This window comes from Peromyscus maniculatus, chromosome 15, assembly GCF_049852395.1.
Source record: "Peromyscus maniculatus bairdii isolate BWxNUB_F1_BW_parent chromosome 15, HU_Pman_BW_mat_3.1, whole genome shotgun sequence".
Lineage (NCBI taxonomy): Eukaryota > Metazoa > Chordata > Mammalia > Rodentia > Cricetidae > Peromyscus > Peromyscus maniculatus.
In genome coordinates this window covers 47,176,643-47,298,538 of record NC_134866.1, presented here as the reverse complement: position 1 = coordinate 47,298,538, position 121,896 = coordinate 47,176,643, and the positions used below count along the sequence as shown (strand labels likewise).

At 43.1% G+C, this 121,896-nt stretch overlaps 1 protein-coding gene across 3 annotated transcripts; it reads left to right on the top strand.

Annotated features, from left to right (window-relative positions):
• Positions 1–580: 580 nt before the first annotated feature.
• Positions 581–64,827, top strand: Depdc1b (DEP domain containing 1B). Of its 3 annotated transcripts, XM_006994963.4 has the most exons (11): positions 581–728; positions 8,316–8,581; positions 35,890–36,025; positions 40,451–40,578; positions 41,785–41,915; positions 45,157–45,204; positions 49,621–49,761; positions 58,532–58,698; positions 60,857–61,033; positions 61,564–61,749; positions 63,861–64,827. In XM_006994963.4, exons 1-11 carry the CDS (start codon positions 681–683, stop codon positions 64,020–64,022), a joined length of 1,590 nt encoding a protein of 529 aa, XP_006995025.1. In that variant the 5' UTR covers positions 581–680; the 3' UTR covers positions 64,023–64,827. The 3 variants fall into 3 exon arrangements, with proteins under 3 accessions (XP_006995025.1, XP_076408423.1, XP_076408422.1); XM_076552308.1 differs by lacking the exons at positions 581–728; positions 8,316–8,581 and adding an exon at positions 8,959–9,099; XM_076552307.1 differs by lacking the exons at positions 581–728; positions 8,316–8,581 and adding an exon at positions 21,392–21,513.
• The last annotated feature ends 57,069 nt before the right edge of the window (positions 64,828–121,896 follow it).

Sequence of the window (121,896 nt, the reverse complement as noted above, 5' to 3'; positions counted from 1 at the left end):
ATCCCATAAACAAAGGACTGACCAGATCAGTCAGATGCTAACTAGAAAACATCACGTTCAAGGAGGGGAAAAGATGATTGCAGTTTATCAAGAGCACAGAACAGAAGCCAACCAGGGCCCTCCTTATCGCTCTGATAGTCTCTCTACGACTCCTTATGGCGGATTGCCTTTATCTGGTTTTTCAAAGTTCCTCCACTTGGACAGCTGTCAACCTGCTTCCTTTCATCACCCACTTCTTCCTCTCTTAGCTAACTCCCAGATTCTCTGCCCTGGGTGCTGCTGACGGGGATCATCTACCAGGTTCCAGGTAGGCTTGACTCACTGGGCTGAGCAGCAGAGCTGGTGTGCCGAGTGGGCCTCGCGTCGGGGAAAGTCGGGGTAGGGTTTGGCCAGCGCCTTCCACGGCGGGCCGGCGATACCCAGCGCGATCAGTCACGCCCGCGAGTGTCCGAGCGCCCACTGGCGAGGAGGATGCATCTTCCCTGTCCGGCTGCGGGAGGGCGAAACCCAGAGTTGAGCAACCCAGGCCACGCACGGCCCCGCCCACTCACGCAGTTCCTGTCACGTGCCCCGGCACTGTCCAATCGGCGCCCGGAACCTGCAGGCAGGCAATTCAAACTGCGGCGCGGCGAGCTCCGGAGTCCGCGCCGGCGTTGCCCGGCGACAGCTGCGGGTTAGGAATGGAGCACCGGATCGTGGGCCCCGGGCCGTACCGGGCCACCAAGCTGGTGAGTGAGAGAGTGCGGGCCGGGCGGACCCCGCGCCACCGTCACCGCCGTGACCCGGACGGTGCGCATCCGCTGGGGTCTGCCGGGGCTGGTGGGCGAGCGTCTGCTGGGGTTGCGGCTCCTCACCCTGCCCCGCAGCCGGCAGACCAGGCCGGGAGGCAGCTCCTCCACGGTGGGATGGACTTGCACGGCGCTTTCAGCCTTAACGGGAAGCGAACACCAGGCGATGGCGTTCCCCTTTGTCCTCCCCTACCTGCTCTAGCGTCTGGGATTTGACCTTAGGTGGAGCCCTAGGACCACCCTACCCGTGTAGCACTTGTGGGTTGCGGTGTTCCAGGCAAGGGCGTGTCTCCTTCCTGAGTGGCACTGTTGACACTTGACTAATGATCTTTGTAACGGTGCACAGCACGGAGGTGGATTGCTCCTGCCCCTGGCGTTCCAGTATTTGTCAGCACCCATCTCACTTAGGGATCGGCTCTCATAGGTGGTCTTCAAGCTCTGCAGATGCGCCAGGGTGAGGTGAGGCGAGGCGAGGCCTTTTTCTCATGGAAACTTAGCCGATCAGTGTTATTTCTTGGAGGAAGTAATTTTACTGACCTCTGCCTCCAAGGATTAGCACGACGGGGTAGGCACACGGGAGGACTTTGCGTTTAGTCTGTGTGAACCACTCTTAAGTGTATGTACCTTGCAATCAAGTCTCGCCCCTCTCTGTACTCTAAGAAATATCCCGGGAAAGGTGAGGACGGGGATCCAAACTCTTAGACTCATATATTCTAGAGACGTAGTTTCCTTTCTTTCTAGAGCCAGGGTCTCTGTCTTCTGTGGAGTCAAGCCACCTTCCGGATGAGAAGTCAAATTTTGAGCTGCTTGTTCTTTATTCTTTTATTAGACTTATGAGGGCACTTGGAGAATCATAAAAAAAAGATTATGAATCTTTTTTCATCACAGAAAAGAGCACTTGTCACATGTGAAGTTTCTCCTAAGATTTTAGGGACTGTGGTATTGTTTCATTTGGCTAAAAAAGTCAAGTTGCTAAGGTGCCTGTGAAGAGGAGGATTGGAGGAATCATTGTACAATCTACTGGACACCCAGAGTGATCTACTTATTTTAATAAGCCTAAATTAATAAATTTAGGTTTTCTTTAGAGCCAGTTTCTAAGAGGTATGAATGGCAATGACAAGGGAAAGTAGTCTTAGAATTGGTATTTTTGTTATGTCCAGATCGTGGGGACCCACAAAAGACCACGGAGCCTCAATCCTATATGTAAAAGCAAAGAGCCTTAATTTTAAAGCTCCAAGCTTAGTCTTTCTGTCTGTCTAAAGCAGTGGTGAGAGCAGAGAGCCCTGAGCTCAGGCTGGATAGAGTTTTTATCATAGCAGAGGTTGGGGTGAGGGGATTTCCAGGGTTCAGGACCCTGATTGGCTGACATTTGTCTAGGAGTATCTGTAAAACAGAAATAGGTGTGTGCTAGACTCAGGGACACCTGGCCACCTTATCTAACAGTTGGAATGTGTGGGATGCCAGGTACTTCCCCTTAGATGCCAGCCCTCCCTGGGTAGGATCAGCTTATGGCTTTTTTTTCCTGGGTCACAGAAGCTGTGTCTGGGCCTATAAGACTGTCATGGCAGCTGTGTGGTCAAGTGGTTTTGGGCCCCTAACAGTTTTCATAACTGCTTTGACAGAAGTGGTCCCAGTATTTCAACTGCCTGAGGTCAGGACTATTGTTAGTTCTGACCTGAGGGAAGATAGAAATTGACTTCCACAAACATGGCAGCCCTTTCTTACCTGTGAAGGGTATGTGTCAAGAATCCCACTTGGTGGTTTGAGTAAGAATGGCCCTTAGCCGGGTAGTGGTGGCACACGCCTTTAATCCCAGCACTCTGGAGGCAGAGGCAGATGGATCTCTGTGAGTTCAAGGCCAGCCTGGGCTACCAAGTGAGCTCCAGGAAAGGCGCAAAGCTACGCAGAGAAACCCTGAGAAACCCTGTCTCGAAAAACCAAAAAAAAAAAAAAAAAAAAGAATGGCCCTCATAGGCTCACATATTTGGATGCTTAACCACCAGGAATGGAACTGTTTGAAGAGAATATAAGGATTAGGAGGTGTGTGTGTGTGTGTGTGGCCTTGTTGGAGGAAGTGTGTCACGGCGTGGTGAGGGGGTGGGGGTGGGGTGGGCTTTGAGGTTTGAAAAGCCCATGCTAAGCCCAGAGTCTTTCTCTCGGTCTGTGGATCAGGATTTTACTCTTAGCTATTTCTCTAGCACCTGCCTGCTTGCTATCATGCTCCCTATCATGATGATAATATACTAAGCCCCTGAAACTATAAACAAGCTCCCAATTAAATGTTTTTATATAAGAGTTGCCTTGGTCCTGGTATCTCTTCATAGCAATAGAACACTGACTAAGACACCCAGCCAATGCCTAAAACCATGATAGTGCTAGACCCTATATATAGTATACATACTATGTGTTTTTCCTATATGTCTATGATAGTTTAATTTATAAATTAACGCAATGAGGGATTAACAACAACACTAACAAAATGGAGCAATTAACATACTCAAATAAAGTTCACTCTAATACTTTAAAGCCATTGGTCATTAAAATAAAGATTACCTCACCAATTGATCTGATAACCTACACAGGACTAAATGATTTATGTGGGAGTGGCATATGCAGTGTGGATACACTGGACATTGAGATCATTCACATCCCTGACAGGATGAGGCAATTTCACTCTGCTACTCAGAGCTGCATGCAATTGAAAACTTAGGAATTATAAAGTTTATTAACTGTGGGTAACCGGAACTTTGGATAAGGGTTGACTGTTACATTTTCCTTTAGGGTAGAAAAAAAACCATATTTCCTCCTCTACATAATTTATTCACAATACTTGTTCAAGGGTAACAAACTGGATCTGGGTATGACAAGTCCTTATTGTTAAGATCCTGTACATGTGAAGATTGGGATCTTGCATCTTACGTCATCAGGGGGCGCTGGCGACTACATGGTCATGTAATCTGCGCCTTAAAAAGCCGGATGCAGACCCCCACCCTCTCTCTCTGCTCTCTCTCTGTTCCCTCTCTGCTCCCTGCTCCATGCTCTGCTTCCGACATCTCTCCCTCTCCCCAGGCCTGGCTCTCCTCTCTTTCTCACCTGCCTTCCCTCCTAATAAAGCTCCAAAACTAGCACGGGGTTCTGTCGTTTACCTATCACTTATCCTGTCTTATGGTAAAACAAATAAATATAACAATTGGAATTGCTTTAAATGTCGTTGTGGTGGTTTGAAAAAGAGTGGCCCCATAGGCTCATATATTTGAATGCTTAGTCATCAGGGGATGGCACTTCTTGAGAAGGATTAGGAGGTGTGGCTTTGTTGGAGTAAGTGTGGCCTTTTTGGAGGAAGTGTGTCATTGGCTGTGGGCGTTGAGGTTTCAAAAGCCCAGCCCAGCCCAGTCTCTTTCTTTTCCTGCTGCCTGCCCATCCAGGCGTAGCATTCTCAGCTCCTTCTCCAGCACCATGTCTGCTTGCATGCCACCATGCTCCCTGCCATGATGACAATGGACTGAACCTCTGAAGCTGTACAGAAGCCCCAATTTAATGCTTCCTTTTGTAAAAGTTGCCTTGATCACGGTGACTCTTCACAGCAGTGTAACACTGTCTAATGGTTGTGTGTATGGGGTGCCTCTCCTCATGGTTGTAGAGGTTCAATATATATAGATGCTTCTGGATTCTCTGTTGCATTAATGCATTACTGAAGGGGTCTGTTTTTTCCCCTATATGTGAGGGTTATTGTTACCAGAAATTACTGTTGTTATTAAAAGTAAAACCTGGGGATATTTTCCAAATACAATATAGCTGCGCCTTAAAGTTTTTATTGCATAAAAAATGTTTTGTAACTCATTCTTTCTTGTCCTTCAAGGCTGGCCTTTCCTTTCCGTATCCTTGGCTCGGCTCTTTCTCTCAACATCAACTTCCTGTCTCTTCAGGAAGAACCTGGAGAATTGTTTAACATGCAAATGAGAAAGGGTCTATATCCTCCTTCCTGGTTGGCTGTACTTTCTTATAATGTGTAACAGCTTCATTTTCTAAAGCATTGATGTCTAGCTTGAAAATAAAACTTTACAGATTAGCTAAAATTTTATGGTAAAAATTAAATGACAGGCCCGATTCATGACAAGACATGAGCTAGCCAGCCATTTATTCATCCTCACTGAAACAGCTATATATTTTTTTAAAACTCATGCAAAAAGAGTTTACAGAAGACTTCCGCTGTGTAGTTTGGAACAAATCTCTAACGTTTTGGAAAAGTAGTTACTGTTGGAACACGGTCCATGAATGAAACTGTGTGAGGAGAATTTTTGAGAACCTGTAAGATAACTCCAAGGAAACAAAGCAAAAGTCTTGTCATCTGTTTTTTCCATAACATGGGTTGTTCTTGGAATGTGCTTCTGTGTGCCTACCCAACCCCCCAGGTGTAATAGGAATAGATGTACTTTAGATCACTCATCTGACCCATGATTATCTAGAATGATGTTTGCAAGCACGAGTCGTCCTCAATAACTGTATACAGCCTGAACTCACGTGACCTTCTCTTGTGACTGCATGCCGCTTGAACTCAGGTGAACTTTGCTCCTTAAGACTTTGTCTAACCCTTAGAACACCCTCAGAATGTGAAGTGTCTGATGCTCTGAATAAAGCTGGCTATTGCATGAGACTTTAGCCCGCCTCCTCTTTAGGCTCCTCTCTCCCAGGTTCATGCCGCCAATAGAGCAGTAACAGTTACTCTGAGGATTGCTTTATGCAAAGGCACCGTAGCAGAGGAAGATGGGCATGTTCCTGCTGTATGAGGAACAAAAATGATAGCCATTTATTCACACATTCACACTGTAGAAGCAAAGGGTAGGCAAGGGCCTCATGAGGGGTGGGGTTCATTCTAAGGAATGCCAGGAACATTGCTGTGGTGTTCTTGGTGTCTCTGGCAGAGGCTGTGGAAAGCTGTGACAGTTTTTTATATGGTGACCACCTTCTGATGCTTGCAGTATCCACTCACGGCTGCCACTGTCAGCTGACTGTTGGGATGCTGACTAGGTCATTGCCACGTTCATGAAGCTTCCAGCAGGAGCTGGATAAATGGCTTCCTTATTCTAGACCTATTCACTTCCCGAGTTCCTGTCGCCCATGCAATTTCACTCATAAATAAGGAGGAAGAGGCCAATTGTCTTGAAGTTATTTAAAAAAAAAAAAAAAAAAAAACGACATCTAGAGAGATCTGGTTTTTGTCTTAAAGGGACATAGTGGCTCATGTGAGTCCATCAGTGACATTTGGGAGCAGAAGGGAACTGGATATTTTTATGGTACTTAATATGTACCAAACCTTCTATAAACCGTGAATGGAAGATCTGGGATTCAAACCCCAGTCTCATCCAGTACCTCATGTTTTCCCCATTCCTCAGAGACTGATTCTGTCCTGTTGAAGCAGCCCAACATCTCTTAAATCAAGGCCAGGATCACCAGCATCACCAGCAGTGTGTTGAGTGTGAGTCAATATGCACTAATCTGACACGTTTGTTTTTTTTTTTTTTTTTTTTTTTTGGTTTTTCGAGACAGGGTTTCTCTGTGTAGCTTTGCGCCTGTCCTGGAACTCACTTGGTAGCCCAGGCTGGCCTCGAACTCACAGAGATCCGCCTGGCTCTGCCTCCCGAGTGCTGGGATTAAAGGCGTGCGCCACCACTGCCCGGCGACACGTTTGTTTTTTAAAGGTTCCTAAACCAAGTGTAATCAGGGGGGCCGCGTGTCTCTTTGATTTGGCTGGAGTGGATTGAACCAGCTCATGACGCCCTGTTTCTTAGCAATCTGATCATGGGCAACGCCTACCTCCATGGCCTTCATTTTTGATTTTTTTTTTTTTTTGGTAAGGGTGGATAGGAGGGGAGTCTTGTTTTGTAGCTTATGCTGGCCTTGAACTCACATTCATCTTGCCTTAAGGCAAATCAGAAGACTATGGGTACATGCCAACACTCCAGCTAGTTTCCATGATTTTCATGTCTCAGAATCTAAACTTCTTTGAGTTTTAGCTTGCTGTCATTTAGTTTGCTATAATTTCTATATTCTATAGAAATGTGTTAACTGTGCCCTAGTATTTTCTGCTTCTTGGCAGAGACTGGACTGAATCCTGGAGACTCAAAGGGAGCTTTTCTATATACTTGTTCCAGCCTCAATGGCTATACCCTGATAATAAAATAGAATACATGGGTAGATTTATTAAGTATCTACTTTAGGGCAGGCGCTGTGATAGACTTTTTATTTTTAGTTTTTTGTCTCTGGTCTTTGTTACTATGTAGCTGGAGATATACAGGCTTGGTGAGCAGTGAATGTGAGGCTGGCCTGCTGGTCATTAGCAGAGCAGGCTGTGAAATTAGAGGGGGCTTCAGAGCCTGAACTCTGTCCATTCAGTTTTTCTGTGACCATGCGGCATCTGAAGGCACCATGCCTGACTAAACTGTGTTCTTTCAGAAGAGCCTCAAAACCAACCACCCTCTCAGGCCAGCACAGGGCGGGAGAGAACTTGACTGCAACCCAAGTGTAGAAGGGGCTTCACAGTTTGTGTGTATGATCTGACATATCTGACGAGCGATTCCTTTCCAACATCTTTCTTTGGCAAATAAGCAAAAGCTTGATACTACTGTGAAGGATTTTCTCTACTGTCTTGTGCAATGTATCATCACTATTCATGCCTTTATTCTTTCCCCATGAGATATCTCTCACACTATGAACAGTCTGTAAGTGTTGGCTGAATGAAGTCATATTAAGCATGGGACTTCTAGAAATGAATTATGCATAATGGGCTAGATTTTGGAGAGTGAGTTTTGGCGTGTTTCACTGTATAGTCTAAGCTGGCCTGGGACTTTGTATGGATTCCAGGCTGGCCTTGAACTCAAAATCCTCCTGCCTCAGATTTCCTAAGTGTGCAGCACCAAGCCTAGCTATGAGCTTAGTTTTAACCAGTACTTACTCCCATGGTTTTCATTCATAGAAATTCACAGATTTTCACTACCAGCACAGCTTGCCGACAGTGTCTTCAGTAACTATTCCTTGAATGAGTAAAGGATGAAGTGTCCTTTAGAAGCTGCATTTTGCTTATTTCTGTTTTGCAAGTAGTTTTATTTTTGCTTCAATTATAACAAAATAACCATAACTTAAGACTATTTTAACTGTTTCTAAGTGTATAGTTCTGTGGCATTAATTACATTCACATCATTTTGAAACCATTACCTCCCACCATTCATTCGTTAGGACTTTAAGAGTTTGAAGGCTGCAAATAAAATACTAAATCTCCATCTGTTATCCTAGCGTTTTTTAATTTAAAAAAGTTAACTTTATCTGTCTACTTGTTTATTCACCTACCTACCTACCAACCTACCAATTTGTTTATCCTTTAACTTAGGATCCTGTGTATGCTAAGCAGTCCCCAGTCTCCAAGCAATTGATTAAATGGAAAAATGGCATTCCTTGATTTAAATATTTAGGATGTATTAGCCTTTAAAGACCACCAGTCGATAACTGAATTCTTCTGTGTCCTTTGCCTAGTGGAATGAAACGGTGGAGCTTTTTCGTGCCCGGATGCCTTTACGGAGACACCGCTGTCGTTTCAAGAGTCACGAGAACTGCTTCACAGCAGCGGAAGCGGTGGATTGGCTGCACGAGCTCCTGAGGAACAGTCAGAACTTTGGGCCCGAGGTCACTCGCAAGCAAACAGTCCAGCTGCTAAAAAAATTCCTGAAGAATCACGTTATTGAAGACGTCAAGGGAAAATGGGGTCAGGAGGATTTTGAAGACAACCGGCACCTCTACAGGTAACGGCAGCGTGTGAACGCTGCAGGACTATAGGGAGATTGAGTGCGTCTGCTCAGCATCTGGAAACTTCCTGAAGTGGAAGAATTTACTGTGTCCACTGAAGCGATGATTCTGTTTGTAATGTGCTAAGTGCCTAACTGAATGGGCTGTTAAAATAAAACCAATTGCAATTTGTCCTGCTCCACCAGAGCACCTCAGAACAGGGTCTTGATGTGATGCTTTTCCGGTAGGGGAGAATTTCCATGCCTTCTGCTTGCCTGGGAGGGTGAGTGTAGGTAGTGACTTAGTACTTCTAGAGTGCCCGAGGAGGTGAAACGGTACCTCTGGGCTTAGCTTTGCTGAGCACTAAGGTTTGGAATACTCAGCGGCAGACTGTCTGGTCTGGAAACAGCGCAGGGTACATGTGTGGACTGTGTTAGAATTCCTTGCCATCTCTGACTGAGCCTGGTGTTGCCAAGCCCGCCTTCATCCATGTGATTTGCTGACAACATTTTATGATGTGGATATTTACCACCAGGTAATCTGAGGGAAATGGAGATCTCCTATAGTACTTTCTCACGGACCCGTAGGGTATTTTGCTGATGGAGGCCAAGGAGACTTCCCTGAAATTCAGGTGATGGAAGGTGACTAGAGAGGAATGGCATCATGCAGGCTCAGAGAGGAACTGCTTTATCGACCGCAGAAGCCTGTCAGTGCCGAGAACGAGAGGGGGCCTAACACAGGAGTGGAGAACGCAGACTCTTAGCTCTTGTTCTCCTTTATTCTAACCGGAAAACAAGACCCTGATTCCAACACGTCTAATGAGTATGTTGCCCCAGGACACATGGCTTCGAGCAAAGTGAAGCTGCTGTCTTGTACCTGATCCATTTCTTTGTTTCCCTCTTAGACTAGCATCTGTGCAAAGCAGGGCAGGGTGAGGGTGCTCGTGTGCATGTAGGGCTAACGACAGGCGCTGTTGTGCATTTCCGGCCAGACCTCTGTATGGAATGCCCTCCAAAGTCTCCAGTGCCCACACGTCAAGGTTGTCATGTGAGCAGTTAGTGGTGTCTCCATTTGGCAGTTATTTGCTGATCTAAGTTTAATTAGAGCCTTGAATGGTCTCAGCTCATTCTGAGGCCTGACTGCTTATTGGCCTCAGACAAGGCGAAGTCGAGTTCTGGTTCCACATGCCAAACTGCACTGGGGATTCTTTTTGTTGTTGTTGTTTTTTGAGACAAGGTCTATCTGTAGTTTTGGTGCCTGTCCTGGAACTTTCTCTGTAGACCAGGCTGGCCTTGAAACTCACAGAGATTTACCTGCCTCTGCCTCCTGAGTGCTGGGGTCAAAGGCTTGCGCCACCACCGCCCAGCTTCCATTGTGATCTTAAATAGGGCATTTCTCATTGAGTTCCTCGGAGGCTCTAGAATCCTCAGGAGAATAACATAGGAGCACTGATTACTAGAATTTTTCATTTTGGTATTAAGACTTAATTACACATCCCCTTTGATAAAAAAATTTCACAAATAGATTGTAGCTAGAGTTTTCCTGCCTGGCCCACAGTCAGGACAAATCTTTGTCACCCGCCAGTCCCACAGCCGCTCAGACCCATCCAAGTAAACACAGAGGAGACTTATATTGCTTACAAACTGTATGGCCATGGCAGGCTTCTTGCTAACTGTTCTTATATCTTAAATTAATCCATTTCCATAAATCTATACCTTGCCACGTGGCTTGTGGCTTACCAGCATCTTCACATGCTGCTTGTCCTGGCAGCGGCTGGCTGTGTCTTCTTCCACCTTCCTGTTTTCTCTGTTCTCCTCTGTTAGTCCCGCCTATACTTCCTGCCTGGCCACTGGCCAATCAGTGTTTTATTTATTGACATACAGACCATCCCACAGCAATAGATGATGTTTCTTCATTAAGTGTAGTGGTCCTTCGGGGTCCACCAAGTATTGGTTTCAGGAACTCCCCATGCATCCAAAGTATTGGTTTCAGGAACTCCCCATGTATCCAAAAATCTGCATATACTAAAGTTCCTTATGTAAAATTTAGTATTTGCATATAACCTATACACATCCCCTGTACATTAAATGCTCTCTAGATTACCTGTAATGCTTAATATGATATAAGTGCTACATAGTTATACTGCAATGTTATAAAATAATGACCAGCAGTACATATATTCCATCCAGATACAACCACTGTATTCCTAACGACACAGATCACAAACAGGAAGTGAGGTAAATAAGATGGGAGGCGAAGGATACTCTGCTGTAAGTGCTGACGAGAGTCTGAAAAAGTGTGAGGTGATAGGCTACAGCAATAACTTTTTGCTCGTATGGGCTGAGCATAGTATTTGATACACGGCAAATTCAAGTTTTGCTTTTTGAACTTTCTGGAAACCTTTTTTTTTTTTAAACTCTTTGAGATGATGGTCTTGCTATGTTGTTTGAGCTGGCCTTGAACTCCTGGGCTCAAAAGTGGTCCTTCTGTGTTAGTGTTCCGAAGGTCTGGGAGTACATATAGGAGCCACTGCACTTGCCTGGAAGTCTTTCTTCACATACTTTTGTGCCATGCTTGGGTGAATCTGAAGACATGGAACTTATGGATATGGAGGGCTGATTTTAATGATTTTTCTCCCTTGTCTCTTAACTCTGGTAACTGAATGCTTGTGAGTCATCAACAGGACAGCGTTTTGTCATTTAGTATCTGAAAACTCACTATCTCTTTGTTGTTTCCCGCATGAGAATTCTGTAAATGAACCACTAGGTTAATCTTGGTTGGAGTCTTTTTAAACACGTAAATCACTGGTGAAAGCGCCTGTGACTTGTATTGAGAGTGAGCTAATGAGTGTACATCCAGCTGTTGCTCACCCGCAGGCTTCTGGAATGGTGCTCGAGGTAGTTAGCGTCTCATGCTAGAGTTCTGGGGAGGGTTGCCTTTGCTGTTCTGACTGGCGTAGCTCCAGCTGCTTTCTTCAGGTGAAGAACACTAAAGCCAAGTTATCCTGAAAGCTGAAGAAGAGAGAATAAGTCTAGGCAGGCTAGATTTGAAGTGGACGGAGTCAGTGGTGGCGGGATTTAGGACGTACTCAAAGGATCCAGATTTATGGAAAGGAGTTCTTTCTAAGTCTAGAAAGTTCTGAAAAGGACAAGGAGGGGAGTTCTTGTTGGGAAGAAAGAAGCTAACATTCCAGAGCATCTCTGATGTTGCAGACTCAATATGTGATTTGCCATTTAACTCAGCTCCTGCAGATACAGAGCTGGTGTCCTCATTATATGATTATTTTCTCCTTTTTGGAGACAGAGTTTTACTCTGTGGTCCAGGATGGCTTGAACTTGTGGTAGCCCTGTCCCAGCCTTCTAAACACTGAGATTGTAGTCGTGAAGCACCACTCTGAGCTTTCCTAAATATTCATTTCCTAAATAGGAAATGAATAAAGCCAGGTTTACAAACACGTTCAGAGTCTTAGAGTTAGTAGTGGAGAATTCAACATTTTGAGGACTGTCTAAAGTCTGTGTACTTGTGCTATGCCAGGCTGCTCAGTTTCCACAAGCTGAGGTTGCCATGGCTTAACAGATAGTTAGTGATGAATAAACGCAGAGACTCTGAGGAAGGTCTGTGGCCTGTACATTTGCAGCCACGTAGTTCTTGTGATGCACGGTGATAGGCTGCCTTCTTTAAGAAAAGTTTCTCAAATGAGGGAGGTATGGGCAACAGTCCATCTAAACGCTCACCTAAGTGCAGCAGGGTGGTACCCTGAGAGTGTGCACTTAGAGAAAGCTAAGGAATGCCAACACTTCGTTCTCTTTTGTTTTGCTTTTTGTGTCTGGAGTGATTGATGGAGATCAAACCTAGGGTTTTCTACCTTTGGACTGTATCTCCAACACCTGACTGTGTTTTAAAGAGAAAAATTATATATACATGTCGAATAATTTTATAACACGGGTGAGGAATAAAGCCCTCATTCTGTAATGAGTCCAATTTCTATAGATTTTAAAGATGCTTGTATTTGTTTGGTGAATGCACTTAAATTAGCCATGGTTTTTCAGGAATCAAAGAGGAAATGAATGGGAAGAGTGAGCTTAGTGTATAAGAAGGCAAGTGATATTCTGCTGTCTGAATGTCCGTGAAATTAGAGAAGGTGCAATAGATAAGTTCCCAGCGTGGTCTAGGGTCCCTTCTCCCCTTTACCAATACCAGTGACTGCAGAGTCCTGGGTTTCAGTGATGGGTGCTTATAGATGAACCAGATGTTGGTCCTTTTAGCAGTTTTACATCCCCAGACTTCTGCTTGAGGGACACAGCTAGTTATACTACCCTGTATTTTAGCGTCAAATGTACTACCATTGTGCCATGGGATCACACGTTGCTGTGTTTTTATGAGCAGTTTTAAGCCGAACATGGTGATTGCACACTTGTAATCTCAGCACTCGAGAGGCTGTTTGTAGGAGGAGCTCAGTTTGACGCCACTCTGGACCATTGGGAGAACCTCTCCCCAAACTCAGAGTACAAGCGAAGTAAGATAATGCTGGAATGTATATCTGATGTTTGATCCCAAGCACAGAAAAAAAGGATTTTTTTTTTTTCCAGTTTATGAGGCAGTTCTATTTCAGGCATCTCATTTGATCTTCATGAGAAACTCATGGAGGGGGCTGGAGAGATGGCTCCCTGGGGAAGAGGGTGTGCTATGCAAGTATGAAGACCCGAGTTCAAAGCCCCAGTCCCTATGTGAAAATCAGGAATGGCCGTGAATCCCTTTTACCCTTGCGATGGGGACTGGGGACAAATGGATCCCAAGAGCTTGCTGGCCAGTCTGCCTAGATGAAGAGAGTGAGCTCTGGTTCAACAAGAGACCCTGTCTCAAAGCAGGAAGGCCGAAGTGACAGAAGAACACACTCTTTGTCTTGCTCTGACCTGTGCATGGTTGCATGCATCTGCAGTTATACATTCTTGCATTACACACACACACACACACACACACACACACACACACACACACACACACACTCACACAGGGTTGGGCCTAGTGGACATTTCATTTATTTAAAATGTTTAAACAAAATGCCGAGAATGTTCAGGTTTAAGACATTTAATGTTTATTATTGTGTCTGGCCCTCTGCACGTGTGGACAGGTATGGTATTGTTTACATTTAATTACGGGTTGGTGAGATGGCTGAGTAGGAAGAGCGGCTTGCTGCACTAGCTTGACAACCAAAGTTGGGTCCCTAGAATCCAGGTAAAGGAGAGCTGATCCCTGAAAGTTGTGAGTGTGTCCATGTACACACATCCTACACATATATGCCCAATTGGGATAAAACTTAAAGCTTATTTTACACACACACACACACACACACACACACACACACACACACACTCACTCACTCTCTCTCTCTGGTGGTCACCTGTTTATTTTTTAAATAGGAGAAGTACTTGGCTGGTTGTATTTAGCAGGATTGTTCTGGAGTCTGGCGGACCTGTGACTTGTTCCTATTACTGGTGGGTAGCAATAAGAAGATTCCAAGCTTTAATTTTTTTTTTATTATTTGTTTTTTTTTTCAAACCAATTTTTCAAGATTTTGAAATATTTTTTATATAAAATGTTTTGATTATGTTTTTCTCCTCCCCCAATTCATCCCAGATCCTTTCTCCTACCTCTTGCCCACCCAACTTTATGTTCTTTCTCTCTTAAAAAAAAAAAACCAAACTAATTCAAAACAAACAGAAAATAGATAACCCCCAAACAGAAATCAAAATGAATAAGCAAAAGATCAATAAGACCAAAAAAAAAAAAAAATGCCCCAACAAAGCAAAATGAGACAAGAAGTCAACAAAAATGCCATTGAGTTTGTGCAGCTGAAAGTTTTCCTGTGACAACTCCTGTGAGTTTTCCGGGTCCCGAGTCCTCCCAGTCCCACAGCAGCTCAGATCCAAATGAACACACAGAGGCTTATATTAATTACAAACTGTATGGCCTGTTGCCTCAGGCTTCCTGCTAGCTAGATCTTACATCTTAAATTAACCCATTTCTGTAAATCTATACTTTGCCATGTGGCTCATGGTACCCCTTTACATCTTGCTTCTCATGTCAACAGCTGGTAGCATCTCCTCTGTTCTGCCTTTCTCCTTCCTCCTCTCTAGTTAGAGTGTCCCACCCAACCCTATTCTGCCTCACCATTGGCCAAACAGCTTTATTTATCAACCAATCAGAGCAACATATTTTCACAACATACAAAAACACATTCCCCCATCAAGTTTGTTTTGTGCTGGCCAGCAAATCCTGTGTATGGCACCTGCCCTGAAGTGTAGTTAATATGCCCAGGGAGACTCCATTAGAGAAAACTAATTTTTCCTTTGCTAATGAGTATCAGTTGTAGATAGCTTCTTGTTGATTAGAGGGGGGAACATACGTCCACTTCCCCTCTCTGTGTTGGGATGCTGAGGCTTGAGCCTGTGCAGGCCATGTGCATTCTGCCACAGGCTCTGAGAGTTCATATGTGCATCAGTAGCATGTCAAGACCCAGGCTCAAAATGGAAATGAGATTTGTATTTCAGATTTTTTCTTTCACATATGTGATGCTTTACCAGCGAAAGTCTATATAAATATTCTGTGATTTAGAAAACTCTGAACTCTAAACACTTCTGGTCTGAAGCATTTTGGATGAGGGTGATGTTGAATTGGAGAAGACAGAGACACATAAAACAGTGGAGTGCAAGAGAAGTTCAGAGCCAGATGTATACAAATACGGTCAGTTGATAGAAAATGGTCAGTCTTGTCAGCAAATGATGTTGGCAGTGCTGGGCATCAGCCCTAGAGCTTTGTGCACGTCAGGAAGGAACTCTACAGCTGAGCCACATTTCCATCCGTGTCACAGGATTTTCCAACGTTTGGAGATCCAGCCATGTATCTGCAAAAATAATTCAAAGTCTATCATAGATTTAAGTGTAAGACCATAGACAAAAATCCAGGAGAGAAATCTTTACATCTTGAAGTTAGGCAAAGAGTTATTAAGATGGGACACCAAAAGCACCTGTCACAAAAGGGAAGACTTGACAAATTGGACTGTCAACATGAAATAAAGGTTGCTGTGGACGGCAGTAAGAGCATGAGGAGGGGGCTGGAGAGTTGACTCAGCAGTGAAGAGCACTTGTTACTACTGCAGAGGACCCCGGTTCCGTTCCTAGTATGCGCATGGCAGCTTCTAACTGTAACTCCAGTTCCAGGGAGCTGAAGCCCTCTTCTGATCTCTAGGCTCACACACGGTGCATATACAGACATGCAGACAAAACACTTGCACACATTAAAAACAAAACAAAGCAAAAAAAAGTAACCAAAAAAAAAATAATAAAAAAAAAAGGCCGAGAAGACAAGCGACAGGAGGTGGAAATACCTGGGAATCGCGTGTGTGACAGTGGACTGGTACCAGGAGCGTAGCAGTAACAGAGCAATAATTCAAAGAATGAGGGAGAGGTTTGAGCAGATGCCTCAGAATATGCAGACAGCAGATAAGCCCTCAAAGATGTCTAACATAGTAAACCTTACGGAGGTGCAAAGTAAAGCAACAGCAGGATGCTACTAAGCGTTGCAGTGGCTAAAATAAAAATTCCCATGCTGTCAAGTGCTACTGGGATGCAGAGGCTGAAACCTCCTCTATCGGTGGCAGGAATGCTCGGTTGGCAGTCACTTTGGAAAACCTGTTGACCATTTCCTATAGAGTTAATAACTACAGATGATCTCACTCCGCCTTCCCACTGGATATTTCCCTTCAGCAATGAAAATGCAGTGTGCGAATGGAAAACTTGTGTTTGTAGCGGCTCTGTTAATAATTGCCAGTAACTGGAAACAACCGAAATGCCCCATGGTTCATCTCTACCATGGAATGCTGTCAGGTTGGGGAAGGGTGTTATGCCTTACAGTGAAGCGAAGAGAGTGTTTGGGGAAGTAATGGAACGGTTGTTTCTTGATAGAGTGGAGGTTACACAAATGTGATTGTGTGTTAAAATTGATAGGACCCCCAAACTCAACTTTTCTGTAGGCCAATAAGCCGTAGATTTGAAATATCTTATTTGTATCCCTGGTGACAGAAACTTGAGCGGGTGTTTTAAAATTTATGACGCCTTGGCCTTATTTTTTTTTTTTTTTTTTTGTGACCTTGTGAAACATTCTCTCACCATTATCTTGTAAATCTTTTGAAGATGTGAAATTTGTTTTAGGTCTCACACCTTCAAATGGATAGACCATTTACTCCCTCTAGTGGACATTTTTTAGTAGGAAAACACAAAACGTAGATATGTGATTTTCTTCTTCTTTCGCTTCTTATTTCACAAAGTTCATAAAGGTCAATTTTCAGGCACTGGGTTTAAGTGCCATGGTACTAAGAGCATGAAAGTATGGGGATCTGGAGGCCCAGGGCTGTTTTCATTTCTTAAGTGAGTAGAAGGAAAATATCCAATATCTAGTTGGTCAGTTGATTTTGGGGTCATAAAGGGGAGTTTAAGGAATGCTTTTTCTTTTCTCTCTTTTTTTAAAGAAACCATTGCTGGAGGTTTCTTTATTGCTACGTATGGCCCACTTTATGTTTTGACAGCACTAATTTAAAAAGAAAATGAGTGAATTAGCAAAGACTATTTTGTGTCTGTTGATGTTTTTAGTTTTAGATATATTTTTGCCTTAAGTTGACCCACTAATTACATAATTGCTGGGCGTGGCATGGCATTTCCATACAGGAGTAAGTGCTTTCTGACCAGAGTCCATCCACAGGCACTTGTATCACTGCAGACATGCCTCATTTATTTTTCTTGTTGGAGACATTAAAAATCCCCTCTTCTAACTATGTAGAAATACTCAGTTGATGTTATGGCCCACAGTTACTCTATTGTGCTATAGAACGTTCCAAGTGATTCCTCCTATCCAACTGTGCCACTGAGGGTCTATACTGACCCCCTGGGAGGCAGACAAATGGGCAGGGTCCATGGCTAGGTAACAAGGTGGCAAATTTCCAGGATGACCGGTTTCTTCCTCACCCTCCCCACCTGAGACAGAGCTTTAAACAAAGGTCTTGCAGGCTTTTCTCTCTCACCGGAAGGCCTGCTGCTGATGGACTGGCTCAGCGAGTTCAAAGCTGGCTCAGTGCATGTTGCATAACAGTTGTGGGCCAATCAACCATCCCATCCTTCCTCAAAAGGAAGGGGACAACCCATAATCAGGGGAAGAAAACTCTTCAAAGATTTAAAACAACCCACCCCCTGAAAACAGACTGGATTTTTCAGGCTTTCCGAGACACCCCCTCTCACCCTCATGCTTTGCAGAAGGTCTTTTTCTCTGTGTTTCTGGTGTGTGTGTGTGTGTGTGTGTGTGTGTGTGTGTGTGTGTGTGTGTCTGTCTGTCTGTCTGTCTGTGTTTCCTCACTCCAATAAACATCTTTCTTCACCTGCTGATTTTGTCTGCTCCTGTTGGCAGTGTTTGGGATTTCTCCACTGCTTCTTAATCCTCTCACTGGCAGACCGATCAAGACCCCCTGGACTGTATCACTACCGTCCGTCTTCTCTCCACCCCAGTGATAAGCCAACATGGTCTTGCTTTCCTAGGTATTAGTTTTCCCAAATAGCAAATCATGCGTTGATGAGAGCCGCCATTCTTTCCCCCACCTCCTTCTCTTGCTTTGTTGGCTTTTTTTTTGCTGGTGCTGGGGATTGGGACCAAGTCTTCACACTGCTCTGAGCTGTTCCCTCCGCTCCTGCTTATATTACCAGGCCTTAAAAAAATTACTTACTTTTATTAAATTTGTTCTTTGACAGACAATTTCATCCATTTTTATTGTTTATTATTTCTCTAATGCTCTTCTCTTTCTCTTCCTGATTTCTCAATCTCCATTGAGGCTTAGAATATTATATATATATATATATATATATATGATAAGTAGAAGAATTGAAGCGTATTTAATTAATTACCTACAGGAACTGTCCTAGTTAGGGTTTCTATTGCTATGAAGAGACACCATGACCATGGCAACTCTTATAAAGGGAAATGTATGTTTAATTGGGGTGGCTTACAGTTTCAGAGGTTTAGTCCCTAACTATCATGGTGGGACATGTCAGCATGCAGGCAGAGATGATGCTGGAGAAGGAGCTTGAGAGTTCTACATCTTGATCTGCAGGCAACAGGAAGTGAACTGTGTCTCTGGGTGTAACCTGAGTATAGGAGACCTCAAAGCCCACCCCCACAGTGACACACTTCCTCCAACAAGGCAATACCTACTCCAACAAAGCCACACCTCTTAATAGTGTCACTCCCTATGGGCTTATGGGGCCAATTACATTCTAACTACCACAGGAACCCATAGCAAATTAATAAATGAGAATTGCTATCCTGGCAGTCTATGGGGTGACTCATCTATTTTGCTTGGTTGGCATAGTAACTTTAGTTATTGTTTTATGGCTCATTATTTTTGTATTTTCTATTTTTTTGTAGGATAATGCTTTCATGTTCAGATTTTACAATATGCAAAAGATACACACACTGAAGAGTCTTCTTCACATCTCTTTCCTTCAGTCAACCGGTTCTATTCCCCAGTGACAGCTAATGTTACGAGTTGTAACCATGTTTTAGAAAATGATGCTACTGCCAGCCAGGTGTGGTGGTGTGCTTGTAGTGCCAGCTGCTGGAAGGGCAGGAGGCCCACTTGGCCCCGGGTGTTCAAGACCAGCTTGGGCAACATAGTGTGAGACCTATGTTAAGACAGAACAATTAGGAACTTAAAAGGCTCTTGATGGCACACACTCCAGTGATCCCGCTCCCTACCATTTCCCAGTGATAAGAGATCAGCCTACAGATGGTTACACTGTCTGCCTGGCCTAGGTAGACACTGTGTCTGTGACTCAGTCACTGCAGAGTGAGTGCTTGGTGACCTCATGGTCGAGAGAGAGAGGAGGAGGTGGCTTATTTCAGTAGGGGCCCTATGGGTGGGGTAGGATCTGGAAAGTAAGGGGTGGGAGGGATTTGAGGTGACCGTGAGGTAAGAACGAAGCTGCCAGTTAGAAACACACTAGTCTGTAAGCTTTACAGACAACCGGGAGGAGACAAATATGGCTAGTCTTAGGAAGTCAAAGGGGTGAATTTGGTGGAATTTATTAAATTTATAGCTATGGAATAGACCTTTTTTTAGATTTATTTATTTTATTTTGTATGTATGAGTGTTTTGCCTTCACGTATGTATGTGCACCGGGGTGTCAGATCCCCCGGAACTGGAGTTATAGATGGTTATGAGCCAACATGTAGGTGCCGAGAATGGAACCCGGGTCCTCTGCAGGAGCAACAAGTGCTCTGAGCCACTGAGCCGTCTCTCCAGCCCCTAGAGTAGACTTTTACATCCTAAGAAAGCAGCCAGGGCAAGAGCTTTGAGCTGGGATGAAGCCTGTGTTCTGCAATCGTTAATTTAATAACAGGGATGGAATAGACCGCAAAGCAGAGGAACCGCCGGAGTCCTGTCTGGATGAGAATGCTGCTTCTTCTCAGTTCTTCACAAGCTGGACTAAGCTTTGTCTGAGATATGACAGGATCTTTTTTATTGTGGAGGACATTGCTATTTTCACTTAGAACCTTTAAAAGAGATTGTGTGCGTGTGCGTGCACACACATGTACATGCCTGTGTGTGTGCATACGTGTCACTGTGTGTATGTGTGTCAGAGAACAGCTGCAGGAGTTGCTTCTCTCTTTCCACCATGCGGGTCCCCGATACTGAATTCAGGTCGTCAGACTTGGAGGCCTTTACCTGATTAGCCATCTTATTTAGAATTTTTATTAGTGTTTAACATTTCCTTATTGAGGCTTAGACTATGATCTTAGTTTTTTAAAAGCCAGTTAACAGTCCATAATAGTTTTCAGTTCTTTATAAACATCTTCAGTATTTACTAGGTGTTTGGACTTTTGTACCTAGTTAGTATCTCAAGAAGTATGGAGCTGGGTCCAGGGTCTCTCTCTCTCTCTCTAGCTATGTATCTCACAGAGGTCAGTAATGAACAGCCAGGTTGGAGTTCTGAGATATTGGTGAAAAATTTAACATACATATGCTTATATTTATATGGAACTTTAAGATTTGTTGTTGTTGTTGTTGCCGCCAGTCATTCTAAACTTTTCTATTTGTGGGGGCTCCTGTTTGTGCGGATCTTGGTGGGAAGGAGGCCATCGGAGTGAAAGCTTGGGTGATTGAACTCACCCTTTTCCTCCTTGTAGCAAGGAGGATGCAGGTACATGGCCTGTTCCTGACTGTTTAGGTGTTCCCACCCAGGACTAAATCTTCATGCGAAGGGAAAGGACAGCTTGGATCTTCTTGTGACAGAGTGATAGCCTGTAGGGACAGTGATGGAGACATATAGAGACATGGTGCCAGTGCTGGTTTTGGGACTAGCCTGCTCCTAGGGCGTGGTCTCACATGTGGTTCTGGCTGTGCATGCATGCCACCTGGCCTTCTGCTTTTCTCTCTGCTTCGTCCTTTTCATCCTGTTCTCTAGCGCTCTACTGGTTTGCGACCTATTTGATATTTTCCGATTCTTTTCTAACTAGCTTTGCCAGGATTGGTTTCTGGGGTTTACCGCTGCAAGAGCATACATTGATGGAACAAGCAACGGCTGCAGAGAATGTACAGCTGGGACAGCTCTTTACACTAGAGAGCTGTGTGTAGACCGAAAGCAGAGCAATGACTCACGGCTGTGCAACGTTCAGAGGCAGGAGGAGTCCTTGGAGCTCCCTGAGAGCCCCGAGGCACAGGGGAAGATCTGTCAGGGACAGGAGCTTCACCAGTTGAACCCTGGGCTGAGAATTATACACAGAACTGTTAAGTCAGCCCGATTCTGAGGTTACAGCCCGTCACTGCCGTCTTCTGATGTGGAAGCTGCCCGGGTGTTGGTAGGCATGCCAATGGGATGTTGAAATATGCTGTTCTGAGTCAAACCAGGTGAGTCCTGATTGCCTAGAGTTTTGTAATGTTCCTCCTAAGGTGTGCTGCTGATTAATTCTTGCTAATTTCAAACCTGTGAGTTGTTCCTCTGCCCTGACCCTGAAATGTTTCTGTATTCCACGCTCTGTCAGGTTTCTTTATCCATTCCCTCTGTACTTATTTGTTTTATCCATTTGACTGCCACCTGCTCGCCCTTGAAATTGCTGTTTCCTTTGATCCTTCGCTATGTTTCTCTATGAATTCTCACTGCTTGTTTTTACCTGCCAGCTTCAGTAGAGAATGGAGCCGGAATTCAGAAGTCTCCTGGGAGCAGTGTGGTTCTCAGGTGCTCCGCCCCTTTTAGACAGCAGAGAAAGCTCCCTTGATCTGGAGGAAGATTGCATGGGAGTACACCCAGATGTCATTGACATAGAAACAAAGGGATAAAGACACGGGGGTTAGTTAGCCTTTCTCAGGAAGCCGTGGGTTCGAATGCACAGAGAGCAGTGGGAATTTGCTGTGAGATACAGGTTGTAAGATGAGGCTTACTGAGGTTGTTGAAAGGTGGAACAGACACACCATTCTGTGTGTGGCGTTGGCAAGCTGGTAAACTGGGAATGGGAGATGCCAGGCACGTGTGTCGTGTGAACCTCGGGAAACACAGTTGACATAAGCATATTTATATCACTCACATTAGCCTTTTATCAATTGCTTAACTGAAACTTATGCTCTGATATGAGTGAGGGACAGTATTGTATTTTAAAGTTAGGTTCTGCGCTGTTTTTTAAGTTTTAGTTTCGGTTGTCTATGTGGTGGCAGGAGTGTATCCCAGTGCATGTGTGGAGGTCCAAGGACAACTTAGGAGAGTTGGTTCTGTCCTTCCACCGAGTGGGGCCTTGGGATCCACCTCAGGTCTCTGCCTTGGTGGCAAGTGCTTTTACTTGCTGACCTGAGCCATCTTGCTGTCCCAGTTCTGAACTATCTTGTTAGAGTTTTGTGTTTGGGGGTGGAGTCTCTGTTAATTATGTCCCTACATATACTGCTTTGCCCTCTGTCCCCCGTTTCTTCTTATCCAATCGCAAGCATGTGCCACGCCCACTGTATCCATGGTGATGCTGAGCACAGAAAGTGGATATCCCCTTTTGCAAATAAACAATCACATGTAACCCTGGTCTCTTCTGAAGCCTCTGAGGACACGGCCTGAAGGGCTGTAGAAAGGTTATCTCTGTGAGGTGCCTCAGAGAAGTTTGCCTTCACAGTGACACTCAGCTGAATCTTTTCAGCAGCAGGTGTCTGCCTGTTGAGGAAGCTGATAAAAAAGTTGGGTGCCATTATACAGGGAGTGGTGAGAGATGAGGATGTGGGAGAATTTTCTTTTTATCCCCATCATCCAACAGAAGGCCTAGTGTCCATGGAGAAAAAAGTCCGAAGGTTAGTCAATGAAGAGTGAGTTCCTGTCCTTATTGTAAGCAAGCAGCTCTCATCTCCTGTAGCATGAATTCTAATTGGTCTTAATAATAAAAACCCGGATATGGATCCAGATATGGAGTAAATGCTGAAAGATCAGACAGAGCAGCCAGACACCAGAGAGTTCTTACCTCAACAACCCCTTAGGCCTGAAAGAGTGAGCTCCTTTCTCCTCCCGCCTTACATTCCTTTTCTCTGCCCAGCCATATCACTTCCTGTTTCAACCTCCCTAGTGCTAGGATTAAAGGCATGTGCCTCCCAAGTACTGGGAGCAAAGGCATGAGATTCCCAAGTGCTGGGATTAAAGGTGTGTGCCACCACTGCGTGGCCTCTGTGACTGACTAGTGGCTGGCTTTGCCCTCTGATCTTCAGAGAATTGGGTAGAGGTAAGAAGTCTTTCTAGTGGCTGGCTGCTCTGCTTCTCTGATCTTCAGGCAAGCTTTATTTGTTAGATCATACACAAAATAGCACCACAACCTCCTTTCCTGGTAATGGTGGCTGTAGGTTTTCCACATCATGTGAGTCATGGTGGGGTATAACGTGAGCTCAGTGATGGGAGGATTGTAACAGGGGTTGGGAGTATGGCAGGACTGGGCTCCAATCCTAGCTATTTACATTTCCACCCATGCAATTGTAAGCAAATTGCTTATACTCCGTGGCCCTCTGTGGCCTCTTCTATAAGTTAGGAATGCCAACATTTGGTCTTGGCCCACATTTAGAAGTAGGTATTTAGTGATTCTCCGGCAACTTATAACATTCAGACTGAATGTGCTTGTTGTTGGCAACACAGTGGGAGCAAGGTAGGTCTCTCTGGTCCTTGTCCTCATGCTGTCTGTAACTTCCAAGTAAACACTGTTGCATCTGTCTTTCCACTAGAGAGGAGTCTGAAACCTTGTTTTATACACGGCTAGATAATAGATAGTTGGTCATGCAGCCTCTGGCCCAGCCCGACTTCCTGCTATCTGTCAAAAGCAGCTAGCTATAAATAGTATATACAGAGTGCACCAGTAAGATTTTATTTATAAAGCAAATGATGAGATTTGACCTGCAGGCCGTAGCTGTGACTCTAAGGTTTATCCAATGTGTCTCTTATGTACCAGGTTCTATTTCTTGTATCCATGTGAAGTCATTATATTTGAATGAGTGCAAATGCAGGATTCTTTAGGACTTTGGAGTAGAGAAGGAGGTAGCAAGGTAGTACCAGATATGTGCGACTGTGGTTGTTTGAATGTAATTGACCTGCATAATCTCACAGGGAGTGGCACTATTAGGAGGTGTGGCTTTGTTGGAGTGGGTATGGCCTTGTTGGAGGAAGTGTATCACTATAGAGGCAGGCTTTGAGGAGTCCGATGCTCAGGATACCGTCCAGTGTCTCAGTTGACTTCCTGTTGCCCACAAGATGTAGGACTCTCATCTATGACTCCAGCACTGTGTCTGCCTGCCTGCCATGCTCCCCATCATGATGTTAACGGACTGAACCTCTGAACTGTAAGCCACCCCAATTAAATGTTTTCCTTTATAAGAGTTGCCATGGTCATGGTGTCTCTTAATAGCAGTTAGAAACCCCAACTAAGACAGTGATCTTTAGTGCTATAGATAGGGAGAACCTAGAAGGATCTGTGGAAAGGGAGCGGAGTGCGGTGGGGTGGGTGGGGTGTTGGTTAATGAACTGAGCCTGCACACTATGATGCAAGCCTCACCTGGGAAGGAAAGAACCACGGGAACCCAGCACCAGAGTGCCTTTCCTAGGCTCATGGAGAGTTCCCAAGCAAAGACTGCTGCTGAAGCCCTGCATCTTCTGGAAGGAATGAACTGGTCCTGTTATCCTGTGTGCCCCATGATGGCCTAGAAGCATCTTGGAGAAAGCGGGGATGATAGAGCAGCTGGGGGCTGCTGGCCTGAAGAGAGAGATGACCTGATACCTCTGTGGTCAGCATAGACTGTTGCGTGTGCTCCATAGAACCCCTTCTCCTTCCCTGTGTGTCCCCATGGTTGGTCAGCTGCTGCTTGTCCTCTGCCTTCTTTTCCACTGTGACTTCTCTCATCCTCTGTCATCCCTTGCAGGCTTAGGGTGCTGTACCTGGCAGAGTGACCCAGAATTTCACGCCTGAGGCTCTGGACCCTCGCTCAGCTTGTACTTCTAAGACTAGGATTTTTGTACTGGCCCATTTACAATGCAGTGGGGCAGGAAAGTACCACAGAGTGCCACGACGACGACGACGACATCGTGGGTGCTATAGATAGATATTCCTGTTGCCTCCACTGTGCGAGCACAGTCATCCTTCCTTCCGATCAAAATCTCATTCCCTTGCCATGGTAGCCATTCTTCTTGCTCTCTGCTCCTTGTCCACAAGAGCAATCCAGAGTTCCCCCACTAGATCCCCTAGCAAGAGTTTATCCCTTTGAACGCTCCCTTGGGAGTTACTAGGAGGGATGATGAACAGGGTCACCTTTGCTTCCATCCTTTGGTTTGGGGTATGCTTGTGTTCTTCTTAGGGAAGCCAGTCTCGTGGTGATCCCTTAATTCCCAGATGGTTCCATGGCTTGTAGGCCCTGCCTGTGTGTTCCCCTTGTGGTACTGTCCTCGTCACTGTGGCTGTGTGACAGTCCTGGAGATCAGCTTCCTGCCAGTTCTCCATCTTTGTTTTTTATTCCAAATTGTTTCTTATTCCAGGTCCTTTGCCTGTCCACATTTGTTCTAGATTCAATGCGTTTATCCCTCTAACAATTCCTCCTGGGGTTTTTGAATGGAATTTTGTGGGAGCCTGTTTTCAGGTTCCTTGTGGCTTTACTCAGCAGATCTGCATAGAGAGGATGATTAGGACCACTGGCCTGAGTGCAGGTGTCTGAGATGGTCTGCACTTGGCTGTGCTGGGGGGAGGTCTTTTGCTCCACCCCTTGCCATCTCTACAAATACCCTGGGGCAGAGACAGTCAGGGCACATTGGAAAAGGTTCCAGGCCCTCTCAATGATATCCTTTATTTTCTATCTGTTTATCTCCGCAATCAAAATCCTTCTATCTAATATTTCCTGCTGCTTGCACTCAAGAAAACTCTGGGGAACTGTGGGGTTGGTGGGTAAACGCCCCACAGAATTTCTGTTGGAATTCAGTAGATCAGCTTGGGATTTAACTTCTCAACAAAATTGAATCTTCCAGGTCATAAACAGTACAGATCTTTCTGTTTGATGCCTATTGTTCTGCAGTTTTAAGTTATTTCAATCATGAATATGTGTCATTAGATTTTTAAGTTGTTCATGGTTTTTGATGATATTGTACACAGTTGTACGTTCCTGACACATCTTCAAGCAGTTTTGTGAAATATAATTATTAGCAAATTTTCAGTGTCTAGGTGGTATGATACTGTATGTTATACGTTATATACCATACCACTGCATATACTGAGGGGCTTTAGAGAACACAGTTAAACCCTTAGAGTTGCTGAAGATTTGTCTAACTCACGGATTTCTGGGGAACAGCAGCCTTGGAGAGACCAGAGCTCATGATAACTACTATCTGGCAGGGTTTTGTTGATGTCAGAGTTTTGTTTTGTTAGTATAAAGCCTTAGGTTCCTGAGGCAAACAGACAGGTTGGCTGGTGCAGTTGATGCTGCAAATTTCTGTTGATAACAAAGGAAGAATTTTAGCATATTCTGTGGAAGAGATTTTGAGATTGTGAGAAATCTGTTACTTTACCAGTCAACTTCACAAAGATTTATTACAGATTTTTATTTTTCGTTTGTGATGTGATGTGATGTGATGTGATGTGATGTGTGTTTGTCTGTCTGTGGGTGCAGAGGCCAGAAGAGGGGGTTGGATCTCTTGAAACTGGTGGCTGTGAGCTGCTTAACCTAGCTGCTGGGAGCTGAACTCTGGTATTCTAGAAGAGCAGCAGCTTCCCCATCCACTGAGCCATCTTGCTAACTCTCAAAGATTTAGAAAGTGTGTTTTCCTTATGAGTTAGATGGCCTATAGTACTTTTGATTACCTACTAAATGTAATTTTTTCAGATAAGTCCACTGAGGATAGTAGTTTGCATTGTGTTAAAGAGCATTTTCAGCCATTATTTGGTGATGGAGGGGGCACTAAGAGACCGGGGTTGCTTTTTGACTAGTCAGGGAGGCTGATCACTTTCCTTCTCTTAATGCCTTTAGTGTACACATGTGGCATTCAATATGACTTTCCAATTCTGAGATTGATGATATGCCATTTTTAAAACAAACACTTGTAGAGGTTACCCAGCAGAGGGAGCCATGCTCTCTTGAATGTTCTCTTAGTGTGCCGGACATCTCACGCAGGAGCTGATAGACTGGACAATGTGTGTACTGACAGTAAAGCAGAGAGACCTCTTTGTCCACAGTGCTCATCACCCCTGAGAACTCACCAGGGTTTGGACGTAGGTACTGACATTCCACTGCTTCTGGTTTATTATTTTTTTTTCTTGAATTGCTTATCCATATTATCTTTAAACAGTTCATTACTATTTTTTAAACACATTTATGTCTGTGTATCACATGTGTGTCTGGTGCCTGCACAGACAGAAGGTGGCATTGGATCCCCCAGAACTGGAGTTATAGATGGTTATGAGCCACCATATGAATGCTGGGAATTGAATCTGGATCCTCTACAAGAGCAACAAGTGCCCCTAACCACTGAGCCTTTTCCCTGGTCCCTAATCAACTGATTTCTTTGTTTCTGAAGTATTTTTTTCTGCCCTTGACTTTTATGTAAAACTTACCAGAGTATGTGTTTTCTTACATAGTCTTTCGTTTCTTGTAGTTTTTTAGATTTATTCATATTGATATGTAAATTTATAGTTTGAATTCTCATGGCTGTTTGTATTCTGACATATCAACATTCCGCACTCTGTTCTCATCAGTAGAGACTCAGGTTCCTTCTGCAGTTATGCCCTTACAACCATGCTGTCTTGATCTGCGATGCACAGTTTGTTCTGCACAGCCTGTGTTATTTTAGGGTACCCAGCATTATCTAGGAGTTCATTGCATTTAGAGGATTTGGGCACATTCAATTTGCTGGTAATAACAAATCCTTTTCCAGCATACATAATGCTAATTTTTTCCCACTGGTAGAAGATGTCTGATAAGACTTGATTTACACATTTGCCCACCTGGTGTGCATGAAGAGCTGTCTCACTGTGATGTTATTTGGAATCATGCTGGTGGCCGATGAGACCAAGTGTCATTTTATGTGTATAGCTCATTATCCCTGATCCCACACCTAGGAATGTTTGCTTCATATTTTTACTTTTCTGCAGAACTTTTCCTTCTAATAGATTCTTGGTAGTTAAATAAGATATTTTGTAAATTAATCTTTTATCAGTTATATAGATTGTAGAGATCTTTCATTCTCCCTTTTGCAGCGCTGGGAAATGGCCTGTGTGTGCTAGGGAAGCAGCCTGCCACCAAGCTATGCATTCAGCCTTCAGTTTTGTCTGTAATGCCCTGCCCTCTCCTCCCCTTCCCTGCCCTCTCCTCCCCTCCCCTGCCCCACTCTGCCCTCCCCTCCCCTGCCCCACTCTGCCCTCCCCTCCCCTGCCCCACTCTGCCCCCCCCCCTCCCCTCTCCTGTCTTCTCCTCTTTCTTTTTTTGGTTACTTTTTAATAGTCAAACCCAGGACTTGTGCACATGTTAGTAAGTACATGCTCTACCACGAAAACCCTAGGCTTTGTTTTATGGCATCCTGGTGAATAGAAAACTTAGTAATTTTACTATATTTCTTTTTTGCTTCTTTTGAAACAGGGTCTCACTCTGTAGCTCTGGCTGGCCTGGAACTCACCGTGTAAAGGTACCTGCTGTCAAGCGTGGCTACCCGAGTTCAGTCCCCAGAGCCCAGAAGAAGGAAACACCTCCCATAGTTGTTCTCTGGCCTGTACGTGCTCTGTACCACACCTCCGAGAAAGAAATGTTTTAGAAAGTCTTCATCACCTGGAGTCGGAGAGTTATTTTCTTATATTTTATCTTAAATTTCATATTTTTGCTGTGATATTTGTGTGTGTGTGTGTGTGTGTGTGTGCGCGCGCGCGCGCGCGTATGTATGTATGTATGTGTGTGTGTATGTATGTATGTATGTGTGTGTGTATGTATGTATGTATGTGTGTGTATATATGTATGTGTGTGTATGTATGTATGTATGTATGTGTGTATGTATGTATGTAGTGTGTGTATGTATGTATGTATGTATGCGTGCGCACATGCGAACCACATGTCAGATGTCTTCCCTTTGAACTGAATCACGTCTTTAGCTAGGCTGGCCAGTAAGCCCTGGGAGCTGCCTTTCTGTGCCTTCCAGTTCGAGGGTTACAGGCACTCACAGTCATGGCCGACTGTTCACCTAGGTGCTGAGGATTTGAAGTCTCTTGCTTGCATAGCTAGTGGTTTTACCCAATGAGCCATTTCCTCAGCCTCTATGATAGTTTTTTTTTTTTGGTTTTTCGAGACAGGGTTTCTCTGTGTAGCTTTGCACCTTTCCTGGGACTCACTTGGTAGCCCAGGCTGGCCTCGAACTCACAGACATCCACTTGCCTCTGCCTCCCGAGTGCTGGGATTAAAGGCATGTACCACTGCCACCCAGTAAGCTATGTTATTTTTGAGAAAGGCTTATAAGCCCAAAATATCCTAGAATTCATTATTGTAGCTTAGGCTGGCCTTGAACTCTGCGTTCTCCTGCTTTAGACTCTCCAGAGCTGGGATTATAATGTCCCACTGTGACCAATTGCTCTCCCTCACTTTGTCTCTCTTTCTTTCTTTGATTTTTGGTCAAGAACTTAGAAGGAAATCAATTAGCGGGTTGCTACCCACCAACAATGACTCTCACAACTCTGGTGCCCTTGTTGCATGTTGCCCAGTTCCTGTCTCTCTCCATGAGGTCTCATTCTCTCGGGCATCTCACTGTGATCTGTGCCTTATGCAGTATCCTGGGTCAGGGCAGTCTCCATACTTACATGGTAGGTGATTTAGAAGAGATTGTCTTCCAAGCATGAGCACCCCAGGTACAAGTATTTCCAGTAGTCAAGAAGAGAAAGCTGACAGGAAGCCCTGGTCTGTGCCTGGAACTGGTGGAACTTCGCCTCCCTATTCTGCTTGTCAGAGCCATTGCAGAGCCCACTCATTGGGGTCAAGTAGAGAAACCTCCTGTTGAGGGGAAACTCAGTTACATATTGGGTAGGAAGAGCATATGGGATGGAATGGGAAGAGCATATGGGATGAAAAGAGCATATGGAATGGGATGGGAAGAGCATATGGGATGGGAAATATGTTGTGGCCACCCTTGGAAAATATAATCTGTCATAGTTTGCCTCTGGCTACAACAGCTTCCTCTCATTTGCAACTACACGTACCCTCTCCAATAAGACAACTGAGTTTCATCCCATTATGTCACCACATTTACTCATGGCTGGCTGGTCTTTTGAAATGCAGTTTGACATATGTCTGCCATTTCTGCTGCTTCCCAGAGTTCTGTGTGGCTCATGGTTCTCATCTCAACTTTTTGCTCAGCCTTCCGTCTAAGTCATTCTTTTCATAAGAAGTAGCCCATGTCTGCAGTTAGATAACTTTCTTAGATTCTTTGAGTACCCTGAAGGTTGAGAGTCTCCACAGCTCATTTCCTTTTGAAAAGTTGAAGTAGATTTGATTTTCGGTTCTCCTTTGAACTGTACACACAGATGGTAGTTCTTCTGCTGTTACTGTCTTAAGAATCTTGATCTTTCTTATGAATCCTGTTGTGCCTTGCTCCATGAGACGGAGTCACACTCTCCTAGCTCTTTGAGTCAGTCAGCTTCTGCTCTGTCTTGGGCTGCGCCATAGTACCGTTGTGATTCTTGAAGCTTATGATGGAGTATTACATACATCCTCAGTCCCTGTCATAGAACTTCCCAAAGCCCTGGGATTTCCCAAGTGACAGGAGTGTCTTGTTTCTTGTGACAGTCTGCTTTGATAAATGCTGAGTTTTTTGTTACTTAGTTTGGGGCCCTGGGCAGCTTCAGGGTGGGCTCAAGTCTTTGGAAAGACCAAGTATTTCTCCAAGACATCGACAGATATCCCCTATGAAGGTTCCAAACTGGGAGACATGGGGCTAAACAAAGTGGATCCAAACCACACCCTCAAGTTTGAAAACATAGGTAATACCAGAGTAGGCAGTAGGAACAGTGGGAAAGCATGCTTTATTCAGTAAATAAATGGTCCATTCAGGAAAAGTAACATTGCATCCCCAGACTGCCAACTTCCAAAGATATTTATTGACAGACCCAAGGTGTTCACCCCTAAACTCTTCTGCAATGTGATCTTGCCATCATATATTATTGTATTGAATTCACTGAGTTATTCATCAGCTTACTTTTTAAAAATGTCTTTCAGTAACATTTTATAAAGAACTTGCAATTTTTTCTTTTCAAAAATGGCTGTTATTTACTTACTTTATTTTTTAGTTGAGTTTTATTTATCCAGTCTTTCAGAATTTTTTAGTGCATACAAAGTTTTTTGATCATATCCACTCCCCACTCCACCTGCCCTCCCAAACGTCATATCCTCTTCCTATAAGAAACAAACACACAAGACAAAACAACTCACTGAGTCCCGTTGGTGCTTCAGGTATGTGTAGGCTCACAGGGCCAGCCTGGAGAGCACGGGCAGCCTATGAGACAGGCTTGCACCCCTGAAGGAAATGGATTCTCTTTCTACCAGCCGACCTCAGCAGCCAATAGCTTTCCTCTAGGGGTGGGTCCTTGTGAGCCCCTCCTCCACGCATGCTGGCTTGCTCTTGTGCAGAGTGCACACAGGCAGCCCCAACTGCTGTAAACTTGTGAGTGTAATGGCCCTGTCTTGTCCGGGAGACACTACTTCTTAACAGTCCTTCCTGACTTTTGGCTTTTACAGTCTTCATTCCCCTCATTACCATGTTCCTTGAGCCTCGGGGCGGGGAGGTCAGCACTCCCCAGTCATTTATTCTCTGTACAAGTTGTATGTCTTGGTGTGAGCCTCTGTCCACCTACAGTCTCTGTTTTTGAGACAGGCGTTGTGCGGTGTCCCCCAGGCTGGCCTCAGGTTCCTGAGGGCTGTGATCGTAGGCGTACCTACTGAAGAGCTGATACATCTTAAAGCTATTTTTTTGTTCTGAGCCAGTTAGTTGTGGAGCTTTTAAAAAGTTGCTTTCCTGTTTGGGAAATATTTCTATTTCATCCAAGTGAAGTTCCTAGCAGATCAGCGAACAGGATGTCTAGCCTCGAACGAAGGGAGTCAAATGCTAGGATTAAACTGGTCACTTCTTGTTTCCTAAAGTCACCTTCAGCAGTCACCACCAGAGGGAGCCCTTGTACTTTTTTCCTCCGGCAAGGTTACCAGCCTGCTTTGGAAATAGGATGCCTAGCTGGGGCAGGTGTCAACTGCTGGCAAAGATCTAGTCGTCCGGTATGGTGAGAAGAGGCCACTTAGCATATCCTTAGTCACCAGTCTGCACATAGGAAACTCTGCTTTGCCTTTTGGAAGATAATTCTGAGTGAAGATACAGGGACTAAAGCAGACGGGGAGTGATTAGGTCACTGTCACATCAATAAATTACTGTTTAGAGAGGCTCTCCCTTCCAAAGGAAGGACAGGTAGGGCATGAGAGAGCCACGTCTGAACTCAGGTCCCCAGTTTTCACACCATATTTGAGAGTGGAGTTGGGATGAGTTCTGGTTGGAGGTTATTTAATTTTTACTGAGCTGTGACGTGGCCGGTTGTCTGTGAACTGGGATTACATGTGCGTTTGGGAGTGCGCATGCCTGAATCTAACTGTGGGTTGGAAAGAGGTTTTGTTGTGGTTGCTGGGTTTAAGGAATCAGTGGACCTAGGTGTGGTGAGTCTGTCGGGTCTGTCATTTTGGCACAGGGAAGGCTGAAGCAGAGAGGATCTTGAGTTCAAGGCCAGCCCGGGCCATGGCAGGGGCCTGCCAGAAAAAAGAAGAGAGGGAAAAGAAGAGGAGAAGAGGAGAGGAAGAAAGGGGAGAGGAGGCGAGAAGAAGAGTTAGATTGACTGCTAGGAAACAGACACCTCCCCCCTTTTCTTTTTCTTTTGGTTTTTTGGGTTTCATGACAGGGTTTCTCTGTGTAGCTCTGGCTGTCCTGGAACTCGCTCTGTAGACAAGGCTGGCCTCGAACTCATTGAGATCCACCTGCCTTTGCCTCCTGAGTGCTGGGATGAAAGGCGTGCGCCACCACCGCCCCACTGAGACAGCTTTAACTTACAGACTCAAGTATCTTTGACTGGCTTAAAATTTTCATTTATTTTATATTTGGGATTCTGTCACCTACTTTAATAATCTGGTCGCCACATAAATAAACTGGTGGTTTCAGTTAATTTACCTTAATTTGATGATTTTCAGACCTCATGGTTTTTCTTCTGATTCAAGCTGACTTTTAAAATACAGTGTGGTTATTGGATGTTCTTTTCCGAGAATATGGAGTTCAGCTTTTCTGTACCACTCGGCTCTTTTCAAGTCTCCTGTGACTGTCTTGAAGTGGTTCCTGGAGTGCTCTTGTTACTGCTGTGTTTCCCAATTCACCTTGATATAAACTTTCTTGGAAGACTATCGGCACTCTTTAAAACTCTTTGAATCTGTATTTGCCTTAGAATGAGACATCACAGCTCAGAGACTCAAAACTAGTCCAAGTGCAGAGAACAAGTGTCCATGGACTGTTTGGCCACACATGGGACATCTATATCACACCCCTGTCCCTAAAGCTCCGGGAACATTGCAAAAGACAAGGATAGAAAGATGATATGAGCCAGAGGTTGCAGGGGGGGGGGGGGGCGGGGGGAACGACGGGACCGGCGCCAAACAGTGTCTTCCGGATGTGACTGGACTCTTCCACTTCTGAAGTCACGGCAGCTGTGGTTGCCTGCACAAGATCAAGCCAGTCATGTTCAGTGTGTGTGTTGGGGGGCGGGGCACTGATGAGCTCTTATCCCTAGCTGTGGAGCTGTTGACAGGCAATGTCTTCTAGGGGAGGAAGAATCACTTTTCTTTAAGGGTATGGTCGCTTGGTAGTGACCATGCTCCAGAAGATGGCTTCATATGCATGAGTATGTGGAAAGTGCAAATTGGACTTCATGGGATATTTAGAAAAATAAGCTGGGAAGAGGTGGGTGGTAGATAATCTGGGTGAAGTGGAGGGTAGATAAAAGACATTTGTGTACATGTATGAAACTCTCAATTAAGAGACATTTAAAAAAATAAAATATTTAATAATCTGCTTTACTTTTCTCATAGATATCACAGCGAAGAATTAAAAACAATTATGTGTGTAAATGTGTGTCTGTGTGGGTATGTGTATGTGAGTACAGTGCTCATGGAGGCCAGAAGAGGGCGTCAGATACCCTGGAACTGGAGTGGCAGGCACTTGTGAGCTGCCTGACATGGATGCAGGGGACCAAACTTGGGTTTTCTAAAAGAGACATGCTTTTAACCACCGTGCCATCTCTCTGGTTCCTGTGGGGACGATTGTAAGCCTTTATTTGAGCCTAAACTTTTAAGCAAAAATCAACAACTTCCTGATTTCTTGCGTTGTTTTTGCACCCCCCCCCTTTTATTGCAGTGCTGGGATTGAACTTTCCAGACGCCAAAGCTTCCCACATGCTAGGCAAGAACTCTACCCCGAGCCACACTTCCATCCTGTTGATGCATTTCACTCTATTCTGTTCTAAAAAATTTATAGAGAAACATTTTGAGAAAAAAAGACGTATTTAGCATTAGTTCTTTATTGGTGCAGCGCAATCCATTTTCAGGAGAGAGTTTTTATGTTCAAGGCGGAACGGCTCTGATCAGCAGGGGGTCCAGGAAGAGGAGCAGTATGGAGAAAGCAGAAAAGGATTCCAGACAGGTTTCTGGCTCCCTGAAGATGGATTTCTTGGTTGGTATTTCAATCTCTGTGTGACGTGTTGGATATTCCAGGGAAGGAGAATTAGTCCTTCGGAGAAGTACTTATAAAAGTTCACACTGTGGGCCGGAGCATAGCTCGGTGGTGGGGTGTCTGCGGCATAGCTCGGTGGTGGGGTGCCTGCGGCATAGCTCGGTGGTGGGGTGCCTGCGGCATAGCTCGGTGGTGGGGTGCCTGCGGCATAGCTCGGTGGTGGGGTGCCTGCGGCATAGCTCGGTGGTGGGGTGCCTGCCTGGTGTGTGAGGCCCAGCACTACAAAAGAAATCAATGTCAGGTCAGTGTACTGCTCCTCAGCAAGGTCCAGTGAGGAGTTCTCCGTCAGTGATTTCTGTCTGGAACAGAGCATCTGTAAAACTAGCAGTAGAGCCACAAGGCCGTAAAAGTTTCAGGCTGGGTGAAACAGAGGCCTCCCTCTCATTCCATCAAGAACACCTTTAGAAGTAGGTGAGGGGACGCACACTTGTTATTGCAGTTCAGGAAGCAGAAGCAGAAGGGTTGCTTGGGCCAGGACTTCATGCCTGGGTACCGTAGTGAGACCTCATCTTATAGACAAAGGAAAGGAAAAAAAAAAAAAAGAAACTAGCCATAGTTGTATACACTGTAATCTGTGTATTAGAGAGGTAGAGGCCAGGGGATTGTAAACGCAGGGCCTGGCTGGACCACCTAGCAAGTTTCAGTCCAGCCCAGGGAACCCACTGAGACCCGATCTCAGTGAACTTTATGGGCGCCAAGGATATAGCTTAGTTGCAGAACACTTGTGTATCATGCACAAAGCCCCAGGTTCAAACATCATCAAAAATGTTTCATATATTTTATACCTTTTCTCTATCAATATTATTTGGTGGGCATAATGAATGAATATCTTAAAAGTCATTGTTTTTGAATAATGCTGTTAATGTTCAATACTTTAATGAAGTATGGGCGCATCACTTACCTGAGTGCTGAAAAACCCCTGTCTCCTACTGTCTGCAATAATAGAATATTCTTCTTGGATTTAGATTTCCTCCTTCCTCACCCCTGAAGCCATATCCAAAGAAGCCCCTGTATCAAAGAGATGTTATTAAATTTCCGGAATGGAATGATCCCCCACCAGGCACTTCACAAGAGAACATTCCAGTGAGACCAATTGTGATGGTAAGTGCGTGAATAAAAGACCGTAGGCTCATAGTAGGCTCCATCCTGGCCATCGCTAGCTTCTTGGGAAGAGGAAGTCAGTGTGTCTATGGTGTTGCCATTGGTGAGTTACTCTTCCCCCACACCCGTGCCCACACAGTGAGTCACACAGCAAAAACAAAAGACAAAAAGAGATGAAAGTGAGGTGGGGACTGGGTGGGGGAAGGAGCGTGACCACAGTGTATTGCATACATGTGTGAACTGTCAATGAAAAAATTAATTAAAACAGTAGTCATGACCTTTTTTCAAAAAGATGATGGGCTCAGTCCAGGAGGAATCAGCCAGTGAGCTGCGGGCTTGTCCAGTGCTTTCTAAGGTGTCCCTTTTGAACTGCTTGGGACACACTGCGAAATGACACCCCACCCGTCCACGGTTGGGAGGCCTTTAACAGGAGCTCTTGCTTTGTGTCCCCTCTTCCGGGCTGGCGAGGGAGGGAGCGTGTGGTAGCCGCTGTCACATGTTCAGTCAGAGCAGATGTCTGTTAAACTCCCTCGGGATGTCCTTCCCTGTCCTGGAGCTGCCCGGTCTCCTGAACTTTGTCTTAATTACTGTATCAGGTGAGAGTAAGATAGTAGGCTGTCCCCATGGAGCGACCCCCCCCCCCACCCACCCAGCACAGCGCATGAACAAACGTGGCTTCCTCTGGTCTCTGAAGACAGTGCATCGTGAAACACACAGCCTCTTTTTTTCCCCCTCCATACTTTTTTCTAAAAATAGCCCTAGCACAAGACTGCCAAGATGGAGATGATGCGGAAAAAATACAGAGAGAATCTTTGGTAAGGCAGTTATGGAAGAAATTTACTAACATTATTGATTTAGGTTAATCAGGTCTTGTGAGACTAGACATCAATACAGTTTTGTTTGCAAAGCTGTGATGAAGCCATTTTTAGCCAATGCAATCAAAAGAAAAGACAGCTCCCCCGCCCCCGAAAGAAATTCTGTGATGTTGAAGCTTGGAGAGGGTAATTAAGGAGCTTACGCTTATCAAAGATGATCAAGGCAAGAGAGGACACCAGTGACAGAAGTGGGGACCACAGGGGCTTGCAGATCTGTCAAGGATGACGATGACTTCGGTGTGAATCTGACAATGATGGTTTATGTGGAAAGGGAGTACCTAGCAGGTGGAAGGAGACAGTGGCCCTAGAACTTAGGGGAGAGACTGTATTTGGAAATCCCTCATTTACTTGTTTTAAAAAAAAAAAAATTGATTCAGAGCGTCCCTGTGTGACAAATATGCTGGGCTTAGGAGAGTCTTCACTCTCACGGTCTAGTGAGAGAAAAATAGGAAAATAGAAAATGAAGTGTCAGAGAACACAATGGAAATGCAGGGGCGCTGGCTACTGGAGGGCAGCTCAGAGTTAGGGAAGACTTAGGAAGTGTTAGTTCCTACTCTTGAAAACATTACCGTGTCAACTCTAAGAAACTCGGTCCCTTTTCCTCAGTGTGTTTATTTAAACACCCAGTAGAAGCCTCCAGCTAGGGCTGTTGTTCAGAAGACCATTTTATTTATAGTGAAATAAATGGGCATTGACACCATCGCTAGGACTCCCCGTTCTCTCCTGTGCAGTTATGCTGTTGGTGCCCTGGGGGAAGTCCACAAGTTTATTAGCAAATGTCAGCACCTCTGACAGTACCTTCTGTGCTCAGTTGAAGTGCTTCTGAGAGCTCTGAAGTGTGCCCGCACCCCAGAGCCGTCCAGCTCTCTGAACTCTGGGGCCATTCTTTCCTTCTCCAGGCTTCTGCATGCATCCATACTTTTTGATACATCTGGTTTGTCTTTCCTGGCATTTCCCTCTGACAGGATATGCAAGGCTATAAGCTCCTTGCTTGTTATGGAATCTACCACAGCTTGTCCCCTGCTTCCTGGGGACTGCCCAAACCAGGAGTGGTGGAGTAGGATCCTTTTGTTCAGGAGCCTGTGACACAATTTTTAAAATGAGGTTAATAAGTAAATGATTCATCTTTCTTAAAGAGCTTGAGAGGTAGGTGTGCATGCCTGGAGGCTTAGGCAGGATCTTGAGCTAAAGTCAACTTAGGCTACCTACTGAAGTTCCAGGCCAGCCTGGGCTTACAGAGTGAGACGCTATCTCAAAAGAACAAAGCAAACCAGAAGGCAAAAACTTCTGTCTTATCTTTTCTTTTCTGGAGTGATGGTGATTGCTGTGGGAAGGGAAGGCATACGGGGAATTCAGCCCAGGGACTTGTTCATGCTAGGCAGGTGTTCTATCACTGAACATCCTCGCCCTGCTTTGTCTTGTCCTGTACTTGTTTAACCAATGAAATAAAATATGATAACAAAGCAGAGCAAACAATTACTTGCTGTCCTTTCTGAGGGGCAAAATTATAAGAGTGGGTTCTGGAGCCAGACTGTTGTGTTTGGGTCATTGCTTTGTGATGATCAGCCATTTGAACTTGGTTTCCTCTGTTAGCGCTTGTGCTTTTGTGGAAGAGTTCTGACCAGTGAACTAGGATGCTGTCCTGTGAGGCCGGATACTGGGAGAGTCAGCTGGTACCCTGTGAGGCAGGACACTGGGAGAGTCAGCTGGTACACTGTGAGGCAGGACACTGGGAGAGTCAGCTGGTACCCTGTGAGGCAGGACACTGGGAGAGTCAGCTGGTTCCCTGTGAGGCAGGACACTGGGAGAGTCAGCTGGTACCCTGTGAGGCAGGACACTGGGAGAGTCAGCTGGTACCCTGTGAGGCAGGATACTGTGAGGTCTGCTGAGTTTATGCCTGTAACATGCTGAGGGCAGGGTTCCACATGAAGATTCTCAGTAGCAGTCAAGTGTAGTTTCTATGACTGATTTATTTCAGAGAAAGTAATTGTGGTATCTACAGAGAATTACTCCGCTAACATTTTTATTGTGTACCCATTTGTTGCATATTGTGTTTTAACACAATGAGGTCACACTGGGCTGTTTTTGTACCTCATGTTCTTCATGTAGAATAGTATGTTATGCCCATTTTTCACATTATTAAACATCTGACATCATTTTAGTATCTGCATTATGCCTAATATAAATTGATATATTTTATTTGCTCAGTCCTTTATTGCTAGGTCTGTTTTTCCAGCTCTTCAACATGTAATGTTCTAAACAATACCTTTACAGATGTTATACAGATAAGCGTAAGTGTATTCAGGAGTACTTTTTAGGATATCTTTGGAAATGGGTTTGCAGGGCAAATGTAATAAATAGTCCATCTACCTTCAAGCCCAAACACTTGATTTGGATACTTCAAAAAATTCACACATCCATCTGGCCTTTGAATTTCATTTGTAATTTGGTAATTCTTTCAAGCCAAGGCAGGGGCTGGAGAGATGGCTCAGCAGTTCAGTTAAGGGCACTTCCTGCTCTTGTAGAGGAACCAAGTTTGGTTCCCAGTACCCATGTTTACTGGCTATCAACCATTGTAAATTCAATGCTGTTGGCTTCTGTGGGCACCTGAAACGTGCTCCCCCAATCTCTCTCTCTCTCTCTCTCTCTCTCTCTCTCTCTCTCTCTCTCTCTCTCTCTCTCTCTCACACACACACACACACACATACACACACCTCTTTAAAAAAGCAAAAACAAAAAATAAAACTTGTCTGATTTTTTTCTTCAAATTAATAAGATTTTTTTCTGTAACATTATATTTGCAAAAATATATTCTAGAAACCCATTGTGAATGTTTTCTAATATACTTTGCCTTTTACAGGTCAAAACTCTTCTCTGTGATGAAAAAAAAAAAGAATTTGACTTTTGTCTAATAGCCCAACTGTGGGACATGAACTACTAGGAACACGGATGTAGAGAGCTGTGGGACTTGGACAGCCTGGGCCTCCTGAGCCGGAGCCTCTCTCTAGAAGGGCTTCACTCCTCATGTCTTAGCCATCCTGAGCTATCCTTGCAGGACGCTTGCATTTCTGCCCTTAGCTGTCACCTAGGATTGGGTTGCTTTCCAATATTATACATACTTGATATTTGCCTACAAAAGAAAACTCTAGAAGGTATATATATATATTAAATGGTTACTCAGTTGGGAGAGTGTGAATCAAGACAAGCATTTCTGCACTTAACTTTAACTTCATAAACATTTATTTTACTGGTTATTTGGATCTCCCACAGGAAGTAGCAGTGGTTTAGTGTCATATTGACTGCCTTAGGTCTTCTGCCATTCATCGTAATGTGGCCTGATCTTGAGAGTCATTCGTTACTTCTCAGAGGTCCACCCAGAGAAACTTAGTTTATGATTCTAACCATTATTTTCAGTCAAATTACAAAAAGGGAAGTCAAAGACACTTCTCACAAACAGTGGCATTTTATACTGAAATGTGCATTCTCTTTCTCTCTCTGTTCTGCCCCCTTTCATCCCTTCTTCCTCCCCGTCCCCCTCCTGCCAAATTAGAATTCTGAGATGTGGTTCAAGCGCCATAGCATTGCTATTGGAGAGGTGCCAGCTTGCCGTCTAGTCCACCGCAGACAGCTGACCGAGGCCAACGTGGAAGAGATCTGGAAGTCCATGACATTATCACAGTATGCACGTTTGACATTGGAGAGATTCGAGGGATCGTCGTTCTATTTTATCTCTTTCCTACTCGATGCATACTTATGTTTAAAACAATCTCAAATTTGCATAATCTGTACTTACACTGTTTCACATATATAATTGAACTGGATTTTGAGAATTTCCTGTTGTTAGATATGTAAGAGCTAAAATAGGAGTTTAAATGCTTTTAAAATTTTTTTTTAACCCCTTGAGGCATGCTTTTGCTTTGTAATCCAAGTTGGCCTTGAATTCTCTTATCTTTCTGCTCAACCTTTGGAGTGCTGGGATTGTGTGCACTACCATTCCCAATTTATAGTTTTTAAACTTTTAGTGTCACTGACACCTTAAGTTTAATAAGCACATGATGGGAAATTTGGCCTTTAGTAATTTTTTTTTGTTGTTTGCTTTTTTTGAGGCAGGGTTTCTCCGTGTAGTTTTGGTGCCTGTTTTGGATCTTGCTCTGTAGACCAGACTGGCCTTGAACTCACAGAGATCCGCCTGCCTCTGCCTCCCGAGTGCTGGGATTAAAGGCGTGTGTCACCACCACCTGACTGGCCTTTAGTAATTTTAGTTAAAAAATAGTTTCTTGGAACTCAGGTTATTCTGTGATTAAGTAATTAAAGAAGTATGCTATTGGGAAAGGATATTTTAAACGTATTCCATTTCTAACCCATTGTCTAGAAAGACAATGTACCCTAAAGATCGGTCTTTTGAGGAGAGGAGGGAATACTCAGTGGGTAAGAGTACTTGCTGTAAAAGCAAAGAGAACCTCAGTTCAAATCTCCAGTGCCCATGTAAAGACTGACATGCTAGCCCATGCCTGTAACCTTAGCATTGTGAGGTAGAGACAGGTAGATTGCAGGAGCTTGCTGGCCAGCTAGCTGAAACAGTGAGCTCCGAGTTTAGTGAGACCCTGTCTCATAAAAACAGGGTGGAGGGCTACAGAGAAGACATGTAACATCCTTTTGTGACCTGGACATGAGCATGCATGGGTGTGCATACTGCCTCACATGTATAAATACCTCTTACACACACACACACACACACACACACACACACACACACATACACGGAAAGAGAGAGAATCTTTTGTATTGCTCACTAGTAGTAGTATTTAGCACAACTGAAATAAATGATTATAGTACTTTGAAACTTTGAAATTTATTTTCAGAATACATTATTTATCATTTTAGTTTACAGAAAATCCTTGGCCTGGATTCCTTGGAAGAAGTTTTAAACATCAAACTTGTCAACTCCAAGTTCATCATCCATAACGTGTATAGTGTCAGCAAGCAGGGAGTTGTCATCTTGGATGATAAGTCAAGTAAGTGCATGCCAGCCATTTGCTCTGGTTTGACTACACATTGGCTAACAGATCTCTTAGTTCCCATTTGAGCCTTTCCTAAACCCTAGCTAAGTTTATCCCCTCGCTACATATATCCTGTCTTCTATGAGTGCCTTTTGTCCAGTGTTTGGTTTATTAGTGTCGTAGAAAGATGCATGTTCAGGCATGAAGACTCTGCACAGTGCACTCAGAGTCTAGTTCACTGTTAGCTGCCAGAATGGTAAATGCTTCCATATTGTCGCTAGGAACACTTCCAGACACACGAGAATGTTTAAGTCCCGAGGAAGTGCCCCAGTCAGTTTTAGGTCTGATTGCATTTAAGTTTCTTCTTTTTTGTTTTGGAGTTAGGGTGTTATGCAGCCCAAGCTCAACAGTAGAGGATCACCTCCTGCCTCCACCTTCTGAATGCTGCAGTCAAGGCATGCATTACCATGTAACAGTTGGCGTGGTGCTGGGCACTGAACCCAGGGCCTTGTGTATGCTAGGCAGGTACTCTACTAACTGAGCTACAGTTTCAACCCCATATTTAGGTTTCTGACTTACCATTTCACAGTGGTATCAATGAGTTAGGTTGACTTGGATACTCTGTATTATCATTAATATTATTTTTATTAAGAATTTTTTTATTCATTTTACATACCACCACAGATCCCCCTCTCTTCCCTCCTCCTGCCTTCCCCCCTCCAGCCTCCTCCCCACAACTTACCCCTCATTCCCTCCTCTGAAAAGGTAAGGCCTCCCATGGGGAGTCAGCAAAGCCTGGTACATTCAATTGAGGCAGGTCCAAGCCCCTCCCCCTGCATCAAGGCTGTGCAAGGTAGGTAATGGGCTCTTAAAAGCCAGCTCTTGCACCAGGGATGGATCCTGATCCCACTGCCAGGGGCCCCTTTAAGCAGACCAAACTACACAACTGCCTCGCTTATACAGAGTACCTAGTCCAGTCCCATGGAGGCTCCACAGCTGTTGGTCTAAAGTTCATGAGTTCCCCTAGCTTGGTTCGGTTATCTCTGTAGGTTTCCCCATCATGATCTTGATGCTCTTGCTCATAGAATCTCTTTTCCCTCTCCTTGACTGGACTCCTGGAGCACAGCCTGGTGCTTGGCTGTGGATCTCTGCATCTGCTTCCATCAGTTACTGGATGAAGGTTCTATGATAACAGTTAGGGTATTCACCAATCTGATTACTCGGGTAAGCCAGTTCAGGCACCCTCTCCTCTATTGCTAGTAGTCTAAGCTGGGGTCATCCTTGTGGATTCCTGGGAACTTCCCTAGCACCCGGTTTCTCCCTACCCCCATGATGTCTCCCTCTATCTCTTTCATTGCTCTCCCATTTCGTCCCTGTTCCAGCTCGACCATCCCATTCCTTTATGTTCTCATTCCCCATCCTGTACCCTCTATTCCCCCCCTACACACATTCCCACACTCTTGGAGATCTCATCTGTTTCCCCTTCCCAGGGTGATCCATTCATCCCTCTTAGGGTCCTCCTTATTAGCTAGCTTCTCTGGAGCTGTGGGTTGTAGTCTTGTTATCCTTTGCTTTACATCTAGTATCTACATATGAGTGAGTACATACCATGTTTGTCTTTCTGAGTCTGGGTTACCTCACACAGGATATTTTCTAGTTCCATCCATCTTCCTGCAAATTTCATGATATCATTGTTTTTTATTATGTCATTCTTCAGTTGAGGGGCATCTAGGTTGTTTCCAGGTTCTGGCTATTACCAACAATGCTGCTATAAACATAGTTGAGCAAGTGTCGTTGTGGTATGATTGAGCATTCCTTGGGTATATGCCCAAGAGTGGTATAGCTGAGTCTTCAGGAAGATTGATTCCTAGTTTTCTGAGGAACTGCCATACTGATTTCCAAAGTGGCTGTACAAGTTTGCACTCCCACCAGCAGTGGAGGAGTGTTTCCCTTGTTCCACATCCTCTCCAACATTAGCTGTCTTCAGTGTTTTTGATCTTAGCCATTCTGACAGGTATAAGATGGTATCTCAGAGTCGTTTTGATTTGCAGTTCCCTAATGACTAAGGATATTGAGCAATTCCTTAAATGTCTTTCAGCCATTTGAGATTCTTTTGTTGAGAATTCTCTGTTTAGCTCTGTAGCCCATTTTTTAATTGGATTGTTTGGTATTTTGATGTCTAGTTTCTTGAGTTCTTTATATATTTTGGAGATCAGTCTTCTGTCAGATGTGGGGTTGGTGAAGATCTTTTCCCATTCTGTAGGCTGTCTTTTTGTCTTATAGACTGTGTCCTTTGCCTTATAGAAGCTTCTCAGTTTCAGGAGGTCCCATTTATTAACTGTTGCTCTCAGTATCTGTGCTACCGGTGTTATATTTAGGAAATGGTCTTCTGTGCCAATGTGTTCAAGGCTATTTCCTGCTTTCTCTTCTATCAGGTTTAGTGCAAGTGGATTTATGTTGAGGTCTTTGATCCACTTGGACTTGAGTTTTGTGCATGGTGATAGATATGAATCTATTTGCCATCTTCTGTATATTGACATCCAGTTATGTCAGCACCATTTGTTGAAGATACTTTCTTTTTTCCATTGTACAGTGTAGTCATAAGTTTGCTCAGTTTCTCCAGTTCTGCCTGCCCCACAGACACCAATCCACTTATAAAATAATCAGTCAGAGGCTCAATATTATTTATAAACTGTATGGCCTATGGGAGGCCTCTTGCTAGCTAGCTCTTATATCTTAAAATAACCCATTTCTATTAATCTATGTTTTGCCACATGTTCCGTGGCTTTACCATCTGCTGGCATGTTGCTCCTTGGGCAGCAGGCTGGCCTTTCTCCAGACTCTGCCTTGCTCTTTCCTGTCTTTCTCTATGGATTTTCTGCCTGCCTCTAAGCTGTCTTGCCATAGGCCAAAGCAGCATATTTATTAACCAATGGCAACAACATATATTCACAGCATACAGAGAGATATCCCCCAGCAGTATAGTTTTGGCTTCTTTGTCAAAAACCAGGTAGGTATTCATAGGTGTGTGGATTAATGTCAGGGTCTTCAATTCGATTTCATTGGTCTATGTTTAAATGTTCTGATACACAAATTGGTGAAATGTCTCATATTACCCAGGCAAATGATACATTTTTATAATACTGTGTGTGTGTGTGTGTGTGTGTGTGTGTGTGTGTGTGTGTGTATGTGTGTATTTGATTGAGTTATAAAGAGATGAATAAAATATCTTTTGTATTTTCCTTTTTTTCTACAGAAGAACTTCCTCACTGGGTCCTCTCAGCTATGAAGTGTTTGGCAAATTGTAAGTACTAATTATGTGCCAGTTTTATAAAATTAACAGAAATTAGTGCCTTGAATTAGAAAACATTCTTGCTCAATGGGCTGGACATTGATTTGACACCTGTGAGGCTGGCAGGGAATTGTTTGGCAACCACTGTGCTTTACTGGTAGATTCATGACTTAGTGACAGTGTTGTTATAATCCAGTTTTAAAGACTTAGTTTTTCTTTGGTCTCATGGATATAATCATGCATCAAGTCCATGCCAGTCCTAGGAGCATCATAGGGGTGAAAGAAATGAGTGACAGTGTATATAATGTAGTAGCAGCTACCTGCTAATGGTCTATAGGCTTTATTTTATTCCTAAAAGGTGGTGGTTAAGTGTCCATCATATTCACATCTCATTTGCTAAGCAGCCTCCATCCTCTCCTGGGTTTCAGAGCGCAGTGTTTTAAGAGGGACAGAGTGTTTTAGAGAGCCAACCTGACTGATATGCAGGATGGCTTAGAAGGAGAGGAGCTGCATGCAGAGAAACAAGAAAGACTATCTTAGAAACCTGCATGTAAGATCTGGAGGCCTGGACCAGGGTGGGCCCGAGGGATTTTCATAGGCATGTAAGATCTCTTCAGCAGACACGTGGCATGTGTTTCATTGACTATCATCAGCACTGTGAAGGAATGGTATAATAATAGCTCATGAACACTGCCATTTTCTTGGGATTTTCAGGAAACTTAACCCAAAGAATGGTTTCTAATATTTAAAGGAAAAAACACTCATTATTATTGTATGTGTGATACGTATGTGCGCATATAGATGTGCATACAGATGTGTGCATGCTGTGGTGAGTATCTGGAGGTTAGAAGATGATCTGGGGGAATCACCTCTTTTTTTTTTTTTTTTTTTTTTTTTGGTTTTTCGAGACAGGGTTTCTCTGCATAGCTTTGCGCCTTTCCTGGAGCTCACTTGGTAGCCCAGGCTGGCCTCGAACTCACAGAGATTCGCCTGGCTCTGCCTCCCGAGTGCTGGGATTAAAGGCGTGCGCCACCACCGCCCGGCAGGAATCACCTCTTTCTACTGTCAATGCTGGGGATCTTCACTCAGATCATTAGGCTCCAATGGCCAACACTTTCACCCGAGGAACTGTCTGATCTGGCCCAAACATGTGATTTCAATGAGAATCTTTGTTATTTTAGCTGATTAGTAATGACAATATTTGGTCTTAGAGAAGCTCTTGAGTCTCACAGCTGTTTCAGGAAATAGCTACTTTCTTATTTTTGTGTAGGATCAGCATATGCATCGATAGATGTATAAGTTACTGAATTAGTAAACTGAATTATTGATTAAACTGGAGTCACTTTTGTTTGAATTATAGAATTATAGAAACTAACTAACCATTGAGCCTTGTATGGTTGTCTTAATGGCCCTGTGTGGAGATGGCTTTTCCCTCTCCTTCTGAACATGCATAGCAATACCAGTTTGCATACAACTCAGAGTTTTCCAGGTTTAATGCTTGGAAGTTTCATTGATTTTTGTTGATATTTTGAACACTCTGAGATGTAGAGTAATGTGGCTTTAACTTGGGGAAGTACTTTACTTAAAATTTTAAAATTACGTGGTGTGTGTGTGGGTGGTCATTGCCATGCCATAGTAAGCGTGTGGAGGCCAGAGGATACTTGTAGGAGTAAGTCTCTTCTTCCATCTTACGGTTTCTGGGGACTGAGCCTAGGTTGTCAGACGGGGCCTTGAGTGTCTTTATCCACTGTGCCATCTCTCTGGCCCTGAAGTACCTTTTATTCTTTCTGCTCAACTACTTAAACTGTAGTAAATTAACTAGAAGTTACATCTTTGGCCAGAGGAGGCATTGAGGAAACAAATGTACAGTTACGAAGCTCCAACACTCCTTCTGAGCTCCTGGAGAACCAAAGATGTGGAAGTTACCAGTTGGGAATGAAGCCATAAAGTGTGCTAAAATGCTGTAAGATGTGTTTATGTGTTTGACTTTTGTGAAGACTGGAATGCACGGAAGCGTATAATCAGTTCCCCATTTGACACCTAAAGCCACAAACACCTGAAGCAAGGTTGGCATGACTGGCCATTGAGTAGAGGAAAGACTTTATAATTGAGTATGTGTGACTTTATAATTGCTATAGGTGTGAGACTCAGAGTGTTGGGAGAAGGAGCATGCTCACATGTGTTGAGAGCAACCTTTACAAATGGTTAGCATATTATGGAGGTTTGTTTATGTATCAAATATAAAAGGTGGGCAGAGGACAAGGCCAGCCTATTGGATATTTTTTTAAAATTTCCAGCTTTCCCAAATTCTCCTGTCCATCAAAATTTGCTTTGAGTCTGTCAAAGGTATGACCTACTCTTTGTCCTTATCGCGAATAAGTACGGATTCCTATTGAGTCCTCTAAGAGGGGATAGGCCGCCTGTCTGATGTGGTAAGGGCTACTTGCCCTCTTTTCCACAAGCCTGCTGCTCTTCCTTCTCTCTTGAGTGCTCCTTCAGTCCTCACTGTAGACTGTGCATACACGGGTCTGCATGTTCATTTGTCAGCCAGACCCTTTCCAGGATGCTCACAGAAAGAAGACTGAGGCTAAGTAATGCAAAACTAGATTAACTGATTTCTTTTGCTTCTTTGTGTGTATGCATCAGAAGACCCAGTCAAAAATGGAAATAAGTAGCCAAAGCATTTCATTTCAGAATCTGTCAGGAACAACATTTATTAAAAACTAGTCTAAGGAAAAAAATGTTCTTAAAACTCAAGGTGATTAAGAAAGAAAAGGTTTATGTTTTCTTTTAGGGATTTCCCCCCATATTTTTAACAAAGATGATGACATATTCTCAAGGCATATAATTGTTTAGAATTAATCACTCACCTTGCTAAGCACTAATTCTGGCAATGGGTCTTGCTTGTTGAGATACATCAGACCATCATTTGACTAAGCTTGCTATATGAGGAGGAAGTAAACAAACATGGTTTTATACATTTACTCCTAGGTTTATGCACTACAACATTATTTTAGCCAATTTTTTTTTTTTTTAAAGAAGAGAACAGACTGTGAAGGGTAAGAGAAGTTTTGTTTTCATCTAAAGATTTTATTTTTTAACTATATATATGTGCATGTGTCTGTGTAGGTGTGTGTGCATGTGAGCAGAGGTACCCAGAGAAGTCAGAAGAGGGCGTTGGATCCCATGGAGCTTCTGTTATAAATGGTTGTGAGCCATCTGATGTGGGCACTGGGAGCTGATCTCTTAACCTCTGAGCCATCTTCCCAGCTCCCAGTAAAGGAGTTTTTAGGGGCATCATAAAGAGCCATTTTATGATGTCCTTGGGGATTGAATGTCATGATCCAGAATGGTTTCCTGTGTTACAGCTAGAATCTCTTAGCTCCTGCAGTTCTGTGGGGAGAATTTCCTTGAATTCATTTTTGTTGCTTTGTTCATTCTCTTGGGCACATCAGTCCATCTGGGTGTAATGGCTTAGCCTTTGCTGGCCTGGAGCTGGTCACCATAATTGCACTCCATTTCTTCTATGGTCTTCTTGGGACAAGCTGTTTTCCTCAAGGCTCCGGCACCTCCACTTTACCCGGAACATGGTGGTGTAAACCTGTGCTCATCATCTTTGATTCCTCATGGGACCCGGATTCTAGTGGAGCTCTCCTCCTCCCTCTGTTGGCATAGGACACGGTCAGGTCCAGGCTCTGTGATCAGTTTTCTTTGAATAGTTGGGCAGTGATTGTTAGAGTTTAGAGTGAATTGACAAGACAGAATATAAAATCTTTCTCATTATCTTTTAAAAAAGCATTTAAAATTTCATTTGTCTGAAATAGTTTGTTAGGAGAAACTGATTACTTCACTCAACTGAATGCTTGGAGGATATTATAGTATAGCTAATGAACTCAAGAAGCTGTAAAAATTTCTTGATAACTCATCTATCACATATTAACATATTGGTTTTTTTTTTGGTTTTTTTTTTGAGACAGGATTTCTCTCTGTGGTTTTGGTGCCTGTCCTGGATCTCACTCTGTAGACCAGGCTGGCCTAAAACTCACAGATATCCACCTGGCTCTGCCTCTCAAGTGCTGGGATTAAAGGCGTGCGCCACCGCTGTGCGGCAACAAATTGTTATTTTATTAACTTTATTAAGACTAGGAAAATGTTGACTGTTTTTAAAAAAATTATTTACATGAATAAAGTTTGCCTTGACATAAAAAGAGAAAAGCATGTTTTTCTTTTAAAATGGAGATACATTAATGCTCTTCGTTTTTATAATATATTCAATTAAACATTAATCATATTTGAGCAAAAGGTATATGTCATTTCCACATGAAACTTGTCAGTATATCTTGAATATCTGTGCATACACCACATGTGGTCAGACTGTGGTACTGAGAAGCAGCTGCCTCATTAATCATTCTCTGTCTTCTTTTAAAGGGCCCAACTGTTCAGACTGGAAGCAGCCGATGTACTTGGGATTTGAGAAAGATGTCTTTAAAACTATAGCGGATTACTACGGTCACCTGAAGGAGCCCCTGCTCACGTTCCATCTCTTTGACGCTTTCGTCAGTGTCCTAGGTGAATAGATAACCAGTGTATCTGCATGTTGATAGTGAATCTTCTGTCGCCACTGTCTTGAGAGTTCCAGTAGCAAAAGCTCAGAACGTCGTCTTTTCTTTAAAAAAAAAAAAAAGTTCCCATTTGAAATTTAGTTTTGATATCTTTTTCTCTGTGTTTTTAATATTTATGTGATAAATTATTTATTCGTAACTTTTTGAGAATTTCATCCTTGAGTATTTTATTTTTATTAGCATATATTAATTATATGTAATAATGGGTCTCTGGAAGACATTTTCATACCCGTATACAATGCGTTGTCCTTCCTTCTGTCTTCCCATTCCTGTGCTTCTCGTACACGTCCGCTTTCATGTCTCTCTTTTTTTGTGTGCAGGACCCAAAGAGTTTCACTAGGTTCCCTTATCGAAGCGTTGGTAAGAGCTACTTATAGGACCTTCACACCTTGTGGTTACACCCACTGAAGAAAATGCTTCCCTATCCCCAGCCGCCATGAACTGCTGACAGTTTCTCAGGGTGGAACGGGGACTCCTGACCTCCCCGCCGCCATCTTTAACTGCCTGTATAAATTTTTACCCATGATGCCATGTTGCTGTGCCCAATCTTATGTGGGTGATCATAGCTGCTGGGGGCTCACGGGTGAAACAGCCATGTCGTACCTGGAAGACAGCACCACCCCCTTCCTCTGCCTCATCTTCCTCCTTCCCCTTTCTGCGATGCTCCCTGAGCCATGGGGGGCGGGGGTGATAGGATGTCCCATCTCTGGCAGATCATTCAGTAGTCGCTTACTCTGAGCACTTTGAGCAGTTGTAAGTCTTGGCAGTTACCATCATCCACTGAGAGAGGAGCTTCTCCGACCAAAGCTGATAGCAGTGCTATCCTATGGCCCTAAGCATGCATCGTCAGAAGGCAGATGACGGGTCTAACATTTACCAAAACAATAGTGGGAGCTTCTCCACTGGTGTCGGGCTTTTTTTTTTTTAAGTCAGGTTTGAAATACCGGGTATTAATTCCTTCCCATGGAGCAGGACTTGAAATCCAATCAGTGAGTGGTTGGTTACCTCCATTAGCAATCACGCCAATGTGGCTCCAGTGCATGGTCCACAGCTGGGTAACACGGTTGGCGATGGTTTGCCCACAGCGGCCTGTATAGTACCTTCCTGCACAGTAAAAGCTAGCCATATAGGCATCTTCAAAATAAAAAATGACCGATCGCTTAGTCCTTACTCAGAAACGAGTAGAAGAACTTAGTTAACCTGATTGTAAAACCTAAATCAAAACCCAGCAGGTTTTATTTCTAAAAGAGGACCGGAATGTTGTATAAGACCATAACAGTGTTTGTAGAGAAAAATGTAAATTTGACATTTACTCTTCATGACTAAATCAATTATTCTAGGTGACCTCAGGAGCAGTCAGTTATAGGAGGTATATTGTCATTTAGAAGGTAATTTATTACTCGTTTTTATAGGACTATTTGATACTTGAAATATGCAGCATAAAAACAGTAACATTATTCAGGTAAAACTTGTTTTTATTCTTCATATAGATTTATACCTTAGAATTTGCACTGTGAAGGAAACATGGTAGGAAGGGGAAAGTCCATTATTGCTATGTTCCTTTCTCTCTAGAAATGAGATTGCCCTGTGCTCTGTAAGGATTTTTTTTTTGTCAAAATGCATGCTGCGTGAATATCATTCAATATCATCAGTTACATAGATGTGAGAGGAATTAGCATACTCTTGTTCCTCAGCGTCACAGGCGTCAGCAATCTTTCCCCTTCCAGTTTGACTTGGTTTAGTTTTCTTTGCATCCCTTCCTTAGCATCTGAACGAAATGTCAGCCGTATGTGAAGGAGTTTCCCAAACTCAGCAGTGTACTCTAGATTCATGCCTCTCTAGGTTCTCTGACAGCAACAAATACAGTCCCTATAAACCATGAGTGTAATAGTAACTACATGTGTGTGTATGTATGTGGTGTGTGTGTGTGTGTGTGTGTGTGTGTGTGTATGTGTGTTGAGATCAACTTTGTGCCGTTGGTTTTCCCTTTCCAGATTTGTACAGGTTCCACAGCAAGTGCTTTACCCACTGAGCCACTTTGTCTTAGGAGTGATTATTTTTATACATATCACCACTGGGGATAAATGGAGGACTTATTTAGTTTATTATAGGATTTTAAGAGTGATAAATCTTTTGAGTATTTTATTTAAGTCAGTTTTTTTTTTTTTTTTTTTTTTGAGACAGGGTTTCTCTGTGTAGTTTTGGTGCCTTTCCTGGATCTCACTCTGTAGACCAGGCTGGCCTCAAACTCACAGAGATCCGCCTGCCTCTGCCTCCCGAGTGCTGGGATTAAAGGCGTGCGCCACCACTGCCCGGCGCCAGTTGATCTTTATGGATGTTTTGGTTTTGATTTGATTTTTCGATAGTCACATGCAGACCTAGCTGGCTTCAAACTCACTATGTAGCTGAGACTGGCCTTGAACTCCTAACCCTCCTCCTCCCCTATGTGAGTACCAGTAATGTGCCACCAAGCCAGCTCTGTTATGGAGTCTTGAGACTGCTGAGTCGTTTTGGTATTTTGTTTTCAGCTGTGTTTGATTGGGTCTTATGAACGTATGGCATCTTGTGACTAATGATGAACTCTTGCTGCTGTTGAGGATACTTGTGGACTAAATGAGTAGGCTCTCATTATCCTTACCTACTGCCACTAGCATTTTTAGACTAGAGTTCTAAAGACGGGATTGAAAAATCATTTCCTAAAGTTTCTTCTCATTTTCCATTTTTATAGTATTATGTGGTAAAATTATTTGTTTTGGAAGCAGAGTGACTTGCAGGATTTCTTTAAAACACAAATTCCAATTTGAATCTGTTTTTTTTTTTTTTTTTTTTTTTTATGTCATTTGTCCTTCACAGTTATTCATTTTGGGCTGAGCTAGGAGTTAAAACTGGCTCCATTCCGAGTTGATATCAGAATTAGTTACCCCATAAAATATAAAGGGTTTGAGGTAGATAATGATGGGCACTAGGGCATTTTTTGCTTTTAGCTATTAGCCAGAAGAGACTATTGTCATAGCTGGGGTTTCTATTGCCGTGAAGAGACACCGTGACTGCAGCAACTCTTATAAAGGAAACAGTTAGCTGAGGTGGTGATTTACAGTTTCAGAGATTCAGTCCATTATCATCATGGCAGAGAGCATGGTGGCAGGCAGACATGTTGCTGGACAATTCTGCATCTTTGATTCACAGGTGAAGGAAGTGAACTGAGATACTGGGCAGTATCTTGAGCATGTATGAGATCTCAAAGCCCGTTTCCACAGTGACACACCTCCTCCAACAAGGCCACACCTACTCTAGCAAGGCTATACCTCCTAATAGTGCCACTTCCTTTTGGGGCATTTTCTTTTACACCATCACAACTATTGGATGTGTCTGGTAAAATGTATTAACCTTCTCTATTATCCATCCTTCCAAAGTGAACATGCATGAGACATCTGCACTGGAAATCACTTTTTTTTTTTTTTTTTTTTTTTTTCCAAATTAAGCATCTTCCTGTAATGGAAAAGAAAACCTAGATTGTGGAAGATTATAATTTGTTTACATGATTACAAAGAGTATCTAATGTAGTCTGTGGATAAAAGGAAATATCTACATATGTAGGTTGAATTTCATAGCGTTGATTCATCTCTTAAACTTCTTGACTTTGATTGAAATAGGATGTTGCTTTGATTGAAATCACATGTTGCCTCGTTTGAAGCAGGATGTTGTCTTTTAAAGTAAGTAATCAGTCTACTTTGTGTAGAAGCTGAACATTGTACAGCATTTTTCAATGGATGTGATTGTCACTTTAGCTTATAATCTTTTTTCTTGAGGTTCATGCCGTTGCTTGATTGAACATGGTAGACCTTTTGACCAGAGCTGTGACCCTGAGAGCTGTTAGTTATTACTGATGCATAAAATTGGGCATCTGAAGTCCATTTTAATAGTTTTCAAAGAAAGGACACAGGTGTGATGACTCATGCCTATAATCCTAGCACTTAGTTGAGACAGGAAGAGCACACATTTGAGGCCAGCCTGGGCTACATAGCAAGACCCTGACTCAAGAATCAGACAACATTAAAAAGTATGGGGAAGGGGATCAGAAAGAAAGAAAAAAAACCTTATTTGACATGTTTGGAGATGTGAGACTTATTCTTTACCAATAATTACAAAATATTCAGTTTGGTTCAGCAGTCTAACCAAGCCAACTGTCCACAGTTGTTCTTTAGTTTCTAAGATGAGTGTCAACCTTTACTCACACTCCACATTCCACCCCACAGTCCATTGACATGTGTAGCTTTTGCTAATTTACATATTAGGGGTGGATGAAGGTGGGAGTCAGGTGGGGTGTTTAGAAACCGAGTGAGCCTACCGTTGGGTTGTGCTAACCTTGCTTATAAAAATATCCTATAAGTACGTCTAGTTTAAACTCTGTGTGTGTGTGTGTGTGTGTGTGTGTGTGTGTGTGTGTGTGTGTGATTTTTTTTAAAAGAAACTTGATTAATTTGCTTATTTTAAGAAACAGGAGATTCATACACAAATTTATACTTATGGCTTTATAAAAAGAAAAATGGAAGGCTCTGGTAGTCTGGGGCTTGAGGTTTGGGTGGTACAGGTCGATGCTATACGAGTGCTTCCAGTAGAAGGAGAAAATGTTTGGGAACATGGACCCCAGCTTGCTGCTCCATCGCTTCTCAGGCTTCGAGCGAGTGCACTCAGCTCCATCCAGTTTCTTAATTACTCCATTTCAGCTCTGGCGCCTGGTTTCCTTGCTAGTGAACTGGAAGGCTGAGAGGATAACTCCTTGTTACTCATCATTTCCTCCTGACTTGAATCTTGAAAACGGCCTTGTCGTTCACTAGAGTCATTATGCACTGGATCATCTGACTGAGTAGTCTGAGATGAGTATGTATGTGTGTGTGTGTGCGCTCACGTGTGCACAAGCACATGCCAGAGAGTTGTGTAGGCTTATAGTGTAGAATATCCAAATGACTGGGTGTTATTGACCATTTGTTTGTTTCTGGTCAGGTGACTTGTAAAACACCATGCCATCTTTACCTGCCTTTATGTTTTTCAGGCTACCTCAGGGTCCCCGTCCCTTCTTGGCTCTTTTCTCAGAGAGTAACTAGTTAGTGTGCTGGCCCAGACAGAGGACTCTTGTTTCTGGGTACTTCATGTTCTTGGTGGTGATGTCATCTGTTTTCTGGCTCAAATCTTGTGACTGGAGCTTTTGAAGATGCAGATGGGCCCTGATAGAGCTGTCTGTTCACCCTCGGATATCTTCAGTGATTGTTAAAATAAAATGGAGTTTAAGTACTGCCTAAAGGTAGCAATTTAGGGAAGTGTCTAGAATTTCTTTGGATGCAACCAAATGTGTAAGTTATTTATATCAGTGATCACTAAGACGATTGACAAAACTTTGGGGAAGAAAGTCCAAGATTCTTCCCATACCATTTCATCAAATAAAGATAAAAATAGTTTAAAATGCAATATGAAATATGGTTCATCTTTATCCAGTATTTGGATAAGTAAAGAACTTTCTGAGCCCAAAAGCCAAAGGGATTATTAAGTGCTATATTTGAGATTCATGCAAGAAAGGACATCATCTTGAGCATGGGAGATCTGTTTTTGAATATTTCCCCATGGTAACCTGCTTGCCTTTCCTTAAAAATCTCCAATGAATTAGATTCTCTTGCTGTGTCTTTCTTTAAGCAAAAAATTCTTGCCAGTTGGTATGTATTTTAAATCCTTTTGGTTCAATATAATCTTTTTTCTTCTTTTTGTATGTTTTCAATAAGACTGAAACTTTGATCCCCCCTCCCTTTCAACAGACATGACTCTGTTGGCCTTTCTGGGATTTCCAGGCACTCCTAAGAGTTTTCATATTTCATTGCTTTCATATTTCATTTCATAATTTCATATACCAATAGCCAAGGGGTTTTTCAAGAGAAACTAAGAGAAAAGATGTTTTCAGTAAATGATGTTAGAACAACAGGAAAAGGTGAGACTCTGTGTTTTTTTTATACTAGTTCAAACTTTATATTAGAGTAGATCTTAGACTCAAACATAACAAATCAAACTAGAATCCACCAGAAGAAAATGTAGGAGAGGATTATTGCAATCTGGGGTAGGCAAAGATATACAGACAGAAAGCTTAAACAATAAAAATTCATAAAACTGACTTCATTCAAATTAGAATTGTCTCCTGTTTGGAATACTCCATCCGGGAATGTGGGAAAGGGGTCAGGGAGACTAGACTTGTGTTTTTGTGTGAGAATGATAGGTGGTCTTGCTGTGGCCCCAAGTAAATGCTCACCCACCAGCCATGCTGTGTAATTGTGTTGAGCCTCTGATGCCCTCCACCAGAACAGGCAGCTCTTTGAGGAAAGCTGTGTCTCCTCTTCTTCCTGAAAACATCACAAACAGTTTCCTACAGGTTCTTGGTGTTATTGTTTTCTGTGGCCACGTGACTACGTGATAGTGTTCCAGAGCCTTCTAGTGGTCTCTGATTCTCTTGAGCACACAGTGGTCAACACTACCACCTCACTTCCTGTGCTCTCAGTTCTGTGAGATCAGCTCTTAGATTCCATCTGTGATTGAGGTCCTGAGGTACTTTCTGTTCTGTTCCTAGCTGACATTATATAACACCATAATCTCCTTTCAGACTTGGTGCCTCCCGCCTGCCATTCTAGAGCTGGGAAGCTGAAGCGGGAGGAACGCTGTGGGTTTGAGAGCAGCCTGTCTTTTGTTCTAGAAGTTTCCTAATGTCAGGTCTTACATTGAAGGTTTATCCGTTTTGGGGTGTATTTTGTGGGACTGGTGGAGAAGGAGTAGGGGTCTAGTTCTCCTCTTCTGTCTGTGGGTAGTCTTCAGCACTGTTGGCATGGCTGTCCCATGCGTGTCCTCACCACCTTCCTTGAAAAGCATGGTTGTCAGGGCATGGGTTTACTTCTAGGGTCTGTTCTGTTCCTTTTGTTTGTCCTGTAGAGCTTTGTATGTGTCTCTGTGTTGCTGGTGTCAACAGGGGCCAGAAGAGGGCATTGGATCCCCTTGAAGCTGTGGTTGTGAGCTGCCTGACGTGAGTTCTGGGATATGAACAAGTATCTTCTAGAAGAGCAATGAGTGCTCTTGACCACTGAGCCATCTGTCTACCCTTTGTATAGTATTTTGAAGTCAGGTAATGTTTCCAGCTGTGTGCAATTAAACACAGCTGTGTTGAAGAAAAAGTGGGGCACGTGGGCATACTTTTTTCCATTCAGATCTTAGAGAAAGCATTCAAATTTCCCCCATCAGTATAATGCGAATCATATGTCTCTCTGCCTCTCTGCCTCTGTTTCTCTCTCAAACAGAAGTGCTTTTGTATGTCTTCCTCCCTTCCTTTGTGTGTGTGTGAGAGAGAATGTGGGCATGCGTGTTGGGACATGTGAGGTCAGAAGGCAGCTTTTGGGTATTGGTTGTTCCCCTCCAGCTCATTTCTGAGGCAGTCTGTCTGCTTGTCTGTGCCCCGTCCTCCAAGCTAACCAGCCTGTGAGCTTCTGGGCAGTTCCTTCCTTCAGTCTTGCTGTAGGCGTGCTTGCAGATGTTCAACAATGTCGAAGTTTTTACAATGATTCCAGGGATCAGGTTCAGGGCATCAGATTTATCTGGCCAGTCTTTTTACCTGCTGGACCACTTCTCTGGTCCCACATATTTATTACTATAAATGGTTTTCATTGTGTTCAGTTATGGTCCTTTGTGTTTTTGTTTTTGTTTCTTTTTGAAGATGAATTAAAAAAATTTAAACAAATGTATTTATTTTTATTTTATGTGTATTGGTGTTTTCTCCTGGCAGTATGTCTGCATGAGGGTGTCAGATCCTCAGGAACAGGAGCTAGAAACAGTTGTGAGCTGCCCTGTGGGTACTGGGAATTGAACCTGGGTCCTCTGGGAGAGCAGCCAGTGCCCCCAACCTCTGAGCCATCTCCCCAGCCCCTCCTTATGGTCCTTCTGTCCCTAACTTGTTCAGGATTTTTATTATGAAAGGATGTTGAATTTATTAAATGCCTTTTCTGCAGCTATGGAGATGACCATGGTTGTCCTTGTGTTACTGTGACATTTTATATATTGTGCTCCTGGTCATCGTAGGTTTTAGAGTGAGGGTCTGGTGCTAGCTGGACTGCTCCCGGTTTGGTGGGAAAGAGTGCTACGAGCTTGTTCTGCCTACGTAGTTGCTGCTGGGGGGAAAATGGCTGTGTTGGTCCCCCATCTCATCCGTGCTGAATGGTTCCTATTTCCTGTGCCGACTTGTAAGTCACAGGGCACACATATTGAACACCTTGCCAGGTGTAATTGAGTTGGTGAAAACTCTTTTTTAAAATTTTTTCGAGGGGCTGGAGCGTGACTCACAGGTTAAGAGCACTGACTGCTCTTCCAGAGGTCCTGAGTTCAATTCCCAGCAACCACATGGTGGCTTACAACCATCTGTAATGAGATCTGGTGCCCTCTTCTGGCCTGCAGTCACATATGCTGTATACATATTAAATAAATAAATCTTTAAAAAATTTTTTTTTCGAGATAGGATTTTTCTACATGATAGTCCTAGCTGTCCTGGAACTTGGTTTGTAGACCAGGCTGGCCTCGAACTCACGGAGATCCGCCTGCATCTGCCTCCCAAATTCGAAATTTTGACTGTAAAAATATGAGGAAGGCGGAACCGTCTAGTAGGCTGTGTACTAAAAGACGAAACTTCCTTTTTGAATCAGGTTTGCTCCAGAAAGAGAAAATGGCAGTCGAAGCATTTCAGATTTGTTGTCTCCTTCTGCCTCCTGAGAACAGGAGAAAGTTACAGCTGCTGATGAGGATGATGGCGAGGATCTGCTTAAACAAAGAGATGCCACCGCTGTGTGATGGCTTTGGCACCCGCACTCTGGTAGGTTGACCGTTCACATCTACTGTGATCTATGTTTTCCGTCGGAAATGCAACCGAATCCCTGTTCTGAGTGGGCAGGTGAGAGCAGGAGGCAGGCTTGCTTGAAGAGCGCGGCCTGCTGTCCACCCAGACTTTCTTTGCTGTGGGGCGTTTACCCACCAACCCCACAGTTCCCCAGAGTTTTCTTGAGTGTTAGCAGCAAGAAATATTAGATAGAAGGATTTATTGCGTAGAATCTTGTGGAGATAAACAGATAGAAAATAAAGGATAGCCTTGAGAGGGCCTGGAAAATTTTCCAATGGGCCCCGACTGTCTCTGCCCCAGGGTTTTTATAGAGACGCCAAGGGGTGGAGCAAAAGACTCCTCCCCCAGCACAGCCAAGTGCAGACCATCTCAGACACCTGCACTCAGGCCCGTGGTCCTAATCATCCTCTGTGCGGATCTGCTGAGTAAAGACACAAGGAACCCAAGAACAGGCTTCCACTTTGCTTTTGGTCTAAGGACCTTGAAGAACACAGTGCAAAGTGAAGAGGGAGTAGGGAACATGTTCTCCCTTTAGAAATGGCCGCTATGTCCTCGCTTACAAATGGCTACCCATAGTCCACACGAAGACAGCTAAGGTGGGCAGACAGCGTAGGAAAACCACATTCTCTTGTTCCTGCACAGGGGACACTGAGGAGTCTTTGTGATTGTAACAAGCGAGAGAGATAGCCTGGGCAATGGTAGGAGAAGCAGAGGTAGTAGATTCAAGCAGGCGTGAGAACACCCAGCTGGACTAGACCACGGGCAAGGAGAGGGAGATTTTTTTTTTTTTAATTGACAGTTTCATACATTTGTGGATTCATGTGCTCTTCTGATACATGGCCTCACTGTAGAAATATTTAATTAAAACTATTAATATGTCTGTCACATCACTTACTTATACTTTTCTAGCAGTTTTGACACGTTCCGTGTGTTATTAGTAGCTGTGGCTGTGGTGCCGTGGATAGATTCCTCCAACTCTCTCCTAATTGGAACTCCGTAAGCTTTAGCCAGGATCTTCCTCCACGCTTCTTCCTGCCACTGTCCACTGCAGATTGCATTCCGCTTCTCTCAGTTTTCCTCCGAAAGAGTCTTGTAGAGAGATGTTTCTTTAATCCCATGTGTGTCCTCCTTGTGCTCTTGAAATCACTGCTCAGTTTCTGGGGATCACCCAGTCCAGCTTTAGGGAAGCATGCACTGCCCAACTGGGGTGACTCTTGACCCCTTCTCGGGTTAAAGGGACCTTTCTGAAAAGTCAAAGAAAACTTGTACCTCTTCCTTATAACAACACACACACACACACACACACACACACACACACACACACACACACACACACACATTTTAAACATGATTTCAAAGCATTCTTAAATCTACTGAAATTTATTTCCAAGCAAAAATTTCTGACTCTCCTTATATATATATAAATATGAAGATAAAACGGCACAATGTTGATGAAAGCTGGTCTTAATACGACTAATCAACAGCACCATGTGACTTTGTTTGTAGGCTTTGATGTGAGTTTGTTGGCAATGAAATTAGAAGGAAAAGGAAAAAGGTTAATCCAGAACATAGAATTGAAGGAAGTAATGATATGAACTCCATGGAAACTGTATTGTTTACATTAGTTACATATTTATATTTCTGGTTACCATAAAAAGTCTTGTCACTTGATACATGGCTTCTTTGTTCAAGGCCAGTTCTCAAGTGTGTATCTCAAAGTGTAGAGAAGCTAAGTTAGCCAGGGGAAGATGCCGGTTGATGAACACAGTCAATACAAGCAGTGGAACTAGGGTGTTGTTTGGCCAAGTGGCTGCAAGTACCTTGAACTTTGAAGTGCTTAATTCATGTAATGTTCAGAATATATGTATGTGCATATGTATAGGTATGTGTGCATGCAAATACATATGCATATAAACCCTTGTATAAAATGGAGTTTTGACAATTCTCAGACAAGCTTCTCCGGGCTAAGTCTCTTAAGGGGAGATTGCCATATGAGTTGGCCATGTGACTGGTGCCTGGTGGGATGTGCACCTCTCCCCAACTCCTCACATGTGTCTTTTGCAAACTAACTGGCACTCTGTTTAGAGAAGGCCACAGATTTCTGCTATTTTCACCCTCTCTGCTTTTCTTTTAGATGGTTCAGACATTTTCCCGGTGCATCTTGTGTTCTAAGGATGAAGTGGACTTAGACGAGTTGCTAGCTGCTCGGTTGGTGACATTTCTGATGGACAATTACCAGGAGATTCTCAAAGTGCCTTCGGCCCTGCAGACCTCCATAGAAGAGCGTGTGGCTCATCTGCGAAGAGTCCAGGTAAAGATGAGACATTGTCAGTTCTGTCAGAATGACAGTGGGAAGCCACGTGTGCCAGCCTCCTCTGGCATCCATAGTAAGAATTAAGTGAATTGGTGTGAGCCAAGTGCTTACAATAGGTCTTGGCATGTACTAAATACTGCATGAGTCTGCTGTTACCATGGATAACTGTGGGATACATGTTTGTTTTATTATATCACTCACTGCTATATGGGTATTAACCTAATACATTGAACAAGTTTGGAAATATAGATTGTACATACAGAAAACTGTCAGAGTTACACTACAATGTCCGTTTTATTTATATATATATTGATCTATATGTATGTATATATGTATATATATATTTTTTTCTTTTCTCTCTTCCTCGTATTTTAAATGTAAGACTGTGGCTTTAAATGTTATTCTTTTGAAAACACGAAAACCTTCTCCTTTTCGATATGGCTCCTTAAGCAAACTGAAGAAGATATCCCACTCCTACCAGGAGACATGCTGGTTTTGATTTAATCTAATCCTGTGCTTTGCCTCAGATAAAATACCCAGGAGCTGATATGGATATCACGTTGTCTGCGCCCTCATTCTGCCGTCAAATCAGTCCTGAGGAATTTGAATACCAAAGGGCTTACGGCTCTCAGGAGCCCCTGGCAGCCTTGTTGGAAGAGGTCATAGCAGATGCCAAACTCTCCAACAAGGAGAAGAAGAAGAAGCTGAAGCAGGTGACGAAGCTGGTCTTCAGGCGGTGTCTTGCTCTCCGTTCTGAGTTTTCTTCCTTTTACTCTCTCTTTAATGGGCTCCATGTGAATCTCATAAGGGCTTACGAGTTTCTCGTTAGGTTCTGTGTTGCAGAAATTCGGGTGATTGGTACACTGCAGTCATTTTCACGAGTTCTGTCGTGTTTTACAGTATTGAGTGCTTCTCTTGTAGACTTAGGTTCTAATATTTGTCATTTGTTTTGCTACCTGACATGATATGAGTCAGCCAAACAGTTACTTCAAAGAAACAGACTATAAGGAAAATATTTAATGTGTGCGCATGTGTGTGTGTGTGTGCCCATGTGTGTTTGTGTGTGGTGTGTGTGTGGTGCATAGACCACAGCATGCATGTTTGTGTGTGTGTGTGTGTGTGTGTGGTGCATATACCACAGCGTGTATGTGTGTGTGTGTGTGGTGCATAGACCACAGCATGCATGTTTGTGTGTGTATGTGTGGTGCATAGACCACAGCATGCATGTGTGTGTGTGTGTGTGTGTGTGTGTGTGTGTGTGTGTGTGTGTGTGTGCGCGTGTGTGGTGCATAGACCACAGCATGCGTGTAGAGGTCAGGACACCTATCAGGAGTCAGTTTTCTGGTGCACCTCGGTGTTCAGCCTCTGCAAAGGCTCCTCTACTCACTGAACCACCTTGCAGAAACTCTTATTTTTAGATAGGCAATATCAGTGTGGTTTCTTGTCTCGGACCCCACTAAGTGTTCCAACCAGCCAAACACAGTTCCTCTTGAGTAAGGCAACACAGTGAGGGTCTTAGAGAACAGTTTTTATTCAAAAAGGTGCATTGCATCACTTCACTGCGTCATCACTTCACTACATCATCATCACTACACTGCATCATCACTTCACTGCATCATCACTTCACTACATCATCACTTCACTGCGTCATCATCACTTCAGTGCATCACTTCACTGCATCATCACTATCATCATCACTTCATTGCATCATCATCATCATCATCACTTCAGTACATTGCTTCACTGCATCACTTCACTGCATCACTGATAGAAGCAACTTAAGGGGTGGGTAAGGTTTCATTGGCATCAAGTATCAGAAGATATATTCACTGTGTCAGGTAAGGGATGATGGAGCAATTTGGGTGTGGCAGTAGGAGCATGTCTAGAGGCTATTCATGTCACTGTGGGCCAGAGAGCATCCGTGGGAATGGGTAGGGTAGGAGACCTGCAAGGACCCTCCAGTGGTTCCCTTCCTCCAGCCAGGCTCGGCCTCCCAGTTTTTAGGACCTCCCAAAGTCATGCCCCAGGTGAGAACCACGTATTCAAAGCACGGCACTAGGAGAACATTTCCCATCCCTGCCTTGCATGCACTTGGCTATCCTTAAAGACTGTTCTTCACGCAGGTGGACGGTATTTAGTTCTCTTTTTGGTTGTTTTTTATTTTTTCAGACAGAGTCTCACTCTAGCCCAGGACAGCCTTGACCTAGCCATCCCCTCATCTCTGTCTGCGGGGTGCTGGCATTAGAAGTGGTGCCTTGCCACTCCTGGTTTTTGTACTTTACTGCACAGCTGGATTCCTGGACACAATTTACACAGGATTATTCCCTGAATATCGAGGTTTTGGACTTCATTCTCATTTTTCTTCTGCTGATGCTGGAGAAGTGTTGAGTGGTGAATATTGAGGGAAGAATACATTACCTTCCTTTAAATATTCCATGGATAATACCATGTTCTTTCTTCTCTTTGTTGGGTAGAAGCTGGCCAAGCTGAGTTGGAGAAGCAGAGGGATCATAAAAATGGTTGGGCCAGACTTTTCTAATTGTGTAGAACAAAGTTATTTTCAATTCAGTCTTACTTGCGACTGGTATTAACAGTGAGGTCTAGATAGAGTTGACAGTGAGAGCATTTTGAGGGATTTGATTACAAGGACAATTTCATCTGAATACTGGATCAAAGGAAAGATGAGGTAGAGCTGTGGGCACCAGCATCAAATAATTTAACAAAAGTCAAGGAAAACAGAGATCAAGAACTCTTACAATTTGATTGTACAATTTTTGTGGCTCTTTTGTGTCTTTTTTTTGACTGATGTTGGACTTCTGTTTAGTTTCAGAAATCTTACCCTGAAGTCTACCAGGAGCGATTTCCTACACCAGAAAGTGAAGCACTTCTCTTCCCTGAAAAACCCAAGCCCAAACCACAGCTGTTCATGTGGGCGCTGCGGAGGCCTTTCCAGCCATTTCAGAGAACGAGAAGTTTCCGGATGTGATTCAGTGACGGAGCTTTAGAGACCTCAGTGGTAGAGACAGTTTTGAGTCAGTTGAGGTATAAACTACTGAAATATGGAGTTTCGGATTATTTGACTCTCAAAATGTTGAGCCATTGCCAGTATTTTTATAAATCTCAATGCTGTTTTTAGAGATGTGCAAATCAGTGAATGATTGCAAACCAGGTGTGTAGTGGTGGTGTAACAAGCTTGGGTTGTTACCGAATCGAATGGTAAAGTGTTCCCCTCCTTCTGTTTGTTCTTTTCCATAGTGTGTCAAGTTCTCGTGTGTGCTTTCTAGTCACTGACACCTCTGTGAAACCCAAGCCTAAGAATGCTGTACATACTTGAATAAGAACACCACTGTGTGCTGTTACTGTGGTGGCTTTGATGTGGTTGCCAATTGTGTGACTTCTTCTGTGTAAATCCCGTTTTCTTGTTGTTGTTACTGTGTGAAAGTCCCTACTGTCTCTCATCGTGATGGCTGTGCCTCTTATTCCAGATTTCCAGGTGCCGTGAGAGTCACCCGCACTGGCTCTTCGGCTGCCCATCTCATCAGTCCGCATACGCCTAGGTGTGGAGTAGATGTGCATCTGCCCACAGTCATGTAATTCCAGTCTTAGCTAAAGATGGAAGGTGGAGCTGATGGATTCTTTGGGTTCCCTGTAAATCTAAATTAAATCTTTGTTTGGTTTTATGAAAGGTATCAATGGGTAAGATGAAATTAGTTCCTTTATGAATGTATTTTTTTAGCTTGTTCATCCTTTTGAAAGTAAATGAAATGTAAATAAATACTGAGTTTTTTTAATATTATGCCTAATGTTTTTCTTTTAAGGTAAGTTATGGAGCCTCCTCAAATGCCTTTGCCAATATTTTTACATCACTCTGTTATCAGAAAGTGAGTGAGGTGTTTTTTTTTTATTTATTTTTTATTTTATTTTATTTTACAATACCATTCAGTTCTACATATCAGCCATGGGTTCCCCTATTCTCCCCCCTCCCAACCCCTCCCCTTACCCCCAGCCTACCCTCCATTCCCACCTCCTCCAGGGCAAATCCTTCCCCGAGGACTGCGATCAACCTGGTAGACTAAGGTCCAGTCCCTTCCTCCCAGACTGAGCCAAGTGTCCCTGCATAAGCTCCAGGTTTCAAACAGCCAACTCATGCAATGAGCACAGGACTTGGTCCCACTGCCTAGTTGCCTCCCAAACTGATCAAGCCAATCAACTGTCTCACCTATTCAGAGGGCTTGATCCAGCTGGGGGCCCCTCAGCCTTTGGTTCATAGTTCATGAGTTTCCATTCATTTGGCTATTTTTTTTTTCATTAATTGAGTAAAACCGAAATTTATTATAAGCCACAGTCGTCCTAGGGACCTCCATGCTATATATATATAGCCTCTATGGTTCTATGGGTTGTGGTCTGATTGTTCTTTATTTTATATCTAGAATCCGTGAGTGAGGTTTTTTGTATTGGTTTCAAGAGAGTGCCCCCCTCCATGTCTGTCTCTCTGTCTGTCTCTGTCTCTCCCTCCTTCCCTCCTCCACCTTTTTCTTCCTCCTCCCCTCCCTTCTCTCTCCTTTGTTTCTTCTGCAAAATAGTGGAGCATCTGCAATACTTGTGAGAGTAATTGCCTGAACTGACTTTGTTCTCTTCCCCTTGAGATCCCGTTTTCTTGTGGCAGAGTATCTTCTGTGGTCAGCAGAGATTTGCCCACTTAAAAAGGGAGAAGTGTCCCTGTTGGTGTGAGAATTGTTCCAAACATTTAATAGGAAGGGGATTTTCAGACTTTTAGCCTTCTTAGACATTTTGTTGAAGCGAAGTACAGTTCTGGGTTCTGCTCAGTCTTGCCCCCTGGTGGAGAACCCCTTTGTCTGCTGCATCTGGAAGTGTGTGTGACTGCTTCCTTCCCTTTCTGTCTTAGGCTCATTTCTTGAAACGTGTAAAATTCTTAGGTAAGCGCCATAAACCAAGTCTACAACTGATGCCGGGTAGCAACAATTTTCCTGAGTGGTTATTCCAATGAACACATGCATTTGAAAGACCCCCGAAGGCAGTCTTCCCTCTGAAGAGACCCTCGCCCAGAGATCACACCGAGACCACGAGTCAGATGCAAACAGCAAGAGGCTTTATTCAGGAACACAGGTACCCGGGGCAACACAGTCCCTCAAGAGGCTCAAGAGACTGGCGCGCCGACGGGCTGGAGTGGAGGGTTTTTATAGGGTCGGGCAGCAGGAGCACGAGGAGGGCGGGTTCAAACTCAGGGCAGCTCATGGTTTACAGGGTTCTGATTGGACGATTCAAATGAGGCCGGGTTCAAACTCAGGGCAGCTCGTGGTTTTTCCCCCGAGCTTGACACGCCTGCTGTCTGGCTCCAAGTTGTTTTTCTGACCTTTAGTACCCTTTTCTGGGGCCAGGAGGCTGGTCGTAGACACCCCGCGCTTTTCAGACCTTACTTGAAATGGCGTTAGGCTAAGCTAGTATGCTGGGGTCTTTCATTCCCCCATTTTCTTATCTCAGGGAATGGAATCCTCCATTCATGGGGAAGAATAGGGATGTGGCTCCATTTCCACCTGGTTGAGTCGTTGGTATTGTTGGGTCAATACCAAGGTCTGAACAATAGAAACACGTTCCCTGATAAATTGGACGAGTCTGTTTAGGATGTAGGGCCCGAGCGTCAGAAGGAGCAATAAAATCAGAAGGGGCCCTATAAGGGTGGAGATGAGGGTGGTGAGCCAGGGGGACCTTCCGAACCATCCTTTAAACCACCCCTGCTGTTCTTTAAAGAGTTTTTGTCTCTGTTCTAGTCTCTTTTTTAACTTAGCCATGCTATCTCTCACCACCCCAGTATGATCCGCATAGAAGCAACATTCTTCTCTAAGGGCAGCACATAACCCCCCTTCCTGCAGGAAGAGGAGGTCTAATCCCCTCCGGTTCTGCAGAACTACCTCCGACAGGGAGGTGAGTGACTTTTCCAAGGCACTCACGGATTCTTCCAGTGCCTGGATATCGGTATGCATGGCAACCTGGAGTTGTTGGAACTGGTTGGTTTCCATGAGGGCAGTGGTACCTGTGCCTATTCCGGTGGCGATCCCTCCCATTGTTAATCCACCTAGTATCAGGGCCAGGGTTAGTGAGACTGGCTCTCTTTTTATACGGGGGACCCCTATTTCATACCGGGCATAGATATCTTCAGGTGTATGGTAGACTATCCTGGGGTACAGTTCTATGAGCACACAATAATCGGCCGTGTTAGCTAGTATTGAGGGGGAGAGGCATGGTGTAAGTCCAGTGCTACAGGCCCAGTAAGTTCCGTTGGGAGCCACGAGATAATGGGGTCCTGGAACAAGTACTTGGGTGCGATTACACAGGTGTTGGTGGGTGTAGGGTACTGTCCCCAGACATAGTCCTTGTTCTGACACCTCGGAGATTGTGAGCTTATGCTGAGGTGTCGAGGCACATCCTGATGCGGGTGAAGAAGAATTGGTGAAGCTTCCGACTACGGCCACCCCCTCATAATAGGGAGGTGTGGAAACTAGGCATAACCAGCACTCCTGAGTCCGATTTGGGCTGGTAACATTGAGGGCTGAGTAAGCGCCCTCTATAAGGTTCAATAGCCGGTCTCCCGTACCGGGTCTGGGTGGTTGGAGGGTGACTGGGGTTACAGCGGCATTCGGAGCCGTGCTTGGGCGAATGGCCGAATTGGATCGGGGGGGTAGCCCTCGGGGGTGCTGGAGCAGGTAAAGAGGGGCGCTTTTGGTCAGAGAGAACCTGGTTGGGGCCTATAGAGGCGGAGGGCTTCTCAATTTTAAGTTTAATCATAAAGGTAAATCCCTGGTCCTGTCCTGTCATGAAAAATCTAAGTCCCCATGTTTTTCCTTTAATCCAATCTTGTGCCATCCCCCTTCCTTTCTGAGTAAAGGATATGTTTAGGGGGTTGCAGGTGAAGTTTATACAGGGACCCCCCCACTTCCAGTAAGTGTTATCTCTTCCTGACGCGACAGTTCCCCAACAATGTCCTTGGGTAAGGGGACGCCATGAGTGGCTTTTTTCTTGGGTAGCCCTTTTTACCCTAATGAGGTCCCAAGTGGATGAAGGCTTCCAATAGGTATTACCAGTTGTTTCACATCCCCATGTTTTACAGAAGTAACTTTCATAACCCCCATATTGGCTAATCATCTTTCTGTCCCTACCATCCCGGGGGCAGACGTAGAAGGATAGTTGTGACAGGGCTGCCCTGGCTTCAGGGTGACCACATCCGTATCTCCCGTCACTACATTTGCAAGTTCCCTTACCATCCTGACAGACGTCTGGTGCTCTGGGGTTCATGGGGTCAGTGGTAGGGATGTCCCAGTCCTCTGACCCTGCTGCTAATTGGCAGAGATCTGGATGCAAGTTAGGCCACCATGTAAAGGGGGTGTGAAGGGCGGTCATTTGCCAGACCGTCTCCCCAGTTTGTGAGATGACCTGCCAAGTGAGCCTCTTAACTAGGTGCGGGCTCTCTGCCGCCCTAGTCCCCTGGGGTTAGGCAGAGATTAAGAGGAGGGGGAGGAAAAGGAGCCGCGGGCCAACCTTATTTTTAAGGGGTTTCGTGCATGGCGCACTGTCCATGTTGACTTTCTGGATCCTGCTGGGTCGGGTTCCCTGGCAGCCTTCACATGAGAGGCGTGGATCCATGCAGCAATCCCGTCGACCTTGAGTGCAGTGGGGGTGGTCAGCAAGACAGTGTAGGGCCCCTTCCACCGTGATTCCAGGCTCTTGGTCTGGTGTCGTCGGACCCAAACGGAGTCCCCGATCTGGAAGGGGTGGGGCACCACCGGCTTGTCTAGCTGCTCCTGATAAGCCTTGGCCAGGGGCTTCCAGACCTCCCTCTGCACCAACTGGAGGGCTTGAAGATGTGCTTCTAAAGTAGGGGTGGTGGCAAGAGAGGAAATATCAGGATGGAGAAAGTTTACAACAGGAGGTGGGGCCCCATATATGATCTCAAAAGGGGTTAGGCCGTGTGGGCCGGGGGTATTTCGGGCTCGATAGAGAGCCAAGGGAAGTAGGAGCACCCAATCTCTAGTGCCAGTTGCAAGCGTTAATTTGGTTAGAGTCTCCTTAATTGTTCTATTAGCTCGTTCTACCTGTCCTGAGCTCTGGGGGCGGTATGCACAATGGAGTTTCCAATCAACCCCCAATAGTTTGGCCACCTTCTGACTTACCTGGGAGACGAAGGCAGGCCCGTTATCCGACCCCAATATTTGAGGCATCCCATACCTGGGGAAGATTTCTTCCAACAGTTTCTTTGTTACCACGTTAGCCGTCTCATTCTTGGTTGGAAATGCCTCGATCCATCCAGAAAAGGTGTCCACGAAGACCAGGAGATACCGGTACCCGTAGAGTCCAGGTTTTACTTCTGTAAAGTCTATTTCCCAATGAACACCAGGACGATGGCCTCTTTGGCGGGCCCCCTTGTTTAGATGAACCTTTCCTGCGTTGACTTGAGCACAGGCTGGGCAGGTAGAAGTTACCTGCTGGAGTACCTGATCCTGGTTCAGCAGCACTGCCCAGGTGTTTTCTCTGTCTAATAAGGTCTTCATCTTGTTTTTGCTCAAATGGGTCAATGCATGGAGGAATCTCAGCATATATCGGGTATGGGAGGTTGGCATGACCATCCGGTCCCCTAGTATATATGCCTGTCTTCTTTGTTCCCAGTCCGCCCCCATTTTCTTTGCTAGCTCATGGTCTTTTGGGCTATAGGGCACGGGCTCTCTCTCAGGCTGTGGTTCTTGTATAGCCATCAACTGGCTATTTCCTGCTAGCTGGGAAGCCACTGTTCGGGCAGTCAGATCTGCCAGCCGATTCCCTCTGGCTACTGTAGAGTCATCCTTTTGATGCCCTGGGCAGTGGACAATACTGAGTTGGAGCGGGAGGAACAGGGCCTTTAGGAGGTCCAGGATCTCTTTTTTGTTTTTGATTTCTTTACCCGCGGACGTCAGCAGGCCTCTCCGTCTGTAAATTTCCCCGTGGACATGCGCAGTGGCGAAGGCATATCTGCTGTCAGTATAAACTGTGAGCTTCTTACCTTCTGCCATCAGGAAGGCTTGGGTGAGCGCAATCAGTTCTGCACGCTGGGCCGATGTCCCGGGCGGGAGCGGCGATGCCCATACCACTTCCGATTCGGTGGTTATAGCTGCTCCGGCTCTGCGCTCCCCCTCTTCCAGGAAACTGCTCCCGTCGGTGTACCAGACAGCGTCTGGATCCTTGAGCGGCTGATCTGTCAGATCAGGGCGGGTGCCATGTGCTTCGGCTAGAATCTGGAGGCAGTCATGCTCCTCGGAGGGGCTAGGCAGTGGCAGCAAAGTGGCAGGGTTAAGGGAAACTGTCGGCCCGAAATTTACCCGGTCTGAGTCCAGTAGTAAGGCCTGATAGTAAGTCATTCTGGCGTTAGAAAGCCATCTGTCCGGTGGTTGTCGGACCAAGGCCTCCACTGCATGGGAGGCCAGCACAGTCAATGGTTGTCCCAGAGTCAGTTTTCCCACATCTTTGAGTAATACGGCAATGGCTGCCACCATGCGGAGGCATGGAGGCCATCCTGTAGCCACCGGGTCCAATTTCTTGGATAAGTACGCTACAGGTCTCCTCCAAGGTCCCAGTCTTTGCACCAGTACCCCCTTGGCAACACCTGAGTTTTCATCCACAAACAGCTCAAAGGGCTTGGTTAGATCTGGCAGACCCAGAGCCGGGGCCTCGAGTAAGGCCTTCTTGATCTGTTGAAACGCTTTTTGATGTTTCTCCTCCCATTGGAACATGGTCCCTGGTTTAGTGAGGGGGTATAATGGGGCTGCCAGTTCGGCAAAGCCAGGAATCCAAAGGCGGCAGTACCCAGCCGTACCCAGGAATTCTCGAACTTGGCGGGGGTTCCGAGGAGGGGGGATGGAGATTATCGTCTCCTTCCTTGCTTCTGTTAACCATCTTTGCCCCCTGCTCAGGGTGTAGCCTAGGTAGGTGACCTTGTCTCGGCATATTTGGGCCTTTGTGGCTGAGGCTCTATAGCCCTTCTGCCCAAGTCTGGCCAGTAAAGCTCGAGTGCCCTCCATGCACTCGGTTCGACTCCTGGCCGCCAGGAGTAGATCATCCACATACTGGAGCAGAGTCAGGGTTGGGTGTTCAACCCGGAATCCGGCCAGATCTGTATGTAGGGCCTCATCAAAGAGGGTTGGGCTATTTTTGAAGCCCTGCGGGAGCCTGGTCCAGGTTAATTGTCCCGAGAGCCCTTTTTCTGGGTCCCTCCATTCAAAAGCGAATAGCAGTTGACTCTGAGGGTGCAGTTTTAAACAAAAGAAGGCATCCTTCAGGTCTAGCACAGTGTACCAGACGTGGGTCGGTGGTAGGGTGCTCAGAAGGTTATAGGGGTTAGGCACCGTGGGGTGTATGTCCTCCACCCGCTTATTGACCTCTCTCAAGTCCTGGACCGGCCTGTAATCTCCTGTCCCCGGTTTCTTAACAGGCAAGAGAGGGGTGTTCCAAGGTGATTGGCAGGGCTTTAACACCCCTTGGTCCAGGAGCCTCCGAATATGGGGCTTGATCCCCTCATGAGCTTCCCGTGACATTGGGTATTGTCTGATTGAAACGGGAGTCGCGGAGGCCTTTAGTGAGATCATCAGCGGTGGCTGATCGCGTGCCAACCCCAAGCCCCCAGTCTCTGCCCAGGCCTGAGGAAACTCTCTCAGCCAGTTCTGTAGCTCCTCAGGTGACTTCTCCGTGGGTTCTGCCTCAAACAAACGGTATTCTTCCTCTAAACTGAGGGCAAGGATTTGTAGGGGGTCTCCTTTAGGGCCTGTGACTCTTGGTCCCTTCTCATCAAAGTAGATTTGTGCCTTCAATTTGGTTAATAGGTCCCGTCCTAGCAGCGGATGGGGGCATTCAGGTATATGCAGGAAGGAGTGAGTTACTTGCCCTGATGCCAGTTGGACCTTTCTCTCGGCAGTCCAGTGATACCTCTTGTTTCCAGTTGCCCCCTGCACCAGTGCAGAATGCCGGCTAAGAGGCACTCCGGCATGGGTTAGGACTGAATGTTCGGCACCAGTATCAACCAGGAAGGTCACGGGCTGCCCCCCGATCTTGAGGGTTATCCTAGGCTCAGGGGGCGGGCTCCTGGCCTCGACTCCCCTAGTCCTCTAGATTAAGGAGGTCCACGGTTTTGGGCTTGGGTCGGTGGGGTCCTTGTGGCTTCTTGGGGCAGTCTCGGGCCCAGTGTCCCTTCTTCTTACAGTAAGCACATTGATCTTTATCAAGGGGTGACCTCCTTCGCTCTCCCGACCTATCTCCCTCTCTCCGCTGTCCCTGAGACACAACGGCGGCCAAAACCTTTTTCATCTCCCTATGTTGTTTCTTGTCCCTTTCCTCACGTTTCTGCCATCTCCTTTCCTCACGCTCCTCAGGAGTTTCTCTCTTATTGAACACTTTTTCTGCTTCTTTCAATAAATCTGGCAAACCTAGCGCTTGCAAACTTTCCAACCGCTGCAATTTGGTTCGGATATCTGAGCTAGACTGGTATATAAATGACAGGATGACACCTGGTGCTTGCCCTGGGTCTTCTGGATCATACGGAGTGTACATCCTATAAGCCTCCTTCAGCCTCTCTAAAAATGCAGCGGGTGTTTCTTCCTTTCCCTGTATCACATTCCTTACCTGAGCCAAATTGGTAGGCCTTCTGGCGGCCGCTCGGAGACCCGCTAAGAGCAACTGGCGATAGAGACGTAGATGCTCCCTACCTTCAGGTGTATTGAAGTCCCAGTCTGGGCGGGTCAAGGGAAAAGCTGCATCGATGATATTTGGGAGTTGGGTTGGCCTCCCGTCATCGCCCGGAACCTGCTTCCGGGCCTCCAGGAAAACTCTCTGCTTTTCCTCTACTGTTAAGAGGGTCTGCAGGAGCTGCTGACAGTCGTCCCAAGTCGGCCTGTGAGTTACTAGGATGGACTCAATTAGGCTGGTCAAGGCAACAGGATCCCTGGAGAAAGGGGGATTATGTTGTTTCCAATTATAAAGGTCTGAGGCAGAGAAGGGTCAATATTGTAACTGATAGTTGAGGCCTTCCCGAAGCGGGAAGGCTTTGGACTCAGTGGGGGGGCCGGCTCGGCGGCCCCTGAGGCGGCCCGCGATGGGGGACTGGACTGCTTCTTCTTCTTCCTCCGAGTCCCCAGTGAGCGGGGTCATCACGGGGGGGGGGGGGGGCGGCCGCCGGGAAGGTCGCGGCCGGCGCTGCGGCAGGAGGCGCCGCGAGCGCAGCCGCCGGGGTCGCGGCCGGCGCCGTGACAGGAGCCGCCGCGAGCGCAGCCGCCTGGGTCGGCTGGTAGGGCGGCGGTTCATTTACCAGCAGATCTACAAGAGGAGAGTTAGGGTCAGGGGGAAGGACAGGGGGCTTGGAAGGCTCCCTGTGGGGAAGGACTGGGTAGAGAGAAGAAAGGGGGTTAGGAGGCGCCGAAGGTTGGGGAGTGAGAGGGGGTTGTGGGAGGAAGGGCTTGACCCAGGGGAATGGGTTTTCAACCAGGGATCTCCAAATGGTGATGTAGGGAACCTGGTCTGGATGCCCATGGGGGCTAGGGGCAAACACCTTCCTCTCAACCTGTAAAATGAGAGAGAGATTAAATGACCCTTCCCGTGGCCATCCTACATTCATCATGACCCATTCGGCCTCACAGAGGGTCATCCATCTGTTTTTCTTGATGACAACACCTTCATTGCTCCCCCGGCCTTTGACGTCCGACCAATGGTCAGTAGTTAGGCTCAAGGGGGTAACGACAGTCTGTCCCATATTAATTCCTGGATGGAGAAGGATTAGACAAAGAACGCAAAACAAACCGACACCACAAACAAGAAACAGTTTCGCTGCGCGGCTCCGGTGTAAAACCGAAAGCAAAAACTCAGATGGGGACACGGAGTGTTTGAATTCTCCGTCCCCTGCCAGCACCACGTATCCTTCTGATACGGGGGTGGCCCCGAAAAACCGTGCCCCAGAGGGGACTTCCCGTGCCCCAGAAGGGGACTTCCCGTGCCCCAGAAGGGGACTTCCTGTGCCCCCGAAGGGGACTTCAGAGACCCGTGGAACGTCTTCCAGAGTCGCAGTGGCGAAGTCCGAGCTCGTCAGCTCCTTCAGCCCCACTGACTCCAGACCGATTCAGGCGCGCAAACAGACAACATTCAACATTCAGATAAACCGACAATACTCTGACAGGACAGAAACGACATACACCAAGGCCGGCCGGCTTACCTCCTGACAGTGGGTCGGTGGTCCTGAGGCGGGGGGGGGGGTCTCTAATCCCGGACGAGCCCCCAAATGAAAGACCCCCGAAGGCAGTCTTCCCTCTGAAGAGACCCTCGCCCAGAGATCACACCGAGACCACGAGTCAGATGCAAACAGCAAGAGGCTTTATTCAGGAACACAGGTACCCGGGGCAACGCAGTCCCTCAAGAAGCTCAAGAGACTGGCGCGCCCACGGGCTGGAGCGGAGGGTTTTTATAGGGTCAGGCAGCAGGAGCACGAGGAGGGCGGGTTCAAACTCAGGGCAGCTCATGGTTTACAGGGTTCTGATTGGACGATTCAAATGAGGCCGGGTTCAAACTCAGGGCAGCTCGTGGTTTTTCCCCGAGCTTGACACGCCTGCTGTCTGGCTCCAAGTTGTTTTTCTGACCTTTAGTACCCTTTTCTGGGGCCAGGAGGCCGGTCGTAGACACCCCGCGCTTTTCAGACCTTACTTGAAATGGCGTTAGGCTAAGCTAGTATGCTGGGGTCTTTCACATTGTTAGTGTGTGTGAGTTTCTTTCACTTAGCATTTTCACCAAAGCTTGCCTTGTTGGGTTTGAATTGTCAATGTGTAGGTAAATACTGGTGTCTGGTTATGGTTTCACTCTGATTTTAATATAGCTGTACATTTTCCCCATACATTTTTAGCTTTTACATTTTTGTAAAAATATTAACAACTTATTTATATAAGTATACATACTATGACTTAGATTATTGAACTTATAAGTCAGTTTGGTGACTATTACTATATTTACAATTGTGCTCGTTAGGTTTTGTCAGCTGGATATAATCTAGACTTACCTGGGAAGAGGGAACTTCAGTTGAGGATTTGCCTCCAACAAATTTTCTTGTGGGGGCATTTTCTTGATTGACAATTGATGTGGGAGGGCCCAGCTCACTGTAGGTGTCCCCTCCCCAGCAGGTGGTTGTATAAGAAAGCAAATAGAACAAGCCACCAAGGGAAGGTCAGTATGCAGCACGCCTCTGTGGTCTCTGTGTCAGTTCCTGCCTTGAGTTCCTGCCTTGACTTCCCTTCCTAGTGGACTGTTCCCAGGCAGTGTAAGTAAACCCTCTCCTCCCCAAGCTGTTTTTGGTCGTGGTGTTTATCACAGTAGCAGAGGCATGAAATGATGCTGATAACAAAGAGTCACGAGCCCTCCCCTCCATCAGTTCTTGATAGATGAAAATGTTTGATTTTTTAAATAAGGTTTATGTGTTTTGTTTCTAAGTATTTAATACTTTGAAAAGTGTTAGTATGAACATTTGTTTTGATTCTGTTATAAACGTCTTGACGCTTTCTTTCTTTTGTATGGATTAAAAAGCTGAGTTTTGTTTACTGACTGTTGTGATTGGTGACCTTGCTGTACTTTCTTACTAATTCTAAGTATTTAGTGTGATGTCTTTGATTTTCTACATTTCCTATGTATCAGCAAACAATGACTTTTTGGTTTTCTTTTCTGTATCTGAACTATTCCAGTAGTCCTTGTTTTTTGATACTTAATTTTGAAAACAATTACATTTGTTTGTTTGTGTGTGTGTGTGTGGTGTTGGTTCATGTGGATCAGAGGATAGCTTTCAGGAATCAGTGCTATCTTTCCACCACCTGGGTCTTGGGGATTGAAGAACTCAGGTTGGGAGTAGCACCTGTACTTTCTAAGCCTTTGCTCTGGCCATTCCTGATATTTAATGCTCCATGTAATCTCCTTTCCTTGAATATGGGATAAGGAGAGGCGTATCATGTGGGAACTGTTGCTTCTTGTCTATGTTAGGTCTCAAACCCAGGACAAATGGCTGGCTGAGTTGCCTCTTTAACGTGTCAAAGTGGACCTAGCTGCCAGGTTCTCCCAGCATCCCTCAGTCCCTACCTGTTAGAGAGTATGTCTGGAATAATCTGCCTCTTACCCTAAACTTCTCCAGCCCAGGGGCTGGGCTATCCTTCCCACAGCTGCCCTTCCCTATATAATCCAGCCATTTTGGTTACCCGCTTTTTCTTGGGTCTAGTCTTTACCCTCCTGGCCTCTTGGTCTGGCTGTCCCTTCTCCACTCGCCGCTTTCCTCACATTGTCGGACTCAGGGTTGTGTTCACTCTGGACTCTCCCAGATGTCCCTGCCTCTGGCTATGCTCTCCCTTTTATCTACAATAAACCTCCTCCACCATACCTAGGTGCAGTCATATCCTTCCTTTTTTTCCCTCTTTTCTTCTTCTTTTTTTGTTTGTTCATTCAGTCAACAGCCAGTGGAGACAGGAGAACTGATAATAACTTTTGAGCACTCCTGGAAGTGGGTCCCATCTTAGTTCAGTTTGAGGTGACTAACCCCAGCTGATGCTCGGCATTGGTGTCTTTGAAAAAATCGGAGCCAACAGGACTCAACTAAGCTGGGTTTTCAGTCACACAGAAACTATTACATAAACACTCATAGTTTTTTAATAAATAATTTACAGTGTAATTTTTGCTGCAGTAATTGAAATGATACACTGTTTAAATTCTGTCTCTTCCTCCTCTTCTTCCCCCCTCCCTTGCTTGAAATGATAATGTCTCGCAGCTCTGGAGACCCTCATCTAGTGCTGAACAGAGATAACAAACTGTCACCATTCTTGATTTTACAGGGAAAACTTTCAGGATACTTTAGAGTATTTATATATTACTTTTTATCATGGAAAATGAAGGTATTTTCTTTTAGTTTTTATTACTTTTTTGTGTGTATTTAAGTGTACTAGGATATGCACATGTGTATTGTCAGGTGTGCATCCTTGTGGAGGCCATAGGAAGCCATGAGTTGTCCTGCTCTATCGCCTTTCACTTGGTTCCTTTGAGGCGGGGTCTCTCATTGAACCTGGAGTTAGGCTGGAGGCAAACAAGCCCTAGGAATCCTCCTGTCTCTGCTCCCACAGCACTGAGGTTACAAGCAAGCACAGCTTTTAATATGGGTTATGGGATCTAAACCTGGATCCTCAAGTCTCTGAAGAGGTCTTCTCTAACCCATCTCTCCAGCCACATGAATTTAATTTCTGTTGCACATGAGATAAATTGTAGTCATTGATTTCTAATATGAATCCAACATTGAATTGGGTGGAAAGTGGTATATATTCAAGTCACAATGTATTATACTAAATTTAGTATTGTGTATATACTAAATACTAAAATTCTAATGCATTTCTAGATTCTGTTGCTGATGTGTGGTGAGTTTTGTGTGTGTGTTGTGTGTGTGAGACAGTATCTTGTTATGTAGCTAAGGCTAGCCTTGAGTTTTAGACCTTCTTGCCTTTATGTTACTTTTTGTTATGTAAATATTTTAACTTCCATGTTTCATCACAGCTACCACTAAAAACTCTAAAATAGAAGTAACACAATGCTCCCTTACAAACACTGGAGTCCCCTTATAAGCACTGTCATCCCCTTATAGATACTGGAGTCCCCTTAGAAACACTGGAATTCAGTTAGAAACACTGTGGTATCCCTGGAAACACTGAAGTCCCCTTCTAAACACTGGGGTCCCCTTAGAAACACTGGAGTCCCCTTAGAAACACTGGGGTCCCCTTAGAAACACTGGAGTCCCCTTATATTTCTCCCCAACCCCCCCCCCTCTCTCTCTCTCTCTCTCTCTCTCTCTCCTCTCTCTCCCCCCTCTCTCTCATCAATATTATTTGCTTTTATTTCTAGATCTTTTCCTTTTGTGTCACTATGAAAAGAAATGGGTTTTCTTTTTTTTTTTTTGGTTTTTCGAGACAGGGTTTCTCTGCGTAGCTTTGCGCCTTTCCTGGAGCTCACTCTGTAGCCCAGGCTGGCCTCAAACTCATAGAGATCCACCTGGCTCTGCCTCCCAAGTGCTGGGATTAAAGGCGTGCGCCACCACCGCCCGGCAGAAATGGGTTTTCTTGTGTAACATCTTCATCCATGTACATCATCTGCTTTGATCTTATTTCCTCTCTCCCTCCCTCATCCTCACTTTCCCTCTCCTGCTGTCCCTTCCTCACCTTAAACTGCCCCCTGCTTTCAATACTTATATTTTATTTATATTTTATTATTTTCTCTTGTTCCCTGATTCCTGTTTGGACTTCTTCCCCTTTCTACTTTAATGTTTTACACACACACACACACACACACACACACACACACACACACACACCTATGTTCTGCATATGAGAAAACACACTTCTTATCTTTCAGAGTCTGTCCTCTTTCACTTAACATTATAGTCTCCACTTTCATTTATTCTCCTTTCTTTCCTTTTTTTTTTTTTTTTTTTTTTTTTTTTAGTTTTTCCAGACAGAGTTTCTTTGTAGTCTTGGCTGTCCTGGAACTTTTTTTTTTTTTTTTTTTTTTTTGCTCTTTTTTGGGGGGCCCACCACCCAGCTCCCAAATAAATCACATACGGAGGCTTAGTCTTAATTGCGAATTCCTGCCCTTAGCTTGGCTTAGTCTCTTGTCAGCTTTTCTTAACCTAAATTAACCCATCGATCTCTTGCCTCTGAGCTTTTCCCGTTCTCTAACTTCTGTAAATCTTACTATTACTCCGTGGCTTGCTGGGTGGCTGGCCCCTGGAGTCCTCCTCCTTCTCTGGCTCCTTCTTCCTTCTCTTCCCCCAGATTTCTCCTATTTATTCTGTCTGCCTACCAGCCCCACCTATTCTTTCTCCTGCCTTGCTATTTATTAGCCCACCAATTGTTTTAGACAGGTACCATAACACAGCTTCACAGATTAAACAAATGCACAGTTAAATAAATGCAACATAAACAAAAGCAACACACCTTAAAAATAATATTCTACAACAGTGCAATGCAATCAAATTCCAGTGTATATACACACACCACATTTTCTTTATGCATTTATATGTTGAAAGACATCTAGGCTGGTTCTGTGTCCTACCTACTGTGAGTATAATAGTAGTAAACATGGATGTACAAGTATCTGTGTAGTTTGCTGGCTTAGAATCCTCTGGGGCCTGTGTTGGAGAGCTGTAGCTGAAGCATGTAGCGGTTCCTCAGTTTTCTCTGGGACCCCCAACACCGATACCCAACACCGATACCCAACGTGGCAGGTGATGTAGCATCAGTTTACATTCCCACCCGCTGTGCTTACAAGTTTCTAGTCCTCCTCATCTCTCCCTCGTTAGCATTGCTCTATTGGTTCCTTCGAATAGTTACAGGCTATTGTGTTTCACCCTTGGAGAAGTGTGTATTCAGTTTACCGGTCCATTTTTTGATGAGATGATTTGAGTTTTGGTATTTAATGTTGGCGGTTCTTTACAGATCCTAGCCATTGTTTCCTTGTTGAATGTTATCTTGTTCAGCTTTCCATTGCTGTGGTAGAACACCGCAATCCAAAGCAACTTGGGGAGGAAAGGGTTTGTTTCCTTACACACTTCCTTACAGTCCATCATCAAAGGAAGTCAAGGCAGGATTATTGGATTTTTTTAAGGGAGGAGTCTTAGTTTTATTTTTAATATATTGAGCACCAATCAGAGGATATAAACACAAGAGTGAAATCATTTGCCTTGAGATATTTAATCATGGGGCATGTGAGCAGCAACAGTGATTGTAGGAATATCAGTTTAGGAGGATGGTAGAACTGTGGCAATATCATGGCTTGTTCATCCCGTGGATCCAACTATTGGTTAATATACCCACTGCGCTGTGTGGTCGGAATATATGATAACACATAGTGACAGGCACACTCAACACATAACACAGCTCATGAGATCAGAGGATGTGGGACATTCCGAACTCTGTACCAGCAAACACACCATCGGAATTCCTGAGGCCTGGTTTGTGAAGTCAGAAGGGATTCCACTCCTAGCTCATCCAGCATCACCGAGCTATCCCAGCTACAATCCATCACCATGGGTCTCCACACCTCAGCTCAAACAGAACACAGATGAGCCAAGTACAACCAAACTAGGAACACCAAGCACCAATCCAAACACTCCCCGAACACACAGATACCAGAAACACTAAACCAACAAATCTGGCCCTTCTTTGGGATTGGTCATTTTGGGATGAGTTACGTTGTCCTGGGTTTTTCATATTACTTCTGTTTTTGTTATGGGACTGTTGGATTTTTGAAGAGCAAAGATGCCATCTGCAGGGGTTGCAGATACATTCATTAGTTCAGCAGAGTAAGAAGGATTCATTGGCTTTTAGGTTGCAGTGTTTGCTAACGTCACATTCTGCCTTCCAGTTCAAGGAAAGAAAGTGGGAATGCTGGGATGCTAAGCCAATCAAATGCCACTCAGGTTGTTTAGTGCATATCTGTTTTGTTACACAAACGTCACCATTTTCTAGCGAATCTAAGATTTTGTTTAAAATCCCCACAATAATATTGCAGATTCCACTTTGGAGATTGTTGAGCAAATTGTTTGTTTCAACTGATTGTCTTGAGCAAATTATGCTCTACATCAAGTGTTACCACCTGGGCATTTTTCCAAAACAAAACCAGCTTTGGTTAGTTCTCTTCAGCTCACAGCACGTCTCTTGGTTTTTCTGCTCCAATGAGGAAATGGACAGCATTTAGAACTTTTTCTAAAGAATGGAAGGACAGCTTCTCCCTTCCTCCACCCATCACCAGCTACAGACTGCTGCCAGCGTTCCTCATCCAGTCATAACAAGAAAGTCTTCTGGAGTGGTATGTGCTATTGCTCTATGTTTAGCCAAACAAATAAAGCTTTATTTAAAAAAAGGGACCTAAAGATTGTTTTCATGGAAGTAAGTAAATTGCAATTGGCATCTTGAATTGAGCTGTTTTTATTTTGAATGCTGTAGACAAATCCAACATGGGAATGTAGAGGCCTTTTACTCACTGTTTCCACAAGGGACTCATGCATGACCTTTGAAGAGGCCTGGTGAGAAAAAAACGCAGTGTTAATTTATTAAGACAGCAAGACTGTTGGCTGCTGAAAATATTTGTATAGGGTAACACACTGTCTGGCTCCCTGAGATCTCATGGTTCTAGTGTATCTATAGCTGTGGATACCAGTATCTATGTGCCTATATTTTAAGTTCAGGTCTGGTAGACTTAGCAGCTAGTAAAAGCTCCAAGCAAATTGTTGGCAGAGATTTTTAAAACAGACTCGTGTGGCTGAAAGCTACATCACCTGAGATCTTAATGATGAGAGTCACAGAGGAAGCCTAGCATATGACATCAGCTTTCTTGCTGATGTTTATTGATTGCATAACTAAAGAAATTAAACCTGGGTTTCTGCTTGAACATTTATTCTTTTTTAAATTTTTTGTGCATACAGAATTCTTTTATTTAACTTAACCCATGTGGTACTTTAACTACTAGAAAAAAGCAGAGTAAAAGAAACTCAGATGGCTTTGGCTTCAGCCATTTAAAATAGACAATTTTTTTTTTCATAATGTAAAGAATCTCGAGCATGTCACAGTAACAGGAATAGATTCTTATGACAGAATATACAAAAACATTGAATTTTCTCATCTATTGATTTTTTTGAAAAAATATAAAGAGGTTTTTCTTTTTTAGGAATAATTTATACACAGAAAGTTATTTTATGTAACACATTGGCCATATTATTATCTTTTGTAAACTTTTTTAAAAATTTTTTTAACAAGAAAACTCAGAAATGCATTATTGGTAATGTATCCGTTCCATTCTGCCTTCTGAACTTTTTTTTTTTAAATCCCAGAGGCAGACAAACTCTGGCAAACCTCTCCCCCAACCTCACTGGCTTAGGAAGCAGACAGGTGATGTCACCAGGCAGGCATCTGTTCCAGCTGTGTGCATGTCTGCACAATGCCCAACATCCACAAGAAACTGAAAAGACAAATCTAATCCACCCCAACCCACCAATGGGTCCTAGACCTTTTTCCTGTAGAGTCAGACAGTTCCAGACATTTTCAACAACAGTATCTTCTGGAACTGTAGAGACATGGCCAATAATGCACTGGGAGCCAAAGACATGGATTTTTAACTCTTAATAAATTGGGGTACAGGGAGACATGTGGTTTTTGTTAAGAGTTTGTTCTGTATTGGAAACATGTACCTTCAGCATTTAGCCTTAAATACAAGTAGGCACAGCCTTCACTGGAATCTGAGGCGCATGTCAATGGCCTGAGCATCAGAATTGTTGGTATGATTGCTGTGAAGCCATTCTGTGTTCTGAAGCCCTCCCTTCTCTGTGGCATTGCAGAAGTAGGACAAACACCAGCCACATGAGCCAGATGCCACCAGTGAACACCATCCCACATTGCTGGGAGGCCACACTCTGCTGCTACTTCCACAGCCAGCAAGGGTCTTGGTACTTTCCACCTGTTTAAGCTACTACACTTCACAGGGAAATGATCAGTAAAGATGATTTCTTCCCCAGCTAAGGGTTCCAAAACACTTAGCAGTGTAGTGCCCATCATAACAAATGCTCCAGAAACACTTCAATAAAAGAAAATCTTGCTTGTATGATGTTGCAGACATTTTGCTGGACCAACCCACCCACCTTGACTATTGCAAGGTGTGGCTGGAGTTATCTCTAGTCCTGCCCAGGCCGGCAGCCACTCAGACTCAAATAAACACACAGTCGCTTATATTATTGAAACTGTTTGGCCTAATGGCTCAGGCTTTTTGCTATCTAGTTCTTATATCTTAAATTAACCCATTTCTATAAATCTATACCTTGCCATGTGACTCGTGGCTTACCAGTATCTTAACATCTGCTTCTCATGGCAGTGGCTGGCAGCATCTCCTGACTCAGCCTTCCTGTTCCCTGAATTCTCCTCTCTTTGTCCCACCTATACTTCCAGCCTGGTTACTGGTCAATCAGCACTTTATTTATTAACCAATCAGAGCAACACATTTACAGCATACAGAACATCCCACAGCAGCAAGGCATCTTGTATCCACAGTTCTAGCCTAATTTTATGCTAATTTTTCTACCTCGTCATGATTTTTCTCTTTATATGCTCCAAGTAATCTTTTCAAGCTGAGTTGTGGCATTTTTCATGCACCCTCCTTTCCTGACAGCAGCTCACACTGCTTGAAGTAACATGAACCACTGAGGCACATCATTCTGGTGATGTGAACATTAAGGTATTTGCCCACAAAGTCCTATCTTGAGGCAGCAGGAGCTGAGTTGTGGAGACACAGTCAAACCTGAGCTGTGTGAGACCCACACTACCCCATCTCTTTCAGGAATGTCATAACATTGACTCTTAGTTGGAATGAAGCTTCCTCCCTGGAACACAGAAGACTGTTGGAGGCCATCACTGGCTTCTCTTTCCAGCCTGTTTCTTATGATGCGGGGCAATGCAATGGTAGGAAAAGTAGCTTCCTAAGACAAGTGATCGCTGTGAAATGAGCAGATGGCAGAGTGTTTGGTATGCACTAGTGTTTTTTGATTGGGCTAATGGATGAGCTCTGTATGATGCCAAGTTCTAAGCCAGTGTGAGCTCCTGGAGCCTCTTTCTTAGCAGCCCACCTCTGTTGGCAGTGGTTGTACTTGAAGCAAGCAAGCTGCTGTGGCAAGGTCACACTAAGCTCAGGTGGGTGAGAAACTAGGATGTGTACCCAGGGTTCTCTGTCGTCATTGTTGAGTCCTCTGAGAGTGGCCACACAGTGTTGAAGGCAACTCCTTTCCTGAACATCGACATCCTGCAGGTGACAAGACCACCATGTTGATATGCTTTGGCCCATTTTACCAGTAATCAATTTATGGTTTGGGATTTTTTATTTTTATTTTATTTTTGTGTATGTCTGATGTCTTTTCATTTCCTTTGCTAAGCAGTAGCATCGGGAGACCTGGACCAGAGACATCCACTCCTTCTGAACCAGTAATGATGGTCAAACCTTCTCACTCCACTCTGAATTAGGTGTCGGTACAAATGAGAACTCAAGGCAGGATGTTTGTTTAAAGTGAACCTCTCTTGCCAGAAAGAGACCTTGGGCAGCCCAGGGGCTTCGTTTTGGGCCTCCGACTTTGACAGCTGGTTGGTTATTTAGAGAAACAAACATTCCTTGATGGAATGATGGGATGGCCAGGCAGTAGGAAGCCATAGTAACTGGGATCAGGACATGAAGAGAATTGCTGACAGAAGCGTAAAGCGCTTGGAAGAAGCGTGGACTGTATTTGGAGGCGATGGTTTCTGAAGGTGTGAGACTACATCGAGGCTATGGAGTCATTGCGGACATTTGGTTTCAGATAATAAACTTAGCATTCTGCTCGCGAAACGTCTCCTAGAGCTAAGTCCCATGCTGAGGAACTCAGACTCCATCACCCTCACCACTTGAGTTGTCGGTCTGGGGCATGCTAGGGATTGATTTTATTTTGTTTATGGGAGGACTTCATAATCACTGATTTATGTGTCCACATTTGTGTCTGCATCTTTCCAGTAAGCATTTTTTTTTTTTTAAATTAGTCACTTGTTATCATTTCCAACCGGGCTTCTAAGTCCAGTAGATTATGAGTAGTCAGTTGACAAAGATCTGGTTTACAAGAACTAATTAAATGTTTCATTGCATTCTTGTAAGAACATGAAATAATTTTATAAAATGTTTATAGTTTATCATTGCTGGAAATAATTTAAAAACATTTTTCCCCTGTGTATGCAAATAAGTGTTTGTGGTTTTTTTTGACACTTGTTTACTAGCTAGCTTTATAATATGCCAAAAAAACAAAAATTAAAAAAAATTCCCTCACCCCCACCCAAGCCCTGGTTTACGCTCTTTCCCAAATGCTATGTGCTCTAGTTTATAAAAAAAAGGTGTGGGGGGGCGGGAGAAAAGAAAAGAAGAGAAAAGAAAAGAAAAGAAAAAGAATGATAGTGGTTTTAAAAGTACTCCTGTATTCTTCAGTATCCTGAACATTTATTCTCCAGACAATGCTTCTCTGCATTGCCCAGGCTGCTCTCAAGCTCCTGGACTCAGTGATGCTTCTGTTTTAGCATCCAGAGTGGCTGGCTGACCTTTGAAAAGGCCTTTGGTGTTGGGCTGGAAAACTGGCCTGGGGTTTAAGAGCACTCGCTCTTCCACAAGATCTAGGTTTGGTTTCTGGCACCCACATGGTGACTCAGTCACCTGCAGCTTCAGTTCTAGGGAATCTGACCTTGTCCTCTGAACCCTACACATGGTACACATACATACATGCAGGCAAAACAAACACTTGTACACATCAAAGAAGTGAATGCTTTATTTATTTGTTTATTTATTTTACATCCTAACCACAGTTTCCCCTTCCTCCTCTCCTCTGATCTCCCTTCCCCCACCCTCCCCCAATCCACTCCCCCTCTGTTTCTGTTCAGAAAGGGGCAGGCTTCCCAAGGGTGTCAACAAAGCATGGCATATCAAGTTGCAGTAAGACCAAGCACTTCCCTTTTAATAAGGCTGGGCAAGGGAATCCAGTATGAGGAATAGGGTCCCCAAAGCCAGCCAAAGCATTAGGAACAGCTCCTGCTCCCATTGTTAGGAGTCCCACAAGTTGACCAAGCTACACTACTGTCACATATATGTAGAGGGCCTAGGTCGGTCCCATGCAGGGTCTCTGGTTGTTTGGTTCAGACTCTGTGAGCGCCTGTGAGCCAGGTTAGTTGTTCCTATGGGTTTTCTTGTGATTTCTTTGACCCCTCTGGCTCCAACAATCCTTCCTCTCTCCCTCACTTCCACAGGATTCCTAGAGCTTGGCCTAAAGTTTGGCTATGGGTCTCTGCATCTGTTTCCGATAGTTATTTAATGAAGACTCTGGTGACAATTGGGGTAGTCACCAATGTGATCACAGGAGATGGCCAGTTCAGGCTACATATCTACTATTGCTAGGGTCCTCCACTTACCATTCATGGGAGTTTTCCTTGCATCAGGTTTCTACCTGACTCTGAAAAATCCCCCTTTCCAGTTATTTCTTTCAGTACTCCCCTCCTTCACCTATCCCCCATCCCAATTCCTCACGTCCCAATTTCCAATATGACCGTTTCTCAGAAAACTGTGAATAGATCTACCTCAAGACCCATTGATACTATTCTTGGGCATATTTCCAAAGAATGCTCAATCATACCATAAGGACACTTGCTTAACTATATTCATAGCAGCTTTATTTATAATAGCCAGAACCTGGAAACAACCTAGATGGCCCTCAACCAAAGAATAGATAAAGAAAATGTGGTACATTTACACAATGGAGTATCACTCAGCTGTTTCAAAAAAAATGACATTATGAAATTTGCAGGCAAATGGATGAAACTAGAAAAAAAATCATCCTGAGTGAGGTAACCCAGACCCAGAAAGACAAACATGCTACAATCCACAGATCCAGAAAGGCTAGGTAACGAGGGTCCAAGGGGGGACATTTGGATCTTTAAAATACTTAGAAAAACTGGGTGGTGGTGGCCCATGTCTTTAATGGCCATGGCATTAGGCATGAGGCAGGTGTATCTCTGTGAGTTTGAGGCTAACCTGGTCTACAGAGTGAGTTCCAGGACAGCAGGGATACACAGAGAAACCCTGTCTTAAAAATCCAAAAGAAAAGAAAATACTTAGAAAAAACATAAGACTGTTTGGAAGGAGCCAAGGTGGATCCTCCACCAGACTCCTTCCAAAGACCTTTAAAGTAAAATACACAGAATGGTCAAACCTGCCTGAGTCAAATAATCTCAGCATTTTATCTTTGATAACCATCTGATTTCTTTCTACTTTCCTAATCAAAACACCAGGTATAATGAGAAACAATGACTGCCTACAGTCAAATCCAGAAAGCCCCTCACTTTTGCCTTTTCACGGAGTTTTCATTTCGTGACATATTAAGGCCCTCGGAGGCATCTAATTTAGCTTATTTGAGTTTTCATAAGCCATGATGGATCTAAGTAGAGTTCTTCCTCGTGCTGCTGCTGATTGTATCATCGGGGAGGGAGTAGTGGCTTGTCCAGAGTATTTCAGTAAGTCTTTAATTGTGTGAAAATGATACCTTAATAAGCATCCATCTTTATAGTAACCAGAGTGCATTCACTAAATCCTCTTTCCAAGTGGGAAAAAATAATAATTTCCTAAACTCAGCAGCAAATAATTTGGAATAAGTATCTGATTACTGAATTTTAAAGTGAAAAATTTTGTCTGCACATTCAATTTGAGCAGAAAAACTCTGAGGTAAGATAATTGTGTACAAGCCAGCCCTTTGTTTTAGCTCTTTTTTTCTGCAGTCTGGGGGTAGCTAGGCTTGCTCTCTTTGAGATGTTTGTTTCAGTCCTCCAACAAAAATTAATGTTTTAACCTCTAAGCCAAGCATGTTGTAATAAATGTGGAGATGGCCATCTGGGACAAAGCATAATCCTTCAAGTAATTCTTTTGCAGTTGCTGGTGCTAAAATACAATAAGCGTTTAAAGAAACATACCTAAGAACTCATCGTTGAGGTCACTGAGAGCAACTTCATGGGCAGTTGATGATACAGTAGAAGGAATAATGTGTAAGAAACAGCTGCCCTGCCATAGAAGACCTGAAGGAAACCTTCATCCTCTCCACGCTAACAGAAAGGTAGTGGAGCAGGTGCTTGCTGTGAAGAGACTCTCAGGCAGCTCCTAATCCAGTACTCATGCCTGGTCTTTCCTAGTGGAATTTGTAGCAGCCATATTGATTTGAACTGAAATTTTGGGCAAGTGTCATTGTGTGAACCACGAACTCTGCAAGCTTTGCTTTCCACCTTAGTCAAGTGAGTTGATTGTATTTGGTGGTTTCAAATGCCCACATTTTCTAGGACTAAGAAGGTATGAAGAAGTGGCTCCCATTGAAGAGGTCACCAGAACGAGGATGTTGGGGGGGGGGGCACACTACAAGGTGTTTGATATGGAAGGAAACTGAATACTCTTCTGAACTGGATGGCCGAGTATATGAGAGAGATACCCGCTCGCAAACACCAGACTGGAGTTTTTCCTCTGATGGTCCACAGCACTTCCTCCTTGACCACGCTAAATCCCGTTGCACGGGCAGGATATGTGGGCTTAGTCTGAGCAGATCTTGCAAAAAGGGAATTCTTTTTCCTTCTATCTCTCTCTTCCTCCTTCCTTCCTCCTTCTTCCCTCCTTTCCTTTTTTTCTTTTTCTTTCTCTTTTCTTAGTTTCTGATGAACTCATTTTTATTAAAATTAATTGTACACAATAATGGGGTTAACTGTGCTAATCCCACGCGTTTGCATTGTGTATGAATCCATCACATTTTTCTCACTCCATTGTTTCTTCCCTCATTGATTCCTTTTAATTTTGTGTCTGTCTCTTTCCTCTCTTCCTGCTTTCCTTCCTTCTTTCTTTCCTCCTTCTCTCCATCTCCTTCACTCTTTCCTTTAAAAATACAACAACCACCACCACAACAAAGCAATTGGTACATCTGTGTCCAGGCATCTAGGCTGATTCCATGCCTCAGCTTTCGTCGTTAGTGATGCAACAAACAGGTGTGTGTGTGTTTTTCATATGATGACTTTATGTCCTTTGCATGGATACCCAGGAAGGGGACAACTGTTTTCCATAGTGACTGTATGGATTTATATCCCCGCCAATAGTGTGGAATTTTTTCTGCCTCTCCATATCCTGCTCATCAGAATTTGTCATTTTTGTTTGTTATATAATAGCCATTTAACTGGGGAACTACAGAATCTTACTGTAGCTTTGATTTGCATTTTCTTGATGTCTAGTGATAACGAACACTTTTTCAGTACTTACCGGCCATTTGTATTTCTGCTTTTGGGATGTATTTATTTAGTCTCTTGGGCATTAAAAAATTGGATTACTCATTTTTTTGTTGTTGTTGTTTAGTTCTTTACATATGCTGGTTGTTGACCATCTGCCAGATTAGCAACTGCTAAGATCTCTCCCACTCTGCACATTGTTTGCTCTGCTGATGGTCTGTCTCTCTTGCTGTTCGGAAGCCTTTCCATTTGATGTGTTTTCCTTTGTCAGTTCTTCAGCTTCTTGTGCTCCTGAGTCCTATCCAGGAAACCATCACTTGTCTACAGTATCTAGAAATGTTTTCTCTTGTAGTTTCAGATCCTACTTTAGGATCTTTTATCAACTTCAAGATTTTTTCTTTTAAGTTAGTGTATATCAACTGCACCAAATAGCGTATCTCATTGACATTTCCCACATGCATATACTGTATTTTGCTCCTATTCAGCCCCCCTACTCTTGTCCTCTCTTCCTGCTCCTGCTGGTCCCTTTTCTTAGGTTGATTTTGTAGAGGGTTAGAGATGAGGACCCAGTTTCAATTGTCTGCATGTGGATATCTAGTCTTTCTCCCACTGTTTTTTGAAGATGCTAGCCATTCACTAGTGTATGCTTTTGGCACTTCAGTGGAGAATTGCTTGATTTAGGCGTTTATTTCTGGGTCCTGTATTCTAGCCTATTGGTCTGCATGCAGTTTCTGTTGTTTTGTGTACAGTAGTATTATTTAGAAATTGGTATTGTAACGTCACTAATTTTGCTCTTTTTGCTCAATTGCTTTGGTCATTCTGGATATTTTGTGACTCTATATAAATTTTGATTTTTTTTCTATGAACAAATGTCACTGGTATGCTGATGGAAATAAGACTGACTGTGATGTGCTTTGAGGAACAGGGACACAATAAGACCAGGAACACCACGAGGATGTCTAATCCCTCTGCTCTTACTCAATATGTAGAACAAGAAATTGTAGCTTTAGCAATAAGCCAAGAGACAGAGATGAAATTCATACAAGTAGGAAAAGAAAAAGTCAGGTTCTCCCTATTTCTAATAGTGTGTGATTATATACATAGGAAAACCTAGAGAGCTCATCAAGAGATCATTAAAGCTAACTAAGTCAGCAAAGTAGCAGGATACAAAATTAACATGAAAATATAATAGTTTTCCAATATGCCAATTATGACAGAACTTAAGGCAATTCCATTTACAGTATAGCACACAAACACATATATGTGTGTATATTAAAACATATGCATGTATGAATAAGGAGGTGAACAATCTCTACAGTAAAAAACACTGAAAAAAAAACCACTGAAGACACAAAGAGATGGAGAGACCTCACATCATGGCTTAAAAGACTCTATTGTTTAAAATGTCCTCATTCCCCGTCTTTCTCATGACTGTCCTTGTGCCTTTACTTCTCTACCTCCTCATTTGTGCTCATGTATTTTTTGAGCATTGTTTTTGTCTAAGACACTTTCAGGATCTGCTCAAACAATCTAGTGCCAACACTTTTGCTTCAGGATGACTACTGTGACGTCAACACCCTCAACAGAATCTATTCAGGCTGTAGGACATCCATTCATAAGGACTAGTTAGCTCTCCATCTAGTTAGAGCCCTTCTATTTACCCCACTTATTGTGGAGCCTAATGTCTGATACCAAAGGCTTGGCAATAAGGGAGGAAGGGAGATGGCTATAACTCTTAAAAGGCCTCAGCTCAGGGAGGAACACAGCAATGTCTACATGTAGCTATAGACAAGGAAATCAGTGTCACATACAGTACAGAGCTGAAGAGGAGAGGTAAGTGTCCCAGGGAAGTTGGAGGGAGATGTCACTAGGAGCTACCATTTAAGATGACCTCTGAAGATGTGTTCATCAGCAAGGAAGGCAGCATGATGGCATCCTTTGAGGAAACAGGCTCTGGTGACCACTAGAAATGATTTGACATCCCACATTTTCCAGCTAATAGAAACACTAAAGTCTAAAAAGCCTTTAAAGGAATGGGCAGCAAGGGTCTCCATGAACTATGGCAGTACAAAAAGATTCTTTTTAAGTGCAGATGTTTGTGAGGTCTCTCCAATAACATCTTCAGGTGGCCACCCTACTTGCATATTCCACCCCATCCATCAAGATGCCAGTGCTCCTTGGATTTTTTGGATCCTTTTCAGGTTGATGCTATGTTATAGTTTCTTTTTCTACCTTTTCACAAGGCTCACTTATGGTCATTTGCACCCATGTGCTTCCAGTGGGTCCAGGACATTGCTGGTGTTGATGAACGGTCCCTGTGCTCTGTTTCAAGAGTGGTCCTTTTATTATTGGTTTTCATTTTGCTGCCAGCAGCCTGATATCTCACACCCCTGGGTCTGTACTGCTCCTTTTCATAACACCTAATGAATGTTAGAACTGGCTCCACAAATACATTGCCTGAGCTTATTGCCTGCAGTGAGAGGCTTTTAATATTTTCTCCACATGTGAACTTGGTGTTTCCCTTAGCCTTTCTTTGATTTCCATGTAGTTAATCTCCTACTCCTGCAGGAAGCCTGGATCTTCAGTAATTTACTTTTTGAATTCAGTGAATACATTAGTCACAATAAATGGCCTTTTCACCAATTATATTGAGTACATTTATATAAATCATACTCTCATTTTGTATCATTATTGGTGTTAATGACAATTTTCAGGACTTGGGAAGCTGAGTTTTAAGAGCTGCCACAAAACAAGTTGTCCCATTAAATTGAAGATTGCGTGACTTGTGTCATGATGCTTGCTTTCAAGTTTTAATCACTGAGTCAGGACCAGGAGCCTTTTAAAAATGTGTGTGTGTGTGTGTGTGTGTGTGTGTGTGTGTGTGTGTGTGTATGCACATACACATTTTCTTAGATGTTTCAATGTAAAATGAGAATATTAAATAGGCATCTTTAAATTATTTCAAATTCTCTGATAATAATTTTGATTAAAAAAAATCAATGCAGGGTCTCACACCGTAGTTTGGGTTTGCCTTAACCTCACAGTGATTCTCCCATTTCAGCATCCTGGGTACTGGGATTACTGTTGTGTGCCACCATGCCTGGCTGATTTATTACTGGATATTTTTGTAAGTAGAATCTAACCTCATAAACATATATAGTTTTGAGTATACATAAACAGGAGATGAATTATAATCTGTTAATGTTGGCCATATACTTAGATGCTATTGTTTAATTTTTTTTCATTTTTAAACTTTTGAGTATTTACTTCCATCTATCTTTCTTCCTCTTCTAACTCTTCCTTTGTTTCCCTCTAGTTCCTTTCAAATTCATGATCTTTTCTTCTTCAGTTATTATTGTTACAGACACACACACACACACACACACACACACACACACACACACACACACACACACCACATAGCCTACTGATATGCCAATATACGCAGGAAATTCCACGAGGTCCCACCTCTAGGTCAAGAGCTATGGTCAATCAATGGCTGCTGAAAGGAAGAATCCGTTTTCTCCGGAGTCAAGCTGCCTAATAGGTTATCCAATCCTGAAACACACGTACATGAGCAACTCTATTAGTGTTCTGGTTCCTCTGTTTATTTTTACAGATACTACATAGATGGGATTTTAATATTCATATTCATGCTTCGTATTTTTTTTTAAGTGTGGATTTTTTCTCTCTGTCTCTGTGTGTGCCATCAGTTTGTAGCTGGTGGAGAAGGATGAACTTGACAGACCCTGTGTTTCTATTCTCTAGGGAAAATTAAACTGGGCCCAGAGACCACCTTTTTTTTTTTTTTTTTTTAGTTTGGAGAAGATTTTTTACAAGACAGTTTTTGGCAGTACCCCATGCTTCTAAGACACACTGGACACAATCTTTCTGTCACAGGACACTGTTGCCCTCGCCCATCACTGCCCAATCGTGTTGTTCAGCAGTCTGTGCAGACACCAGTGACATTTCCAGGTTTCCAGTTGTATAGGTTTTCTCATTTTTTTTATTGCCCTACCTGACTGTTGTGACATTTGGGAGCACTTACATACTTACTTCAAAAACTACAGTTTTGTGCCTTTTTTTTCTATAGTAAATTCTAGAAGTTAGAAATGCTAAAAAAAAAATTAGAAATCATCTCAAAAGCTCTTGTGAAGAATTTTTGGTATCTCTAGTATAATTTGAATCCTGGGGCTTAATCATTTATGTATCAACTGAGACAGGGCCTTTTTAAAAACTATTTTTATTAATTCTTTGATAATTTTATATAATGTATTTTTGATCATATTCACCCTCAACTATTCCCCTTAACTCCTTGCAGATCTTTCCCCATCTCTCTATCCACCCCCAACTTCATGCCTTCTTGTTTTAAAAATGTAATTACTCATTGACTCTAATTCATTCTGTCCATCTACTTCTGGTGTAGGACCATCCATTGGAGCATCACTGACCTACTGGGTTTATCTCCCTAAAAGAAAACTAACTCCCCCCTGCCACCAGAAGCCATCCACTATTTGTAGCTTCTTAGTTAGGGACCTAGCTCATGAACCCATTTTCACTCCATTCTAGAGCTTTGGCTGGATTGATCTTGTGTAAAACTGATCTTGTGTAGGATATCTCAGCTGTTGTGCGTTTGAGCTCAGTAGTCGCATTATGTCCAGAAGACACTGTTTTTGCTCCAATTCCCCTGGACCTCTGGCTCTTACAATTTTCCTACCATCATCTTCTATGATAATCTGTGAACCTTGGGTCAGGGCTCTGATATAGACATCCCATTTGGGGCTAAAAAGTTTTCAGTCACAGTTTCTAGACTTTGACCAGTTCTGAGTTTTTGTGTTAACAACCTTCTACTGCACAAAAATACTGAAACGAGTTTTAATTGGTTACCAAGAGCTGTGACAATGTCTTGTATTGTTTTGGTGGTCTCTGAGGCAACTCTAATCAACAACTCAAGAGAAGGTATTTAACACTTGGCACTGGGCGTTTTATTTGGTGACCTATGGCTTCTGGGATGAGCATAATTTTCTATGTAGGCTAACTCCAATTAAACCCATCTATCTACTACCATCTATCTATCTATCTATCTATCTATCTATCTATCTATCTATCTATCTATCTATCTGTCTGTCTGTCTGTCTGTCTGTCTGTCTGTCTGTCTGTCTGTCTGTCTGTCTGTCTATCTATCTATCTATCTATCTATCTATCTATCTATCTATCTATCTATCTATCTATCTATCCATCCATCCATCCATCGATATCTCTATCTATCTATCTATCTATCTATCTATCTATCTATCTATCTATCTATCTATCTATCTATCTATCTATGTATTGATCTATGTATGTATCTATGTATCTATCTATTTTTTTGTTTTGTTTTTCGAGACAGGGTTTCTCTGTGTAGTTTTGGTGCCTGTCCTGGATCTCTGTAGACCAGGCTGGCCTCAAACTCACAGAGATCCACCTGGCTCTGCCTCTCGAGTGCTGGGATTAAAGGCGTGCACCACCGTCACCCAGCTTATCTATCTGTCTATCTATCTATCTATCTATCTATCTATCTATCTATCTATCTATCTATCTATCTATCTATCTATCTTTCTATCTACTTACCTACTTACCTACTTATCTATCATTGTTTAGGAAGCTTATACAGTAGTAGATTTTTATATGACATTTTCAAACATCCTTAGAGTTTGTTATTCCTCCCTCACTTCCTTCTCTGTCTTACTCTCCATTCCATTTCTCCACTAAAACCTTTTTCTCCCTTCATATCTAACCTATGTCCTACTATCAAAATCTTTCTTAATATTTTTATCCTTACTATGGATCAATGATCCATTTCTAGTTTTCTGGATTCTGTAGATATTCCAAATTAAATGCACAAATCTAAAAATGTAACGCTAAGATACACGTTTGAGTGAGAAAATGTCACAGTTGTCTTTGTGGGTCTTGATTACCTCACTATGTTTTCCAGCTCCCTCCTGAAAATTTTTGATTTCTCTACAGCTGAATAAAATTCCATTATATATAGTTACCATATTTTCATTATCTGTTCTTCAGTTGATGGGCATCTAGGCTGATTCTATATCCTAAGTATTGTGAACAGAGGATCTATGAACAAGGATGAGCATGCTTCCTAGTTGTTTGCTTTCTACTGCTGTGGTAAACATCATGACCAAAAATGACTTAGGGAAGAATAGGTTTATTTGGCTTACACATCTATATCACAGTCTATCATCAAGAGATGGACTTATATTTGTGTCTTCAATTCTATTCAGTTGTATATTTTTATGCTAATACCATGCTGTTGTACTATTATGGCTTTATAGTACAGCTTTAAATCTGGTCTCATGATGCCTCTAGGACAATGTTGTTTTTCAGGATCGTTTCAACTACCAGGTCTTTTGTGATTTCACATGAATTTTAAGATTGTTTTTCAATTTCTGTGAAGAATTATGCTGGAATTTTATTGTGACTTGCATTTAGCTGCATTTGGTGGAATGGTCATTTTTCTAATATTAGTTCCACCAATCTTTGAAGGTCTTTCTGTGTTCTGATGCATTCTTCAGTTTCTTTCTTCATTGTGAGACAGTGTTTTGTGTAGCCCAGGTTGGCCTTAAACTTATGATGTAGCCAAAGATGACTTTGAACTCTTTCCTATTCCTCCCACCTCCTCCTCCTAAGTGCTGGCATTATAGGTATGTACTACTATGCTTAGTTTATTTGGTGCTTGGGACCTCACCCAGGGCTTCATGCATGCTAGGCAAATGCTCTACACACTGAGCCGCAGCCTTAGCTTTCCAGCATAACTTGGATATTGTTTTCAGGATTTAACTATATCTTCCTCTACATCTCCTTCCTTTTAAGACTTGCTTTTTAAAAATCCATATTTCAGTATCGATTCTCAAACTGAGATGCATAATTCACCGACTGTGTTGGAGTTCACTGGCAGCATTTTTGCTTTTTTTTTTTTCCCTTTCTTTTTAGTGTTGCAAAAGTTATCAGTGCCCTAGTTTCCATAGACTGAATTATTTTATTCTTACCTTCTAAGGACAGATAGTGGAAGGCTGTTTATGGTGTCAATGTCCTTGAGTATTTTATGATGTAAGCATTCCTGAACATTCTGAGCTTGTATCTTTTCTAGCCCAATGTTTTCTGTGCTAGCCCATCTTCTAACTTTTTCATCCATCCATCCATCCATCCATCCATCCATCCATCCATCCATCCATCCATCCATCCATCCATTTATTCTCATTTATTTACTAGTGAGAATTGAAGTTTTAACTGGAATGAAGTGATTTTGAAATATGTACCCCCTTTCTCCTGAAATTTTATGTACATGATTTTATACCTGGTCTGACCAAGACACCTTTTGGTAGCCATGACTGGAGAATGAGAAATTGAGGGACCAGGAGTGAATTTAGGGCTTTTATAATTAGTATGAAAGAACTATAAGCTGTTTTAGACAGTGCTGGCAGTGTCGGAAGCAAAGCTCAACTTGATCAAAAGAAGCAAGGGCTCTCTCAATTTTGTGTATCATAAAATTGAGTAAAAGAAAAATTTGTATCAGTCTGGGCTTCATTGCAAAAGAGGCTAGCCTGGGCTATAAGAAACACTATTTCCAAAAAAAAGTGCAAAATTTCTTTCAGAGTGTAGAGGGTTTGGTCACTCTGGGAAGGATGAGTTGGATTAGAACAAGCAGAGGCCATTTTTGGTCTCATGGGAAAAGGGACTTGCCTTTTTCTACAGTTCTTGCTATCTCAAGTAGGGACAACAGAAACATCAGAAAAATATGGAATACTTGACTTAGTGGTCTGTTCAGATCTGGGCCATGATCTCTGTAGAGAAAAAGCACCCAATGTCTGGAAAAAGCCAGGAGGAGACTTTAACTGTGTTCCCATTTTTTCTATGTCCTGTTTGTTCCTACAGTCTCAGGGATGCTCTGCGGACACCTCATAGAGAAAGGACTCCTACTGTTTCTATTACACAGTGGTGTGAAGACTCTGGTAGTGTTCTGCCTCAGCCATTGGTCTAAAAAGTGAAGTCTCTTGGTCCCTTTACAACCGAGGGCATACCAGCTGACCATGTTCCTACACTGTAGCCACCTAGATGTATCACACTCCAAGCCTTGTGTCTGCTTCGTTATTTCCACACACATCCCTCCCTCCCCGCCCCAATACCCCTTGGTGTGTGCTATTGGCTGGGACTCACCTGCCAACTATCAACCTCTATGGAATTGTTACTGACACTTCCATCCCCTCTCCACACCTCCCTCACATCTACTAGCTACAACCCTGCCCCACTGCATGCACTGAGGATAGTGCCTGCCTGCTCCTTGCTTGTAGACAGACTCTGGAATGAACAAGACAGGAAACTCCTCCTGTCTCTAGTTGTCCAGTGACTCACACCATACATTGAGGACTGAACCTAGCTTTAGGATTCCCGTCACATACACCTTTCCAGTTTGGGTATCATAAAAACATTTCACTGCATGTTATAGTTATTCTTTTTCATGGATAAGTCTGCATAGTAAAATGTTTCTGTTCAAGTCATAGCATAGCTCCACCTCGTGATTAAATCTAGTCCAGGATGTTGATGTTCCAGAGTTGTTTCTCCATTCTTCTCTCATCCCAAAGATGATGTCCAGGCATGTGAGGTAGAGAAAAGCAGGACTGAGGTTCATGAGGTGTTCTCTACTGCACTGTGTGGCAGGTAGTTTGGTCAGCTGCCTTGACTGGACACTTCTGAGATCTTTATCGTAAGCACTAGAAAAGGAAACACATAAAGGCATTCCACCCATTGTCATAGAAAGTGCAGGGAAGGCGGAGTTTTGGAATTAAGAAAAAAAGCTGCATCAGTATTTGCTCTGGAAAACAAAAACAAACAAATAACAATGAAACAACTATTATCCCAATGATATCCTGATGGCTTGGCATTCTCTTCACGGACTGCTGATTAGCAAAGTTGTTGGGTAAACCAGTGTTGTCCGTATCCTCCATAGATCTATACAGATGCATGTCCACTACATAGTGTTACGTGACCAGAGCCAGTTGGCTGTCTTCTAGCATACCATTGAGCTTTATCTTCTATACCATTTGCTAACTTTATTTAACCCCAAATCTGTTCATACCAGTTGTATTGGGTATCCATTCCTAAACCCATTTGTACTACCTTCATTAGCTTTTAAGTTCATAATAGATTAAAACTTACTGGTTTTAAAAAATGACAATAAATTGCCAGGAATGGTGGCACATGCCTTTAATCCCAGCACTCGGGAGACAGAGGCAGGTGGATCTCTGAATTAGAGCCCAGCCTGGTCTACAAAGTGAGTTCCAGGACAGCTAGGGGAATTACACAGAGAAACCCTAGCTCAAAACAAAACAAAACAAAAACAAAGAATGTTTGTTAATCCCCAGTATGTATGGGTCTGGGATTCTGTTCAGCTTAATCAGAGTAACTGTGACTTGGAGATCTCTTGGAGGTTGTGACCAAGTTCCTGGGAGGGTTTGCAGTCCTCTGAGTGCTTACGGGGGCTGATAGATGTCATTCTGACTCATGCTTGTAGTGGATAAGCTGATGATGGCTGTCAGCAGGAGGCCTTCGTGTCTTGCTATGGAGTCATCTGCCATTATAACATGACAGTTGGCTCATCCCAGAGTGAGTCATCCTAGAGAGAACAAGATAAAAGCCATAATGCATTCGATGACAGTGTCATAAGCCATGTATGGTCATTTCTGAGATGTTCTGTTAGTTATACAACTCAACACTAGTCAGCATGCAAGAGGACTGTATTAAGTTGTGTATACTTTAGGAGAGGGCCGCTGGAGGCTGTTATGAAATCTAGTTACAACAGTAGTCACACCTATTATTCTTTCACGAAAATCAACCAGAGAGTATAAAAATACCTATGATATATGAATGCAAAAATACGTTTTCTTTGAAAATTAAGATTAAAAACCTTGTTGGAAAACTTGGTAAGGTGAAGAATGTAAAAAGAGTTGTTGGAGGAGCTGAGGATAAAGATGATGGTAAGAGATTACGGTCATTTTGTAAACATCTAGGTGGGCTCTCTTGCCAGATAACTCCCTAAGCGTGAGCTTTTTATTCCACTTTAATGAAAAAAAAATTGGTAATGCAGAGCAGCTTTGGCCTAATAGCAGCGTTGAGAGGAGGAGAATAAGGGAGCTTACTCCAGCATGAGGCTGTGTGCTGAGCACTGTTAGGGGACAGCTTGCCTCGCTGTCCTCAAAGGTAATGAGTGTTAATGGCAATTGATGAGGTAACATTGGATGGGAGGACATCCCATAGTACTCTATCATAGGATGTTTTCAGCAAAAGTGCCTTCAAAAAAAGAACATGGGTGAGATTTTCTTTAATAGCTCAGAGGCATTTTATTGCAAAAAGCCAGCGCGAGTGCATGCACTAACAGGAACCGAATATTCTTCCCTCTTTGGCTGATTTAAGAGCAGAATCCATCAATGAGCTTCCCATAGTTTCCTCTTCTCAGCAGCAGGGCAGACAACTACTGTTGCTGTCTTTTGTCATTTGGAGTTAAATCCTAGAAGGCCTACAAATCCTATGGCAGCAATGACCAGTCCAACCCTGCCTAATTCACTGTCCTGGTCATGACTTGAGCTGAAGTTCACATCCACAGAGAGGGCCGTTCATCTTGGTTCTGGGCCATAGCCACCAGCTGCAGGCAAGCCTTTCCTAGAAGCAGTGCAGTTGCTACCAGCAAACATAGAAACCAAGAAGTGTGTTTTTTAAAAATGTCACAGTAATATCTATAGAGTACAGCTAGAATAGAAAGGTGCTTTTGATATCAGGAAATCAACAGATTTTTTAAAAGAAGTTTTTACACCAAATCAACTTGGATGGCTTTTGGAATTTGGGTCTATAATGGCACACTGTTGCTTAAGAAGTGATTTCGAACAGTCACAGTCAATATTATTGTCTCTCAAACATCCCAGACTGTGGGTCATGAATTTGGACAGGGAACAATTGCTCTGTCTGGTGGAATTCTACCAAGTTTTGGTCTTCATCTGGGAAGATGGGTGGGCTTGGCATCATTCCCAGGCTGAGAACTGGAACATATGGAAGGATCTTTTGTTTTCTTGTTTTAAGACAGTGTCTCACTCTTGTAGCCCAGGCTGGCCGCTACCTCTCAATGATCCTCTTGTTGTCCCTTCTTTAATACTGGGATTACAGGTGTGAGCCACCATACACAGCATGGTTCTTTGTGATGTTTGGAGTTGTGGACTGAGCTGGAGTACTTGTGTGAGGTCTCTCTATGTGGTCCTTGTACTGGTAATAATCAGGGCTTCCTTACAGTGCATTGGATGCCTTCCACACTCCTTAGTGTCAATGAAACGGAAAAAAAGCTGTATGGCTCTTCAGGCTCTAACTTTTGGAAGTCCTAAGTCCTTAACTTCCTTTGTAGTTACAAGCTTGTTCTGATTAAGGAAAGGGACCACTCACTCCAACTTTTGATGGGAGATAAGATGCAAATCATCATGCAAGAAGGTCAGGCAGATTGAGAGATAGTAGTACAGATACCCTGGAGTGTGCAATCTCTCTTAAGTGTACACCCATAGTTGCATAGTCACTGAGGGCACTCTGATTTCCAAATACTGTGAGCCTTAAGGATGGAGAGTCATGCCTTTACCATAGAACTTGCCGGGTGGTAGTGGCGTAAGCCTTTAATTCCAGCATTTGGGAGGCAGAGGCAGGTGAATCTCTATGAGTTTGAGGCTAGCCTGGGCTACCAAGTAAGTTCCAGGAAAGGCAAAGCTATACAGAGAAACTCTGTCTCAAAAACAAACAAACAAACAAACAAACAAAAAACCATAGAACTTAATAGTAAAATGTTTAAACTCATTTTGGAAAGATGAACTATAAGGGCATGTCTTATATAACTGAAATTATTTTTTTACCGAAAAGTCACTGTTTACTGTTTAGTACTGGAGTGAAATGTTTAAAGAAAAAGATAGCCCAAACTTGAAATGTGTAAGAGATTCACACAGGGTTATCCAATTCCCTGGGGTTTTCCTGTTAACTCAGTAGATGCTAATGATGGGCATATTTTTAACTTTGTTGGGGGGTGGTGACTAACGGGAAACTGACCGTGATTTGGTAAATTCTGTTTAGTGGAAAGGGAATCTTCAGAGGTCACAGTTAGTGTGGGACACCAGCAAGTTTTGTGTGCACTTTGGCATTTATTTTACAAACTCTTTATCAGTGATAATATTCCTCCATTTCCTCTACCCCTTTGACTCACTTTTGTTCTCTTATCTTATGCATTAATGCTTCCCACATTGATGAATCAAATAAATCTTTCATACGTGTTTACTTCATATTTAGATCAGAGTCAGGCTTTTAACTTTGAAAGTTATACTTCGTTGTTTTTTAATTACCTCCTCTCTCAAATTCATGTCCTCTTTTTTTGTTATACATACAGGTAATAACAATTGTACATACATGAATATATATATACATACACACATATCTCTATCTCTGTTTATCAATTATCTATCTATATCTATCTACCTATCTACCTATCTATCTATCTATCTATCTATCTATCTATCTATCTATCTATCTATCTCAAATCTTCTGAGTCCATTTAGTGTTGTTAAATGGCATAGTACACATGTGTTTAAGGCTGACCACTTGGGATTGGATGGCATCAAGGAGCTCATCCCCGGAGAAAACTGATGCTCCCTCTTTCAGTAGCTATTGGCTGCCTGTAGCTCTTTATCTGGGGGTAGGGCCTTGTGGAACTTCCCCATCCACACTTGAATGTCAGCTGGGGTTGTCATTGTGCAGATCTTGTAAAGGCAACCACATTTTTGAGGGTTCATGGGTGCATTTCCCTATCTTTACAGCAAGGTTCTGGCATGATCATAGCATAGAATTGCACGCTTGTGAGTAAGACCATATGGCCACAAGGCCCAGAGTAGTCACTGTTTCTTTATAGAAAACCTTCTGCTATAGGAAATTATAAGTCTTAAAACTAATCATGAATACAGCTTATCAGTGATTTCTCAGACCATTGAAAGTATTAGTTATTTATAAGAAGACAGAGTAATAGGATATTTAGTTTGGTGACTTATTAGAAAATAAATTATGAATGACATATGAATCATATATATTCTATATTAAGTGTTTTGATCTTAACTTTAAAAGAGGAGATAAGTGAAGAGATAGAACGTGAATGTACAGCCAATAGTGGGGAACAAAGCCCTAAATTTGATCCTGTCTTGAACATGAGACTGAACCAACCAACAAGCAATAGCAAAATAATAATGAGCAAGTAGAATGATTATTCTGTGATAAATAGTGATTTAATTGCTTCAAAGAACAATTTTTACTAAACATGACTTGTGACTTAAATGACAATGATTAATAGTAGATATGCCATATACATTTTATGGTTTCTCATTTTACCTGATTTTAAAATCAAATATCAGTCTTGATTTCATTAAATGAGAAAGCATCTGGATATTTAAATTTGGGGCCAGAGAGATTGCACAACCAGTAAAGACCCTTGTTGCCAAACTGGATTACCAGCGTTTGATTCCCACAATTCATGTGGTGGGAGGAGAGAACTGATTCCTGCCAGTTGTCCTCAGAAACATACACAGACATATATGTGCATGGGTGTGCATACACACACATACATGATGTAAAAAGATGCTTTCTTTGTAAAAAAAGATTAAAACCTTTTTATTTATATAATGTATGTGTGTGTGTGTGTGTGTGTGTGAGAGAGAGAGAGAGAGAGAGAGAGAGAGAGAGAGAGAGAGAGAGAGAGAGAGATTGAGAGAGAGAGAGAGAGGGAGAGAGAGAGTGAGCGAGCTTATGTCCAGTGTGTCCAGGTGTCTTTAGAGGCCAGGAGAGAGCACTGGATTCCCTGGAGCTGGAGTTACAAGTGTCTGGGAGCTGCTGCTGGGAACTGAACTCAGGTTCTATGCAAGAGCAGCAAGTGCTCTTAACCACTGAGCTATTTCTCAAACCCTTTGTTAGTGCCTCTTAAATCACAGTTGAATAATGGGGTATGTGCTAAAGCCCATCAAAGTGTACACTTAATTTATACTTCATTGGGTGAGTTGTGTGACATACAGCTAAGATGAAAAATGTGTATTTCAGCACTGCTGTGTTTTGGAAATCTACAAATAGATATTGTAAACCTGCATGATAACCTAAAACAAAATACTTCAAATATTTGTTTGTTTTAGTGGCCACAAAATACTATTTGGAGATAATGTTTTGTTTATGTAGGTCAACTGTCAGGCCAAAGCCATGCTATTATTATGATAGCATGCACAATACATTTTTAGCCAGAGCAAAATAGAGTTGTACTTATGAGGTTTAATTTAATTAAGTCATGAGTCTGAATATAGTTTTCCTCTTAATTATAAAGGGTTCTGAGCATCACCATGAGGTCCTTTTATGCCTCGGCTCATACAGGCTTCACATTAGGTAAGCAGTAATGAGACCAAGTTTCATTTATAAATGAATCAACAATCAAATGAAGCCCATCCCTTTGAAGAGAGAGGTCAAGAAATGTGAAAATGCACTCAATTTCACCATGCTTCCATTGTTCAAAACATTTTTTTTCTGACTACTTACATTCTCAGGCAGGAAAACCTGTGGTATGTGTATGGGTGTGTATGTTTGTGTCCAAGTATGATATCAATTTATATCATTTCTTATTTCAAAATCCTTTATCTCTCCAAAAATTCCAACTTATCCTCAAAAGGTTAAAAAAAATCACCACTACCGAGAATATTCTAAAGAGTGGGCTCAGTGGGGCATGCAGAACTGGTTGGAAAACTAAGAATGAGGCTTGGGAATTAGGTGGGAACCTTGGCAGAAGAGGGCACAGTTGAGGTCACAACATAAGCAATTTGGTTCTGAATGTTCCCACCAGCATGGTCACCTTTATCCTTGGTACTGGTCGGCAACTGAACCCTTTATCATTTTCTCTAGGTGCATCTTCCCAGTCATGGGAGCTTGTGCAACCAAGCCGTGTACCATGCACCAGACATCAGGGTGTGGAGATGTTTGCATCCCTTAGGCCTCGATGTAACTCAATCCCAGTAAGCACAAATGCCAACTGAGAGAGCACTGAGTCTTGGAAGTGCACTTTATTTAGAGAGCTCGCAGTCTGGGGAAGGCTGAGGATTGACATTCCCAAATTTCACACCCTCACCCACCATCTCCAACCAGCAGGCTTTATAACAAGTGGGAAGAAAGGCAGGCAAGCATCCCGGAGTTTAGTTTTATCCCCGTGGGCAGGTCTGCGATTCCTGGTGCTTCTCTCTTCTCTGTGTGATCGATTGCCAGCACTGCTCTCTTGCTACCGTCTTTCTTCGTCTTTCTTCGTGCCTTGGATGCCCATCCTCTCAGGACCTGCAGAGCCTGAACTTCCTCTGGCGCACCACTAGGGTCAAAGATTGAGTCAGAATGCAGTTAGCAGTGTGTAGATGTACAGAGTGTAGCTGCAGATTCTCTTCTACATTGGAAACACAAATGTACACTTGCAATATGGATATATAAGTGTTTCCTCTGTCCGTTCTGTCCGCTCTCCCCAGCACAGGGTTCACACAGAAATGAACACAACCGAGGGCTTCTCCTCCAATGCCTTTCCCAAACTTATTTATATTAAATCTTGACACTATGGACATAACCTTTGAATTCCAGCTTCACTTCAAATGAGCACACGTTGTCTATATAATTTAAAAGATGCGATTTAAAAGGACTTTCTTCCAAGTGCCAGGTAAAGAGCACCTGCATCAGATGTCAGGGACTCATTGCGGAGTGCTGCCCTCTATCCCACTGCTCCAGAACGGCCCAGCAAGGGAGAGAGTCTGGCTCCTTGGGAAATTCCATTTCCTGTGCATGCCCATGGGAAAAGTAATAGCTGAGAACCACATACCCTTCCCATCTTCCCCCTTCTGCTCAATCGCGCAGCTCTACTCAGCACTCATCTCAAGCTTAATCTTTTGTTTGACTTGGAAAGAGAAAAAAAATACCACACCCTCCATTATTTAAAATTAAAAAGCAAAATCAAAACAAAACAAAGAAAGCAAATGTTCTGCTCCGTTTTGCTAAGGGACCAATGTTCCTTGGCTCCCGAGGAACTTGTATCTGCTGACACCACACTGCTGACAGAAACTCGAGGGACACATTTTTCTTCATTTTCTTCTCTACATATGCACAGGAACAAGACACGGGAAGGTACAAAACAAATCTAGTCATCATCATCCCGGGATAATTGGTGATAAAGTGCGGGTACAGCTTATTTTTACTCTATCAAGTCACTTTCTAATTGGGTGTCCTTGAGCTCAGGGCTCACTTCTTCACTTTTTTTCCTTGTTAATATCCGTTTCAGGGGCAGGGCAAGTCTACCCAGGAGAGTGATCAAATGCACAGGCCAAGTATATCTTAGCATTATCAGCTCATTACATTTCTTGTCATTTCTTGCTGTGTGCTGGAGGAAGTGCTGATTTCAGACCAATTTTGCAAATGTAGAACTCTTCTTCTGTGAGAGCCCAGAAGTTCTTTCTTTGGTAATTAGCCTCCTGCTTTGGTCAGGGCCATTAAAACTCAGTGTAAGTTGCCAACACTTGTGGATGTGATAAGCGGGGCGCCCGCCCTGGGGGGCCTCCACAGTTGCTTCTGAGTTCTTGTTTAACTCAGATTCACTGAAATCATCGGGACTTGTTAAAACACAAGTCTTGGAGCTCCTCTGCCTCTAGAGTCGGGGTCAGCAGGCCTGAGGAGGAGCCTGAGAATCTCCATGTCCAGCCGGTCTGGGTGTTAGGATCTGGGTCTGAAAAGGACTCTGGAAACTGGGTCCCGTGCATCCTTCCTGCCCTCCCTCCCCACAGCCGTGTTGAGGGCGTAGTGGTACTTTGAGAGATGACTGGTCATGTTGAATGTGACCATATCAGTGTGTCAGAACATGGTCCAAGAATGGAGTCCTGTGAGGAGAATTCTGAGTGCTCCAGAGAGAACTCCAAAAAAATAAGAGAAGAGTCTTGTGACCCCAGTTTCTTCAAAATGTGAAAATGTTCTAGGAATGTGTTTCATGACCCTCCCTGGTATATTGGATAGGAGTGGGTTTACTCCAGATTATTCACTACAACTGGTTATTGTTATTTGTTTATATGACTCTATGGAAAAAACACGTTTTGCCACATGCCTTATCCTGTGATTGCACACTTTACTCAGGTGACTCTTCTTAATCCATAGAGTATAAATTGTCTGAGGCTCTGAATAAAGTTGAGCATGGCATGAGACTTTAGTCGGCCTCCATTCTCCCAGGTCCCATCACCTCTAGAGCAACGAACACAAATGGATTCATGTTTCTGGGTTTTGGGGATGTGGTGAGAACTCTGAAAGGTGGGGCCTCCTTGGAGGAAGGGGGCCGTTAGTGTGTGTTCTTAAATTGTGTATTTTGTCCCCCATTTCTCCCACCACCCTCTGTGATGTTCCACCTGACCACAGGCTCAGAAGCAGCATTCACAAACCACATATACTGAAGTCTCTGATGCTATGCGGTACACCAAACCTTTCCTCCAAGCTGGCGCTGGCTTTCAGGAAGGTATTTTGTCACCACAACCCAAAGCCAACTAACACACGAGGTGATGGAAGTTGCTGGTCTGGGGATGTACCTAGAGGTCGTCTGCTTGGGAGAGCTGTCCTGGGGTTTAGGCTCGAAGAGGTATGTAAAAACGCCAGGGCAAATGGAGAAGCCAGGGCTGAATTTGTGGAGTTAATACTTGTTGAATATCACAGGATATATATATATATATATATATATATATATATATATATATATATATATATATGCATTTAAAGTCACCTAGAATCTTATTAGTGACTATAAGACAACATTTGTTTTCAACGTATTTTTCATGATCCCACTCAGTGTAGTGTAACAAAATTCCTCCTTTTGTGCAAAATATCAAATGTTTTGTAGGACATAATATTGAACTTCACATAAGTCTTAAGCAATTATTAAACAGAGAAAGAGAGAGAGAGACAAAGAAAGAGACAGAGAGACAGAGAGATATTTTAAAACAGACCTTTTTTAAGGTTTCAAAAACAGTTTTATGTTGCAAACACAAGAATGACTTCATAGTTGAACTCCATATATAAAGCAGGCATTAGTTATATTTAGGTCAAACTAAGTATAAGTTGCTTTTTCTTAAGTTGCTTTTCTTAAGACCATGCCCTTCAGGTTATCTGTAGCCCTTCAGACTAAAGCCCAAGAGCTTGGCTTAGGAGTCAGTTTTGGACTTGTATCTCAACTCTATCATTTAGTCAAATTATTCACCAGCTGTGAGGAGCCAGTGTTAGGTTACACTGGTGTCTCTATTCTAAACTTATTCTTGTGTCTTTATTTCCTGCATTCTCTTTTCTTTAACATTCATTTGTTATTTTTCTCTGGGCACCATGAAATAAATGCCTCAGTCTTATTTATCAGTTTTGTGTTTTCCAGTGTGTTTATCAGGCTGCACATACTCCTCTTAGAACAGCAATAGACCCTCCAAGGAGCTTGATGTGCATTCTTCTTATAGGTCAGCTTGATAGTTGTTCTGTTTCTATTTTGTTTATTTTTAACCTGTGGGTTTTATTGAGGTTTAATTTCTTAACTTTTACTAGGTGAGGATTAATGTTTTCAGGGTTCAGATTCTTTTCTCCCTTTCTTGTCATCTTGTCATGGTGATGGGGGTTGAATCCAGGGCTCTCTGCACATGCTAGGCCAGTGCCTTATCATGGATCCACTCTCTTCACTCACTTTAGATTCTTTTTTTTTTTTTTTTTTTTTTTTTTTTTTTGGGTTTTTCGAGACAGGGTTTCTCTGTGTAGCTTTGCGCCTTTCCTGGAGCTCACTTGGTAGCCCAGGCTGGCCTCGAACTCACAGAGATCCGCCTGGCTCTGCCTCCCGAGTGCTGGGATTAAAGGCGTGCGCCACCACCGCCCGGCCACTTTAGATTCTTTATCTTTAAAATAAAAGAGTGACTGGCAGGACTAAATAAGCTAGCACAACTAAGTTCTTAGACATGTCTACCAGTGTCTGATAACAATAGCCATTGCTATTCCTTTGTATTTATTCCAAGGGTCCAAAAGTTAAAACAAATAAAAAACACTACATAGCTTACCTCCATGGACAGTAGTGTAGTCTAGGAAAGCCCATTCCCATTTTCAGCAGTCATGAGGCACCTGTAAGTTCTCACCTTACTGCTCACCTGTGTCCATCTTCAGGCTGGTGAATTTATTCTTTATTTTAGGGCTCACTTTTCTACTGTTACAGCAGTATAGCACCAGCCACAAGGAAGTTTGATTTTAGTTTTTTTTTTAATTTATTTTTTATTTTACAACACCATTCAGTTCCACATAACAGCCACAGATTCCCATGCTCTCCTCCCCCCTCCCCCTCCCCCCAGGCCACCCCCCATTCCCACCTCCTCCAGATCAAGGTCTCCCCCGAGGACTGGGATCGACCTGATAGACTCAGTCCAGGCAGGTCCAGTCCCCCAATCCCAGACCGAGCCAAGCATCCTAATCATGAGGGAAATGCAAATCAAAACAACTCTGAGATACCACCTTACGCCTGTCAGAATGGCTAAGATCAAAAACACTGAAGACACTTTATGCTGGAGAGGATGTGGAACTAGGGGAACTCTCCTCCACTGCTGGTGGGAATGCAAGCTTGTACAACCACTTTGGAAATCAATATGGCGCTTTCTTAGAAAATTGGGAATCAATCTCCCCCAAGATCCAGCTATACCACTCTTGGGCATATACCCAAGAAATGCTCAATCATACCACAAGGGCACTTGCTCAGCTATGTTCATATCAGCATTGTTTGTAATAGCCAAAACCTGGAAACCACCTAGATGCCCTTCAACTGAAGAATGGATAAATAAATTGTGGCACATATACACAATGGAATACTACTCAGCAGAGAAAAACAATGACATCATGAGATTTTAGTTTTTATCTAAATGACCTTATATTGTAAAGTTTCAGATAGTCATCTTTACTTTTTGTTTTAAAACAATGAACACACTTCTGTGCATTAAGTGTGTATCAACTGTAGTATTCTTTTATCTTATGAAACTTGGATAATGATGCATATTAGTTTTGTTGTATTTTATTGGAGACACAATAACATTATATTTCCCCCTGAAATATGACTTGTCTGATTTATAGCATGTAATTGAGCCATTCGAATGGGTCCATGTAAAAATTTCTCATCCAGCCTTCCCAAAGCCTGAGCAGACAATATAAACAGGATTGGGCTTGACTTTGTCCAGCACAAAGACTGCAATTGTGTTGCAATGTCAGTGTACAATTATAGTACAACTTTTGGGAGAAGATGTTCAGTAATGTACCTTCCAGAGTTTTGTTTTTAAATAAGTTCTCTCAAAATATGTCACTGTCAGTTGGATAGTTACCTGGGTGATTTCATGGGCAGCCAGGATTGGGGATGTTTCATTTTCCCATCTCCCACTTTTTTGAATACCCTCTTCTTCAACACCTGCCCCATGACCATTTTCAAAGAAACAAGGCTTTAGCTGCAAAAGTCTTTGAGAATTCCCCAAGAAGTTAAACATAGTAACTACATTTTTCAGTTATATGTCCAAACAAATTGAAAACAGGAACTCAAACACAAATCTGCACCTGCAATGATTAAAGTATATACCATAGGGAAAAAAAAGGTGGACACAACACAATGAAACTTGCAGAAGCTTCAAAACATCAAAACCCTTTGCTTTGTATTTGCTTCTACAATAAGAGCTGATGTTGAAATCAATGAAGTTAGGAACAAGGACCAAGATCACTAAAGTATATCATAATAAAATTGAAGACAGAAGACAGATTTTTATGAGAAATGGAACTCCCTTTAACAGGACATGGAACAAAAACAGAACAAGGAAAAAAGTGCCAGCCTTAGATAAAAATAGACAGACATTCAGTGACTGATGTATTCTCCAGGGATAAACCCTCTGGTAGATTAGCCAATCCCAAGTGGTCAGCCTTGAACACATGAACAACACAAAAGGTACTCATCAGGGTTTGCACTCATGTGTGGTATGTGTGTTTTGTGTAATATGAATACATATATCTATCAATAATTAAGTGATTATGACTTTGAGGGGGAGTAGGGACACAGAAGGAGTTGGAGGGGTAAGAGAAGAGGGTGGTAAAAATGTAAATGTACTACTTATGCATGAGATTCTAGGAAATTAAAATTTAAAACTACTGTAAATGTTACTTGATAGCAAAAAATTTTGAGAAGCATTATTTTATAAAAGAGCCTATATTCCACATATAACAATAAAATTATATTAACTTTTATCTTAAAAATATGACAGAGAAGAAAAAACATTAATTTGTGCAGTCAACAGAAGGGCCATAAGGCCAGTCATAGCTGAATCCCTCCCAAGTCATTTATTTTAATAATTACTGTCATCTTTTGTTAGAACTTGAGACAATAAGATTTATTCTATTCAGGGATGTTTAATGACTTTTTTTCACAGTCATGACCCTACATTATTTCCTGAGAATCAAATAGATCATACAACAGACAAAAGAGAGGCTTTCTAATTGGATATTTTGGAGAAAAATATCATTATAATTTGACACGGTGATCAAAGAGTATTCAGCAACAACTACAGGGGAAAGCTTCTAGATTGCGTCCAGCAGATAACAAATAAAAAATATTTTATTGTTTCTTAGTTTAGTTTTAAGTGGCTGTAGTCTTTATCACCTTCTGAAAGTCTGCATTTTTTGAAGTTTTTTCACTTTAAAAAGTATTCACTGTGTCTATTATTCCATATCTATATTAGTACTATCTAAAATGCTCTACCTCTAACAAATATCCTATATATACACTTAGAGTAATTCCATAGTAATGTATTTATACATACTAAAATTTATAAATATATTTGTTTAATACAGTTTATATCTTATATTATTCAGATAAAAACCAAAGCTTTTAATTTACTGACCACCCAACCATTTTACATATAATATAAAATAAATGAGGTGAAATTTCTGAGGATACAATTCAGCCTTAACATCCTTGCACAGCATCTAGGCTACAATTCATTCAAATAAACAGAAATTGCTTAAGCAATTTCCCCAGCCTCAATAAAATGTCATCAACATGATTTAAATGTGAGATTAGCTAATGTAAGTAGCAATTAGAATTAGATTTAGCTTGTACATTTGGAGTCGTGATGTAAAACCCCTCTGGGGACTGTCATTGTATCCAAAAGAAGTATGAGAAAGGAAGCGGATGCCTCTCCTGCATTTCTCCTGAGCTACAATACTTCCCAGTGTCCTCAGGGAGAAAAAGCATAAATGAGCAATGTGGAAGAAAATTGTATAAGGGATTTAATTATTTTCAGGTTGCTGCTTTTTTCTAAACAGGAATAGCTATAAGAAGCTTGTGTTACAATAGAAGGGTTCTCACTATGCGTAGTAAAGGATGGCGATACGTGCAGTTAATGACTCTAATAATGATGTGATGACCTCACTCAAAGGTCCTCATTTTGAAGAGTTCACTGTTGTTGGACTCTTATCTCGCCTCTAATTTTATTTGTCCACTTTCTTAAAGAATGGTGCTGAGGGCCCGTGCTCCTGGCCATGCTTGATGGCCATTAACTTCAGCATTTAGCTTAAAAATGTATTCCCACATGAAAAATTTGCTTAGATTTCACCCATGCCTATCTTTACTCCTAGCACCGATGAAAGAAAATTAACACATACATGATGGAGTCTCAGAAGTTGGTGTCTTAATGACCTGCAGAGACCATCGGCTTCAGCACTCTCATTTTACCTCTGAGGATAGAGGACCAGAGAGATGAAGGTGTGCCGGAGAGGTCAGGCCCGCATTTCCAGACAGGGGATCAGGACAGCCTTTGGCATTTCCCATCACATATTGGTGCTTATGACCTCCCATGAGCTTGTCTTACCATGGATTTACAATCATTGCACATGAAATGACACTCAACAAGGAATGCCCTGCAGGTACTCTCACATAACAGTTAGCCAGGTTATTATAGGGCATTTGAGAAAAATAGCCCACTAACCTCTCAGACATTTCTCTCAACAAATTTTAATAAGAGCAAATACAATGCAGCTGAAATAAACATGCAGCCTACAGAATGGGAAAAGGTCTTCACCAACCCCACATCTGACAGAGGACTGATATCCAGAATACATAAGGAACTCAAGAAATTAGACATCAAAATGCCCAACAGTCCAATTAAGAAATGGGCTATAGAACTAAACAGAGAATTCTCAACAGAGGAAACTCAAATAGCTGAAAGACATTTAAGGAATTGCTCAAATTCCCTAATTATCAGGGAAATGCAAATCAAAACAACTCTGAGATACCACCTTATGCCTGTCAGAATGGCTAAGATCAAAAACACTGAAGACAGCTTATGCTGGAGAGGATGTGGAGCTAGGGGAACTCTCCTCCACTGCTGGTGGGAATGCAAGCTTGTACAACCACTTTGGAAATCAATATGGCGCTTTCTTAGAAAATTGGGAATCAATCTCCCCCAAGATCCAGCTATACCACTCTTGGGCATATACCCAAGAAATGCTCAATCATACCACAAGAGCACTTGCTCAGCTATGTTCATATCAGCATTGTTTGTAATAGCCAAAACCTGGAAACAGCCTAGATGCCCTTCAACTGAAGAATGGATAAATAAATTATGGCACATATACACAATGGAATACTACTCAGCAGAGAAAAACAATGACATCATGAGGTTTGCAGGTAAATGGATGGATCTAGAAAATAATCATCCTGAGTGAGGTAACCCAGACTCAGAAAGACAAACATGGTATGTACTCACTCATAGGAGGATACTAGATGCGGAACAAGGATGACTGGACTGCTACTCACATCACCAGGAAGGCTACCTAGAAAACAGGACCCCAAGAAAGACACAGGGATCACCCAATGACAGAGAAATGGATGAGATCTACATGAACAACATGGACATGAGTGGGGGTAATGAAGGGCAAGGGTCGAGGGAAAGAGAGCTTAGGGGAGAGGAAGACCCCAGCTGGACCAAGAACAGAGAGGGAGAACAAGAAATAAGAGACCATGATAAATGAAGACCACATGAGAATAGGAAGAAGCAAAGTGCTAGAGAGGCCCACAGAAACCCACAAAGATACCCCCACAATAGACTGCTGGCAATGGTCGAGAGACAGCTGGAACTGACCTACTCTGGTGATGGGATGGCCAAACACCCTAATTGTCGTGCTAGAAACCCCATCCAATGACTGAGGGAACTGGATGCAGAGATCCACGGCTAGGCCCCAGGTAGAGCTCCAGGAGTCCAATTGGCAAGAAAGAGGAGGGTTTATATGAGCGAGAATTGTTGAAACCAAGGTTGGATAAAGCACAGGGACAAATAACCAAATGAGTGGAAACACATGAACTATGAACCAATGGCTGAGGGGCCCCCAACTGGATCAGGCCCTCTGAATAGGTAAGACAGTTGATTGGCTTGATCTGTTTGGGAGGCATCCAGGCAGTGTGACCGGGTCCTGTGCTCAGTGCATGAGTTGGCTGTTTGAAACCTGGGGCTTATGTAGGGATGCTTGGCTCAATCTGGGAGAAGGGGACTGGACCTGCCTGGACTGAGTCTACCAGGTTGATCTCAGTCCTCAGGAGAGGCTTTGCCCTGGAGGAGGTGGGAATGGGGGGAGATGGGTTGGGGGGAGGGGAGGGGGGCGGGAGGGGGGAGAACAAGGGAACCTGTGGCTGATAAGTAGAACTAAATTATATTGTAAAATAAAATAAAATTAAATGAAAAAAAAGATGTACACCTTTTTTTTTTTTTAAATGTATGAGCATTCTGTCTGCATGTACACCTTCATGCCAGAAGAGGGCATCAGATCCCATTATAGATGGTTGTGAGCCACCATGTGGTTGCTGAGAATTGAACTCAGGACCTCTGGAAGAACAGCTAGTGCTCTTAACCCCTGACCCATCTCTCCAGTTCCAAGATGTAGAACTCTTAACTACCTCTCCAGAACCATGTCTGCATGCTGCCTTGCTTCTTGCCATGATGATAATGGACTAAATTTCTGAAACTGTAAGCCAATGAAATGTTTTCCTTTATAAGAGTTGCTATGGTCATGGTGTCCCTTCACAGCAATAGAAACCTAAACTAAGACATAGACTGTTACCTGAAGTCGGAAGCTGAAATAAACCCTTTCCTCCCCAAGTTGCTTTTGGTCCTGGTGTTTTATCACAGCAATAGAAACTCTAAGACATCTATGAAAACTTTTTAAAAATTATTTGTTTTTAATATATGTATATGTATATGTATGTGTGTTTGTGCATGTCCCTCTCTGTGGGTATGTGCACTGTGTGAGAATGTTCATGAGACCAGAGAAGGACATTGGATCCCCTGGAGCTAAAATTGCAGGGACATAGAGTTACAGGTATGTGAGCTATCTGACATGGGGGCTGGAAACAGAATTCTGGTCCTCTACAACAACAGCAAATGCTCTTTACTACTGAACTTTCTCTCTAGGCCCTCTATGAAAAATTTCATGACTTAGAAGCCTTGTGTTTTTTCACAGAACAAAATAATGTTTGGAATGTTAAGAATTTCTTTGGGTTGAGTTCCATAGATGTTTGTTTTTGAGGAACTGTGAAAAATGAGAATGTGGGATAAGAAATAGTTTTTCCTAATAAATGAACAATAAATGGTGTATGTTTTAAGGCATATAATTGGTCATGTAGGTATGTAGATCATATATAATCCTTCTCTACCATTTCTATCTTTCTAAGCTTTTGTTGGCTAGGATTGATTATTTACTCAACCAACCATAAGCTGTAAGACTCTCTGGAATATGAATAAGAAAGCACATTAATAACTGATTTATATAGCTGTCCAACCTAACGTCATAGTCCAGTCTTCTGGTCTTGTTCTAACCTTGTTTTTAATATACTCAGAGATTCGTTCCGTCAACATTCCCCAACTTTCTATCAACATTTATAGTAAATCGTGAGATTCATTTGATGAATAAGTTTGTTTTTTCCCCTATGTGTACTATGCACCTGAGTCTCTGGAGTAGGCTGAGATTTTCAGCCCAGTATTGTGGCTAAGTGCTACAACAGGTAGTTACAGTTGTGGCAGGTCTTAAAGAGAATATGTGAGTACTCCTCTCAAGCCAGCTCCCCTGTATGGCAGCCCAGACATGTTCGTTTTGCTTTGTTTTTTACAAGGAAATTCTTTTCTCCCTGGGCAAATGGAGAGAGAAGCCTACACCTTTTGGTAAGAACAACTCAGAGTTACTTATGGGCACGATTGTGGGTTTTATTTAAATATAATCAGACATTCTCATTCAACATATTGGGGTTCCATTCTTTCCAAACAAATGACTATATTTTGATACAGAGACTATGGAGAGAAGTAAAGTGAAATGAAAAATTAACTGCTGTATACTACTAAGTTTTATCTTTGATTTTTGACAGAATAAGCACCTTGGCTATAAAAATGAGAGATCCTTTTATAATTACTTGGGATGTGGCCAGAGCAGAGTTAAGGACACAAGTTTGTCCGTTTATTTTTGTCAGTGCTCAAAGGCACTCAGTGAAATCCTCCTGCCCCATCTTTCTTGTGGTCACCCTTGCAGCCATGATAGTCAAGTGCCATGGCCACTGAGCTCCCGTTTGCAACATATTTTTTGCAACATAAATTTATTGAACTTAAGCATGTGTGGCACTGTACTTAATTGTGATGCTAGTGCTCATCATGGTTACTAGTATTCTGTGATGGTTACTTTTCTGTGTCAAGTAAGGCTACAGTGCCTTAGTGATTTTTTAAAAAAATACTGATCAAAATGTTGCAATGAAATTTTTTTTGTAGGTGTGTTCAACATCTGTCATCAGTTGATTCTGAGAGAAAGTGATTAGCCTGGGTAACATGTGTGGGTCTCAATCAGTTTCTAGCCTGACCTTTGGATTTTAGGCTCAAGACAAAAATCTAAACTAGTATGATTTTCCAGCCTGCTGATATACCTACAGATTTCAAACTGTCCAGTTCTTTTCAACTGTCCAAGCCAATTCTTCAAAACTTCCTTCCTTCTCTCTCACTATACTCATATGTACCTTTACATACAAAAATATCTCCTTTCTATTTTCTTTCTCTGATGAACTCTGCTGTACATCCCACTTTTCACTAGCAAGGAACTCAGCATTGCTCAAGTCCAAGGACACAACCCATATGAGCCCATAATCCAATGTTTTCAGAGATACTAATTCCTTATCAGTCAGGAGCTGGACCCTCATCTATAATATGACCAGGGAAAATATAATATAGCATGCAGCGAGTAGCTACCAATTTGTATGAATGAGTATGGCTTATTTTATTTATTTATATTCTGGAGTCAGGGTCTTGTTATGTAGTCCAGGCTGGTCTGGAACTTGCAGTGTAGCCTGGTACCACCATACTCTTCAGATTCAGAACTCTTCAGAGAGTGTAGGTTCAGTTCACTGAATAGCAGAGAGGTATGATGATAAGCTGCATTTCTGTACTGCTGGGTACTAAGCAGGATTGAACTCCAGTGTGCTGGTAAAAACAGCTGGAGCCGGTCATCAGGGTGCACAGGGAAGTATTCAATGAAGGTTCACTTTCTGGAGTGCTGTTTGAAGTCTCAGTAGGGTGGGTGTCCCTGCACATCCCACACATCCTATTGGCTACATCGTAGGAGCCAGAGGGAATGTGTGCTATAGACAGCAGGATAAACTCCTTTCCTTGCTTTGCAGGTGGATCTAAAGAGCTGAGTGTCAGTTACTGTGAGGCCATTGATCATCTTTGAGAGTATTGCTTTGTAAGCATGTTCACTTTAGGGCTGTCACCTCTCCATCTAGCTTGACTTTGAATGTGACATGTGATTTTCTACTGCATTCAAGGCAGATTTTCCTCCAAATGAATGATGACTTAAGAAGAAACGAAACTGACTCAAGGAAAAAATGATGCTTGTTAAATCCCACTTTGGCCTTGATGTTATCTTCTGCTGTGGTATACTGGCTACAAATCTGTATGAGAACCATAGGCTCTATTATAGACTGAAATCAGTCAAAACTATTATTACTAACCTACTTTATCATGTAGAGGAACATTTCTATGTGTTTGTGTATTAATTTGCTATTTAACTGAATAGTAAACTTTCTGATATGGATGTTGTAACTGAATAGCACTGAAGTAAACAAGCTCTGAGTAAAGTCCATTCTGTCTCTTCTTTTAACTGACAAAAAATACTATAATGGTTAAATATTTTCTTCATAGTGGGTATAAATCTCAGTATACAAATATTGGCCTTTTAAAGAAATTCATGGTTGCTAACCCTCATTACAGTGGCATAGTGGAAATATTCAGTCAGGCGTGGCTCCACCTTTTCTCTCATTTTACACTTTGAGTCCAACTACTAGACAAGTAGCTTATGTTGGGCATGACCTGTGTGTGATGCAGGGCAGGTAGTTATCTGTAAGATGATTGATAATGCCTCTGGTCCTGGTCCTTAGTTCTCCTATGCTGCTGCTGAGTCATTTCTGATTCCCTTCTGCATAGTATGTTAATCTTGGGTGGCTTTTCCCATGGTGTGCATACCCCATGTCTGGAGCTGTGTCTTTGAGCTGTCTTGTTTCTGTGCCTTGGTAGGGAGTGCTGAGTGTCATGTATTCCTATCTCTGTTCTCCTCTGCCCCAGGGAACTTCTCTTTCTGCAGGCGGTGGTACAGTGGGCTGAGACATTTCCTTTCTTGTTTGTCCTGAGACATTCTGTAAATGTCTTTCAAAGTTTAGTTCTTACCCATAACAATGCTCCAGAAATGAATGCCAGGAAAAATTAATAGGCCTAGTCTACTTCCTACATCTATTTACCCTTCCTTGAAGACAGTGAATAAAGAACTGAAGTTTAAAGTAAATACAGAGAAAAACCCGAAGTACAATCCCACAACTGTCTTTTTTACCTGTTGAGTGATAAATCTTAAGGTAGCTGTCCATTTGAAAAGGTACTAACTAAAATTCTACCAGTTATAAATCACATATTTATTACATGCCATATTGCATGTTATATATTAAACCCTATTATCTGCAATATGAGAATACATTGTATTTAATTCCTCTTAAGCATTTTCTCTTGAACTTTGGATGTTTGTATTCGATTCAGAATATGAAACAAGCTCATCTCTTAAAAGTGTCAGACATGCTAGATTTCTTTCTTGGCTCCCATGGAAAAAGTAAACACAACATAAAACACCCTTTAAATTTTAGAGGTTAAGAATATGTTTTATGTACTTTATGCTAAGAAAATTCCCAAGTTGTGTAAACTCACAGATTCCAATGACTTATGGTCATGTGGGGATGGCAGTAGAGCGGTTGGCAAGTCCAAGAATTTAGACACAAAGGTGACAGGCTTCTTGCTCTTACATAAATCTCCTCCCATGTCTAAGTTTCTGAGTGATATATTTGAAAAATGCCCAAAAGTGGTGTGTGTGAAGGCTCTCTCACAGTATGTGAAACCATTCTGAATTTTGTCAGTCAGTCTGGAGTAGTATGGTGACTCATTGGCCAGGTCAAGAAAGTTACCAGTGCCATAGCAAAAGATAAGTTAGGCTTATTGTGAACATGACTGCTTCCCACTTCAGAAAAGGAAGACAGTTTATGTTATTTTGAGAATTGTGAAGTGGGAGAAGATCAGCATTTCATACTACTAAAATAGAATCCTCCTGGCCCCACATCTTCCTTATTCCTTGGCCCTAATTCTTTACAAAAGAAAAAAAATACTTTATACATTTTTTAAATGGAACAATCTTATAGTTGTGCTTGTCTTTAAAAGTGGTTATGGTGAACAGTAAAAATAGCTTATTTTATGGTGGCATGGAATCCTTTTCTTCTTTTTCTTTCTCCTAGCTTCAGTTTTCATCTTTACCTGCTGAGGATGGCCAGAAGGTTTTATGCAGAAAGATGTGTTATGCCTTGCCTTTTGGTGCATAGAGCTGTGTTTTTGGAACAACTAGCCTGAGGGAAGATGAGAAAGTGGGAGGGAGATGTTAGACAGAGACGTGAGAGTGCTACGCCCCCTGAGGTTGGTGTCTGTGCACTGGATATGTGTTTAGCACTTGGAGGTGGGGCACAGTTTCGAGAAGAGTCAGCTACTCTTTGAGAGACAATCATCCACTATATGACAAAGCACATGGGTTAGACAATAAAATTCAAAGTTTTGAGGTCATGATAGACCAAGGACAAGACTAGAGATCCAATATCAAATATATTCTATGATCCTCTGTGCTCTTATATTTATTGGTGGATGGGGTAGATGATAGCATGGAAATGACTGGGATTGTATTTTCTGTAAACCATAATGGAAAATAGTTCAGACAACTGAAATTAGATTTTTTTTTAATTTAAAGCACAAAACATGGGATTCCACATGCCTACAGATTGTGGAACAGACACATACTCATATGTGCTTCAAAAGACAGACAAATGCCTTTTCTTCCTACTGTAAACTGGACATGGAATGGTATGAGGAGGCCAGAGTAAGACAGTATGGCTTTTTTTCTGGATCCAGAAGATTAAATTCTGTAAAAAACATTAAGAAAACACAAGAAATGTTTACTGATCCATTATTTTCTGTGAGTATGGGTGGGGTGGGGTTAGAAGTGGTCTCTGCCCTTGAGGAAGCAAGAGAAACTGGAAGAGCTTATACAGTAAGTCAATAAAGCATTAATGATGCCAATAAAAGTTCTGATGGGTGTGGTCATGGATATTCCTGGGAAGTCCTTCTCCAGCATTGTGAGAGAATTAGTGTTCAACCATATCTCATGGGGAAAAAAAAAAGACAGGCTAATGCCCAAAACATTGGAAAGAAACACGCATATTATTGTTTGTCTGAAGTGTGAGTTTCTTTAATATTAGACATGTCTATGTTTCTTTAAAGCTGTTTGATAGGCAATAAATTTGTACAATTGTTCGTGATAATAATCTGGAGACTTAGGTATAGATAATTTTTATACTATAGAACTCAGAGAGTTTGTTATTCTGTTAGACAATAACCTGAAGAGCATTACTTGGGGAAAAAACAACAGAAAAACGTGTCAGAAATCTTGAGGGCTCTCCTGAAGAAAAGAAAGTGTAAGCTCATCTCAGTTGAGAACAGAAATGTACTTTGGGCTAAGAAATCAATAAATGCCCATGAGCCTTCCCAAGGCAACAATTCTGATTATTTTAAGTGGAAAAAGAAACTGCACCTCAAGTCACTATGTTAAAACTTCCCCCCTTATTAGATTAAAAAAATTAAAGCAAGGTCTCACTTATGTAGCTCATACCAGCCTCACACTCTTGATACAACTACCTCAGCCATTAGTTTCTGGGATTACCACCATGTGTGGTTAAGGTACTCCATACAGTGTTTAAGAATCATCAGAGGATGTCTTTACCATATTGGGACAAGGAGCACACAGAGGAGTCTCCATGTATTGCCTGCCTTGGCAGAAGATATAATTCCAGAAATCAAGAGGCATGTAGGGAGCAAAGATACTCGGGTACCTGATGTAGCACCAATGCTGCTCTGCCCACTTGGAAGACCTGGAGAGTCCCTTACTTTTGTAGAATTGCTTTTTATTATCTGCACTCAAGGGTATTGGATAACGACCTTTAAAATTTAAGGAAGGCACATGTTTACTTAATACCAGGTAGTCATTGTCCTAGTGGTGATTCAAGAAGAGACCAAATTCAGAAAGAGAAAATGCAGTCATTTGAAGGATTCAGGGTGACACGGCCCACTGGCTATTCCATGGTGACTCCTGGCCGGGAGACGAGAAAGCTCATTTAAAATCTCTGCATCAAGTATATGTGTATGTGTTGGAGTATAGGGTGTGCAGAGAGGAGAATGCACCATATACCAGCTAAAGGGGATTTCGGAACCATCCAAAGAGCCTTAGAGGTGCCAAAAGTGCTTTCTTTTGCATGATTGTATTTTTCTCCAGCTACCCGACAGCCACAAATTGGGCCATATTTTCTGGGAAAGATAAGAAAAACAAGTGAAAATGCCTTATGGGATATTTTATAGCAACATATCTTCAGAACTAATTACTATATTTAGAAAACAGGGAAAGAGAACTTGCCTGTACTAATTATTGAAGATACACATATTATCTTGGGAGAAGAGAGACTGTTATTCTGTCATATCCACATGCACAGTTTCACTATAAAGATAAGGGAAAACTCAAGTTTTCTTAAAATAGAAAGAGAGCGGTGGAGATTTGAGCACACATGCTCACACACAAGCAAATTCTGATTTTCTGTGCTAGTCAAGTCCCTACCGAGGTGGGTAGAGAATTAAGGAGGAATGATGGCTTAAAAGTGAACTTAATGGAAGACCCATTCTATCAAAGAAAGTGCATGCCTGGTACCATAAACCAAAAACCCCTGGCCTGGGAGCTCATAGGTCCCAGGAGTTAATCTAATACTGTTATTTTGCCAAACTGACCTTGTATGAAAATACCCTCTAAATCCAAATCCCTATACACACAGATTAGTGCAGCTCTCAGTCCTCACCAGGGAAGCGTATTTGTGGAATGGATAGCAGTTAATGTAGAAACTCACAGCTGGTTGAAGTGCAGAGAATATATGTCTGTGAAGTTCTCAGTCATTAATGGGACGTCTATGTCCTACTCCCTCTCCTTAAGGCTCAGGGAACATGCAGGAAGAGAGGAAGATTTTAAGATTATGGGAATATTCTAAGAAGAGAGGTTGCAGAGGACCAGGACAAGACTACTGTATTCCCAAGCTCAAAGTAGCCGTGGTTGCTTGCACAAGACGTGCAGTATGAAGGCAATCGACGTTCCTGCATGGAGGCTCAAAGGGCTCACAGGCCTCTGCCCCTAGCTGAAGAGCTGTTACCTAACAGC

Coding starts and splice junctions, on each gene's coding strand:
- Depdc1b (XM_006994963.4), top strand. CDS start 681: ATGGAGCACCGGATCGTGGGCCCCGGGCCGTACCGGGCCACCAAGCTG. Junction 45,205..49,620: donor TATGAAGTGTTTGGCAAATT/GTAAGTACTAAT, acceptor CTTCTTTTAAAG/GGCCCAACTGTTCAGACTGG. Junction 58,699..60,856: donor GCTTTGGCACCCGCACTCTG/GTAGGTTGACCG, acceptor CTTTTCTTTTAG/ATGGTTCAGACATTTTCCCG.